This window comes from Lycorma delicatula, chromosome 3 (assembly GCF_047948215.1).
Source record: "Lycorma delicatula isolate Av1 chromosome 3, ASM4794821v1, whole genome shotgun sequence".
In the NCBI taxonomy this organism is placed as follows: Eukaryota; Metazoa; Arthropoda; class Insecta; order Hemiptera; family Fulgoridae; genus Lycorma; species Lycorma delicatula.
Window position 1 is genome coordinate 135,465,207 of NC_134457.1, and position 144,179 is coordinate 135,609,385.

A 144,179-nucleotide genomic window follows, 5' to 3' on the forward strand; every position below is an offset into this window, starting at 1 on the left:
CTATACCTCAATTAAAATTTAGTTAAACAATGATATTTTTACCATTATAATAACGTAAATAAAAATGTTGCACTACTTTAGGCGGTCAGTGTTGATGAAATTGTGAAAATGTAATATAGATTTCATTCGTAGTAATATTCATATATATTAAATATATAGTATATTACGTGAAAATGTGGTTTTATTTCCGTTTCGCTAAATATCTGTCATGAAATAAAACTAAAGATTCAGTTCAGTGAATGAATCCTCGTCTATAAAACTGTTTAGTCATGTTTTATATATTAATATATAATTTAACTCAGAAACTGATTTTATATTAATGAAAAAAAAACTAATACTGTTTTTATAATCCCACTATTTACATATTAACAATAATAGTTGTTATAATGTTTTTGAAATAACAATTAATAACAAAAACAAGACACGATATATTTACTTTAAAAATAATGAATTGGAATGATTAAACAAATTAAAATATTGTAATTAACAATAATAAATCAGTGACTAAGGATTAACTTCACATTGCATTAGACACCATGTCCATTAAAGAAAAAATACTCTTTAGCAATTCTGTGTGAGAAGACCGAGTTTTCGTTTCTGATGCCCTCACTATTTCACAGTAAGAAACGCACTGACTTTCAGAGTGCAGCACGCAACATGCGTTTGATTAACTCACTCCACCACTATGACTAACTGCATAAGCGCGTATGAAAAATTCAATAATACTGTCAACATAACCTCAATTTGAGGTTATGTTGTCTGTTGTCAACCTGAGATTGAGCGTAACTGAAGAACAATTCAACCAATTTTCATCAAATCTTTACATATAATAATGGATTTTCAGATCCACTACTAGAGTATATCTGAATCTCAATGAATTTGATATAGTAATTTTGGAAATATCCTAGCTACAATATTTCATCATTAAATTGAGCTTAACTCAAGAACGACCCAACCAATCTTCATCAAATTTTCACATGCAAACTTTAGATAACCTCTTCGGCATATCTAAATTTCAGTGAAATTTATCGACAGTCTTCAAGATTTTTGAGCCAAAATATTACACGTATGCCTATATATATATATATTTCCTCATATATATATATATATATATATATATATATATATATATATATATGAGGAAATTACATTTTAAGGGAATGGTATTTTCGTACTTCTCATACATTAAAACGTACAGAAAATTCAATTTCCCCCAAAATCCCATCGTGTGACCAAAAGTAACAAAGTACTTTTCTTAGAAAAGTCGGTAAAAAATTTGAAATATTATTAAATCCAAAGTTTAATTTATATCAAGTATGAAATAATAAAAATAATTGTAATCATAAGCTATAGTGTTATAACTTTATAGTTAATTTGTTATGAGTACTTATCAATGCTTTTATATTGATAAATAAATTAAAAATGTAGCTTTATAACACGGACTAATACCCTACTCGTTTTTTGTTCAAACGCTGTTGCACTTCACACTAATTTTTACCAGGAATATCAACAATAAATTTTTTTTTTATTAAAAAATATTATAAATTTTGTTAAAAAACATAGAAAAAGCTATAATGGAAATTGAATTTAAAACTAGTTTGTACTGGATCATCATTTTACTAAACATTTATTTAATCCTTATTATTTTTAAAAAAGATTATGTAATAAAAACAAAGTGAGTTTTAAATAGAAAAAAAATCATTATCTCGTTATTAGTCATCACGTTTTTACTATATTTATACTTATCATTCATTGTCAGTATGATAGTCTATAAAATGAATTCAAATTTCTTTCGTTCATAAATTATCTCACTACTTCGTTTACATAGGATGTATTTATAAAACAAATTTTAAATCAGTTAAAATTAAAACACATACTAAAAAAAAAAAAAAAAGAATTTGTCACCTAGTGATCGAAATTGGACACTTCTGGGTACAGGTTTTGAATTTGCATTTAATTTTCAAATGAGCGCATTCAAAACGTGTTAGGTGTGCGGGTGACAAACATTGTTCTTAAATATAGGACAATTATTAATACAGGATAATTAAAGATCGTGCGAGTGAAAATTTTGTATATAATATTTGTGTATAATATTATCTTCTTTTTCAATTCAAAAAAAAAAATTATTTAAACACTAGCAAACCCGGCAACGCTTCGCTATTTGCTAGATTTGATTATATAAATATATATATATATATATATATATATATAATTTATTCATTCATTTGAGCAGATGATTCTCCTTTTGTAAATATATCTGTGGCCCGTTTTTCACTTTTCATTTAATCTACATATATATGGATTAAATGAAGACAATTGAAAGTTTTATAAAACATTAACAAAATGAACATTACGGAACTTCACAAAATTTACCCTTTCCCTTTTTCCTTTTTCCCATTTTTCTTTTCCCATTTGATTTTACCATATTATCTTTTCCTCGTTTTCGCCTTTACATCCCCCCTTTTCCCTTTCCTTCCGCCGTTCTCTTCTCCTTATTTCCTTTTCCTCTTTCAGCCTTTCCCTCTTATTTTTTCTTCTTTCCTCTTTCCGTTTAATTTTTCCGTTTTTTTCTTTTCCACGTTTTCGTCTGTTTTCTTTTTTCCATTTTCCTCTACTTCCTTTTACTTTCTTCTCTTTTACCTTTTTCGATTTTTTCCTTTTCCCATTTTTCTCTCTTCCGGTTTTCCCCTCTCTCCCTTTTTTCCCGCGTGTTAATCGGCCCAGTAGTATTTTAGTCTATGGCGAACACACATATCAGAAACAGTGAAAGGAATCGTAAAATATTTAGTACAACGTGTGTGTCTTTTACGTCCAATAGATAGCGCTGTTTCTCAACAAAAAAAATCATGTTTTTACCTGTCACAGGTGTGAAATCTTAGGTATATAAATAGTATTTGTATAAAAACACGCGCGTATTCAAATGAAACATTGTGTCAAAATTTCACCGATGAAAAACTTGAAGAACTTTCGGAGATTTAACGTTTTGAAAAATGAACATTTACATTTATATATATATAAATAATATATATATTATAATAATATATAAATACAAACATACACATATTTATATAGCATATGACAAACCCGCCCACTCCTTTTTGGACAGTCGTGTCATAATCGGAAGAAAAGACAAAATTCGTTTATTATGGTTAAGTATTTGTAATCAATTTTTGAGTCTAATGAAGCAAAATTAAATTTGCGTTGCCCGTTAAACATTGTGGTAATTCTGTGCTCGGTAATTCTACATATTGAGAAAAAATAAGGTTCCTACAGTAGGTTTCATTCTGATATGAAATACTCCTTTTTTCTGCAGAAATAAAGTTTATATATGATGAATAAAAGACTTTAGGAATTACAGAAATTACCAGTAGGTTATAAAGATTAAACAAAAAATAAGCTAAGCGTAGCAATAGCTTTCAAACGTAGTTTGAGTAATACATTTCAACAACCTGCACTTCAAAACATACGAACTTAATGTGTTGACAAAGTTCACCTTTACTATAGTATTTTTTCAACATATAAATATTAGCAGGTTCCAGTATTCCTGAATATTTTATCCCAATAGGATAATATAATTTACCAAATTTTAATACAAAATGATAATCAAAAGAATAAATCAGATATTAATATAGATTATTATAATTTTTGTATTATTCGTGGTTGTGGCTATAAATCTCAAAAAACGTTACTGTATTTTTTCTTTTTGTAAGTACATCGCTTTTTTAAAAACGCCTCTTATCATCATGCACAGTGAATTTCAGAATTGTTATATTTTATATATAATATAAAATACACAGAAATGATTAATATGAAAACGGTAGGAATGGTTTTATTAGGAAAATTTTATAAACGGTTTGGAAGCGAAATTGATATTATTAAAATAATAATGATGATAATATTATAAGTATCCTTCATTTTTCAGTATTTTACAAATAAATATTAAAAATAAATTCAATTCGTCAAATTCTTCCAGTTTTAAATAAAAGATAAATAGAATTTTAAAAGTTTAAAATGAAAAAATTAAAAAACAGTAATTATAAAAGACAAATGATATAATGGTCATAACGAACGGTACATTATTAATTCGTCGAACGAGTTTAATAGCCAGTGTAATAAATAATAACTAACTTCTAATATGATTATAATACATAGAAGCATAAAAATTAAACAGGTTAATTAGTAAATGATATTTTACAAAGCGTGTAAATTGTATGGAGTTTTATTTTGTAGAGTTTCTTAACATAAAACTGAAGATTGTGAATTATTCATCCACCGAGTTTAACCGTCCGCGAAACATTAAATTATTACACTTTGTTGAAAGGCAACGTTTACTTAAGTAGCAGTGGGGGATTTCATTTTTTCCTTTTTTGAAAGTGAACTAAACTGAATAAAATGAAATAATAAGAACAAGAAGAATATAGTGTAGTACATTGTTTCATTTTATACACTGAAGAGTGTTCTCCAGTTTTATTTTCAGCTGTCAAAATCTATAATTCTTTTTATAGTATTATCTATTTTATTTTACAATAAAGACTTTGATAATCTAAATTTTGTAATTTATATACTGTTATTAAATAGTATTAACCAGTTTTTGTTAAAATAGTTAGCTATTTTAAAACTACGTTGGAAAATTAGTTGTCCTTTTTTTATATCAAAATTGGCGTTCTGTTTAAATCTTATGCATACAATATTATACAGTTATACAGCGTTAACTGTAATATATACATATGTTACAGTCTTACACACACACACATATATATATATATATACAAGACTAGCATTGTAGACTATATCAACAATTTTCAAACTCTTGTCATTTAAACTGATTGACTGCAACATTAAGATTAACCAAGAAATATTATCAGACAGATAAATTTACTTACTCATAAACGACAAGTTGTGTATTTCTACATCTGAATTTTACCAGTAAAAAAAAAGAAGATAATATGCAATGCTGTTTCTCAACAGTATCACTTGTCAAAGTTTAGAAAAGCTTAGTTGACGCGCAAGCTCCAGACACGCCAGTTAAGAACTACTCTGTGTCAATATATTTACGATTTCTAAACTTTTAGTGGAAAAAGAACTAGTAATCAACTCCCGTTGATTCTCTCCACGGAAGAATGAAGAGTTTCACTCTTTTTTTTTTTTTTGAAAACTAGGACGATGTATTCTTGAGAAAGATATGTAAATTTAGGAATAATTCGTTTCTCGTAATATCCATCAGGTACGTAAGTAGGTCGTCTGTGATCGATGTGATTGTGAAAAGTAGGAGACAATAAATTTTGCTAGTATATAAATAGTAAAAAAATTATTAGTTAATAGCAAAATTAAATTGAAAAGTATTTTTATTGATTCATGAACGGTAACGAAATTTTCTTTTTGTTATTAAAATCATAAACTTGAGAATGACTTACCAGATATCGGGAAACAATTTTCTTTACTGTTATTCAATGTAAAAAACTGATATAAAAATTTATTTATTAACACAAAAGTTAGTAATTTTTGTTATTAAAAAAATCTTTTTATAGTAATGATACCACTGTTAATATGTAACTGGGTGAATATCGGTTATAAAAGTTACAGAAAACACATAATAATTGTTCGAATTTAAAATATTAAATGACTATTAGATCTTCGCTTTTGATAAAAAATCTCTTTTAAGACAACGAAATAATGTTTAGTTAAGTATATTTGAGCATTTTGATAGGGAATTTGTTATATCAGTAAATTTACAGGAAGAAATTTTACTGCGACGTTATTAATCAACTAGAAATAGATATATAAAATTTTACTACGTAATGGATAGATCTTACTACGTAGACAGATTGGCAAACACAGCAACCCAGGATTATATTAATTAAACTGTACTGACGTTATTAGATATTAGATCAGATTGCCTGGATGACTATTTACTCCCAAGTAAAAGGACAAATACTAACTACCATACAACAGAATTGAATTTTGCAACTTACCGGATAAACAGAGCGGACTTACAAAGATATTAATCATAGCATCAAAAATTTGCGTAGAATAAAAAAATTTACAATATAATATTTTCGAACGATACTAAGCTTGCAAATGTTATACGTTTTAATTATATTATTTGATTTTATTTTTAAATTAAAGTCCTAATTAAACGTGTTTCCGAACATTTTCAATTCGAAACTGCCGGTAAATTTACTGAAAAAAGAGTTACGTATTTAGCTCGGAATATATCTTCCGGAAGTAATTTTTTCCCATAATCAAACATTAGTCAATAATATTTTTTTTTTAATATTTTAAAAATTTTATTATTATTCTTCGTGTAAATTTACGAATAATTGTAATTATAACTGAAGACGTGTTTAGGCTAGTTTGCTAAAATATTATAGCAAAGTTTAAAAAAAAAAAGCTCCTCAATTATAAATTACGGAATCCAAGGTTTACTATTTAATTCTGTTGAAGCAAATAAGTAAAATTCAAGTATTAAATGTTCAGAGGTAATTATTAATTCAAAGAATAAAAAAATACTATATCAGATTCTTTCCCAGATGAAATATAATCAAGAGTTTTCCGAGTTCTTCTCCACTAAGACGGGAGTTTCCCAAGGCTCAGTTTTGAGACCTGTTGTATACTGTAACCTCACTACAGACCTTCCGGTTGAAAATGGATTCACTGTTGCTTCTTTTGCCGATTACACGGCTACTCTGACTGATGTTGACAGTCAAACTGTAGCCTCAACTAATCTACAATCTAAATTCAATCTAATCAGCAGATTGCGGTGTTAATCTAGGAAAAGTCGAGACATGTGACATTTGCGATAAGGAAAGAAAACTGCCCACGTGTCATCTTCATGGCATTTAAATCCCAGATACTGAAAGTGTAAGATACTTTACCTGGATCGTCGTAAGGTCTTTACCTGGATCGTCGTTGAACGTGGAAAGTTCATGTGAGGGTTAAAAGAAAGTAACTTAACAAGAAGTTCAAGATAAAGTACTGATTGCTGGGCAGGAGGTCTGAATTATCTTTGTTTAATAAGCTACGTTTTTATTCAGCAATTTTGAAACCAATATGAAAAGATGACGTCCAACTATGGCGCAGCAAGCAAGGCAAATGTTATAATCATACAACAGTTTCAGAACAAACTAGCGAGATGTATAGCTAAGGAACCTCGGTTTGATATGATCAGTGAAATCCAGGAATATTTGATTCTACGGTAAGTCAGGGAAGAAATCCAACGTTCCAGTATGAAATATGAATTTCGGCTAAACGACCACGTTAACCTCCTAGGCCGTAAACCTCCTAGACAACGGTGAGGATGTTAGAAAACTTAAGCGGCTCCACGTTCTGGACCTTATTAACTGTGTAATGCAATTACACCCGGTGAATGCTGTGTGCTAATCAATCTTTCATTCTCCTCCTATCTGTTTCCGATTTCAATTTAATTTTTGGTTTTTTCTCTTTCGGTTTATTTTTACTTTTCTAAGTGTTTCATCCATCTAATATTTTTATGATTCTTGTTTTTAATTTAGTCATCTACAGTGCTACTGATAGCACGGTGATAAAATGTATCTTCTGAGGAATTTCAATGGAGATATAATTTATTAAAGGTTCCTACAAAAATAGAACCAATCGTAAATAAAAACTAAGAACTTTAAAATGAAAAATATTTAAAAAAATAAATAAACAGTGGTTAGCTAATAAAATAGCTTTTGATAAAATGGAAAATATAAAATTTTATTACGTTTACTTATAAGTTTTTTCTGGCAATAATTATAAATATAACGATAATCTTATAATATTTATACTAAATCTTACTGCTTTAATTAATTAACTTCATTTTATCTCAGCTCATGTTTTAATTCATTTATGTGAATTATGTGAACTATTTTTATCACTTCCTGTTATTATATTACATGAATATTTATCATTTCATGTTATAATCTATTTAATTAATTTCATGTAACTATTTTTATCATATTTAAATAAATACTGTGATTGTTACTTAATCGTTTTAAATAATGATATTTAATTAACAGCAAATAATTTATTTAATTTTAAAGTACTTCTTTCATATTATGAAACTAATGAAAATAATGTGGTGTTGAAATAGAAAAAATTTAAAAAAATAAATTCATACATATTATCCATAAAATTACTTAAATGTCTGCTTTCTGCAAAATATTTTTTATTATTTTTTGATGGAAATACAAATTACATGATTATACAAAGATATATCATGAAAACACTTAAAAGAAAACAATAGATTTTAAATTATGTTCAATAAATATTTTTATACTAACCGTAACACCAATAATAAAATATATAACAAAAAGGAAGGAGATAGAAAATATAATTTAAATACACGTTTTCCATGCCATTAAAAGTGTATGGTTGTGTATCCCATCTTATAATTATATTGTTTCTTTTATACGTTAAACGTTTTGTATATTTAGAAGTTTTAATTTATTTACGTCTTGAAACAGAATTAATTGGTTTAATCGCATTTTTTGCTGCAGGCTATTTTAAATTTTAATCGGCTTTATAAGATTAAAAGAAACAATATGGTAACAATAACAATACGGTGCACTCTATGTCTTACCTTTTTCTTCGTTTTTGTGTATTCTCTTCTATTCTGTTTTCTCTTTCATCGGATTATTTAGTCGGACTTCTTTTATCAACAGTATTTCTTTTTATTTTTTATTTTATTATAATCTTCTTAAATATAGAACGTCATTATTTTTGTTACACTCACAACCAACCCACTTATACACTCACACATACACAAACAAACTCAGTTATTTTTGTGTTTTAAAATATTATCCTTTAAAAAACCAAGATTAAAAGAAGGATATGGAAAAAATTACGAGGCATAGCAAGAAATAAAACGTATAAGTATCGAATTACTTCAAATTTAGTTTGGTTAACTAACTTTACAGTGAATACCGTTGTACAAAATATATAGTTACATTGGTTTTTAACAGTAAATTCTGTTTTTCTATTCGATAGAACTTTTACTGTTTTATCTGGTTATTTTTACTCTCTGTAGCTTTTATTTTTTTGTGACACAATTCCAATAGTTCCCAAATTTTTAACTTTTTTTTAAATTTTTAATCTGTTTAACATAAAATTTGTATTAAGCTTATAAATAAAAAGGGTTTCTTGAAAGTTTTTTTTTTTTTGTTTTCAGTCATTTGACTGGTTTGATGCAGCGCTCCAAGATTCCCTATCTAGTGCTAGTCGTTTCATTTCAGTATACCCTCTACATCCTACATCCCTACCAATTTGTTTTACATATTCCAAACGTGGCCTGCCTACAAAATTTTTTCCTTCTACCTGTCCTTCCAATATTAAAGCGACTACTCCAGGATGCCTTAGTATGTGGCCTATAAGTCTGTCTCTTCTTTTAACTATATTTTTCCAAATGCTTCTTTCTTCATCTATTTGCCGCAATACCTCTTCATTTGTCACTTTATGCACCCATCTGATTTTTAACATTATATAGCACCACATTTCAAAAGCTTCTAATCTTTTCTTCCCAGATACTCCGATTGTCCAAGTTTCACTTCCATATAAAGCGAACTCCAAACATATACTTTCAAAAATCTTTTCCTGACATTTAAATTAATTTTTGATGTAAACAAATTATATTTCTTTCAGAATGCTCGTTTCGCTTGTGCTATTCGGCATTTTATATCGCTCCTGCTTCGTCCATCTTTAGTAATTCTACTTCCCAAATAACAAAATTCTTCTACCTCCATAATCTTTTCTCCTCCTATTTTCACATTCGGTGGTCCATCTTTGTTATTTCTACTACATTTCATTACTTTTGATATGTGATATTTTAAAGTATACTCTTGAAAGTATAAACTCTATTTTATATTAAAAACTTTTAAAATGAAAATATCACAGTAAAAACTCTAAAACCACAGTAGCTTATTTTTTTAATACTCTTATTTATAGTCGCCTCAACAGTTATAGCATTAGCGACTTAAATGTAACTGCATGATTGTAAATAATAAACAAGAAACACCAAAAAAAAAAAGAAAAAATAACACAAACTAAGAAAAAACCGCTAAATTACGTTCCTCATCTCACTATCAGGGAGAAACCGCTACAGTCTTTTTATACATTCCTCCTGGTTTAGTAAAGACTTCACATCTGAACCCAGGTCTAATTTTGTCGAATAGTTCCGAAGATTGGCAATCTACGAGCAAGTGGTGTACGGACCATTTTACATTGCACGCCTCACAGTTCTGGTAAGGAGACCTAAATAGATGGGGATGAATTGTCCAATTTTCAGCCTAGTTAGGATGACTTGGTCTCTTCTGTTGCTCGGGAGAAAAACTTTCTCGTACACGTTCTTTCGGATGCTGTGTAAGGCCGTGGGAGAACTTAGCAGCTAGGACTTATTCCACTGAGAATGCAGTTTAACTTGGACTATTTTCTTGAAGTCGCTCTTACATGTTAATTCTACTGAGAGGCCATTTATTGACTCTCTCTTGGCAGCCTCATCAGTCCGTTCATTCCCGAGGATATAGTAATGGCCAGGGATCCATACCAATACCGCACTCTTATTTATTCTTGAGAGGATATCATAAATTATTTGGACGATGGATTCAGATCGTCTGCAGCTCAAGCTCTCAAATACACTCATAGAATCGGTAATTTCCAGGAAGTTGTCGCACTACGGGTCTCGATAACTCTCAAGGCGGAGTAAATTGCGTAGGACTCGCAAAAAAACGCAGAGGAATAGACACTAAGCTTATATATTATCTCGGAGTCCACACTAACGTGATATCGCTTTGATTACTAATAGTTAATCGACACAATTACGGTAATAAAACTACTGCTATGGAAACGTCTTCTCACGATTATATCTTTTCTACTTGTAACTTTCAACCATTTTCAACATTTTCATGCATTTATTGATTTATAAAAAAATATAAAAATGTTTCCCTGATTATTATGCAAGTTTCTTCTTTCTATATAAAGAACGTAAAGATTACTCACAATAAATTTCAAAATTATATTATTTAGCCCATGAAATTTCCGACACTTTTACAATACTTTTGTCCCAAATTTTTTTATAATGAATATTTAATTTTAAATAATATAACTGAACATATAAATGATCAAAATTATTACCTATTAGGATAATAGCTTTAATAATTAAACATTTATTTTATTAAATATTTTACCTGAATTATTTATAAGAAAAAAATTAATAATTGTAGAGAACTTATATAAATGGTAATCTTTGATAACGATTACGGAGTATCATTATACTAATTTTTTAATCACATAAAATCAATATAATGAATTTTTTTTTAAATTAACGTATTTTTCGATTTTTACTTAAAAGAACAAAATTTTTAATTTAAGAAAGACGACATTGTTTTGAACTTAAATTTGGATGAACTGAAGACCAGGAAAAGTTAAAAAATTATTATCTATCACAATTATTATATTTAAACAATTAGTTAAAAGTATTGACATTTTAGCATTATATGTTGTGTTATAATTATTGATATTAGATATTCAAAGAAAGTTACAGGATGAGTTTATAATAAAATTGTGATAATGACGACAAGAAATTTAGTGTAAGCATTACATTATATTAAATAAGGCATGAAGCAAACGAAGTGAAATCATTAAAACGAATAACTATAAAGATGTTAAAAATTACGTAGACATTATTAGTATAAGAATCATACTTTTTTATCATAGAATTTTTTTTAATTTTTCTATTCATGCTAATCTGAAAAAAAGATATACTTGAAAAACTTCCTTTCTGCATGGAAAAGAATGCGTAGAAAAGTTAAATGCATATTTAACTGAAATAATGTGTAAGTTAATTAAACGGAAGAGGTTGTCAGAAAACCTTCAACAAATACATTTAAAAAATTTTAAATGATCATTTTAATCATTAACTTTACATAATTTATTTTTATCTTGTCATATGATTAAAATTATCTTGCCAGAAAGACGTAAACTAGCTTAAACAGGGTATGAGGAAGCTTTTGTTCCCTGGTAAAAGCAATATATTCCTTATATGAGGGATTTACACCTCTATAAACTGTATATACACCACCTACACCTTACTTTGCTTAAGTCGATCGTTAAACAGTTAACCACAAATATTGGGCAAGAGCTCTGTCTGCTACCGAGAGGGGTTGACATATGCTATTTGTCAGGAAACAGATTGTTTATTTATACTCAAATACGTATCTGAATTTCCTGTCGTGATCACTGCAGTTTGATCCAATTTTCCATTCCTGTTCATCATTCACTAATCGTTAATTATCCATACCTAATTCATCTTCTACAGGGAAATTATCACATTTTATTTTAACTAATTCATCATAAATTTCCCTTTTATCAGACCATTAAATTGTCAATATTTTTTTCTGCTCTTTTAAGAGCTGGTCATCCTATTGTTCTCTGTTCTACCGTTATAAAACCATATGCTCCAAAAAACATAACTTAAATTTTTTTTCCTTCAGTTTCTGTACCATTGCCTTATCATTTATTATTTTAAAATTGAATTTTTCTTAAGAAAAAATTATCGCAATAAAATATTACAAAAACAATATTTTGGTAATTCATTCACTTAAAAGTTTTATGTAACAGCTTGTATTATTCTACTTACCATTTATTTATTAATCTGACTGTTAGATTACACAGTAATTAATATTTGGATAAACGAATTAGTTTTATTTCAGAGTAGTTTTATTAACGTTTTTTGAATCGTTAATATTTCAATGTAATAAAATTAATACTTACGATGTGCTAAATTGTGGCTATAATTAATACTTTAATTAGGTAAAATAAATATTATCAATTATATAATTTTTTATTTTATTTACAGCGTGATAGTTCACTCTTTTAAATAAGAAAAGGGAATTTTGTGATAATTTATAGGCTATAATTTTTAATACAACTGAACGTCTTCATTTTACTAAATATTTATTTTTAAGTAAAGGATTCCTCTTACAGGTTGGGGGCTTTAAATGAATTTCGTCGGTGAATTTAATTAAATTCTTTATTCTCTCTAGCTTTATAAGAGACCTTCTACACACATCGACGGAATAAAAAGCGGTCTTTATCATGTCAAAAATATCTGCATACGAGTACATTCATTTACATCACATTTCCTTTGTATCCATCTGCATTTTTGGGATCGCATTCCACAAAATTTCACCTTTCCTATCCACCTCGCAAAAAACTCTTTCCTTTATAGATCAGCTCAAAAATTGAAATTATAAAGAATTCTTCATAATTGAAGAATAATATACAAAAACATTTTTTTTATAACAGAATTATAGATACTTTACATATTTTTTAATATTTCATAGATACATAATATTTACAGTATTATAAGTAGATATGTAATAAACCCATCCGTAAATTCTGTAATAATAATAATAATAATAATAATAATAATAATAATAATAATAATAATAATAATAATAATAATAAAAAGAAACAGGTCGAGGTAAGAGAATAGCTATATATCGCAGGGTGTATTGAAGAGCTTTGAAATTTTTGCTTAATTAATCGATTAAAAATCCCAAGAAATACAACTGTTTTACTTGTGTTTTATTTATCTCTGTATAATCAGAGAACAACATAATTTATACATGTATAATCTCTGTATAAAAATAATTTATTATGTTTACATTTTGGTTGGATTCAAAAAAGATTCATTTGGTTAATCAGATTAACATCTCAGTTCCTGTGGTTTTTTTTTAAATTACAGAAACACAAAGATTAATTTTGGAATATAAGTTTGAATAACGTTCTGAAAAGTAATTATTATTTAATTAAATAATTACGGTTAAAAGTTTTTTAACCATAGCATAGTCAGCTGTGCTAGGAATTATGAGAATAGGTTTTGAGAACCAATAACAAAATGTGACATTATTGTTATCCAATGAAGATGGAATGGATGCTGTTTAGGTTTTTTAATTTAATTTATTGAAAATATAATAAATTACATCATAATTCCTTTATATTGCTTTTACTTCTAATTTGTTTGAATCTAAAAAAAAAAAAAAAAACAGTTAGGAATCGATAAAATTCCGGGAAACTGCCTAACAGATTTAATTTAGCCACATTAAAATTATCGTCGAAACTATTTTTTAATTTTTTTTTTTTTAATTAAGTAAAAATGTGTCAAAGAATTATTTAAAGAAACTCTAATGAATGGATTTTTTTTTCTTAGATCTAACGAATGCTAATCTATTAATGATTTGTGTATATTATTAAAGACTTTGCCATAACAAATCTTAGAATAACTTTCGTCATTAGGCTTACCAGTTTACCAATTTGTTACACCAAGAATTCAATCTTAGCTACTAGGTTGTCAATTTTATCTTTACCACCAGAATAACCAAAGTTTTTGTTGTCTGAAACCGCGACAAAATATCGGGGAAGATCAGAAGAACGACCTTTTGAGTCCTCTTGCGTCCTCTGATTAAAAGAAGGAAAGTTACTTTTACTGTTGTCAAACGGTCCTGCTTCCGATCTTGTAGGAGTATTTTTCCTCACATAAGTGATTTTTTGCCTCTTCTTCCTTTCCCAAGATCTCCTTGTACACCTACATCCCTTATAATTTGCTGGATAATCCGAATTGCAGAGCGCACATATTGTTGGAGTAGTGCTATCCTTCTTAGCACAATCGGCGGTTCTATGACCACCGGCGCACTTTACGCATCTGTATGAAATTGTTCTCAATATGCCCATATTGCTGACATATACGCATTGAGCTATCTCAGGAGATCTTCGTGGTGTTTCGAATCGAACACTACAGTTCAAAGTATATTTTAATTCGAAGATCTCTCTGTTGTTACCCTGTGGTTCAAGGCTGACAAAAATGGTTGGCAGTGATTCTTTCGTCACTTGATTCTGGCGTTACAAATACTCCGGATCCTGTGTTCATGGCTCTCAATGACGTCCCTTACAACATCTATTGTGATTGAATAATGTAGGTGTTAGAATATCACTCGGAACGCCCGTTCATCCTTTCTCGTGAAGATTTGCCGTATTAGGCGTTGTTCTCGGATCAAGTCAATAATTTTCTTATAGACATTTACATCTTCTAAAATTATCCGAAGCTGTTTACTGGTTATTTTCCACACATGTAGTCAGATTTTTCTACAAACGTCCCAGATAAATCATGAAATTTTAATACGCCTTCATTGCAAGGTGCTTAAATTGATTGTATAGAAGAAATTTATTCATAGTTTGGAACATAAAATTTTGATTTGCATAAAATTGGGAAGGAATTCACCTGCGAGTCCGTGATATCCTCCCTACTTCTTCAATGACATCACTGATGATATTGTCTTCAATATTGTCTCTTATAAGCTTGCGCCGCGAAGATTTTCTAGGATCCCTGTTGGAACCTATCAAAAGTCCTTTTTTTCTGTTTGTCTGAACAGTCGTACTAGAATTTATTAACATGTTGTTTTTACTTAAATCAGCTGACAGTTGATCCATAACAGTCCCTAACAAGAGCAGGTTAACCTAAGGAGGTTAACCTAGTCGGTCTCCGTAGCGCGAGTGGTAGCTTCTCTGCCTTTTATCCAGAGGTCCCGGGTTCGAATCCCGGTCGGGCATGGCATTTTAACACACGCTACAAATCATTCATCTCATCCTCTGAAGAAGTACCTAACGGTGGACCCGGAAGTTAAACAAAAAAAGAAGGAAGTTAACATAAGGCTAGGTTAACTAGCTTTTTAAGAATGGTTTTTGTATTATTTAAAAATAGTCTAACGACAAAATAAAACAAAATAAGGTAATATAAAAAAATATTATTATATATTACCTTCTGGTTTCCTAATTAAGAAAAATTAATCACTACAACATATAATTCAATAAAATAATATAAATTATGATAACAAAAATAACAACCGAATTCAAATATTATCAGTTGAACAAGAAACTAAAAAAAAGTACTTAGATATTCCCTTCCACAAACAAAATTTTACGGGAGGGATAAACTTGTTTAATGTCCTTATGACGGAATAATTTCGCAAGAACTTTATCAACTAGTAAAACATGTTTAAGACTGTTATATATTTATCCCTTATAGTAGTTATTCAAGAACGTATTTCTTTAATATTATTGATGAGTAATTAATTTAATTCCTATTTATACGAGACATTTTTGTTTAAACTTATAGTTTCTAATAAACTGAAATAGCAATCTTTTTTCAAGCACCCTTAGTCTACCACCAATTTCTCAACTTTTTTACATTTAAACGAGTTAAACAATTGTAGTTTCAATATTTCTCTTAATTTGTGCTACGTATCCTAAAATTTCTATTTTTGTTTTTAAAAATCAATTTATGAATTCTCTCTCTTGTGACGAATTAAGTTTTATCTATACTATTTTAAGGAATGCTTTTCCAATTTAAAACGAAAACAGTTTTTTCTATTTTTTTTTACTTTTGTAATATTATCATTTTTTAGTAATCACTTTATAGCGTTTTGTAAGTATTGTTTATTTCTTAATATATATTAATATTTCTTCGTTTCATTTTTTATTTAATTTTTTCTTCGTTCTTTACCATTTTATAATACCTTTAGTAGCTTTTGAGCATAGTTTAACAATTGGAATGAGGAGGTACAGCAGGCACCTTTAGAATTTGGATTAAACATTTTGATAAAAGGTTTTTGAGCATTTATTATCGTAATTTTTTTTCAATTGTCACATTATCTAATGGATATTGGATGAGCATTGATCTTATATTTTTCCTTTTTGTAAATATTTTTGAACTCTTCATCTAATCTTTTGCAAACATCCTGTAGCAATGCTGATTAAATACCGATTTGAAAAAAAAAAAAGATAAAATAAATATTTATATCTGAATCCGAAAAATATTTTGCCGTTTCAATTTTAACCAGAAAAATTTATAACGTGTTGCTTGTTTGTATTTAATTATTTGGGCAGTAATTCTTCTTATACTTCCTTTTATATGACTACTAATATACTGAATTGGATTGTAAAAGATGTATGTATTTATTTATTTAAATTAAACCCTATTAATTTACAAAACGACTTTAATTTAATTAATATTTCCTAAAACTTAACTATTTATTTAAAATATGATGAAACTTTTGAAAAAAGTAAAAATACAGAATAGAAAACTAAATTATATTACATCTAAAGAATACAAATGTTTATTTCTTTCACCTTCAACTTTTACCTTCTATGCTTCGTTCCAGAACAAATGATTATTATTCATTCTATCGTTTTACGGTGCTCTTAATTACAAAGATTCGTATTACCTCGCTATTAAATCCCTATCATTAACATTTATGACTGTATAATCAGGAAACTAGTTTATTCAGCTACCTAATTAAATTGAAGTCACAGAATTAACTTGCCGCCTTACCTTTTGTTAATATCAGAAATTTTTAACTGTAGTCATATTTCACTAGGTAATATTCTTTATCTCGACGATAGATTTTTTTATAGGAGCCTTAATCAATATAATTTGCCTTAAAGTACTATTTAATAAAAAATATCTTTTTCATTTTTAGTAAAACTTTTTTTTACAAAATATTTCTTTAATTTCTAACTTTGTAGTTGTTATTTTTATTGAGGTAGATACAAGCAAATAAATGTTTAAGTTAAATATTTTTCAAATTTATAACGGGACTTATAGACTTTACAATAAACATCGATTGTTTCTTAGTAATTGAAAGAATTGCCTGCTTATCTTGAAAGATGATCATGTTTCCAGGTAAAGGTTAAGAAAATAACTCTCAAGTAGACCTGTTTTTTTAGTGTGTAGTTGTGGTAGAAAAAATTCCCTCAGTTTAACATTTATCTGACCGTAATGCAAGGGAAACAATAAATTTTAGGCTTTTTAGCTTACGGAAACCATAAAGCTTTTATACGAATCTAAGTAAACTGTTATTTTTGTTAAGTTGATGATTTTAATAAAAATCAATCGTATCATATAAAAACTGTTAAGAAAAAAAGCGTATTTTTTTCTTTAAAAGGCGTTCAAAAATTTTTTTCTTATTATTATTGTGATATTTAGTTGTTACAGTTGTGTTATATGATAGTTGCTTTTATACGGAAGTGAATACTGGACAGTAGATACGGTGTACTTTGGTGGTTGGAGTTCAATTAACCACACGTCTCAGTAACTTAGGAATGATCGGCCTATATCTGTACAGGACTACACCTCATTTACATGTCATATATATCATCCTCATCTCAATGGGTCATGGGGAGTTTCTTACTGTTCACTCGTTGAACAGATTGCAACGTACACAATAGGAAAAAAACATTTTTAACTGTTGTTTTTGTTGTATGATGTTTAAAACAGTTTAAACCTCTATTTAGTGGTTGTGTTTAATTTTTATTTCATTTTGTTCTACCTTGTGTATACAAGTATGCATATACTTGTGTGTGCGCGCGCGCGTGTGTGTGCAATTTTATATATTCGACTACAAATATGTTAACACACGCTCTTTAATTTCACTTTATTTTGATTCATCAGCTAGACCTGATTAATTTTAAAGTAAATAATAATAGTTTCAATACCGTAAATAAATTTTAGATTATGTCAACGTTATTGTGTCAATAAATACTAAATCGACTTTCCTAACTGAAGTGGCTGTGGTTTTAATGACAGAAGAATTTTCTCTTATCATATTGCTCTATTGAAAATTGATGGAGTAAATAAATGTTTACGAGCGAAAAGCTAACGTAATAAAGAAAAGTAATGAGAAAGAAATATGAGAAAATTGCGAAGTAGTTACGGTTTCTGTATAGAAAACGTCTATACTTTATGTTACTGAGCTTGCCTGATATTGGAAATGAAATCTATAATTTCATGTGTAAATGTGAGTTGTGTTTTAAACGTCACTTTTCAGTTCATTTGACAGAAAAGTACCGTGAAGTTATCAAAGAGAAATATTGATATTAAACATCTGTTTAACTTCATACACTTACTATCGCAAATGTACCGATCGTTTTGAAAAATTACATTTCGTTATTATATTAAACCTTACTACAAAATGAACCGAAGAGTTTTTCATATTACTTTTTATCATATATCTATTGATTTACAGTAATCGTAAACATAATTACTATAGAGCATGAGTGTTAATCGTTATTGATTTTTATTAATTTTGCTTTTATAAATAGTTAGAAATAATGTGTACTCTAACAGAACTTTTCTAAATCTATTTTTACTTTTACACTTATGGTTTTACTTAATATTATTGTAGTAGAACCTACTTATGAATTTTTCTCATTTAAACAACGGTTTAATATATTGTTTTACACCAATTAGAATGCAATAGTTGTATCTCTACGACAGGTACGCCATTGTTCTGAATATTTTACATTAAATATTTCTCAAATAGTTCTCTTGTTCAATTGAATGTAATTAGGTGATAATAATTTATAACTATTATTGTTATTTTGATTTTCACTGAGGTAATTATTGTGATCTTTATGAATCTGTTATGCAACAGAATCTCTTAATGTTGACAGACTTTTCTTCTGATGTAGCGATTTCTCTTTGTGGTGAATTTATTTATCCTAAACTGACTTTCAAGCATATGGAAAACCATATTCCTCATAAAATGTCGATGCTTAAGAGGTTTTCTGCACGTTTCTCATAAGACTGACGCGATGTTTAAAATTAAAAAAAACATGGGCATAAAAAGTATAAATACCTTTTACGTGATATTCCGTGACATACATTTTCAAAGTTTCGAAAACAAACCAAAATTAAAATGGAGGTAAAATTTCTAGAGCTTAAGCTTTTGAGGCTGATCTCAAATGTAGACCGCAAAACTTACTTTAATAATTAAAGTACTTTTTTAACTGTGATGTGAGACCATTTATAAAAGACAATAGGATAATTACTGATGCAGAGGAGCTAAGCGAGGAATTTGCATAATATTTTCATCCTATACCTTACTATATTTTAATCCTGCATATAATGTTGTCTGAAATGTTGATTACAATACAGATACTATTGATTTGCCATTTGTTTCGAAAGAGGAGGTTTCAAGCGTCACCAAGTCTCGTAGACGTGCGTCTTAGACATAGACAAACTTCTGTCAGCAGGTGTTGATCGTATTCCGCCGTTCATAATCAAAGACCTGTGATTGTATTGCTCCAGTATTGCAACAGCTGTTTAAGTTTAATGAATGGATTTTTTTCCAGTTATTGGAAAGAGGGCTGGTTTCCCCTATTCCAAAAAAGTGAGATCCTTTTTTAATTTCAAACTATAGGCCTGTATAATTGTTGAATGTAAATTATTGATTAATAATGGGTAAACTTTTCTTCTCTGAATAACCTTTTCATAGAATTATTCACCAATATCTATATTCTGCTCTATCTCACCTTACTTTATCAGTATGATTTTGCGCCTACAAGGTCTTCTCTAACTCTTCTTAATGAAATGTTATCAATTATGGACACTGAGGTGGAACATAGAAAACAGGTTGTTTTTGTATATTTCAACTTTCAAAAGGTCCTTTAATAAAGTACCTTATAATTTACTTTTGCAAAAAACTTGTTTTTGTTATCAAAGGTACTATGTTAAGCGGTCTAAAGTACTACCTTCCTCAGCGACTATTTATAATAAAAGTCAATGGGTAGAATATTTTTAAAATGTATACTGCTCTATCTGGTGTTCTTCAGAATAATGATAAGGATTTTTTGCTTTTCATTCTTTACATAAATGACATCGCTACCTTTATTTCTTCTACGATCCTTTTATTTGCGGATAATATCAAAATTTATGCGAAGGTGAATTGTAAAGACGATCACTTGATTTTGCAAATTGATATTATCAGAATACAGTACAATAGTAGTGTATTGTTATTATTAGAATGTTCTTTTATCTTGGAAAAACTGTTGTCGTTGCATAATCTAGAAACACATTAAAAGGTAAATATTTTTAAGAAGTTGCAAAAACGAAGAGAAGAAGCAGTTATGGACTTGGGTATTTTGTTTGATTACATGTTGCTGTTTAATGAACACGTTTCTCGAACTCCATCCAAACAAGGAGAAACCTTGGACTGATTTTGTGAATGTGTAGGGTGTTTCAGTAAGTTCAATCGACTCTTCATCTGTGTAATATAATGGATTTTCCAATGCTTTAATATTGCGCCCCAGTATGAAATTAAAATAAACTATACTACTAATTTATTTGAAGTTGTTTAGACGTCTTTTACTTCCTTGTACGAAGGAAAGGAAGTATTGTGATCACGAAAAATTTCGGTTTTCAGATTTCAATGGAAATATCCATTTTGACAATCGCTGAATCCATTTTAAGTAGTTTCGGTGTGACATCTGTACGTACATATGTATGTACGAATGTATCTCGCATAACTCAAAGACGATTAGTCTAGCATGTAAAAATTTTGGATTTAGAACTGCTGTAACATCTAGTTGTGCACCTCTCCCTTTTATATCAATCGACTGAGCCAAAAGTGTCCAAAATAGGCCAAAATCCCTCAAAAAATTGGATTTTGGACTTTTTCTTAACTGCAGTAAAAATCCCTCATTGAGAGCTTTTCAAAGAAATTTATCACAAGTAGTACTTATTTTCATTAGTTCCAAGGTTATAGGCAAACAGAATTTTAATTAATGAAATATTTAAGTGTTACAAGGGAAAAGGCACATCGGTTCGAATCAGACCTCATTTCACTTTTTTTAACTTTTTCTTTTTTTAATTTAAATATATTGATTTAATAATTTATTAACCCGTGATTTAAAAAAAAATACAATAAATAATAACTCAATAATAATAATAATAAAATATTTGACGAAAAATCAGAAGTTATCAGTGAAATAAAATATATGTACTTTTAATAATGTGTGTATGTAATTTAATATTATTTAATGTTATTTAATAATAATTGAAAATTATAGTTTACAATCGTATTATTTTTGGATTTTCTGGTTTAATTTCTATTTAATTTTTATTTAATTATTCTGAAATTACTGTTAAATTTTATGTACATTAAAATTAATTGTAGAGTGACCAAAAATAGACCCTCACAAGAGCATATACACTGAGGCATACGTGCTCGATTTTTATTAAATCGCCAAAAATTCTTATCCTTTAGTTAATTACTTCTCTGATATTGTCGGACAATATTCTCCCTAAGTCGAAATTGATCATCATTTCGTTAATTTTTTTTAATGCCAATCATTTAATTGCTCTTTGGTTTGGTATAATTCTTCTGATCTTAATTTGAGTACACATTCTCTATTTTTCAAATTTTCTCTTTCTTTATATTCATCATCCTTTGTTAAACTTTTTATTATTTCCTTGGTCCTAACGTTTCTTCCTCTACCATCTTCTCTTAATTTTTTTATTCTTTCTTTGGTTTCAACAAATTCTTCCCCTTCATATTCATCTTCTTATCATTTTTTTGAGATATATTATATATGAAGAATATATATATATACATATATATATATATATGATATATATCTTCATCTATTATATTTCTCTTTCCTGTATGATTGTTCTCTTTCCCTTTTCATTTTTGATTATTCACCAAATAATCCAATAATAAAAACTAAATATTTTACACCGTAAGATCAAAATTAATATTTGTAACTAGTATACAGGAGTTCACTAAACGGAATAGTTTAATTATTATAACTTTTATTTATACAACACACCAGAGATATAAAACTTTTTTTAATCAGTAACTCACGAAGATACGAAAATACTGATCTAATACGAGTAATAAAGGGACTTTCATGTAAGATTGTTGAATTAATAATTGTATTAATATTTGATGTTAATAAAAATTAATATTTCACCAACTGTGTAACTGTCCACTTTATTAATAAAGTATTAGATGATCGTATCTCACTTTCAAATGAAATACATTTAAATGCAGTGCAGCAAAAACGTCTATATGTAATTTAAAAGGCGTACAAGGGATTCATGTGGATGTGGGATTCCACATCAGATTTTTTCATATTTGACTAGTAGAGATTTTGATAAAGCGTTTTCTGATTACAAAGCTCGGTGCATTTTCTGCGATCGAGTTCCCTGAGCGATCGGCGGTTGTGTCATTGTTTATCTTTGTTACTAAGGTACTCAATGATGTCTTAGTGATATAACTAATACTTCAAGTACATTATGTTATGCAAACAAAGAATAATCTTTTTCTTTGGATACCGCAGCCAGCTTCATTGATTTCTTTGTCAAGGTGCGTGGTGGAAATTAATGTTTATCTTCCAGATTCCATAGTGTTGTGGTTGATATTTCATTAACAAGTAAAGACATCTGACTAAAATAGTAGCTCGAAAAATAATTATTTGTAATTAGTTTAGCTTTTTTTAGTAATTTGACCAATCTCTTACCTCCGAGCTGTTATTCATTATTATTAAAATACAGGGATATTATTTTTTATATTGCATGGATTATTGAACACTTTTCTACGTATTATAATCATATTTAAATTATTATCTTTGTGCAACATGTTGCACTTTATTCCTGTCTAGGTACATCCCATAAAATTGGTTTACCTAGGTTTATTAACTAATAAACCAGGTTAAAATTATTATTATTATTATTATTATTATATTTTGTTTTATTTCCCAATATTGCTGAACTAATCTCTCAGAAAGGTAAAATATATTTTGATACGATTTTAAAATGTTTATTGGTTATAAATAATGTTTTCATGCGTTTTAATTATGTTTGTCAATTTTTCAATGAGGAAATTGGAAAGCTGCTGTAAATATAATTTTTTTTTCATTAATGTAAAACGTTTTTTATCACTGGCATCCATTTTGTAAACATTAAGTTGAAGGTTAAGAGACAGATTATTAGCATCTCTTCCTTTCATTAGGAAAGTTCAAGATTAGATTACCTGAAAGGCCTGGCATTTTTCACGCAGTAAGAGTATATTATTGGGAATTGTTCATACTCGCGGGAGGAAATTAATTGTTGGGCTTTTTTACCTTAACCATTAGTTAAAAAAAAATGTATTCATTAAATTCGATTAGCAAAACATTGTAAGGCAAGATATACGTGCCTGTATTCATACCCACAAGCCCTTCAGAATAAGTGTGTGTGTTATAGGATAATATACCATTTTTTAAATGTGAGCACCCTACTGATTTATAAAACAAGTTAGTTTTATTATTTGAAGGTTAAAAGACCTTATAGTTACAAAAAATAAATTAAAATTAGCATAAAAACATGTTAGAATAAATATACCGATGTCCGTGGCGAATTGTAACGTCTCCGCCTTTCATCCGAGGATCTCAGGTTCTAGTCCCAGTCTGGCATGAATTTTTCATAGTTGTAAAATACCATTTCCAAATTCCACGTACTAACTTCATACCTACTATGGAGAATTGATTCATAAAAAAAAATTTAGAATACTAGGTAGATTGTAAATAAAACTGGTTTAAATTCATAATTAAGTAAACTGGAAAATATATAAAAAGTTAATGGAAAATATATATATAGGTTGTTCTGTTTTATAATTAATTACATCTTCTGAAAGGGAAAATAAGTTATTTCAATATCTATATTAAGATTTTAAAATGATTTTTTATGTATTTCAACAAAAGCCGCAGAGTAGAAAAAACGTTCTCGAAAAAAATTTGTCGATCATTGAATATTAATTGGATATTAAAGTAACAAAAAAATAATAGTAATTCAGAAAAAAAGTTTATTTTAGTGAAAAGGTTACCCGTCTAAAAACTTTTAAATATTTTATTGTAGCTTGTAAGTAGTAATTACAAAAATTATTTATATTTCCTTAATTTATCATTTTTGTAATTTTAGAAACGTTTTTAAGCTAAATTTTGTTTTAGTTTTGTGTACACGTATAATTTTTACTTTACAATCTTTATCTTCAATTTGTGAGACAGAAATATAAACATTATAACACGGTATATGACGTAATGTAAATATGAATTTATTTATTCATGATATTTGTAAACACCATTTATCTTTTAGCTCTCCTGTTAAGGACTATTTCTTAGTAACAGTGTCCGTTAACTCGTCTATCGTTTTTGCCGAATCCTTAAGTTTACTCACTGTACACGTACTCTTTTACTCGATTTTTTTTTTTAGCAGCAACATTATATTTTCTCCCCAGCTATTTTTTTGAGACGTGCAATCTTTAAATATCAGTTATCATGAATACATATATTTTCTCTTTTTTTGAATAAATTTGGTAATGAAAATTGTTTTGGAATTAAGATTAAATATGTTACATCTTTAATATTATGTTGTAATTAAAGATCATCTTAAACGAAACTAAACATCTAAAACTTAAATTTATTCAACTGAAATATATTTTAGTGCGTTGTAATTTCGTTGCATTTTCAATTTTACTTTAAAAAAAGCATATTTTTTTTGTCGTGTTTAAATTTATTATTATAAAAAAGTATTTGGTTTGTAATAACTGACATAATAAAATGTAAAGAAATACCTCCGCTCTTTTAACAATTCAGTCTTCTTTTTGAATAGATATTAACTCGAAGAAATAGTGAGAAAATGCATTTCATTTTGTACGGTGAAGGCTTAATGTTTAATTTTTAAAAAATGGTTTCCATGATTTTCACCACTTACGGTTTTTTCATTAAATTTTTTTTCTGGTATCTTCTATCGCTTTTTATAAATACCTTCTATTTATCTGTAATTCACTAAAAATTATTTAAGTTAATAAATTCTCAAGAGCAGAAAATAGAATATCGGAAAAATTTAAAATTGAAATTTGAATTAGGGAGATATTTTTCACAATTGCAAAAACTCAAATCCAATTTTGTTCTTAAATTGTTACTATATCGTCTATTTACTGGAAAAGGACATATTGGAAAATTTATTTTTAACATCTTAATTAAAAGTTTCGTTTCAATAATTTTTTTATATTAATAAAAAGAAAAATTTAATATTGCACTACATAGCATTCGAAAGAATGTGCTCGAGAAACCTCTTTTCCCAAACAACAGAAGAGACCAAGTCATCTTAATTCGGCTAAGCAGTGGACACACCAGGCTTACCCACGCTCATCTATTTGGCTCTCCTCAGCAGATTTGTAAGGCGTGCAAGGTCAAATGGTCCGTGCACCACCTGCTCTTTAATTGCCCAATCTTTGAAACCATCCGACCATCCTTAGATCTGGGTTCAGATATGAAATCTCTACTAAACCGGAAAGAAGGTATAAAAAGTCTGTTGAGGTTCCTCTCCTACAGTGGAATGAAGAATGCACAATTTAGTGGTTTTTGTCTGATTTATGTAATTTAGTTTGTGTTTCTGTTTCTTGCCTTTTTTGTTTATTCTTTATTGTTCCTGTCTCTTTACTGTTTATTTTTGTTATTTACGATCATGTAGTCTTATTTCAGTCGCTAATGACTGTAATTCTTGATGCGACTGTATATAAGAGCATTAAAAACAAAATTTTTTTTAATTTTTTACAACAAAAGTATAATTATTAAAATTACCAATTCATATAGATAACATGCTCAGTGATTTCTTTGCTTCTACCATACAGTAGAGATTACTTTTTTAATAAATTAATTTACTGAGTTAGTGAGTTTCAAATAATAGAACTGAGATATAAGTAATTCGTATCGTGTTTTAAAACCACAAGTAAAGTTAATGGAAATAAACTTTATTGTTCGTTTGAAGAATAGTTGATATTTATCAATCGAGTGGAAGAAATTTCCAACAAAGGGAAGATAAGTAAAATATTAATTAAATTATAAATTCTGTAATCAGATTTATTACTTGAATTTAATCCTCAATTTACTTACAAATGTAACCTATTCAAACAAGATCTTTAAACTTTTCAGGATTATACGATGAAATTGGTAAATCGATAAATATAAACAACCATTCATTTGTACAGTTATTGGTTTCTTTAAACTTGTAAAGAAGAATCTGAAAATGTACATTAAAAAAATACTTTAACATGTTATTAAATTTAATTAAATGAATACATTATCGTTTAGTAAAACATCCAATTTAACTTTAAACTGATTTATTTCTATTTACAGATGAACTTTAACTTTATAAGTAATTTATGGGAATATTTTTTTTTGGCCGTATAATAAATTATTCAATAGAAGAACTGTGTAAATAAAGTATATTTATTTTTATTTAACTGTTGATCAAATATTGGAATAAAACAGGTATAAAATTAGAGTACGATAGTAAACTTAAACTTCTGTATTTTAAATGAAATTTACTGTTAGTTGACTGACGGATTAGCTATTGAAATCAAGCAAATTGTATAATAGTGCCGTTAGTTATGAACAAACTTTATTGAGTGGTGCAAATTAAAAATACAAGCAACCATCAAAACTATTTATTTAAGTCTATAATTTAAAATATATGTCATCGTCGTAGAGACTTAACTTATTGACTTATAGAATTGAATGATAAATTATCTAAATAAAACTATAATTATAAAGGTTTCACAGTAAAACAACATATCTATAACTTTATTAATTTATAAATATGTAAATTATAAACGTTATAATACAATATTCTGTTTAATTTTTATATTAAAACATTTCGGACACTCTACTTTGTTAAAAGATCGTTTTTTTCTTAAAAATTAGAGTGGTTATTCATTCTTCTAAGAAAAGTATGAATTATTAGGTAAAACATAAAATACTTATTTTTATAATTTATTTTAAGAAAATATTTGATAAAAGGTTTTTGTAACAATATAACACACAGAAAAATTATAATCTATTCTTACTTAAAAATATTTAGATTAATAAGTTGTTATTGGTTTAAAAATTACATTACAAAATGTTGATCCAGTGATCAATAATATAATGAGATCTTTAAAACTAAAAATCTTAGAAGCCAGATTTGTTAAACTCTTGTCAGTTAAGTTTAAAATATTGTGTAAATTTAGTATGTATATTGTATTAATTTAGCCTTGTTAATTGTTTGTCACATAGTCCACAAGAATAAGCGCTAAATAATATAGGTGGTTACTAAGCCGTTTTTCGTAATTTTTTGGTAATTGCTTTAATTTATTGTTTTACGTACAAAGCCGACATCGTTACAAATAAATTAATTTTTATTGAATTATGTTATTCTTGGAGTTGTCCTTAGATATTCGTTTGGGAACTTTTTACAATTTCAGTATCAGAGTAATTCGATGTACTCAAAAGTTGAATTTCACAGTTCTATTCAGATTTCAAAATTGACTTATATTCAGCCGAGGTAGGAGACCGTTGCTCAGTCAACCATTGCATTCAATCCAGCGTGTAATCGATTTGGCTACTTTTTAGTTTTATTTGCTATTTCCATGTTACACGATAATGCAGATGATTTCTAAATGCTTGGTATTCTCTACAAAGCGAATAATCCCAACGTTATTCATCATAATTTACGAAAAGTGAATGTAACATGCAAAGATTTATCATTACCTTTATTCACAATTTCTTCAAAAACTGCCTTGTAAAGACGAAAATTGATGCTGCAAATAGTGAGAAGATATTGCTGGTTCCTCATCAAAAGCATAAAGAACCTTATCATCACCAAAAATTACCAGCTCGGAATGTTGAGTGACGTGTAACTTGTCAGTTTATCTAAATGACTTCATTCGTAAAAATATTTTAGATGTATGCCAGACTTGATCTGAAATTAAGAAATTCCTTGTAAACTCTTTTTTATGTAAATTCGGCTACAGAGGTTTTTGCGTAATTCAACTACATGTAGAACTATACGAGTGTTCTACAATTAACTGAGACATAAATTCTAGTTCATCATACAACTTTAATATTTACACTTTGTCTCTTTTAGTTAAAGAACCGTTGCAGCATTTTTTGTTAAGAAATTATACATTTAAATAAATAAATTGATTTCGTCGAAATTTAAAAAAATAATACTTCGGAGTTTAAGTTCTTTAGGACTTTTATAAATTAATGGGAATGTGAGAAAAATATTTTATTAATACATATACTTTACGTTAAAATCCAAAAAAATTTAATTGCACAACAAACGAGGAAGGAATTCATGGTTTTAGAATTGAGGTAAATTACCTTCATCTTACACACTCACAAACACACACACACACACACACACACACACACACACACACACACACACACACACACACACACTTATATATATTAAACTTTAGTAAGATTGATTTTTTTTTTGTCTTTATTTTACATCATAATACATTCTGCCAAATTTTGGTTTATTTTCTTTTTGATTCAATTCTATTTTCTCAAATTTGTATTTGCATGTATTAATTTACGCTAAACTTAAAAAAATATGTCTTTCGATCCTACATGTTTTTATACACAAGACGTTTCTCGGGAACTCATTTTTAATAGTTCAAGTCAAATATATAAAATTATACATTATTTTCTGTAATCTATATTTTATGAATTTAATTACAAAAATTTGATAAGAACTTAGAGGAAAATTTTATGCTCCCCATAATTAAAAAGCGAAGCGTATTCGGACCAAAGATTATCTAAAATATATCTTTATTTTGATCAATGTAATGCACACCTGAATTAATTCGATTATTTTATGCGAGGCTTTGTTCTTGCATCATGCATACTTAAAAATATCTTACAGTGATATAATTATAATACATATTTTTATCAGTTCCTGATTATTTTATAAAAATCAGAAATTTAATCTAAATATAAATATTAATCAAAGTATTAATAATATTAATTAATGGATACTTACACTAAAACAATTATTAATGAAATAAATCTTGGAAATGGTATTATAAATAAATATAACATTAAAATTAGTTTACTGCTTGAGTGTAGTGCTTCAATCAATTAATATTTACTAATTGTTAGCTGCTGCCCGCTTAATTAGGGCTATACCAGCAATCCTACCACTTATAACATTCTCTACAGGTATTCCTCCCACAACGGCCTATGATAATCCTTGTTTGATCTCTTGTATTGTACGCATCTTAGAATAAGTCTTAGCAAAAAATTATGTTTTTAAGTTAGAAGTACAGACTTACGATTACTCAGTCCACTACATCTCAGTAACCTTTTTACGTGGATCATAAAACGTCAGGAATACAATTTAAGATTAATCATTAAGAGAGTAACTCGAGAACGACTCGACTAACCTTTATAAAATTTTCACGTATACAACTACAGATATCTGTATACAACTACAGATACACTACTTACAGCATACCTAAATTTTCAATGAAATTGATCAACTAGTTGTGAAATTTTCGAGTGACAGAATTATACCATAGGCCTATAAATATATATATATAATGTATATATATGAAGAAACCACAATTTAAGTGAATAATATTTTCGTACTCCATGCAGTTATAACATAAAGAAAATCAATTTTCATCGTCCCAATCCCACCATGTGACCGAAAGTAACTTTTCTTCGAAAAGTTGGTAAAAGTTATTATAGAAAAAGCCGACATAAAATATTTGGTTTTCTGATTCCATATCGATATACTTAAATCGTTGATAACCTTTCTGCCAAATCGAAGCATTGTTTACAGTAAACCAGTAATCTCTCTGATCCGATGCTTCACCGAAACATTGCTAGTTGTATTATCTACAAAATTTCACTACTAACATCACGCGGATTGTTTTATCAATTATAAAATTCGTCTTTAATTTTTTAAGTTTTTAGTAAAGACCAATTAATTAATCATATCTTCGTAGTATGTTTATTCTTAAATTATTAGGTATAAACATTATTTCATGAAAATTAATACTCTTGTAAAACTATATTTAATTAATTTATCAGAATATTTTAGTCATTACAATTAAATTTATAAGAAAATAAAAATGTATGGGTCTTTTGTTTCGTATTTTTAATTGTTTGTTTAATTGCTTCCTTATTATTAGTCAATAAATTATTCAATTAAATCGTTATTTGATTGTATAATTATCATGACTACTCTGAGTATTTTACTTATTCATATTTTATTTGTAAGTTTGAAATGTATTCAGTTCTTTAAGTAGATGCTGCCGTAAAGTTACTGTAATAGTAGTAGAAGTAGTATATTTTCTGGATATTATTTTTTTAAGCAGCTTTCCGAATCTAACTCCACCAGAAAACCCCTTTAAAATAGCTTTATAAAAAGCTACTTCAAAATTATTCTTTTACTGTATATCATAAATAAGAAATAGCGTAATTTAACCTTAATTTGTTTCACAACAATATTCTTCAAAAAATCTTTTGTTATTATTATTATTATCATTTAACCAATTGCTTTTAAGGAAAAAACCAACCAACACACTACACAAAATAATTAGGGAATATTTTATAGGCCTGTATCCTGAATAAATTTGAGTAATTTCTGCAAAATATCGGGTAAAATTAATTATCTGAAAGGCAGATCCACCGAGTTCAGTGTCGAAATGATGTCTGCCCATTCATCGAGAGTTCCAGAGATTGAATCCCGGTCAGGCATGTTATTTTTCATGTGCTACAAGTTTCCATTTTCAACGCAAAAGCATCTTTTTAAGCTTTTGTTGTGAATTAATTCATCAGCAAAAAATACTAACATCAGATCATTTTTTTTTTTTTTTCAGTCATTTGACTGATTTGATGCAGCTCTCCAAGATTCCCTATCTAGTGCTAGCCGTTTCATTTCTGTATACCCTCTACATCCTACATCCCTAACAATTTGTTTTACATATTCCAAACGTGGCCTGCCTACACAATTTTTTCCTTCTACCTGTCCTTCCAATATTAAAGCGACTATTCCAGGATGTTTTGTATGTGGCCTTTAAGTCTGTCTCTTCTTTTAACTATATTTTTCCAAATGCTTCTTTCTTCATCTATTTGTCGCAATACCTCTTCATTTGTCACTTTATCCACCCATCTGATTTTTAACATTCTCCTATAGGACCACATTTCAAAAGCTTCTAATCTTTTCTTCTCAGATACTCCGATCGTCCAAGTTTCACTTCCATATAAAGCGACACTCCAAACATATACTTTCAAAAATCTTTTCCTGACATTTAATTGTTCTGTATTCTCCACATTTATCTGCCCCTGCTTTCTTTGGTACCACGATTATAACACTTTTTTTGAAGTCTGACGGAAATTCCCCTTTTTTATAAATATTACACACCAGTTTGTATAATCTATCAATCGCTTCCTCATCTGCACTGCGCAGTAATTCTACAGGTATTCCGTCTATTCCAGGAGCCTTTCTGCCATTTAAATCTTTTAATGCTCTCTCAGATCATTAAGATCTCTCTTTTCTTTTCGAGTTAATTATTTTCTAATTATGTATTACCTTAAATTATAACATACTTTTTTTTAATTAGGGAGCTGGATTTAATATAGACTGCGTGAATTGACATAGTACTGCATTTTTTACAGACATTTTTAAAAAAAATACGACATTAATTTCGATCGCATAGTGGGAGTGGAAATTGAAAGTATATTTTGAGGTATGAGGAGTACGAAAATACCATTCACTTAAATTAGGGTTTTCTTTTACACACGCGCGCACACACACACACACACACACATATATATATATGTATGTACACACATACATACAGAGTGTTTTATTTTAATCGCCCCCAGGTGATTTTCTCGTACAATACGCACAATACAAAAAGTACTTTTGTTTAGGTAAACAAAAGTTACTGAAATTGGAGGGGGACACCTTATGGTAACCTTGGATTTGACATTGCCGTTACTTCAAGGTTAACACGATCTTTTTTCAAATGGAATGACCTATTCCACTTATACGGTTAACCATTAAAGATAATGTTATATGATGAAGTCATTTTATGACCTTTCCCATAGGTTACGAGATAAATGGCCTAAAATATAAAATATTCCAGGAATATTGTATAACCTTCAAAAATTTGTAAAACTTGTAACTGTCCCTATAAGAAAATCACCCCTATAACACTATCTCTGATGGTTAGCTATATGACGAAAAAAAACGGTTAAGGTCATGTTTGTGACAACGTAGTCCAATGTTAAAATTCCTGCTCTTCATTGGAGGGGTCAAAAATAGGTCATTCCATTTGAAAAAAATCGTGTTAATCTTGAAATAACAGTCAAGGTCAAATACATGGTCAATGAGTTGCAGAAATTTAGCCCGGTAGATTCTAGGATGTGTCCTCAGTGTGGAAAATTTGATGACACGTACCATGCTCGAAGTACGAGTTAATGCGCACGGAGACCATCTGTCGGCTTGAGCTTATCAGGTCGGCGTCGGATCCCAGTGTAAATAGGAGGAGCCAGGCCAATTGAGCAATAGTGAAGAGTTTTATAGTGTACTTAGCAAAGGAAAGGATTGCTGAGGTGATCTAGAACTCTGCTTGGATTTTTCTTGTATTCTGTTTTTGTTGATATTTTGCTTTATTAATTATGTTTTTGCTATTGTTATTATCCACTGTTTTGTTTCAATGTTACTGTGTTTTATTGCTCCGTTTATGTTTTATTTTTATGTTTCGTGTTTTGTGTTGAACTCACTTTTACCTTCTACGGGAAAGTAGTTCAGTTCCTTTGTTTAGTTAGGTCCTTTCAGCCTTACTTAAGACTCGGTAAGATGTGTTTTGTTTTGAGTTCATTAAATAGTAGTACACCGACTGGAATGTCACTCGTGGCATTCACATCGGTGGCATCCTGGCCGAGGCGGACTGAAATATGTCAAAAGCCGAGGTTTCGAAGATGTCCTCGGGTAAAACCCACAAGGACTAGGAACAGATGGGGTGGCGGAGGGTGTCTTCCCCTACGGGAGTCAGGATATTCCCATTCAATCTTAGTAACGCTTTTGTATTGTGCGTAGTTTACAAGAAAATTGAAAGTTGACTTTCTTTTCTATTTTTTAGCAATATTAAACCAGATTAAAATATTAAATTAACGAAAATTCGGTCTTCCTTCTCAGAACTGCGCAAGATTTTTTTTTTAATTAAATTTAAAACTTTTCGCCTTGAACACCTTAAAATATTGCCAAGAGAATGATTTTTTATTGCAAAATTATTGTTACAAAATATTTCTTATTTAATACCATTAATTTTTTTAACTATTTTGAAAAATCCGAACAATAAAGTTTTATATCGCTATCAATTTTAAATGGTTTTTTATTAGAAAAATGTGAAAATTTAATTAAATATTAAACTAATTTCTAGAAACGAAGTTTTGTAGCCACCGCAGCAAAAAGTGACAGTAAGATTACGTATTATATATCATTGTCAGTTGCTGAAGCATTTTCTGTAAATGAAGTAATAATTTAACGCAGAACCTTCCATTTCATGTGTTGTTGTTTATATTGTGCTGTTATTGCTTACTCCATTTCGAGCCAGCTTATGGTAGTTCAGTAGTAAACTTTATGGTATCAGTTTTGAAAACCGAGAAACTAAAATGTTTTTAATAATGGTGGCAATTGAGAAATTTTTTTAGTATTAATATTATTTTATTTAAAATAATATATTATAATTTTAAAATATGAAAATTTCAGAAGAAACTTTTTATTCATTTACACGTATCATTTAATTATATTAATAATGCACTGCGATATAAAGTTCAAAAATTTAATCTGAAGTAAAGTAAATATTTTCAATTTAACTTATCGTTAATTGTTTCCTAAAAACTCTTTTTATGGTTATTTATAATTGGTTACCATTCTTTTCTACCATTTGTTATTATTATCTTTTTAACTATAGTTTGGCCGTTAATTTCCTCTTGTCTCTGACCACCCAATCGTGAAGTAGTGATATTAATTCATATTGGAAAAATAAAAAATTCAAACACAATCATAAAATCCAGAATAGCAAGTAATAATAGACTATTAAACTGAATTTGAAGCATTAAAAAATGACGATAATATACTACTAATGGGTAATGAAGTTACTCACAAACTGTGTTGTCAAAAGGGATCACGTTATGTGTATTATAAGTTAACAGCCAATACTCTTATCTTCTCTACAAACCAGTATAGTTTATTTCAGCTTTTCACTTTAGTTACGTTATCGTTGTGCGATATGTTGAACCGATACTTATCAGTAGTTTGTATTTAAATTAACAACCAGAGTTCTCGTACATTCGTCATGTAACAAAATTTACAACTTTTACGGAATTTATGAAGTGATATTTCATATGTATTCAATAGATGTATGGTTTTATTTTAATTGCTGCATTTGTGAGTGCAACGTTTTCAAAGCATATTTAAAGCGTACCTATTTAATTATTTGATTTTGATTTCATGTTTCATTGATTAAGTAGCTTTTATAATGGTATCCGTTTAAAAAAAAAAAAAGAAAAAACGTAACAGATCTGTTATAAATGCGTTTAGTCTAAATGTTTAAAAATGCAGAGAACTAATAACCGTTAATATAATGAAAAATCTTGCTAAATGATGGGCATATCTATCAGATAGCTTTTCAACTTGATCAAAAAAGAAAATGAAATTTAAAACAAAAAAAACAGAAAAGTCATAATTTTTTAATCTCTCAGATTCTACTGAAACCACCATTAGAACCAAAAAAGTATATAAAAACGTTTCTTTCAGAATATAATTCCTAAAATAAGTAAAGTTTTTAAAAACAAAACACAAAAAATAATAGATTTATGTCAAACGTCCTTGTTTTGCTTTTTAAAATTATATTTAACATTTAAGTATTAAGAGAGAATCTTTAATATTATTTATATCAAGATATAAGGCGAAATTCAATAAAATTTATATGACGTAAAGCGGAATCGATGATGAGGAAGGGACTATTTTTCTTGATAGGAATTGCATAGTAGTACTAATAATAAAATTGTTTTTATTGCACGTATATATACAATAGGAAATAAACGTATTTATTAAAAAATACACTGCAGACATGTAAGTGGCCATTTGACCATCTAAAGGTTTTTGTATAAGATAATGATCCTTACATATTAGCCCGTCGAATTTTTGGGTTATTGTTAATACCAGCCGATATAAACATTATATTATCATTTTTATAACCATTAATATTTATTTATTTTGCAAATATAATTTAACCAAATTTAAACTACGCTCGCTTACTTTGACTAATTAACACAGTTATGTTTTGAGTGCTTAAATAATAAATTCAGTAATTATTTCAATTATTTATTATTTAAATAATCAAAACATTAGTGTTAATTAGTCACGGTTAGCGAGCCAAGCGAGCGTAGGTTAAGTTTGATTAATTATAATTATGAATAGTAATGCTTATATTTTTAATATGTAAAATATGTTAATGATCATTATAGTTATTGTCGACGGGCTAATACGTAAGTACCGATAATTTGTATATATTTAAGCAAATATAAAATTAAATAGAGAATATTTTATATTCTCTATTTACTTTTATATATATTTTTTTTATATTAAGTTTTTTTTCGGGGCTTTTCCTTATTTCAATCATTAAATTCTTACACAAGTCTTTTTCTAAATAGCCATCAGTTGTTGCTATCTAGATAACACTTCACATCACACTTCATGTCCGACTACATAACGTTTTTTTTTTTATTAATTTTTCCCGAAATTCAAATAAAATTGAGCGCTTAAGAGCACTGTTTTCTTTCTCCAAATTGCATATCTAACTTATTTTTTCAGATCTGAAATAGTTCTTACTTAAATAGAGTAACTCTGATCTTATTTTCCCATGTCATGGTTGCTTCTTAAAAATCTCTGTTTGCCTTCTGCTCATTTAAAAAATATTACTAAATTCCTCATTTAAAGTTTTTTTTTTATGTTGTTGCATAGATTATGTGCTATACAAAAGTTTTCATTGAATAATAACTCCTTTTATAATTTATACACATAATTTATATTGATTTATATTATACACACATAATTATATTACATAATTATTTTTACATATAATTTATATGAAACAATGATGTATTTCTTATTTAATTAATATAGGCGTAATTTTAGTTGAAAACAAAATTTTGTGCGTAAAAACAAAAAGGTCGTCTCCAGAAGAAGAATGTATATTTCAGCAGTCTGAAAATCTTCTTCAGAAAAATAAAATAACTTCAATACCATAATATAATTTACAGCTTCAAACTTGTGAATTATAAAATAAAGTTGATATTGATACTGCAATGAAAATATAAGCTTGACCGGATAGTGTAAATAATAGTTCGATGTAATTCCAGCAAAACAAACAGTAAATTTTGCTGAAACCGCAGTAAGTTTAGAGAAAGATGCTTTTCTCGGAAGAAGTTTACTTTGCTATATAAAGAAAAGGCAAAAAAATGACATTTCGCATGTAGATAATAAGCATGGTTCCAAGAAGAAAATGGTCTTCTGTTTTCACTTTAAAATTAATCAACTAACACCAGAAAGACAGAATGACGTTACTTTAAAAAGATGTAATTGATTAGATTTCTATCCCATTACATGAAACATATTTTAGTATATCGGTACTATTGGACATCTAATCTTAATTGAAAAAATGGGAGTCCAAATAAACATAAATTGCTAGAAAATTGTTTCAATGAAATAACGTAGAAAAATTAGTGATTAAAACAGTAACCTCAATTTGCAGAAAAAGTTACTAGATTATGAATCAGACATTTTGTAATTAGAGTAACATAAATGTTGTACATATTGTAAAAAATAACGGAAGATTTGATCTGTATATTAAAAAGTATAACGTAAGAAATCATTGTAAACAAAATATGCTATCCAGTCTACTTGATGAAGTTTACATTTCTGCCTTTCATCTGAGGTTCTGTATTCGAACCCCGTCTAGGCATGTAATTTTTTCTTTCCTGACATCATAACTCTAGAGCTATGATGCGAGAATGAAATTGTAGTAATCAGTCCAAAATGGGGTATGGGGTTTTCTTTTTTCGACAATTCAAGACGCAAGGATCCCAAAAAACAAAAAAAAAGTGGCATAATGTTCATACGTACGTACATATGTACTTGTGTACGTATGAATATTTACATATTTTGTATATATTCCAGAGAATGGGTAGATAGATTATTTAGAGTCAATTTTTTCAAAGTTTTGCTAACATAATTCTAATTTATATTAAGCTATATAATAACATACATGCGTATCTTACCATTTAAAAAAATAATTTGTCTCCAAATTTTCCCCTTCTACAAAAATCGATAAATCCAACTTTTTATTTATTACATATTTTTTAAACGAATTCTTTTATTGCTTCCTAAGCATAGTATTAATGCAAGCGGTTCCAAAAAAATTACTATAGGGCAATATTAGGGGTGCGGTAGAAGGTAGATTCAAGAAAACGGAATCGTAAAACACCCAATGAAATTAGATGCCAAAACAAACGGAATCAGCATATCGTCTCACCCATAAATTCATAACCAAAAAATCATCTCTATACATGCAAAATTACAATATTACAACACAGTCATTAAACCGGACAATCTCTTTCGATCAGAAAGACTTATTTTCAATAGAAAAGCGGGAATAAAAAACACTGAGAAAGAGAAACGCAAAATAGTGAGAAAGATTCTAGGACCAAAACGTAATGGTGATACAGACTCAGAAGCAATCACGAAATCAAATAGTGTATAAATATCCACAGCGGCATTAGAAAACGCCGATTAAGATTTTATTTACGCATCAAAAATATGATCCCGACAATCACGAAAAAAAAAGGATTCTGTGACAGAAGTAAAGCAAATACAGACACGAAAAAATGGATTAGTGAAATTAAAAATGACTTAAAGCTGGCAGGAATAACTCAAGTAGGCATTCAAAACAGAATAACTTTTGTACACAAAAGTTTTGAAATAGCAAGTTGACCAAGAAGATACACCAAAGAAAAAGTCCAGATCAACCTTATTCAAAGAGAAAAAAAAGGCTCACAAATAAAAGAAATATGGTCGCAAAAGAAGGCAACGAAACGCCTCTTAGTGCTTTGAGTAGTCCTAAATGAGTTTATTCGTAACCAAAAAAAAAATTATGAAACCAATTAATAGTAGCTTTGTTGAAGATTTAAAAAAATTCAATAATAATACATTCTTTAAATATGGAAGAAATATCTTTAAATTAAAAAAAAAATAACCAAAAAATGTTAGAATGTAAAAGGATATATTTGAATTTTGCAGTAACGTGCTTTAAAAAGAGTAAGTGAATTTATAGAATTTTTTTTCTGTTTGAAATATGTTTGTTGATAAACCTCATATTATGCTTCGTCCTCGACAACTAAGTACAATAGAAACAATTTTTTCTTTTAGTCTGACCTCAGGTCTACCCATCAGTAGGTAAACTTTAAATATAAATAGTATAAAATAAATATCTGTGTATTTTTATATATGAAATGGTCAGTTATGATTGACATGCTCTTTATATTTGTATTTTGTTGTCATAACTTTCTAATAAGTATTATTAATGTACCTAAATCATTTTATTTTCAGTTTGTTTAGTTTAGTTTTCAGGCTAAAATATTTATATGCTATTTGAAAATATTTACCAGTTAAGAGAACTTATCCGTTAATGAAATTTAATTAAAATACTTTTTAATCTAATAACGTTTTTGTTTAATTTAATTAAAATTGTAATGGTGAAGTATTGACACGTTTCAGTATTATTCTTCAATTTCTAATAGATCTGTTAATATTACTATTATTTAGCTTCTTATTCGAAAAATAAAACAGAATAAGAAGCTAATTTATTTATTTATATTTTATTTATAAGATTTTATTTAACTTGCTTTAGTTATAATCAAATCTTGCAACTGCTACATCTTTTGATCTATCGTATGAAATTCAATGAAATTTGCTACAAGTATGTATCTTCGATGACAATACAGCACTATGGTGTCGAAATTTGATATAAACCACCCCCACGCAACCACGCGCTACCCCTACGCTAATTCATGCATTTAGTTGAAAATTTTCATTTTTCATGAACTATCGTATGAAAATGATTGAAATTTGGTGCACATATGTAACTTCGATGTGTAAAAATAAATATTTTTACTTTTTAGTCTTGATAAACAAACAAACTTGAACAAACAATAATATTCAGATATAAATATTATTAAGAATATTTTTTTTTGGATTACTTTTTTTGGATTTAGTTCATTAAAACTAAAAATTAAAAAATACAAAAAAAATTACAAAAATATATTTGATTACATATAAAACATTATTTTTAAAAAAGCTTTTATTTAAATAATATTAATATTAACATTAATAAAAAAAGGAAACAAACTAGAAAAACCCTCTAAAAAGTAAAAAATAACAATTATATCAAATTGAGAATTTTAAACAAAAAAATATAATATATTAACAAATATAAAAATGCACTGAAAATAAAAAATAAATTATAATTGTTGTAAAAATAAATGTTGTGTTGTAAATAAATTATAGAAACTGCGCCATGCTTTTATTTAACTATATCTTTTCATTACATTTAATTTTAAAATTTAATAATTATTACACTATTTATTTTTTATTTATTGGTTATTTATTAGATATTTATATAATTTATTTTTTCTTTTCAGTCCATTTTTATATTTGTTAATATATTATATTTTTGTGTTTAAAAATCTCAATTTGATTTAAATCTTATTTTTTAGTTTTTAGAGGGTTTTTCTAATTTTTTTCCTTTTTTTATTAATGTTAATATTAATATTAGTTAAATAAAAGCTTTTTTAAAAATAATTTTTTATATGTAATCAAATATATTTTTGTTATTTTTTTGTATTATTTTTTTATTTTATTTATTTATATGTTTTTTATATGCTTACTTATTTACTGAGGTTTGCGCTTTGTGTAGTACCACGTTTATTTCCTCACCAAAAGTTTTACACAAGATTGTCTATATTACAGAAAAATAAATATTCCTAACAATTTTTCTTTCTCTTCTTTTGAAGTTTTTATTTTATATATGTAATAGATTCAATTTTAATGGAAAAATAAAAACATCATCAGTTTATCTCTACGCAGAAAAAACGTTTATTCTAAGAAATAACACATGAATAAATATTTCTCTTGTAACAAACGTTATTTCTTCACAAAAACTGTACGATACCACAGGTACACATATCGTTAAAAAAAAATTTATTGTGGAAGGTCATTAAATTATCGGTAATAAATGTTCAGTTAATCCTTCTTTAAAAATAATTTTACCACTGGTGAAGTATGTACTGTGAAGTACCTGTTTATATGTATATTAACTACCATTTTAATCAGTATTTGTGCAGAATTTTGAATTATAAAATTTATTTCCAACAAGTCATATCGTTGGTGAGGGACTTTGAATTTTTTTTTTGTTGGCGTTTATTAGGCCTCAAAATTTCATACTTCTCATCTCTATTGTTCTGTTTCTTTTTCTTTATAATCTAATAAAAAGATTTTTATTTTCATTATGTGTTCACAAGAAAGTTAAAAGTAAAATTTTAAGTTAGTTTTTGCTATTTAAAAACGAAATTATCCGTTGTAATAAGAATAGTAATAATGATAATGAATAAGTTTAAGTTCAAAGTTTGCTTATTGATGTATGTGTTTTGCCTCAATAGGATTAGTTTCATTTAAACTCGGAATAAAAATAAAAGTTAAAAAGTTTTAAAAATTTTTTAATGGGCTCTGATCCATTTCGGCATGAGGAACTACAGTTAAAAATAACATATACAAAAATATTATAATTATACTTCACCCTTTTTTAATTTCAAATTATAACCAGTGTGTGTATATAGTTCATTCAGAAACAAATAAAACAACGAGTAAGTATTTAATTAAAAATATTTTTATACCATCAGAAAAAAGAATGCTAGTTAAAAACTTCTGAATATCTGAGCTTCACTAAATGCTGTAATAACCTGAAACTGAAAATACATTTTTTTTTAAATACAGTGTAATAAGTTTATTTTAAAATACAGTGTTATACGCTTCTCGTTTCATTATTAACAAAGTATTGTAGGATAAAAAAAAAAAATTATTAAAAAGTCATATTTTATACACACAGACAAACATATTTACGTATATATACAAATAAAAAGAAAATTATATTTAAATCTCGGGGAATAATAATAAAAAGAATAAGAGCAGAATATGAAAACTTATAATAAACATTTTTAAATTTAGACCGCTGAAAATTAATCCTAGATTTGAATTTACAGACACATTTATACAAGTAAACATTGAAATAAGTAATCGGGAAGAAAAATTAAACGTATACACAGACTACATGGTATAGATTTTCTAAATGGTAGGCGATATCTAAGTAGCTATAAATCTGTGTATATATCGGTATTATGAAACTGTAAATAACGAAACCATATTTATATTTTAAATTTATTAAACAAATAACATTATTTTTATTTTCCGGAAATTTACAGAAACTTTGTGGAATTTGTAATGTAAATAAAAGTAAGTTTATTTTATTAGCTGTTAGGAGCATTTCTGTTATCATATTTCCATTTGCCGTTGTATCATATTTATTATTTTGGGTGGTATAACTACTTTAGGTAAAACATGTTCAAAACTTTTATCGCAGTATCTTAAGAAAGATATCTAAAGAAGTAATATTAATGATAATAAAAAAATTAATCAATATAATGAAAACTTATCTAAAATTCGAATAAATATTGTATCCAGAAAGTAAATTCGGTTTCTAAATAATTCAGTATTTCAATCGCGATTCTACCGAGTGTGTTGAGTTGCCTGACATGTTACAAAGAGATGGAGATTGATGCCATTATTTTTCAGTTATCTACTTTTTACGGTTCTTAGTGTGTATTTATAATGCTTAAGAAAATCGAGATACCTTCCGCGAATGAAACTCAATCTGCAATTTGTTTCTTAAATGCAAAAAACATTAAACCAGTTGAAATTCACCTTCAGATTTGCGATGCCTATGGAGAAAATGTAATTAGTAATTCAATCGTATAGAGTTGAGTGCGATTGTTTTATGAAGGATATGATAACTTGCACGATTATGAACGACCATGTTTGACTACCAAAAATTTGGTGCGTGTATTTCATAATATAATTAATTAGAACAGACAATTCATCTCTTTCCGTACATTTTCCACAAATTTCACATTCGCTTCGAAGAAATTGTTTCTGAGAAATGAATTATCAGAATTGTGTGCAAGCATGATTGCTATGTTTCTTAACAAATCATAAAATGAAACGGTTGAGCCACGCGGTAGAAATTTTGACTCGGTAGATAGAACTTGCCAACTTCTTGAGCCATATAGTCACTGAGGACAAGACATAGGTATCGCTCATAACGTCTAAAACAAACGTCAATATATGGAATGGTGACACACTTCATTTCTCTGTCACCTGTTTCTGTGTCTTAAATTCTTCCTTTTTTTTTTATCCCATCCCCCTACGTCCGGACCCGCTGCAGAAGCACATTCGGTCCTAGGGGTGCCATTGCCTCTAACCTTCCAGGCGACCATACCGAAGCCGTCTATGCCGTCCCCGGCACGGGGTATCAGCCGGTCAGCCGGGACTAGGTCCTCTCAATTGCCTGCCTCAAATCAGGGGTCCTCCAAGGAGGTCCCCTAACCGGGTCTCGGTCTTAATTTGCCTGCCTCAAATCAGAGGAAACCCACAGGGGACCTCCGATCGGGACTCGGTCTTTATACTTCCCTTCCTACTCACCCCAGGAGTCCCCGCTCACTCATCGGTGGTGCGACACCTCAGCATCGCACTCCTCATAAACGGGGCTATCCAGCCACACCCTACACTACCCCACTATGTACCATCCTCTTCCTCTTCAACTTCCTCCATCGCCTTCCTTTTCAAAATGTTGCGCACCATCTTACCAATTAGGTTAAAGTTTCTTTCACATTATCTGGTGTTATGGTACCAACAATAGCCAACACTTCCCTCCTAGCCTCCTCACATCTAAAACAGTTAAACACCGTGTGTTCAACCGTATCGTATTGCCCACAATACCTACACTCTGGCGACCCTCTTCCTATCACAGAGTAACTTAATAAAACAGCCATGCCCAGTCAAGAATTGTGTCAATTCATAGTTGACTTCAGTATGTTTCCTGACCAGCCATGGCTTAATCTGCGGCATTAACCTCCTCGTCCAGTTACCCACCTGACTCCTTGACCCCCTCTGCTGCCACTTATCCAACATTTCCCCCTTCGCCTGACTCTTCGGTTGCCCTTCTGCTCTTTCCACCATTTCGTCCGCTACAAGATCCCACGGCGGCACCCCTGCTATCACTAACGCCGCCTCGGTCGATACTGTACGGTACGCCCTAACTGTCCCAATAGCCAAGGGCCTCTGAAGGCTTAACAATTGGTTCCGGGGCTTCTTCTTCTTCAATGCCGGAACCGCATACATGACGACGGACCGAGCCACCGATGCCAGTAGCCTCCTTTTCGCAAAAACTCGGTCCGCCAATCCTGCTTATTAGACTGCACGCCGCAGCCATTGTTTGTTTACTTTTCTGTACAGCCTCGACCATATGAGGCTGAAAAGATCTCTTATTATCGAGCCAGGTTCCAAGGTACTTTGCTTTGGCTACCGCCACAATCTCCACATCTCCTACTACTAAAATTATTGGAGCCAACCGCCTCCTTCCTGCCATAACCACAAGTTGAGTCTTCTCTAAGGCCAAATGATGTACCATCCGCATGGATGGATTGCCCTTCCTCACCAATTCATCCTCCGTTTTAGCCGATATAACCAGAGACAAATCATCGGCAAAACCGGTCGGGTACACGCCTTTTGGATAATCCAAGCGGAGTACCCCATCATAAGCTACATTTCACAATGTTGGCCCCAAAACTGAACCCTGGGGTACTCCGGCCTGCATCTCAATCTGAATATGAGCCCCCTCGAACAGCCCACCACCACTCGTCCTCTTAAATAATCTTGAATAAGACGTTGCAAATGTGGGCTGACTCCTCTTCTCTTAAGTTCACTCAGGATCCACCCGAATAGTAGTGAGTTAAACGCATTACTTACGACCTACAATACCATCGCCGGGATGGACCTAGTCCTCCACGTCCCAGACGCACCTTCATCAACGATCTTCATCAAATTCTTCCTTGCTGGCTGATTATTGCGCAATGATGACGATGTCAACAAGTTGTTAAGCTTCAGAGATGGCATTACTTTTTGACGAAGGGATATCTTCAGGTGGCCTTCTCTGATAAGTGCCTCATCGACGGCGGGAACTATCAAGAAAATAGAGCAAGATTTGTACTTCAGATGAATATAAAAGTTTTACGTATGACTTGATTTATTTTATATTTCATCGGAAATCTGGTTATTTCTTGTACCCTATATTTACAAGTACAGTATAATTTATTTCCTTATAAAATTAGTTATTCCCCATACAAAATTAAATACTAATTGCGATAATATCTGTGCTTTACGTAGCAGTTATATGCTTCATCAATAAACCAATTAAAGGAATAATCTTGTGATGATAAATTCTCTTATTCATCTGTAATCCGTGTAATGGTGGTATATAATAGTTCTCAACCTTTGTATAGTCAAACATAAAATTAAATACCACAGAACCTGTTATAATCAATAAGCAAGTAAAATAAATGATCATCTGTATCTATTAGTCTTACAACCAAATAATTCAATTATATTTTTAATAAATTAAGACTATAAAAAATACATTCCAATAAATACAAGAAATATTATTATTCTGTCGCTGTAGCATCATTGGATAAACGAGACATCCTTAACACTGAGACTACAAAAACCACATAAAATATTGATTGTAACAGAAGCTACACAAACTTGTTGCTTCATCCAAACGACAAATTCTACCAACCCTAAAAGATGTTTTTTTTTTTTTGTAGGATCCATCAAAAAAGTAAATTTAATCTTTTAAAACAAGTTCTTCAAGTCTTGAAATATATAAAACTTTAATTATTTGTAACATAAAATCAGCTTTCAAATAGACAGACAGAAAATAAATACCATATAAAGTAATTTTTCTAATATGATATAACAACAATCAAATGCAACCTTATTAGAATACATTTCAAACAAGTCAGCGTAATTGATTAGTATTTTTTAAATGTACGTAGTATTGTATGTGTATTTTAATATAATTTATATTTTCCTGCAACATCTCAGAATAGCCATGTATCAAAATAATATAAATTTATTACATAAATTACATTTCGAGTCTAATACAAATATAGAGCATAAAAAAAGGGTTCTTTAATAAAATATTTTCAATAACTCTTTACTTTAACCTACAGTAATGACTGTAAATAAAATAACATTCTTACAATTTTTCTTTACAAGTATTCAATGATAGCACCTTTCGTCATGCGGCACACAACGATTGGATAAGTGAGTTTGTTCCTTACTTAACTAATGCATCTGGAATAATAGAAACAATAACTACTTAAATCGTGTACCTCAAATCGGGTAGATCAATGAAAATCCTTTGTAATATCTCAGAAGAGAAAATCACATGGGATCAGATCGAACGACAATAGAGATCACCTGAAACAAGCTCTGTCATCGAATTCATACCGACTGATCCAGTAGTTGGGAACAAAGTCAATTATCCAACGCCTAACTAAGTTACGTTAGTGGGAAGGCACCAAATTGTAGCAAAATAAACCTTTCTGGTCTATCTTGTGACTGCGGAAAGAACCACGTACGTAATATATCAAAATAAACAACCTCTGGTATGCTTGTTTCAGCGAATAGAACGGCCTATAAACTTGCTGTCGGATGTTGTAAAGCAAATATTTACTCGTAATTTTGCATCTAAAGAATGAGTACATGGGGATTTTCAGACCCCCCCAGATACAGTATGTGTGATAACTTTCCACTAAGATGAAATGTTGACTCATCATTAAACACAATAACATCAAGAAAGTCGCCAACTTCATACTGCAACATTTCGATTGGAAAGTTGGAATATACAACGTAGTCGAGAGGTTTCAGTCTGTAATATCTGAAAACAGTGTGGACAGATGTGCGAACGTTTCGTTAAAAAATACCTCACTCATCACCGATAATCTATTTTGCTGCTAGCCTTCCAACAGACGCTTTAGGACTGCGCAGGAAATTCTCCGACATGTTCAACAATCTCTATAGACGTACTCAGTCGTCCTGTTCTCTTTCCTTTACACAAATATCCGGTATTTCAAACTGATTATGGGACCGACGAATATTATTGTTTTCTAGAAGATCACAATTAAACTTCCTATGGAAAGCACGTTGAACTGTAATTACAGATTCAAATTTAGCAAATTGCAAAACACAGAAGGCTTTCTGTTCAGAAGTCGCCATTGTTGCTAGTGGCGCTGTCAAACGGAAAGATAGGCTTTCGATCTACGTACATGCGCGCAACTAAAATTATCAATTTCGATTTTTTAATCTAACCTTAAATTAACACTATACACCTCATCCAAGAAATATTATAGCAGATGAAAACCCAGTTAGTTTTTTCCTACACCCATATAAGATACTGTGATCTCTAATACGATAATAGTCACCATAACAAAACTGAATACAGGAAAAATAAATGTAAATCCTATTTCTGATAAAATAATGTTCTTAAACATATGAAAATATTAACGTTTAATTAACCCATACAAAAATTATGGTAATTAATACTGCAGTAAAAGAAAAAAAAAATGGTAAAAAGTTCTAAGTTTTCTCTAAATGATAGACTTTTTTTTTGTTCAAATGAATTATTAGAAAAAAGTTATTTTCGCAGCTCAATATAAGACTTTTTTCGTAATGTGTACCACAGAATTTTTATCCCTGTTATTTAATTATGTAATCATCAACAATAAAATAATATAATTTTTAAATAATTAATCATATTATTAGATTTTTCGTAAAAAAAATTTGCATCACGTGAAGTATGAAAGAGAAAACGAAGGCTTTAATGTTAGTGAAGTAAAATATTACATATGAATGCATGTGTGCACAGCCGTGATTTTGTGTGTTATAATATTAAAGTTAAATCGTTCATTTACAGTAAATGTTTAACGTTCTATTCACTTCTACATAATTGTAATGCGTGTCCAGTTCGTCAAATCAGATAAGAGAAACATTACTGGTTATAACAACTACAATTTATATTACCTACGTATATTATGATAATATCATAATATACCTAAAATAGGAAAACAAATTTATAAATTATTGATTAGTTTCAGACTGCCAAGATACTTATCCGTTTATAACAATAATATTATTATTAATAATTAACTTAATTGAAATCTAATTCAAATATTTACCAAAGTAATACAGGAAAATAATTTAATTTCAACCGCATGAACACTTATTGTTAAGGTATAGAGGCTAGTGAAACATTTCATAATTGTGTAATTTTGCATATAAGAAATTTAAAAATATTTTTTCGATTTTATTCTGACATGAAAGAAACGTAATTCCACGATTGATGTTTACTTCTTTGAATCAACTAAATGAGTGTCTCAGAATGAAATATGTATTTATTGATCAATTTTTTTTATTTTATTGAATTGTGTTGTTTGAGTTAAAGTAAATACTACTTATTTTTATTTAAATTACAATAATTCAGTAAATTTAGAAAATTTAAGTGTGTTTGTGGTCTTTGGGAATCATTTTTTTAATTCTGAATACAAGCCAAATGAGTGCTTAAAAATTGCTCCTAGTTATGATTAAAAAACAGATGATAAAAAAAAGTGAAATCAAATTGGGCATCCGCCAACCACTGCAATACCTTTTTATAGTATCATGAGCACTGATGAGAATACCACAACCATTTATTATTTTATCAGATGATTCCAAATACATAGAACTCTTTAAACGATATTTACAGAAGTTCCGTGATCGGTTATAAAGGGAAAAATTTCGTTTCATGTACACATTAGTAAGAAAGAAAATCTTTTCATAAAATAAATTCTATATAATTGTATTATAGTCCATTCTTATATAACTATATATATATATATATATTTGTTTTTTATCGTATATTCATTATATTTTTATCTATTACTTCACTTTACTGCACAGATTTGTGAACTACTAAAATGTTATTTTGTTAAATGTGTTTTGTTATTTTGTATTTTGTAAATTGAGCATGACATGTTCTTCCATGAATTATTTTTTTCTGCATTGATTTTAAACTTAAAAAACTTTAAAATTTCTAATAATGATTTTACAAGTAATTTATAAGTTTAAAGCTTTTATTCTCTATCAAGTTATCTTAATCGTAATACAAAGGTCAATTATTATACGAGTTTTACATCATAGTTATTAAACGGTGCTTAAATTTGTAAATCATGTTATACTGTCAATTTATAAACTATTAACCTCCTAATGAATTAAAATCCCCGTCCTAATGAGTTCATGAGTAACTTATACAGTAAAAAAACCTTTATATTGTCACCGCATCATGGTATACGGTTACAAAAATGATGTGGGGAAAAATTTCCTAGTCGTTTCAATGTCATTGCAAAATATTTTCTAACTAATCACGGGTTTTTATTTTATTTTACGGCCACTACTGTGGATCTGATTTTGGTTACTCTTCTGTGATTCTTAATAATGTAAATACACTTTAGTTAAATAAACAGATACCAATTTTATTTTTTCAATATTTTTAGCCTCCTAATTTGCAGCTGAGACATTTTCCAAGTATGTTGATTTCTAGTGTTCTTACGAATTATAATTTTATTGTCACTAAAATGGTATATTTTTTACAGTTATAAATACTAATAGTAATAATTTATCGATCAATAATACTGTGTTATGACATATTTCTGTCATAGAATTTTTTTTTTAAGTCCGCTTGTAAGTTTAAATTCCAAAGACGTTGGATAGCCAAAGTTCTCCGCATAATTTCATACGATAGATGATATAAAGCGTTTAATTTTGGATATTTTGTGTATTATGATAGAAAACATAGTGTTTCGCTAAAGACCAAATATTTTCAATTGGATTCAGTTCAGGAAAAATCTGTAAATTAGATTTTGTAACAGAATAACTTCATCTATTTTATTTTTCCCTGTTTTTCATTATGTTTTATTATACCATATAGTTTCGATCTCAGTATTAATGTAGTAGTTGATCATGTCTATTTTGCTAACAAGTACTGAATTTCCTCTTTCATTTAATTAGAATAACAGGTAGAGTATCAAGGGAATTATGGTATAGCGTTGTCACGCATAACTGTAGAATTAGGTTATTATAAAAAAAAAGTCGAGCAATCAATAATAAAGGAAAAAAAAAATGTTTACTAAAAAATAAATTTACAGAAAATATTACATATTTATGATAATATATAAAATAACTACACTAACCACTCATTAAATAAAAACATTATAAAACTAGTAATACAACTGTGAGTTAAGGAGTGTGTTCATAGCGATGGATTACGTTCAGCTGCAGAGAATGACAGACATTGGGCGTAACGCGTAACACAGTACATAAAGAGTTGGAATTTGGAATAGAGTGTTTAGCTACAATTTGTGAATAACTTATCGCCCGCCCGGCGTGATTGGTGACATCAGTTGGACGAGCGTAGTCCATCGTCTTTCGAGGGAAAAAGTGATTGTTTTGCGTGTATTGTCATGAATTACAACATGAATACTTCGCTTCATTGGTGTTTGCTGGTTTATAACGAATAACTTATTGGGTTGGAAGTTGGCCATCTTATCTCGAGAGATATATCACATTTTAATTTCAACAGCAGGTTTAAACAAATCTGATTAGAAATGAGATTAGAGAAATAGTGAATAAAACCATTTAAAATAACAACATAACCCGTTTTGTCTTCTAATTTATTTTACTCGTTCAACAATAAAACAGTACATAAATTTTTCTTCTTAAATAAGATCAATGTTCACAATAAATGATACAGTATAATATATAAAACGATTGAATCTCGTTCGCTTCAAATGCTCTTTCCCGAAGGTTATTGGAATACACACTGCTTAATGAAACCGATAGTACGTCCAGACCATTCACTGCCCGAATTCTTTCCGCTATGGAAGATATTCTAACGTTAACGAAACACATCTTATTATTACTTACTATTTAAAATGACAATAAGTCTTTGCAAATTGCATCAGTTATTGTTTATTATTACACATAAATTCGAGATCATTTTTTTTAAAAATTATAAATGCTGTAGACAAAATGAAAAGGAGTACTACGAAAATAAAAGGAGCCAAATTCGATTCCAGAACCTTTTTATCTTTACATAAATTTTATAAATGATTAAATAAATACAGACATATAAAATAAGAAGAACAATTTTATTTTATACGTGGGTATATATATATATATATATATATATATACACACACACACACACACACACACACACACAAGATACTCTGTCGCGGCTTTGCCCGCCCTATATGGTTACTTGAGTTTACCACCGCGATCGGGAGATGTTTAGCCGGTCAAGACACGCTTCGCTCGCTCTTCCCTTCTAGTTCAGAGGATCCTACCCTCCCTGGTCACCACTATATTCATTAAACTCATGCATATGAGAATAATAAATATAAGTTAAACTTAATTTATAATAAATATCATTTATTGTAATTTCAGAGCAACAGTTTGGTCAGTACAGAACCCGAAACTTGTAAAGGCAGTTGCTTTTATACGGATTTGAATACTAGATGGTGGATAACGGTTTTCTTTGAAAGTTGGGTTTCAGTTAACCACACTTCTAAAGAATAGAAGTGTGAGAAGTTAACCACACTTCTCAAGAATAGTCGATGTGAGACTGTACAAGACTACACTTCATTTACATTCATGCATATCATTCTCATTCATCTTCTGAAGTAATATCTTACGGTGGTCCCGCAGGCTTATCAGAAATAGAAAGTACCCGAAACTATGAGTGGTCTGAAGAATGCGGTTTTCAAAATAGTCGTTCTCCAGCTTAATCGTATTTATGACTAGTTACCTGAAAGAAGGACGGGTATAAATGAATTTTTCCCGATTCTTAGCGTTTCCCGGCTAACATCACTAGGAGATGAACGTACTTCGTTTCTTTTTTTTATTTTATGTATTTTAGTCAACTAAGCTTGACTGTAAGAAAATTTATATAAATGTTCTTCTTGCGGGGTAATTGCACACTAAGAAAGGATTGCTGAAATTCCGAATTTAACTGATGAAAATGGAGTAACGGTGAAATTTACTATTCTTTGAATTTTTTCGGTAACAAATGAAGATATCAACTTGATTTTTAGTACATGTAATCTTACGTGAATATCTAAAAACCAGTTTCTAAATTTCTTAAAATTCGACTTTGAAAGGGATGATGAAAGGTAAAAGAATTTGAACAATGATTAAAAATTTTCTCCAATTCCGATTATACTAAACGAAATTCAGTAATTTTGGGCTTACACATACTTTTCAGATAACCACTAGAAAACTATTTTCGTGTGTTTATGAATTTCAACTTTTTAAAAGGTTTCTTGCCTAAAAATAAAAATAAAGATTGACCGCGACGGGAATGCAAGTAAATTTATAGCGCAGGCTAAGCCAAATCAAGGATGCTAGTATTTATATAATATATAAATATAATAAAAATATTAGATTACTACTCCTTCATCTACCATTAAATGATTAAAATTGGGCCTAAGCCAGTTGTTGCTTTGATAATAGATAAACATTATCCAACGTAATTTTTTTATAAGAATGTTAAAAATTCAAATCACATGTAAATATTAATAATGGGAGATGATTCCAAGATTCTAAGGAATTTTCTGAAGCAAAGAGAATTAATTGACTGATTCTATCTGTCATAGTAATAAAATACTGTAATACTTTAACATTCACCATAACAAATTTATATTGTTTGATTTAGTGTAAGTTTTAAAACTAGCAATATGTTGGCATTTTCTTATTTCTTGGCATAAAAATTTAATTTCTCCATATGTAACGGATATATGCATTTAGCTGACCTTTTTATCGTAGAAATAATTTATAGCTTTCAAAGTTATTATTGTCCGTACGCCAATATTCGTTTTGTGTGTGTGTGTGTGTGAAAATCTTTAAGTTTACAGAAAGAAGCATATCCTAAAAAAAAAACCACAAAGAAAGAAGATGTTAACTTCAAAAAAACGTATCACATTGGTTGTAGGTTGGGTGGGTAATACGGGGTTTGGTGGAAGGCCCTCACCACCAAGATTATTTTTGTTTTTGGCTATTTATTATTTAAAAATCTGGATCATTGTAGAAACATTTTCTTATGAGAGTGAATACTTATTCCTAATTGCTATAAAAAATAAATTTTCCTAAATTATTAAAAAAAATAAAAACATTAGTTAAATAAATTATCAAAATCATTGAGAATTAATAAAATTATTAATGATGATAAAAATAATACTAATAATTGATTAATAAACATCTATAATTATAAAAAAAAACTGTTGTACTATAATTACTAATGCTGGTGTATTAGAAAGCCGGATCATTTAAAAATATAACAAATCATGCAAAAAAAAATTGTATTAGAAATACAATGCATTCATGCAATCATTTGAGTTTTGATCATATAAAAAGATTTTGTGTATAAAGTATTTACATTACGTTGGCAACATCCAGTTTCATAAAAACAACATACTTCAGATAACCGTTTGGCTATTGCATTGTAATTCTACCGTATAGTTCATATTCCAGTTGAATTCAGTTAATTTCTAATTGTATTCAATATTTAAATTCCTGAATATTTGAGTTTTCAAATATCTTCATATCATGAAAATATACTTGGACAGGCACCCGCATACATCACATATTTCCATATCAAGAAATAGCATGTTTAGGAAAGTAGATACAGGCTATATTTTGGTTTCATTAATTTACTATAAATACATGTGACATGTGACGAACGTTAGCACAATTTCTAAAGTCATATTCATCTAGTGGAATAGTAATTTGAAATTTCTAGGTAAATCTTTATGAAAAATATACTAATCACTTTCTTCAGCCAGTCTGAACAACGCAGAGTGCGGCATAGGCTGTACAATGGTTTCTCGTTGAGTTTACATTCTTGGGTATATGAATTGTTTTTATATTTTCACCTTTCTTTTTTAGTATAAAAAAATTAACTTTGAATGTAGTAGCTTCAAAATTTAAATCCAGGCCCTAAGGCTATAGACTGCCGGAACAAAAAGCTTGCTATAAATAGTGAACTGTCTTTGAAATTCATACTGTGCAGTCATAAAACTACCCCATATTCAGATTAAAAGCATGTTACCTTGGCAGTCCTTGAATTAATACAACTAAAAAAATAGCATGTACTACACCACAATATAATAATTCCGTTTATAGACAGGGCAGCAACGTTTTACTCATTACAGTTTATAAAGCTCAGTGGGTAGTTTGCTGAACCGATAGGGAGGCGCCGATTTAAATACATATACACCGCACGCACGTGAGTCTATTGTACGAGAAACTTGTCTATTTTCCTTATTAGTTGCCTTAATAATATTTATATTTACGTATATTAACTTTATACCTCAATTTTTTTTTTAAATGTTACATTTACTTTCATTTTACTACTCTTAGAGTTTTTAATATCTTAATTTCTTTGTTTTAACATAAGAAAAATATAGGAAGGAAGGAGGAGGTGTTATTTTAATTTAGCTCCTATATACCATCCATATCATCTGTGTCGTATTTCATCATCCATATTTTCTGTGTTTCACTAGCTGTAACCCACATTACCGCTACTTATCTACTTTTAATAAAGTTATGTTATATCTTTAATGTGCAATCGTAGTATACCATCTAATATTTAACCAAAAGTTCAAAAAAATGTTCTCAACCTTTTCTTTTATTTTATTTTACAAACATAATACATTTTATTCTACAGTCCAAATGTTTATTTTCGCCCAAATCAACTGAATTGGGTTGAATTAAAAAAAATTACGTTACAATTGTACTACTTTTTGACCGTAATTTTTAAATATTTTATCAAAATGTAATAGTCTTCATAACGCATCTTATTTAATAAAATTAATTCATACAGTTCAATATTTAAATACCTGTTAATCACGGAATATTTCTAATTTGTGGTCATTATAACAGTTCTATTTTTCTGTAATTTAAATTTAATATTTGTGTAATTTGTTTTGATAGCAAGAATTATTGGTATCGAAAACTGAACGAGGTGGAAGGTTTGGTTTTAACTTCGTTTCCAGCCATTTTTTATAGTTTTCAGTATTAGTCTGCTTCCGAAGTCTTCCTCAATTAAAAATATCAAAAGTGCATCCAGAATTTACTCCGTATTATTAACGCCGTGTTCCAATGTCAGTTTGTATCATTTTTGTGCTGTTATTTGTCATTAATAGAGTTTTGATTCTCACTTGTAAAACGATGTATTTTTAAAAAGTATAAACTTTTACGTGTGTTGAGTGAATATATAACTTGTCTGCAGAAATGATTGTTCTTCCTTGCGGTGTATAAATTTTAATTTGTTTTATATATTTTATTTTTATATTATATTTAGTTTGAAAAATATAGTGATTTTGTCAAAACTATTTTGGATTTAATTGTTCTGTATTTATAAATCACTCATAAGGTTGATAATGTCGATAATATTTTACGGGATGTATGAAAATTGTGTACAATATTTTTTTAAATAAATCTTTGAAAGTTAGGTTCATTCTTTCTCGATATTTTTCTGGGGTAATATTTCATTTTAATCCAATTTGTTTGATTCTATTATAATCGTACCAACCGTATCAACAGACGTATCGCGGTCAGCTATGTGAGCTTAAATTTTTTATCGTAATACTTATTGATTTTCTTTAATTATTTTTTAGTAAACATTCATTATTATACTTTACTTTTTGTACCATTCCTAATCAACGGTTAGATAATGGCTGAACCATTGTAAAAATAAACCTGAATCAAAGGGCACAATAAAAACTGTTGTATTATAATATCTTTTTATAAAACGTCGAAGCAAAGATTACTAAATTAACAAACAACAAACCTTCAAGTTTCTATACCTAAGACGTCTTGTCTTGTGCACTATCCCTCTACTAAACTATTAAAAGTTCCAACACTACCTTAGACGTCCTAGATAGGACTACTGCGTATCTATCGGTTTACGCTTTCTAAACTTTGACGCGTAAATATTATTATTACTGTCTGTTGTTCCTTCGGTGCTTTGTATGGCTTACAGCCCCAAGAAACGTTGTATGAAATGATGTAACTCATTACTACTCAAGTGTAAATGTAATACAGTATAAGAAGTAATATGTTATATATATATATATATATATATACAAACTTGTAAATTAAATTCACTACATTTCACTTAGAATTCTCTAAGCTTCCTCAGGTGAAAATATCTGAGTATCAAGCTATTTGTGTGTTTGAATGAGTATTGTCATCTGAGGAAGCATAAAGAATGCTATGTGAAACGTAGTGAATTTAATTTATAAATTTGTATAGTTGATTGCATAACCCAAGAGATTAATAAAAATAGTATTTTTAAATAAAATATGTTATTGTATTTAATTCTATCCAATCAAGAGGAAAATAAAATAAAATTACACTTACGTTAATAGTTATATATATATATAAATTCAATAGATAAATAAAATATTTATTTATTTATTGCGTTATAATTACACTGTAACACAAATTATATTGATTAAAAAACTTGATACGGTTTTATGCTTTAAAAATCATATTTTATTGTGTACTTATAATTCTGTAAAAATGTTTTAACATAAGAAAACTTGGCTTATAAATTATCCGTGGGTTGTTAGTTCAGTAACAATAAAAGTCTGATATGGACACTACATGACTTCCTTGTACGCCTATTAAATAAATTACATATATACATTTTTTTTTTAATGAAAACTACATAAATTTTATTTAATTAATACCTTCTGAAATTTTTTCATGTATTTTTATTATTATTGAATTATTATTTATCGTAAAAAATTGTTTACAGCCGGAGGTTAATAAATCAATATCTTTAAATTAAAAAAAGGAAATGAAGTCTGATTCGAACCGATGTGCCTTAACCTTCTAAGATCCAAATATTTCATTAATTAAAATTTCTTTTGGCTATAACTCTGAAACCAATGAAAATAAGTACCATTTATGACATATCGTTGAAAATAAATAACATATCAATAAGAGCTTATTACTGTAGTTTAGAAAAGTCCAAATAACATATCAATAAGAGCTTATTACTGTAGTTTAGAAAAGTCCAAAATCCAATTTTTTGGGGGGATTTTGGACTTTTTTTGGACACTTTTAGATCAGTCGGTTACAATCAAAAAGGGAGGTGCACATATAGATGTTACGACAGTCCTAAATCCATAATTTCAACATACTACGGCTAATCTTTTTTGAGTTATGCGAGATACATATGAAAGTACAGACGTCACACGCCAAAACTAGTCAAAATGGATCCATGTATGGTCAAAACGAATATTTCCATTGAAATCTGAAAAACTGAAATTTTTCGCGATCACATAATTCCTTTTCTTCGTACAAGGATGTAAAAAAAAAAGAGAAGGTTTAGTTATTCTTTTGGGAGCATGTTACTATTAGCGTAGGTTTTATCTAATATTACTAGTAACAACTTTCTAAATAATTTGTTACCATAAAACATATGTTAAACTCAAGCTTAAATTACAGGCTGGTCGTTACATACTATTACTTTTGCTGCCAGTAAAACAACTATAATATAATAAATACAGTGTTTGAATGCATAATAGTAAATAATCTATAAAGATTAACCATACAGATACAGCACAACCAGGCCTATGAAAATAAAAACGAGTAACAAAAGTTACGTGTGTTGTTCTGCCACTCTTCAAAACAAGCATGTACTCTAGAATATTTGTTTCATTTTTACCAGCTTTTTTTTCTTTAACGAAACATAATATTTATTGAAATTATATTTTTCAGAAACACTAAACAATTATTACATAATTTACTACTTCAGAGATGTTTTAATTAATAATTAATAAATAAAGAAATCAGTTGTTAGGAAAATTCTATTTCAGTATAGCTGGTAACAGGAAATATCTGTAGAAACATCTAATTACAGGAAAAAAATTAATTAGTATTCCTTCTGTCGATTGAAAAAAATCCTGACCTCACTTTTAGATTAAGTAGATGTGAATTAATATTTTTAAATTGAATTTTAATTTGCTGTATATCTTCATTTCTTCGAAGTACGAATTATTTTCTAGTAATGTAGTTAAATTAATGAAGCAGTTTATTGTTCTGGTATGATACTGATGAAAATCGTTAGTAGAAAGACTACGTGTTCAGGTTTGATTTCAGCTGAGTCACGTATATATTTCTCTTTTCATTTAATTTTATCTGTTTCAATAAAGTTTTCAAAATGATATATAAAACGAAGTTTTATTTTTATTAATTTACTGATATTAATGAAATTTATTTCAATATTCTTTTATTTTAACGGAGTTTCTGATTTCTAATTTGATGGTTTTTTTTTTATTTATAGTATAAAAAGATAGACGACTGAAGCAATTTCACGTTTTAGAAAAATCATATCTTTTTGTTTTATATTCATCCTCAGAAAAGTTCAGCTGGATGATTATGGGTAAGATCTCAGTGATTGTACGGTCATCGCCAGACATTTCGCTATATTTGTTGAATATATATAGAATATTTGTAGAATCCAAAGTAATCTAAGTCTGAAAAAAAAACTAAAATCCACCGTACTATTACCAACATTAAGATCAGTATATCGATATATTTATTAATAAAATAAAATAGAAGCGAACACATAATATATACTTCCATAAATAATATATATATTATTCGTCAATATTTAAAATCATCTGATGTGTAGCGTAAGACTGGAGAGCTTCTCTCTTCTTTTCCTGTTTAGCCTCCGGGAATTACCGTTCAGCTATTACTTAAGAGGATGAATGAGGATGATATGTATGAGTGTAAATAAAGTGTAGTCTTGTACAGTCTCAGTTCGACCATTCCTGAGATGTGTGGTTAATTGAAATCCAACCACCAAAGAACACCGGTATCCACGATATAGTATTCAAATCCTTATAAAAGTACCTGCCTTTACTAGAACTTGAACGTTGGAACTCTCGACTTCCAAATCAGCTGATTTGGGAAGACAAGACTGGATAGCTGGACGATGACTGATTTGCCGCTATTTATGACATCCTATGGCGGTACACTATCCCCTCCACTCTATTATTAGAATGCTAACATTATTTCAGACTCCACCAACTAGAACTACTGCGCATCTACGTATTTTCACTGGTAAATGGGACGCCCTAACTGAATAGGAAGTTTCGAAATACGTTGTTAAATTTACTGTAGTACATCCCTGATATAATTTGTGACATGTAATTTGACTAATCACATGATTGGTTAAAATGGTTTAATATATTGAATTGAAACTAATCTTTTTACGGTAAGTTTACGTGATACTATTTTCCTCACATTTGTTTATTTACAATCGGTTCTGATTAAGGAACTACAAGTAAATCATATTATAAAAAGCACATGATGAGGGGGTTTCCAATGAACTCCGTCAATTAAACGCACATATACATAAAGTATATATATACATGAAGTTAATATATATATATATAGACACACTTCGCACTGAATAACACCACATAGACACAAGAGTACATTCATAAAGTTCTAATGAAAAAATAACAAAATTTATATTACTAAAAAAAAAATTAACTCAAGTTCATAGAGATAGTTGAAAAGAAGATAGACACTTCAAGGCAGATAAAGATGCACATCCCATATCTGATGTCAGGTCTGTTTTATAGATGCTTAAGGCGTAGATCACAATTCCCAAAATCAGGTTAAAAATACCAGACGACCCAGGTAATCCAAAGCCCACTTTAGGTTTTATATTAACATTCCTGCCTGTCTTATACAACAAGGCCCCATACTATCTCCGCAAGTACAATCCCAATCGGCTCGTATTAATCGCTCATATTTCTATGTTCCATGTTATAGAACCGTATAACCACCTGTGTTACCATAATCTGTAGTCAGTTTTTGTACACTGGTAAGCAGTTGAATCTCATGCACCCAAATTCAATTCCCTGTACGTGGCAGAGCTCCAGATCTATTCGATATAATAACTTGATACGGTATATATATATATCTTATAATTTAAACTCAGCAACTTAAAATCAATGATTTCAAAAAAAGAAAGCAGTAAACCGGCATAAGGTAGAACATTGGTCTTTTCATTTAGTAATGCGCAGTCAGTAATACGCAAGAAATTCGACAATTTTGCCCCACTCATTGCAAAATATGTAATATTTTTCATTGTTCTCGACTAAGAACGTCAGTTTTGGATCAACAATTTCCCCTTATTACGGATCATTTTCAAGAAATAATTATTACGTTGGATATTAAAAAAAAAACTGGTATATTCGTTTGGATGAGCAAAATAAGAAAATAAGAATAGTAATTTTAAGAAGTTGTTACTTAAATCAAATTACATTTTCATGTTGAAAATAATCCAGCTTCAGAGCGGGAAGTGCAACGCTAGCAAAATAATGATCATCCAGATCATAATATTACGATCATAACATAATATTGTAATATTATAATATTATTATATTGGTTTATTCATAATATTGTGCGTAATAACACTATTGTGCATGCATAATATTGGAAAAAAATTGCTATGGCTTACTTATTACAGTCCTTTTCCTTCTCCATTAGTTAATGATTATTTTTAGTTTCTGAACACATTTCCTTAAGTAGCATATTAAATCAAATATATCAATACTTTCAGATTTAAAAATAGCTACTGGGAACTTTTTTTGTCATCTTTTGTTTCTCCGCCCCCCAGAGCCGGACTCGCAACTAAGTATAAACATAGCTCCGGTGGGTGCCCTCGCCTCAAATTACCTCGGAATGACCCAAGGCCCCGCCCAGGTAGCCGAAACTCGGTCTTTTTGCTTGCCATGCCTAAAGTGAAAAGTTCCCAAAAGGGAACTACCCACCGGCACTACGGTCTTATTTTCTCCCCTCAATGGCATGTCAAGCCCGCACCCGATCATCGTATGTGAAAGACCGAAGCCCACCACCCCTCCCAAGTGAGGCTGTCCCTCAGATGCCATGATGGCGTTCCTATGAAAACACAATTCCAGATGCAGATAAAGCCGTCTTATATCCCCGACCTCCGAGCGCATGTCCATGTTACTTGCAGGACGAACATCTATGTTCCTGCTTGCAACCCTTACGTAAATAACTTTACCGCTCGTAAAACAGTGGCCACTCTTATCTACTCTGGAACAAAACTTGGCGCTGTGGCCTGAATTCCAGCATCTGAAGCAAACTTCATCGAAGACACACAGCATCATTCGACAGGACACCCACCCAATGCGGACGCACCCATCAGATAATAGTTTGTCCACTGGATGGGCGACACTGCCAACATGACCATGTGTGTGGAGCCATCTGTGTGTAAGCCGGCCGCATTGATAAGACGTCAGTAGTGACCGACTCACCTATTGTTTTGCAAAGCTCTCGAATAAACTTGTCCTATACATGAGGGTATCCACGTCCTGGTAAAGGACGTAGACCCTCCTACCACCTCTACCAGCTAGGGTAGTGGTAGCACCCTCCACCGTTTCAGCGATTTCCTTGCTTAGTTGATCGGCCGCACCACTATCCACTAGAACCTTGAGACGAAGATCTTCCCTTGGCCCTGCCGGACGGACAGAACCCCTAGGGAACTTTGAATAGAGTATTTATTATGCAGTTGATAAAGACCCTTTTAATTTTTTTTGCGCACTTAACAGGAATAACTTCATGTCAGATCAAAAAGGATTCAAAAAAGGATACTTTACTTTGATTTGAATCCACCCGCGAATAATTTGTTTATTCTTATTATACTTACTAAACGGCAAATTCTTACTAAACTTCAAAGTCATCGGCTGAGATATATTGGGCCAAATATAAATTACGTACTATTCGAATGACATTTTCTTTTTTCTCGCTTTATTTTAGCTTCTTATAATGATAATTGATTTTACTTTCATTTTTTTCAATTCTTATAATAATGTTTTGTTCATATATGTTAACAAAGCTTTCTTTTTTATAAGACTAAATATTTTTTATTTTATTAATTTTACGAAGAATAAGTAGAATATTTTTTATTCAGTTTATCTTTAGATTGATTTCCAGTAATAGTCTAAAACGTTTTTTATCTATTTTCTCATTCCTTTGATAAAACCCTATTATTGGCACATACCTTGAGTCTGTTGCTGAAATAATATGTGAGGAACCTTAAGGAATACATTTCAGTGGCAATCTAAACCTGCATTAAATTATTATTTTTGTCATAATATATTTTTTTTACATGATTTTTATTGTACACTATGTATATTTTTATGTATATTTTTATTGTACACTATGAGTATAGTGTACAATTAAAATTATACACTATATAAAATAAAATAAAAATTAAATATATTTCATCGAAGATTTATCTGTACTCATTTTCCCCTTGTTCATCTTTTCATTTTCCTTCCCTTCTATTCTAATCCTCGCTCAGCTCTTACTCATTAAATCTCTAGAGATTTTTAAGTTTTAGAAGTGGTGGAGGGTAGCAGCAGTGGTTTGCGCCTCCACTCAGTCGATCTGCTGCTGTTGCTTTCTGACAATCAATCTTATTACCCCTTCCATAATATGCTCCCCCTAATACCCTTCATATTTACTGAAACTCTTTATCATGCCGTTTTGATGATATCCAGGCAATGTTAATTTTAAAACCTTATTACAGATATCTGTGTTATGAAGTTGAATATTCTGTTAACAAGAAAAATGAGTTTTAATTTGTAAAAGTCACATATATTTGTGCTGAAACCGCAACCTAATTTTAAAATTAATTTAAAATTTCCATTTAAAACCGGTGCGGTTTTAAAAGTGAATCAAAATCTACTTAGAACCGTCTGATCTCTTATGTATACGAATCAAAGGACATGTATTAATTCAATATTACGATATCAAGCCACGTACGACTTAAATTTCCCTCCGTGTTCTACTAAATCTGCTATTCAGTATTTACGTGTGCAAAAACAGACAGGATTATTTTCTCTCTTTTTATTAAGCCTTTTAGTTTTATGTTAAAAAATATAAAACCTAAACTAAAATGGTTGTTGCAACTTTGTTTTTACTCTACTTAGCATTCATAAACATGAAGTTTGTTGTAATTTGTATAAAAATCAAAATTAAATTAAAAAAAAATGGAATATTAGACAATTTATTAATTTTATGTACTCTTCAATATTTTTACTTCCTTGTACGAAGTATTGTGATCTCAAAAAATTTCGGTTTTCAGATTTCAACGGCAATATCCATTTTAACCACCCCTGAATTAATTTTGACTAGTTTCGGCTTGACGTCGTAAATACGTATGTATCTCTCATAACTCAAAAATAATTAGCCTTAGGATGTTGAAATTTTAGATTTAGGGCTGCTGTAACATCTAGTTATGCACCTTCCCTTTTTATTGCAATCAACTGGGCAGAAAGTGTTCAAAAAAGCCCAGTATCCTCAAAAAATTTTATTTTGGACTTTTTCTTAACTGCAGCAATAAGTCCTCATTGAGAGCTCTTCATTGAAATAAGTAGTACTTATTTTCATTGGTTGCAGAGTTATAGCCAAATAGAATTTTAATTAATGAAATATTTGGATCTTACAAGGGAATATTTGGATCATAAGGTACACCGATTCGAATCAGACTTCATCTCCTTTTTTTATCTTTCTTTTTCATTTAAATATATTAATTTATAATTACACTGGTCAACATGATCTTTTACTCACGAGTACCAATAGATGTTCTTATTGTAGTTTTTTTATCCTGTTTCCAAGTATGTATTTGGAATTTCTCCATCACCCACAGTTTTTTTTGTTATTTTAATTTTTTTAAATATTTTTAAACGTTTTTTCCTCCATTTGTTCATTGACAAGTAAAATCTCCTAGAGCATTGTAAATATGATGGAACCTAATAAGCTAACTCAAAGGGTAGCGTTGCTACTGCTTTGCAGGTTCATGTATAAACAGCAGCAGGTTCAAGAGTAAACTGTTGCGTTGTTGTATGGACATGTATAAACGTGATCTAGCGTTGCACACATTGATCAGAACGATGCCAGTTGTGAGATAGTAGTGAACCAGTAACCAGTAAACACGTCACTGTGAGTGTTTTGTGTGTCTGAAATATTGTGTATACATATTTACAACTTTATTTCTTTTAATTAGTCCTTAGTTACAAAATGCCTAAAGTTTGTTTAAATCATCCTAACAATTTTTGTTATGTATGCGGTGGTGACGCTTCAGTCCCACAGACGAAACCTTACTCCATTAGTAAAGAAATGTTATGAACTTTATTTCTGGTGTAAATTCGGAGACCAAACAAGGACCTGTGCCCTACATATCTGTCGTTTATCGTGTTCTAGGCTTCTCACAGCATGGAAAAATTGCACACGCCATTTGCCACCCCTATGATTTGAGGGAACCCAATGATCACTCTTTAGACTGTTATTTCTGCTTAACAAACATTAAAGGGATTACGTCAAAATCAAAACATTCACTGGTGTACCCTAACTTGCAATCTGCAATGAGATTAGTTGCATACTGCGAAGAATTGTCCATACCAAAGCCTAAAGAACATGTGACATTAGATGAAGAGAGCTCAGAGTCTGATGGAAGTAAGGAAGAAAAAGAAAAAAATTATGGTAATATATATTTTGAACGAAGCAGTTTATCTGACCTTCATTTACCGACTCAAAAAAAAACTTAACGATATCAAAAGAGTTCTCCAAAAAACAGTCTGAAATCCTTGCTTTCCGGCTAAAAATATGGAATCTTCTTTAAATGAATACAAAGATATGAAGTTATCGTAATCGTCATTCTGAATTTAAAGACTAATTTTCAGAAGAAATTTGCTCAACGAGAGAAATGTAGCAGAAAATCGTCATTTCTGACTTTCTAGGGAAGTCAAACGTTTGAATATTGTGTAGTTAAGAACGTAAAAAATATTTAAAATATTTGAAATTATAAATGCCTGTCTTTCGGAAATCTTGCGTGATAGGAAAAAACCGATTTTTTTTTTTTTTGTCTTCAGTCATTTGACTGGTTTGATGCAGCTCTCCAAGATTCCCTATCTAGTGCTAGTCGTTTCATTTCAGTATACCCTCTACATCCTACATCCCCAACAATTTGTTTTACATACTCCAAACGTGGCCTGCCTACACAATTTTTCCCTTCTACCTGTCCTTCCAATATTAAAGCAACTATTCCAGGATGCCTTAGTATGTGGCCTATAAGTCTGTCTCTTCTTTTAACTATATTTTTCCAAATGCTTCTTTCTTCATCTATTTGCCGCAATACCTCTTCATTTGTCACTTTATCCACCCATCTGATTTTTAACATTCTCCTATAGCACCACATTTCAAAAGCTTCTAATCTTTTCTTCTCAGATACTCCGAATGTCCAAGTTTCACTTCCATATAAAGCGACACTCCAAACATACACATTCAAAAATCTTTTCCTGACATTTAAATTAATTTTTGAAAAAACCGATAACATATTTGAATTCAGAAGAAAAAATACCATCAGGATCACTTTTTTTTTCTGAGACAAAAAAAATATCGTATTTTTCCCCCAGTTTTATAGCTGTAACCAACAATAACAATTAAAAAAAAGTAAATATGAAAACATATCAGAAGTTATTAATGAAATAAAATTTTATGTACTTTTCACTTTAAAAAAATGTGTACGTATATGTAATTTAATAGGCGTACAAGGAAGTCATTTGGTTTCCACATAAGATTTTTTTTTTATTTGTGATGTATTTAAGTTGGAATTTTCAAAAATTAATTGAAAATACAGAGTAATTTTTATAACATATTGCAAAGTACAAGCTTGGATGTGAACACGATGGTTTCCCTTCTGTTTGAATAAACTATATAAGTTATGTGATTAATTTTTTATCTAGTCAAGTGGAAGAATATTTAATTAAATAGTTGACACTATTATGTCGGATTAGGACGTCGTTAGTAAGTTAAAGTATGTGTGCTACTAATTTAAAAACCTTTACAATATTATTATGTTTATAGTGTTACATATTAAGTAATTTTAAAACTCTTGATTTAAAAAAAATCAGTGAATATTATTTTAGTTATTATAGATAAAGAACCTTTAAACACATCTATGAAAAAGAAAATTTTTACTTAAATAACATGGTAATCAGTAGTTTATTTTTTTTTTTTAATTCATTCAAAAAATTAAATTTTCAACATTCGTAAAATTAAGTATACATTTCTGAATACTTATCAGAAAAGATACTTCCTGCTTATTTCAAACAGTTAAAATAATTATATGAAATATTTAACTAAACTTAAAAAAAATAAATTAATTAAATTTTAAGATAAAAACCAATAAATTGTTAGTACAATTTATTGGTTTTTTATGCAACTATTTCATTTAATAGGTACTTGAAAAATGTTAAGTTATAACATTCCAGAAATAACAATAATTTTAAAATCCGTTTTTGTTTTCTAAATTCATTTTTATTATCTCTATTTAAACATCATAACAGAATTTAATTTTAGAAAATATCTATTTTTTTTGTTCTATTCCAGTTACGTAAACTTATTTTACAAAAATCTAGAATTCCTATCTAAGAAAATACAAACCCAGAACGTAGGAATCTAATTTAATCGTAAGTTATTTGGCATGAGAGAAATATATTTCACATTTTTATAAAATTATTGAAAATATACTTATGGAGGAGATAGATATACGCGTTGCAGTTCTAAAACAAAGAATAATTTTTTAGTAGCTTGTTATAATCCTATTAAAGAAGAGGTTTTTTTCTTCTCTCCCGGGCCAGATCCTGCAGTTAAGTATTACAGAGCCCAGGAAGGAGTCCTTTACTCTAACGGGCCTCCAGGTCTCGGCCCGCCGGTCGGACCTCAATTTGCGCCCGCCTCAAACCTCCAGAGAAGGACCCACCAGGCCCGACTTCCCTGGGTCCCCACTCCGAGAGCCGGAACTCGATTTTAATCCCCGCTGGGACTCGGTTTTTTCGCTCGGGGGTACGAGAGTCCCCGTGCCTCATCGTTACCGCCCACTCGTGAAAGCACGTGTTAATGGCAGCTCCGCAGAGGGCTGTCTCTCATTCCCGAGCCCCACGATCCTTTTCCTGAAGAACCCTCACCACAAACCCTGCGATGATGTCAAAGATCTTGGGGCTCCGCAACAATATAGAAGAGGTTATTGAGCTTTACCCACTACAGTATTCTTATTGTACAGGAGAAAGAATCCTGGAGTTGGTATTTAAGTTTCCCCATCTGATCACATTAAGGGTGCACATTTTTAAGTTCCGGTACCTTCAGCATGGATCTATAGAGAAAATGGAATAAAAAATAACTTATTAACAAAGTAAAGAATGATTTACCGACATAAAGACATGAAAAACAAGCTCTTCCAGAATATAGATTTAAGATCCTTTTCAAAGCAGCGACTGGATTATCTCACTCAAAAACATCATCTTCTTGAGTCGGGCATTTTTCTCACAGTGGACGTAGTAAATTATACAAGCAAGATTAGAATACAATAAGGCTTCCTAAGTGAATAAATTTCATGGAATTCATGAAGTCCATTTCATGGTCTATGGATTCATGAAATTTATGAGATTAAACTTTCCAGCAAATTGAAGAAGGGAGTAAACGATGAACAGAAAAATTATAGAATATCTGAGATTGTTGGTTCAAATATTAAAGTATTAATATGAAGATAAAAAGGAATTTTTATGATAAAAAGGAATTAAACAGTAAAAATTGTTTAGGAAGACGAATTTTAAAGATGTCAGGAATGTCTGAAATATGTTGTGGTTAAAAGATTACTTTTTCATGAAAAGCACAGAAAAATGCATCAAACTGAATTATTGTTTTCTTGAAATAATATTATAACAACAAAATTATGTAACGAATCAAAATACCTGTATAAATATATATATTTATATTTATATAGGTATATAAATAAATATTACGCATACATATACATATTACTTATGTTCAACATCACATTAAAAGTCATTTTTTCATGTACATGTCAATGTGGAAAGGATCAACAACTGAATATGCAATGAACTTATCGTACTTATATTAATGATACTATGAAGATCAGACAGATTACAAAGCCTACATAACTTTTGTAATCACATGTTTTGAAGTACAATTTAATACGTTTGTAATTCAATATTGTATGGAATATCGTTTAGTAGTTAATCTAGTTTGATGCTGGTGTATAATTTAACAGAGTGCTTTAAAATCACTCCGACTAGATATTGTTTGGAATATTAAATACAGTACTATATAGAAAAATTGCATGAAAAATATTACAGCTCTGCGATTTTAAATTAAATCCCCCCTTTTTTTCACTCACCATTCATTTTTTTATTTATATGAATAAATATATATTTTGTTTTTTTTATTTTCCATTAGTTTATTAATCCTTTATTTTGTAACTGATTATCAAATTATATAATTAACTAATTACTTTTCCCTAAAATTTAATTGGAAAATAGAACCACCTGCATCCTAAACTTTTCTTCTTATTAATACGATTCTTAAATGTCTACATCCATGAATGAATTAATAATAATAATAAAAATTATATTAATTTAAATATATCCTGAATTCAAATTTCTGTAGTTCTGTACAAATCAAATATCTGATTGTATGTCTGCACCCTTACTTAATAATTTTTAGGCTATGTATTTGAAATTCTCTGTCAGATATTTAAAAATATTATTTACATACACACAGCAGATGATTTTGGATGAATACTCTTAAACTTTTCTCTGATTAAAATAGTTAAAAAAGTTTATATGAACAAGGAAAAGCTTTGTTTTCGAGTTATGACCTACCATACATTTTTTTTTTTTACTTCAATGATAAAACAGTGTGATAGGAATTACAGTGAACACAGTATAAAAAGCTAAATTTATTATGATTTTAAATGTAATTTATATTTTTAATTCAATTCTTTGTTCCTAAAAAATTATATTAATAATTCTCTTCTGTAAATATAAAATTTATATTTTATAAAATTAAATGGGTAAAGATATCTTTTTATTCTTTGTTATAATTATATTTTTTTAATTATAAAATGGAACGAATTATTTAAAAGCTTGTTAATTATATGTGGTTTAGATTTACCTTATAGTAATTATGAATTATAGCCTGTAGCGTTGTAATTCAGTATAATAAAATATTTTTATAATCACCTTATTTTAATTATGTTGAATAACAATATAATTATGATAATTTTATTGAAATTAGTTTATTATGTCTTTGTAATTCACGTTGATATTAAAAATAATAATAAATAATCTTAATGAAAGCACAAGCATAAATTATAATAAATAACTATATTAAATATATAAATTCTAATTTTTTAATTCACCTTATAGTCCTTAATTCTATTATCGTTCATCTTTTCTATATATTTAAAATATTAATTTATAAAGTAGTGTAGTGAAATATAAGGAAAGTGGTTTTATAAAATTTGTACTTGAATAAAATAAGATGGCTCACTTTTTAAAAAAAAAATATAAAAAATTTCTTCAAATTTGAAAAAAAAACTGTTTAAATATTTTTATATTTTCTTTATGAAATTTGACTATTGTTAGTTGTAATTTGCACAAATTTTTATTAAAAATGTAAATTATTTACGCTTTCCTTTGAAGTTGTGTGAATTGCTACTTCTTAATTTTATCGTTTTTTTATATATTTTATGTGGTTAGTTTGTTTCGTTTTAGTTTTCATTTTTATTACCGGCCTCCATGGTGCGAGTGGTAGCGTCACGGCCTTTCATCCGGATGTCCCGGGTTCAACTACCGGTCAGGCATGTCATATTTCACACGCTATACATTTGTCATTCATCTCATTCTCTGAAACAAATACATAACGGTGTCCCGGAGGTTAAAAAAAAAGGTTTTCAGTTGTTTTTCATATTACTAGAAGATGTACAATTTAAACGATTTTCCCTCAATTTATATTTTGTTAATTTAATTTTTTGTAGCCTATTTATTTTGCGTACTAATCACTGAATTCTTATTCATAATGATTTTTTAACAATCGAAATGGGCATATAATTGTTTATAAATGAATCTTTTACATTTTAAGGTTTTTGAAAACACTGCAAGTTCCATTTTGTCATTCATGAACCAACACGCCTGATAATTAGAAACAACACACGATATGAGTTTTGTCATTATCATGACAAAATGTGTGTAATGTATTGTAAAAATAAATTATTTACATATTTATATATGATAATTGTAACGCACGTAGTTGATATATTATTTAAATGTAGATAAATATCTGATAATTCATATTTTGTTATTTAGGCTAATATAAATTTCTATGTTAAAACTGTGCGAAAGTGCACTTCAGCTAATTTCCCTAATCTTGTTTTCGAATTTAGCTACGGAATTTTTTAGAAGTGAGATTTATAGACAGTAGTTCATTATTTGTAGCAAATCATATATGTCTAATTATTTGCAGGATTTTCTTATATATTTTATTAGAGGAAGGATATATCAAAATATCTTATATAAAACCGAGTAAAGAAAACATTTTATATAAAATATAGATTGAGAATAAAATCACCACATTATTTCATTTATTTGCTTACATAATATGTGGTTGTGTGTCCAATAAATACAAGCTGTTGTTGTTCAAAGACGTAACAGTGGTGAACAAATTTAGTATTCACAGTAATCCAATCTGATGGGTAGGGAATCACAACACAATATCCCAAATAACAATAAAAGCTTATTACAAAAAGAAACAACCTTGATCCAAGAATGCTTTTTATTGGCTTATAAAATGTAACTGCAGAAATTGTAGGTTTTTTTGTAGTTTACTGATCTAGTTTTTCCATTTGACGTTACAGTAATTGAATTATATTATTAAATATTCCCGTTACATTATATTTTCCTGTGTAAAAAACGTAGCAGTTATGTCTGACATCTATAAATGTAATAAATAACACTTTCATATTACGAGAATTTAAATATTTTGTTTCCGAGTTAAATTTATAGTTATGGATGGCAAAAACTTTATGAAAGAGTATGCATAGAAATTCAGTAAACCAAAAGAATTTTATTTTGTAACCAGTTTATTTATAATTTTTTTTGTAGCACGATTAATGAATTAAGGAGTAATAATTATTGCAAATCATTTCATCCTCTACGATTAATGAACGTTTTCTTACTTAAAATAAAAATTAAAGCAAGGATTTAAGACAGTCTTGTATCTTCGTATTAAAATGATTCTACTTATTGAACACAATTTTAGATTTGATGGTATAAGTATTTTAGAATCATAGTTGAAAAATCCAAAAACCAACCTTTAAATCAAGGATTTAAAGGTGTGGATTAAAAGTTATATGTATGAATTTAAATCAGGGATTCAAAGGTATGGTGAAACAGTGAATAATCGTTATAGGAGTGGAACGCAAGAATGTCGGGGAAAATTTTATTCCCTGTCCATTGCAGACCCTGGATATCAATCCCTTGCTGCTGGGTCTCTCTATTTATCTGGCGGGTATTTAATTTTTAGTGGCGTTATATATTTACTTTTAGTTTAAGATGGACAGAATTTGGGATTGCGCTTCTATCTTTTATAGATAGTGTTTATAACGTATTTTACTTCGGTTGTTCTTGGGACATTATCAAGATGTAATATGTTTATGTTTATAAACATATTAGATGTACTACATATTACATGTAATATGTACATGTTTATGTGTTAGATTATATAGATTTTTTATTAGATATTTTATATTATTATATTATATATATTTTATTTTATTTATATTTTAGATTATATAGAAAAGTAGGTCTTTTGACGCTAGTGCCGGTCTAGCAGGAATGCTCCTACTGGGGCTCTAGTTCTGTGGAGACTCCCTTCGCAAAGGGAGTCGCATATGTTACTTGTAGGCCGTTTCGTAACTAGTAATTCTAAAGTTAGGGAAGGGTAGGGAATCTAGGTTGTGATGATCTTCTATTGCTACTCTTCATATTCTTCTTCGAGCAGTCTGGCCTGGGATAAATTCGCTGTCGTGAGAGCCTTCTTGCTTTTTCCAACCGTTATCAAAGTAACAGTTTTCATCTGAAGATATCTGGTTTTGAACCATACGTGTCTTGACCACTTTTTATATGCTAAAAACCATAACATATCCCCAGTTATAACTACAAACTTATTTACTGAGAATTTTTCACTATTAAAATAAAAATTCATCTCATTTGTTGCGATTGTTATTAAAAAAACTATTGATGATATATTTTCCATTAGAACACTTGTATTAGAATACATGATATATTTTTAGTGTCGGCTCATTCAAATTTCCTTTTAACAGCAGTGTGAATGAAAAGCATATTTTTAATAATTATTTTTTATTACAATTAACTTATTTGACTGCAAATTATGGAACGATGCAGAAGCTGTAGCGATGAACCTTATTGGTTTATAGATTCTCTATGATAGAATAACGATGACAGTACAGGTTTTTCATATAATCAAAATTTGAAAAGAGGAAATTTTTTTTCTACAGGAGACTACTTCACGCCTTTTATTTGACTTTTATAAATTACTTATAAAAGTTTTGTTTATTAAGAATTTTCAGAACTGAAATTTTTTAACACATAATTGTCATCAACGAAGAAATTAGGAAAATAAACAATTAATTTTTAAAAAATTTTGTTTAATTAATTATTAAATTTTAATTCCATTTAACTACTTATTAAAGTAATTTTAGTTATGTTGTAATTAATTACTTAATATAGTTAATTAATAGTATTTCTGTCGTCGGAAAACAAGCCTCTGGAGTTTTGCATTTTTTAGGATTAACGCCAATATAAATAAAAAAACATGATTAAAAATTTCTCTTTGTACACACTCACATTTTGACCTTTACTTGACTTTATATGTCAAAAGCGATTTTATTCGAATCATTCAATTTGATATAGAAACTTGGATATTTAGGAGATTTATTCTTTTTTTTAACCGATGATGGCTGGGGAGGTATTAACAGAGACTGTACTTAATGATGGTTTGACATCATTAATATTTACTCGTTTTTTCCTAGCTTTAAAATATAAAATAAGGTTAGTACTATTAAAAATTTATCGCGTAGTATAGCGTGAAAATAAATATTAAAATTTTAACTACGAAAATATGTCTTAACACTGGTACAATAGAGCCGAAAATCAATACTGGCAATTAAATCAAAATTAACATTGTATTAAGGCTCTATATTTTAAAAATCTCATTGTTGTAAAAGAACTTTGGACCACTACTTTTAAACTAATTGATTAACCAGCAAAAAAATTAGAGCCCGGTTAAGCGGATAAGTCTGCCTGCAGCAGACTCTCGCTTGAAAATATTAAAATGTTATATAAAATACTATGCGCCATAAATGAACGACAATCGTATTTAAACAGAAATGAACATAAATAGAATACTATTTACTAAATATTGTATCCATATGTTCGATATTCAACATTCAGTCCAAAATAAAATAAATAAACGTTGCAGTTGAAAGACTGAAAATGATATGTAATTGATACGAATAATGTTTAAACAGTTGTTGGTTTCATATTTGATGAATTTAATACGTCAATAGTTCATATTGCTACGAGTAATACTACATTGTTGCATTACTTTATTAAAATATTTTAAATTAAATAGGAATATGTATCTAAAATAGAAATGGAAATATGTTGAGACAGACGATGAAAACAAAAAAAATGTTAAATAAAATATTGAAATAAAAATAAAAACCAAGAGATCAAGAATTTTTTATGAAAAATAAAATAAATAAATGAACTTTACTGACAAATTCAGACAATAACGGAGGCAATTTTACAATTTTTGAAATAGTATGGATTAGTCATCAGACTGGTTATGAATATTCATAAAATTATTTTATTATAAAAATTTACAAATGATAAAAAGTTTATAAAAAAAAAAAAACATTTCTTTAAAACCATCTTTTGATGTAAAAATATTTTATCGTATTTTTAAAATATATTCTATCTGTAATACATTTAATTATTATTATTATTATTATTATTTATTTTTTATTTTTTTGTAAGAACTCAGAAATAAGTTGTTAATTGTTTTTGTTAAAAAAACATAACTTTTAAATATATTTTCAGTATATTTATGTTCCGTCATATTATAAAAAGCAGGTATTACATACATGTAAGCAGCTAAATTTATGACAATGATTAATTGTTATTGTACAACGTATGTTTCTCTTTGTTAAGTAAAAGCTTTATAAACGTTCTTAAGCTTTGTCCACATTATACAATAAGAGCATATTTGATAAATATATGTTGTAAAACTTATTTTCAAAAGTAATTTTAACGCTTTTTTTAAGGCTAAAAATTTTGTCAACTTTTTGTTACATCTTTTTCTATCTGCAATCATTTGTATAACTTTATGATTTTCATTAAATTTACGCTTATTTTGATCAATAATGCGTCAAATATACAGGACGAGACTTAGTAAGAATTTCTCCGACGAAAATCCCGATTTCAACCATCAAGAAAATAGCCATTGGATATTTTCGTTTTTCGAATTGTGCTGCTTCTCTGTTCCTTATCGGAATTCCTTTCTTCAACCCGGTTTAGGACTGAAGAAAAATATTCCACATTTTTGTTGACTTCTCGGTTTACCTCTATCTCATACCTTATACATTACAACAATTTGGTTTTTTGTTTATATTTTTGAAATACACTTGTTTGGATCCTGTAGAATTACAAAAAATGCTGTTTTCTCTGAATTGTTCGATAAGACGCAGAGTTTATCCTTTGATTCACTCCAAGGGAAAATATTTACAAAATAAAGAAATACACAAAAAATAATTAAGCCATTAATAGTAAAACTAAACTAATAATAAACAAGTAAATAATAGTTATTACAGGTAAATAAGAATTGCAGTATGGGTGGCGCGAGAACTGAACTACCGAAATAATTTTAATCGATATGAACTGATTTGGGACACGATATGTAACCACGTTTCAAAATGTATCTTCACCGAAATCCTTTGAATAACCTGAAGTTTGTGAAACACTGCAATTTTGTTGTTCAACATGTTTTACAACATTTTACTTACCGTTTCTCAAAGTTTTGATTCTTGTTGTAAAACTTTTTTCTTTTATACTACGGAGACGGCTCTAGGTATATGTAACTTAGATTTGAATAATTCTGTAGAGAATATTTTTAAGTATAATTTTCAACTTTTTCCTGAGTCAAAGATATATTATTATATCATAATAAATTTAAATTACCGTAATAAATATAACTTTTTTATTTACTCTGATGCTTATTATAATCTGCATTTGGAAATAAAATATTTCTACCTAATTAAATTTGAACGTAAATTAATTGCCTATCGTTATAATACAAAAGAAATGTTATGAAATTTACAATACTAGTTCTGGAACTAATTTCCTGGATAAATAACACTTTAAAACATTTAATAATATTTATATAAATAAAATTAATAAATAAAAATAAAACTTTGGTCCCTGAATTATATTACAAATATTTTAACGATAAAAAGAAGCTAGAATCACTTAAGTTCAAATTTATAAATTATTTTTTTTAGAATAAAGTAATTACTCAATTTCATCTCACTTCGCAACATTAATATTTGTTTCAAAATATTCTTTATAGTATTATTTTATTAATTTTTATTTCATTTGGTATAATTATTTAATTGAATATTAATTATACCATAATGTTTCTTAAGTTTTATTATTTTTAAAGAAGAATTCCTGTAACGTGCATTCGCTTTGAAAAAATGCAGATGTAAATGAAATAAGCAACGAAATCTACGGAATGTCGTTTTACATATAAATTAAATTTTTTGCCGTTCGGACAACTTCATTACATTAAGCGCAGTATTTTTCCTTGTAATTTCTAATATATGTAAAAATGTAGTCTACTAAACTATTTCTCACAAGAGGAACCATCATCACTTTACGTTAAATTTGTTTTAATGTTTTTTTATTGTTACTGGTAATTAATTTTTTATTACTACGTAATTTTAAATAATCCTAGCTGTAATAAAATATTACAGCTAGGATTTTTATTTTTATTAGGATTTAATATTTTTATTTTTACTATACATTTTTTATAATTAATTTATTAAAAGAAAGTAGTAATACTAATTACATCATGAAACTATCTTTATATCTTATTTCTGTTAAAAAACCTTCGAGAAATAATTATCCTTACTTTGAGAACTATAATAAACGTTGCAAACAAAAACTTTATTATTACTTTCTAAACTTGTCATCTCGCTTAACTTAAAATATTATAGAGCGTGCTATTTTTACCGATTAGTTAGAATTTAATTATTCTTTTTTTATGATAAGGTCTTCAAAAACTGAAGAACATTTTATACTAATTCTTAACCTTATACGAGTTTACAGCGGTTTGAAATGCTCAAAGAAGATATAAAAATGTTGTTTTTTACTGCCCTAATAATTAATTTCTTCTGATTGCTTCATTTAATTTGGGCACTTTTTAACCAACGCTTTTCCGAATAACGCTCCATTTTTAAGTATCTTAGTTACATGATGTAGTCTGTTTTAATAAGCTGAAGAAAATCCTTCAAATTGACTAACCATAGTTGTTAACAGGAAATTGTATTTGAAATTATATAATTCTATTAAAGTAACCCCTTCATTAATTTCAATTGGGATAGGATAATAACAGTTATCGAATTGTAACGAATTTGTAATAAATACTAACATACCTTCTGTTACGAAAAACAGTTTTATGTCTGTTATACAACATTTAACAGTATTTTATTAAGAAATATCTTATCTGCAATGCAAAAGTCATTTTTTATTTACATGCTTTTCGTTATTTATTTTAAAATTGTATTATATACTAATAAAAAAGTTTTTAATCACAGAACATCATTATTTTCATTTTTAACTTAGAAAAAAATGTTCAAATTGTAATATACATAAAAACTAATAACAAAAAAGTACTAAAACGGCTATCTTTAATCGCTTTTTTTATCATTACAGTAATTGTACGGCTTAAGTAATACTTATCGGGAATAACATAACTTTGAAAAATTTATTAAAGGTTAAAAACCGACCTTCAACACTGAGGTTTGTTATCAAACCCATGTATTTATGAATAAAGGCCAGTGAAAATTTGATATATACATAATTTATAACCGTTTAATTTTCAGATTACAAGTCACGCAAGAAATGTTAGAAAAACATATCATTTGGTGATTATTTTTTTAAAATCTACCTCCTATATTAGTTATTATAACCATGTTTTATGAAAGGAATTGGTATCATAAAGTCATTATTAGTTAAATTTCAAGTATTTTTCCCTTAAATTAATCCTCGATTAATTAAACTCAGATACTCTGCTAAAATTATCAATAAATTAAAATGCAGTTTCTGCTTATTTATTAACTTTTTTTACTTTACCAGGAGTCATAGAATATTTTATACTACAACATAAGAAAATAAAAGTAATCGTTTAAAGAATCACCTTTCCACTTTTTGTGGGTTTTTGGTCATAAAATATCAAGCAAGATATGCCCAAAAAGAGCTGCCAAACTTTGTTCTTTACACGCATGTGTGTTTGTATGAATTTGCCCGCGCATGTGTGAATTTCTATTTGGCTATTTGACTCGGGATTGGTTGGACAAAAAAATTTTCCAATTTGGCATGGTACTTCAATGTACGTGGCATTAAATTTATTAAAGTTTGGAATCGAGGTATCAAATGGATGGGAAAATGGGAGGGGTTAGTGGTTTCATTAACTTTACCACGATTAGGGCTGGTCTTAATTAAAATTTTATTCTTACGATAATTTATAACTTTTAAACATATAAAGATTTTATCTTAAAAAATTTTCCCAAAACTACTAAAATAAATTTAATTAAAATATAATCTCGTTTTACTATTATTAAATTTTAATGTTTCGGTTTGAAGAGAGTGAATAGAATTGGTGCCAGTATATAACCAATACATTTTACTTTTTTCCTAGTTATTCAAAAGTTCTAATAATCACGCTTATAACTTTGGAATAATCATTGTTACCAACTTTCTTAAATATAATAAAATTAAAAATGTAAAGTTTACTATCATAGTAATCATACTAATTTTATTAAGTTTAGTATAATATCCCCGATATTTATTCTAGAATACAAATTGTAATGATTGCCGATTAGTTTTACTAAATTATAAAAGAGATGGTTACCCTTATAAAACATTATAACACCTAACACCAAATATTCTTTTAAAGCGTTATTATTAAAAATAAGATTCTTCCCTGTTTTCTATTATCATATCTTGTAGGTCTGATTGAGAATAAATTAGATAAGATATAAAATCAATAAAAAATATACCACAATCATAACCTTTGAACTGTTGTTTGTTTTATTCTTTTTATATTGAATTTGAAAAAGAAGTGACATTACCATATAACCGTATGCTCTATCTATGTTTGTGTAACGAGATTTTATTCAGCCTATAAATCGCAAAACCAATTAATTATTTAAAATCTGTTTTGGTGGATTTTTTTTACTGTTAAAAGAATTCAACTGTATTTCAGAAAATCAATTCTAATCTAATTTAACTTATAATGGAAGGTCTCAAAACTTTAAAATTGACTTTTTTTTTGGATGTAATTAAAATACAATTATATACGTTCAATAGCGGTTAGATGACCTGTGGAGGATTTGAAGGCAAATTCAACAAAACGTAATTGTTTTACGGGTCTCTAGATAGCAAGTAATCTAAAAAAAGAGTTTTTAAATTGTGTTTGTATTAGCCTTTGCTTATGTTTAAACTTTATGTAAACAATTTTTTTATTTTTTTTTTATATTAATTTTTACAAAGCGTGATAAAATTATACCAAAATTTTGTTTTTTATCGCAGGCACATGCCAAACAGAACATAGATATCATTTGACGTATGTATGATTAGTAACTAAGGATTTATAAAAATCAAATTTTTGTACAAAAAGATTATGGAATTGAAATTAAAAAATTTTTATGGTAAAATAAAAACCATTTGCCATACAAATCATATAGCACAACTGCCATTAATTATCTAAACAAGTTTAATTTTTTTTTTTTTATTTAATACTAAACCTACTAAGGGTAGACTAATTCAGAGTACGCTATTTACAGTATTTCAGATTTTAGTTATTTATATATTTTGAATTTCGATCAACGCCATATTTAATTTTTTTTTATCATAAATAAGTAAATATAGATGATCTGCCAAATAAATTTGTTGGTAGAAATAAAAAAAATAAATTAATTTAATAATTTTGAAACGCTTTGAAAATTTTGTAGCCGTTGTATAAAGTCAATTAATGACAGTTAAGTAAATTCTTTGATCAAGTCTAGAACATGAAAAAAAAACACAAAAAAGTAGTTTTATCTGAGAATCATGTACAAGATATGAATGCATGTATGATTCTTTAAGATATTTCAATGGAAACCTCTCTTTGCGTGTCATTTATTTTTTGTTACATTTTTTTATGGTTGTGATTAACTGGAAATGATTGTAAATAAAATAACTTTACTGACAAAATAAATGTAATTGCTTTGATTTCCCATCCTCAGAACAAAATATGAAACAATATTATTATTTAAAATATTAGTAAATTTACGAAAAACTCATGATATCTTGTGTGCAAAAGTAAACAAAACTTACTAAAAATATAAAATATTTTAAATTATTTTTTATACAGTTAAACAGAGAGAGGGAGTGAGTGGGCTAGATATTTAATCCTTACAATTAAAAATTCTAAGATTAGTAGTTAATATTACCCTTTTAACTGAAACTAAAACTTTGAGCAAATATTAATAATTTATTAAGTCCTACAAAACTAATTCAATAGTGTTTACGTATGACCCAAATGAAATATGATAAATATAATGATGAAATTACGAATGAAGTCATATGGTAAGAGAACATAAAGGATAAGTTAGAGAATTCTGTTATTTTGACCATGTAATTACGAAGAATGAGGTAAAAATTTGCCTTCAAGATGGTTCTAAGTTTGTTAAATATACTGGATGGCGGAAACGTCTCTACTCATTGAAATTAACATTATTTACATGATTAACAGGGTGAATAAATTTCTCTGTTAATTAACATATCGCTTTTAGGCGTAGTGGAACCATAAAGCAAACGGTTTTGTGTAGTCCAGTCTGATTATTTCTTCAAAAGTAATAATGAATTTGTTTCTATAAGTTGTTCTGTTGAATGTAATTTTATAATGTATATTTCGTATTTCACAACACAAAGAAAAGGATTCGTAGACATGTAGAGTGATCTTGGTAGCACTTCTACAGTTGTTCATAATTCAATTATTTTGAATCTAAAACTTCATTAATGTAGTTATACAGTTCTATAGCGTAATGTGATGAAACGTCATCATGTTACAACTTTTAAAGATTTTCTAATAATTTGTAGCCGTGGAACAAGGTTCCACATACTTGTCTAATCTCATTTTGCCTTTAAAACATCGATTTTCCCAGCAATTCTTTAACGGTATTTTTTTTTAAATTGTGAATCATGTCGGTTTAATTGCATTTCACTGACAAAAATTGTTGTTTGTTTGGATAACAGTAAGTATAATTGTGCCTCTTTACCTGGTAAAATTATATTTATTAAATTTTGCATAAACGTCATAAAAATCCATGTCTTTGGGGCGTAAATTCAATCTTCAATAGCAGGATTTGTGATATCCTACTATTCATTTTAACAACACCTAGTGTTATTTCCATAACAGCAAAAGAAATAACTGCTTTTGAACTGTAATGAACTGTTTTAGTTTGAGTTAAAGTAACGAGTACGAAGAGGTAAAAAAAATATATAAAGGTAGAGAATACTCGCTTTTAAAATGTGGCGTTTACAAAATATTGATATTAGGTGGGTTGATAAATCTTCAAATAAATTATTTTAAGTAGAAACAGAAAAAATAAAATGTTTATTAGCAAAAAAACTTTAAGAAAGTTTATACATTAAGTCACCAATATTGATTAATTTTCATAATACTGCCTTTTGTAGAGAAAGTAAAGCTTTCTAAATGATGAAACAATTGAGTACGTAATACAAAATAGAGATTTATGATGCTGAAGTGTATTGATGTTAATAAAATTAATTCATTGTCTGTTTTAACACAGTAATATAAAATTAACTGTATAAACTAATCAATAAAATTTTTTTTTAACTTTAGCTTCATTTAATATTATTTAGAACGATATAGATACATCCAAAAAATTAGTGAATATATTGTAATTAGCATATATAGTGTATTTAAATTCAAATAAGATTTTAAATATAACTATTTTGTTGATTTTTATTAAATACAATACACTTAATGCCCTAAAAGAAAAAAAAGGAATTTTTTATCAGACACTTTTTAAGGGTGTAAAGGAACAATGAAGTTTCCCATCCCTAATCTATACATTTCTCCCTCATCGAGAAGGATGTCATACATAATAAAAATGTGACAAGATAAGTGAAAGCAGGTACTTAAGTAGGAGAAAAATCAATAAAATAAGACAGTTGACGTATGTATACATTTTTAATTTATTGTTTTCAAGGTCAATTATTCAATGTTGTGGTAAATAATGTACATCTTTAATCGAAATTAATATCTAATTTATTTAAAAAGTATCTCAAAAATATTTATTAATTTAAAAGTGCAATAGTACATTATTTAATTATAGTATCAACCCCGATATATTTTAACAATATGACCTTTTATTTAGGAAGAACTATCGGAAACATGACTTAAAACCATAGGCACTTCAGTGATTGTAACATATTTTGCACCCGCTAAACAACTAGTCTTGAATCCATTACACAGACCAACAATGTAATTCACACCAAAATAACTAAGACTTTGATCCGGTCAACTATTCTCATCATTGAGCGAGCAGGTTCAAATCTATATCCTTATAACCAAAAAAGACTAGTAGGCTGTTAAGGATGAGAAAAAGTGGTAAATGAGATAGAAAAGGACGATCTCTACTCAGGAAGACAAAAACCCATCCTTTGCTAATTTAGAGATATATCTTTATCTTATGAGGGATATGAGTGAACATCGACCATTAAGCTAACTATTTAGCCACGGTTAATCTTTAGATATGAAGACACTAATATACAAGTAAGAATTTATTGATTCTACGCACATCCTCAGTGTGAACTGAAGGAAATGTGATCGCTAATCATAAAACTCATAACGGGGAAAATAAAAAAAATAGCGGATGATGAGGAAAAATGATCTATCCACGGAGAAATCTCAAAACGAAACTAAAAACCCCATCCAGAGTGTAACGGCAAATTATTTTCCAGGCAACGGATGCCTTTCTCACTCATAAATCATTTGAAAGGGTATGGACTTTTTACCCAGGACGTCGTAATCCACAAATCTATATTAACCATTTTAAATAAATATTACAAAAAATGTTTTTCTTCGAAACGAATTAGATCATATGACAAAGGCTAAATATTTTCATTTTTCACTAAACCTATTTATACAGTTTGTGTAGGTAAGAAAAGTGATTTCATATGGATTTTTCTTATATTTCTCTCAAATTAATTGTAGCTTTGTTTTTCTTTCTTTTAAAAGGGTTGAAACCTTTTAATTTAATTACCCTTTATTCTTGTTGATTACCTTACTGATATCAAAACCTTCATCCGTAAATCTGAGGGCAAATCCGTTGACTGTGGCTAAACTACCATTTATTGAGGATAAGAATTAATAAATTTTTTATTGATCTTTTAGTATTAAGGTAATGCTTATAAAAAGACGTTAAAAAGTGTGTATCTTTTTACCATTTGTAGTTACGTATAATGTTGTGTTAATATGTAGGTTACGTATATAAGTGGCATATAAAAATTGTATAACAATTTCTTGTAAAACGTAGGATCTGCGAATGTTAGTTATACTGAGTTGTCTTTTTTTGTATCGGTTGACTGGAAAACGTTAAACATTTTCTTTTCTTTTACTGTAAAACATCATGAAAATAAAATAAATTAAAACAAACAAATTATTTGTTTTCTTAAATTCATCATTTCTATTTATTTACCCAATGTGTATAAATATTTTTGTACTATTTTCTAAATTAATGGATTATGAACCGAAGTTTTTGCAGATAACTAAAATTTCAATCTGCAGAATTTATTCAATGTTTAATCGCAGGTTATTTAAAAAAATAATAGCAATGCTTGTATAAGCCTTGTTTTATTTAGTGTGAAAAATAAAACCTGCTTGCAAAACAAAGAAGATTGTGTTTATTTTAAATTACTTGGAAAATTAAATGAAAATTAATTTAACATTCTACTTTCAAAATTTCTGTGTATCATAAAAATAAATTGGAAATTGTAAAGCTATCATGTCAGTAAAATTTTTTAAGATGCCTGATTTATAAAAAATAATGGATTTGGATTTTATATAAATTTAAGTGGCAGTTTGTAAAAATAAAGCAAAATAATGTTACCAGTTGTCTTTATAGTCGTATTTATGTTAAAGTAGGCATTCAAGATTGATTTTATTTTTCGTAAATGAATTAGTAACATGATATTTCCATACAGGATGTGTTTTCTGTACACCCAGTACGGAAAAAAACTGGGCGTACTAGACATGACTTACGTATATATATTTTTTGAATTAGCGGTTCGATCTTTTAGTAATGCTTTTAATTCTAAATCTACTATTGTGAAATATTTTAGTTTCAGATAATATAACTGCGTATAAATAGAGTTAGAGATTAAAAGACTACGATTTAAATATGTGTAGATCAATCAGGTAGATTGTTATGATATCAAGAAATCTCCAGCTTTTTATAAACATCACCTTTTTCGAATCGGGTCCCCGTAGGCAGCTACATCCGTTGTTCGGCTTTATTTTTTGTTTATTTCATTTGTAAATCACAGTTTATTATGTGTTTTTCATTACTCTATAGTAACTATAACTCATAAACTATAGAAGGACGAACGGGACCGGCCTCGGCCGAACTTTTAACAATCAATCTTCCGTATGACATATCTCGTTTCTAACCACCTACATCACTCATACGAACGAGAGGAAAAGTATAATTCGACGAAATAATTTTACTTAATATAAATAGAGATACATGTCTGTGATTTAATTAAAATATCATAATGAAGACTTCTGGAATATAACAAGAATCATTCAATCAATCAATAACTGCTGCGTTTAGGTCTAGTATTTTCAAGACATCAATCATATATAAAGCATCAAATCAATCAAAATTGTCTGGTTCGTGAGATGTAATAATGATTTTGTCAGAGACAAATAAAAATAGCATTTACATTTTTTTAATAATCTTATTAAATTTATTTTTACGTTGAATTGTGTAGCAAGATGTTTTGTTTAATATAATGAAGTTTAAATGTATATCAGTTAATCTTATGTATCAGTTAATGATCTTACGTATTGGATAGTATTATCATTAAACAACTTCTTCTCTGACCTTAATTTATTTTAGAGCTATATGTAAAGATATGAACAAAATAGAGGTAACACAATTATTACATTTTCTTTAAAATATTATTATTAATTAACGAAATAAAGCAGCCTTATGTATATAAATTATTTTTATTCAAAAATTTCCTCCTATTATAGTTCAAAATTCGGTAGTTTTGAGTTTTCTGTAAGGAGTCGCAACTTTACAAAATTACTGCCTAAATGTAAAAACTATTATAATAAACTCTGTTTTTACAATTACACAGACATAGTGTTAATCTAAATTCAAAATTAACGTAATTTTTAAATCAATGGCAAAAAAAAAAAAAATATATATATATATATATATATATTTATATGTATATGTGTACATACACATATACATACTGTACTATATACATATATAGTACAGTACGTATAAAAAAACATTACGTATATCATAGTAAAACTTTCTTACCAAATTTTACTATCTAACTAAGCACCTACACTTTCTGATTAATGTTAAATGTATTTAAACATAATTTCTTTAAAAAAAATTTGGAGATAATATCAAATTTTGCATGAATTAAAAAGTAAAAGGCATAAACTACAAATTTTCACACAAAAAGAAATAATAATAATGACTAAACTAATATACTTATTATATATTCATTAAACTTGAAGTGAAAGAAAAGAAAAACGAGTAGCAAAGTGGACAGAACAAAAGAAACAGGAACACAGTCAAAAAACGAAGTGATTTTGGGAAGATAAAAAGAAGGAGGAAAGAAGTTATGCTTAATCATGAAACATTCAAGTTCTAACACTGCCCTTAAAGAATAAAAATTAATAACAGCAACAACAATAATAATAATACCGTATATATATATATATAATAAGATTATCAGGGTTCCGCAGTTATAGCCAAATAAAATTTTAATTAATGAAATATTAGGATCTTCAAGGCATGTTCGTATGTATCTCGCATACTCAAAAACGATTAGGCGTAGGAAGTTGAAATTTTGGATTTAGGTCTGTTGTAACATCTAGTACTGCACCTTCCCTTTTGATTGCAGTCGACTGGACCAAAAGTGCTCAAAAAAGCCAGAAATTCAAGCCAAAATACTAAAGATAGATTTAAGACATACTGTGTATTATTTCGTTATAAAAATTCATTATTAACCGAAGATGAAAACATTCAAAAAATATATGTTGAAACGGTTTATATAGCGGTAAACGTGCGGTTTACGCAATTTTTCGTGTAAGACTTTTTTTACTTAAGTTTCCTGGAAAAAACTTATACAATTAAACAACGAAATAAACTCATTTACAATACCATTAAGGAACATCAAAATCGGTCTATTTGTTGAAGAATGAGGCTTGATCACACTTATAAAACAGCTGCCCGCTCGTACACATACATCACATACAGGTCGAATTGAGAATCTAATTAAAATTTGCATTAGTTTATTTTTTTTGAACATTAAAGTACTAGATGCACCATATATTAAAAAAAAAAAAAAAAATGTTGTATACATTACGTAAACGAAGATTTATGTTCTATAACAATGCAATGAAAAGTATAATCCATAAATTAGAAAACTATAAGCTATGATCCAGAAATTTATTAATTTTCATGTGTAATTTATATTCACTGACATTAAAATTGACGATATAGATGCTAATGCCATCAAAATAAGAGTACTTGTATGTTTTACCATCGTTACTAATGATTTGTATCTAATAGATACCGAGCGATAATTTATTCGAAATTTCTCTTTATGACTACAGTAAATATAAATGTCTAATACAGATGATTATGATAGTATACTGAATGTATTATATTATAAAATTGACATCTGCGATCTAATTATCAAAGTTCACAATCTAGTGACTATTTATATAGAATTTTAAAATGGAAATTTAGTAATTAACATAATTCATATATATATATGAATTATACTATACTATATTTATGTAGTATATGCCTACTCTAGTAAATCCTCCCCTACTAAAGGACATTTGTATGTGGATCTCTCACTCTCTCTCTCTCACTCTCTCTCTCTCACTCTCTCCCTCACTCTCTCTCACTCTCTCTCGCTCAATCACTCTCTCTCTCTCTCTCTCTCTCTCTCTCTCTGTGTGTGTGTGTGTGTGTCTTAGCTTAGCACATAAAACACCAGTAGTCCGAGTGATGTCATTCCGTTCAACAATAAGTAATAGTGTGTTCAGATAACAGGCACCGGAATGTACCTATCAGTACCGGAAAATCCCGATTGGTTAGTACGTCTCGTGTGTTCAGGTGTATACTCGTTATATTATTATGTATTTATTACTTGTATTTGTTGTTATTATGTATACTTGTAAAATATATTTATTTCTTTAATCGATATATATGCGAAATATATATTAATAATAATATATTTTTTGATTTATGTGATGGTTTTTCTTCATAAAATAATGAACTGTAACCAAAAAGTAATTACTCAAATTAATCATGATGGAAAATTGTTTTTCTGACCATTCTTCATCATCCTTTTGTGATTTAATTTAATTTTCATATTCATTATTCATCGAATATTCATTTTAATTTAAAGAAATCTGATCTGTACACAACATGACTTCCTTGTATTAAATTACATATACACATTTTTAACAGTACATAAAGTTCTATTTCACCAATAACTTCTGTTTTTATAGTAATTTTTTTTACAAGAGGTTAATAATTATAAATAAATCAATATATTTAAATTTAAAAAAAAGTTAAAAAAAGGAAATGAATTCAGATTTAAACCTATGGGGCATTTTTTTTTTTTTGGATTTTGGGCTTTTTGTACACTTTTGGTTCAGTCTATTGCAATTAAAAGTGCAGGTGAACAATTAGATGTTACAACAGTTATAAATCCAAAATTTCAACATCCTAATCGTTTTTTAGTTATGCGAGATACATACGTACGTACATACATGCGTACAGGCGTCACGCCGAAACTAATCAAAATGGACTCAAGGATGGTCAAAATAGATATTTCCGTTGAAATCTGAAAACCGTAATTTTTTGCGATCACAATACTTCCAGAACTTCGAACAAGGAAGTAAAAATCAAGTGCATGCACTACATAACTACATGAAAGTACGCTTTTCACTAGTTTGATATGATCAGAGTTATGTAACTTTATCGATAATCAGTCTGGAGTCCCACAAGGTTCAGTTTTGAGTCCAATTTTATATCTAATCTATACTACAGACCTTCTCAATCCGAGCTATATTACAATCGCATCGTTTGCGGATGACATGGCTATCTTGGTGGTTGACAAGGACGAAACTTTGCCCTCTGGTAAAATAATCTACATTAGATCATATCACCCTACGGCCATGTAGATGGAAGATAAAGGTAGAACCAGCTGCCACATAATGTAACGTTTACAATGAAGAGAGGTGACTGTCCACATGTCCACCATGATTATGTTTATATCCTACATACGAAGAAGGTACGGAATCTGAGATTGCATCTAGATTGTCGTTTAACTTGGAGAGATCACATAAAAGAAAAGAGAAAAAATTAAACACTAAATTTAAGCAAGTGTACTGGTTACTGGGCAGAAAATTTCCTTTATCACTATCAAACAAGTCACATCTAGTAACATATTACTAGATATTAATGAAACAAATATAGGTTATGGCACATAGTTATAGGGAAGAACGTTGAGATCATTCAGAGGTTCCAAACCAAAGTACTCAGGATTTTAATGGCACTGTGATTATTAAGATACAATGAAATTCACAACTACCTCAGAATCAAGTGCATTCGAGAGGAAACCCAACTTGCGAAATACATATATTACGTGAACCATCTAACGGTGAATCTCTTGAACAGTGGGGATATTAGTCGTCATAAAAGGCGACAGTTGTTGAACCTAGATTATGCTTCGAGACGATGATTTTTCCTTCCAAGAGTGGGACGATAAAATTCTGCTTAAATGGCAACTAAAATAATAATTATTGCTGATAACCTAATTTATGTCAAATTTACATTCTTATGATTTTATATTGCTTTTGCATTTAATACAAGTAAAACTATAGCCAGCAATTGGAATTATTCGACCACTGTTGATTTACTGAGTAATATTGATTGTGGTATGGTCAGTCGTACTCCCATCAGAAATCATTAAAATATAAATAATTCTACTGCCTGTTGTTCGGGTTAAGTTTAATTCTTTACCTGAGTTGTTTGTTGAACTCCATTAATAATTTACTCCTATTTCCTGTTGAAATCTGTTATAAAAATAATCCCTTTTGTTCTTTATTTTATGATTATTTCTTTATTTTGACATTATATTTTTTTTATTATGGTTGTGTTGGTAGTTACTTATTCATCAATCCATTTAATTGTGATTTAAATAAATACAGGAAACGATTGTAAATAAAGTTCAATATCAACAAAAAAAACACTTTTTTTAATTTTATGTCCTTTATTTTATTTACTTGAAATTTCTGTAAAATGAATTTTTATGTGATTATATTATTTCAGAAAAGATTGTTCTAAATTTTTAGAAAATATTAAGGTGAGCGGGTGAATGCATTTCCATAAATGTTTTATCTAGAATGGAAAAAAATTATATTAAGATATATAAAAAGTTATGTCTTGAATAAAAAAGTTATTATTATTAGTGTATCTTTCCATCCAAGTGTTATTAAAATCATTACTGCTGTGTAACATGATGAGCGGAAAGGAAAAATGAATAGAAATGGTGTGGAGTTGGCTAACACAATTTAGTTTTTATTTTAATCAATTTATAATTTTGTTTTATTTTTAACAAAAATAAGCATCTTTTTTCTCATAATAAAATCAGTACAATAAAAAATTTTACGCTAATTGTAAAATTTGATATTAGAAGGGCAAAAGGAGGGCCTATTTTAATTCCTCTGCAGCCTACGATTCCCGGAAAAATAAGTTTTTAAAGAAGTGAAATATTTTTTTAAATCTATATATATATATATGTGTGTGTGTGTGAATATATTAGGTGCTATAACCGTAATGGTTCCAGTGACACATGACGAAATCACCAAAAATAATTCCATATCATTTCCCAAGAATAATAAAGATCTCCAGTCTTACTAAGGTGAATGAGTATGAAGTAGTTTCCCCTTGCCTTCTTTACCGATCCAAATGTACTGTTGAATATCATCATGTTCATTAAAATGAATATGTATATTATTCAGCTTCACAAATGAAACCTTTACGCTCTTTAAGAAGGCTGTGTAATGAACATCATTACTCTTATAGGAAGGAATCCTGATTAGTACAACTTGTAACTAATATGTTTTATACACGTCAAATCATAAAAAAGAATGCGACAGATAGCGTAAAACAACAAATTATTACACCTCTTTCTTTGGGAATCAATGCAATGTACTCACTCATTGACTTCGTTCAGTAAAGTTTTATATAATAGTGTAGAATAATTTTTTAATTAATCCAATATCATGGTCTTACATCATTATTCTACACATTGCCAGAAGTTTTTAAGAGTTTTTAAACAAAGATTATATTTTTATTCATCAAATAATAATTTTTTTTTTAATTAATTTATTTTTTAAAAATTACTGCTTTCATTTTAGTATGTAATTAATTCTACTTTTACAACTTGTTAAAGGGCAAGATTTAAAACAATTAATAGTTATTATTCTACGTTTCATATATTAAGTAATGTTAAATCTACAGAAAACCTCGCACGATATCTTAACTATAGAATACCATAACATAAAAATAATCTAAGATGTTGTTAGATGCCAGTACGTAGCTGCTTTATAAAAAGCACGAAAGTGTAATTCAAATCTTTATTTTACTGTCCGGTATTAATCAAATGAATTCTGGATTGTTTATTATACATTTTGACATTTCCTAATTGATGGTTGCATTAAAATTTATAATAACTGAAATAAATTTTTACGGATTAGTAGTTGGTCTACATTTACAAAAGTGGTGTTAAGACCGCTTAACTATTTTTAAATAGCTTTATATCTTTTCATTAATATTTTATACTAGTACCTTAGTTTGAAAAAGATTACAATTATCATTTTTCTATGAAGAAAAATTCTTTAAATTCAATTTTTTTTTCTTTTCTTCGGTGAATGGGTTTGATAACAGCCTTCAACTTCATTCTACTTCAGTTTAATGACTGGTTTTATGCCTTTTCTTATGGTGATTAAGTTTTTTTATTTTATGAGTAACCCGTTTGATTATAACGTACATAATCATAATTTGTATTTTTATTAATCAATTTTTTTAAGAGTAAAACGGTTTCTTAAAAGTATTGCTTGCTTATTGTAAGGAAACATATTCTTAATCTTTTACACGTTCTTAAAAAAATAATTTTCTCTAAAACGTTTTTCTTCACTGTTTTTACCAACATGAAGGAATATTTGACTAATTTCATACATAAAGTCAAATTCTTTTATTGTCAAATATTCAATCCAATATTTTATTAAACAACCGATCTTTGTTAATGGTAGCTGTATATATTTTCTATTGTGTAGTTCGTTTTATCAGGTGATCTCCAAAAGTACTGAATCATAATGGAAATTTCTTTTATTATTTTAAGGCCTATTTCGTTCAAACGTCATTGTAATCATTGTAACTCACTTCAAACTTCCTCTTTCTTCTATTTTGTACTAATATAATCTACAGTACTAGTGAAGGTTTATAGATTATGCATGTATTTGGTATAATCTCAAAAATATCTAAACCGATCTGAAATGTCCCTCATTGAATAAACGCCTACGTCTTTTCAGATATAACAGATTATAGAAATTACATCACCCCCCACCTACACCCCTCTTTTAAGATATAACAGATATAGAAATTACGTCACCCCCCACCTACACACCCCTAATTACATTTCCTTTGATACTCATTCATGAAAAAAAAATCCACAAATTAGGAACCTATTATTTGCACATCTAGGAAACATTGATAACAAATTTTATGGTCCTTTCCAGAAAGCCACCAGACTAAATGATGAAAGTCCCAAAGCCTCTGAAATCTCAATACGTAGTTAAGAAGGAGGAAATTGATGATATATTGTAATATTTAAAGTTTATTTTTCAAAACGAGTTACTGTAGGAGAAAAAAGAATTTAATGATATTCAATAGGTTCAGGTTTTTCCAGTTTAATAGTTTCGCTATTTAACCTCCTTCCAATAAAAAAATAATATTTTCAAAATATTCCATTATTTTCAAACAAAGTTGTTCAAGCCAAGAGGCTAAAAAATCCTGAAGGTAGTAATATAATTTGTACATTCCTTTAAATCATGATGTTCTCAATGCATTGATTCCCCTTTAAATTAACAAAATTAAAATACATAGTACTAGATGAACTGTTTTTCTCAAAACTGACTACTTACAACGACTAACAACAAATTTATCAATGATACAAATGTTTGCTAACACTTCAGCATTCCCGAAATAATAAAAAATTCACTGTCTCTAGGAGTTCCGAGCTCCTTGTAATATTAGAATGTTAATCCTCATGGCCTGTTTCGAATTTCAGAAACTTAAATATTGCAATATTCCAACGTTCTTTCTCCAAATGAAAATTTATTTTCAGGGATAAAAGTGAAACTTAACAAGATAGGGACCCTTACAAACCAGCCTGTACAAATCTCGATGCTCGCAGACCCCCATAACCCCTCTAGGCTTCCATAATATGTAAATATTAAATGTAGCAATATTCAAACAGTTTCTTTTAAAAATAAATAATATCTTCAGGAACAAAAAAAAAAAAATGATATCGAAGAGATTCAAGCTCCGTTATTCTTTCTTTGATAAATTTCCCTAATGTACAAAAATTACGTGTTGTGAAATTTAAACTTTTTTTTAAATTAAATTTACTTATAGTTTAAAGAAAATTAAAAAAAAATATTATAATGTTTTGAGATCTCTTGACATTCAATCATCAAGCCTTCTAGTATCTTCGTTTAACGAAATTATAATGCTTATTCGAACTATTCGTCTAGGGTGTCTCCATTCAGAGAAAGTTAAAACCTTAATGGCATCCAGTGTTCAGGCCCCTATCTCTTTTCATCCTTAGCCCCTCCTTGTACTCCGTGAATATGAAAAATTGAAATATTTTCAAATTCAAATTTTGATTTTACAAAGGTTTTGTTCTTTTACTTTTCTGTCTAGCGCTATAGCTGTAAAATGGAGAATATTGTAATCGCTCCAATTTGGGCATATGCAGTTTTTATCGGATCTTGCGGTTTGTCACCTAAGGAACCCAAAAAAACCAGATAGAACTTTTCCGGATGTTCGTATGTACACGTGTGTGTCCGATGATGCCCTGTTAAAACACTATATTTCCAGAACTAGTGGACAAATTTTGACCAAACTTGCTGAGATTACTTCTACAAAATGGGCATTGATACCATTAAATTTTCAACTTAAAAGTCAAGGGGGATGAGGTTATAGAGCAGTAACCCTCAATATCTCGAGATTTCGCATAATTAAGGTCTCATTTTTCTTAGGCCTATGTTTTGACTATTAAAAAATAATAATAATATTTGAACAAATAAATTTTGCAAAATCGAACCTCCATCCAAAAAATGCTCTAAAGTAGTGGCTAAGTGGGTATACTGCGTCAGTAGTACCCCCTGTCATCACTAGAAGCACTAGTGAAGCACTGAGTAGAGTTAAATAAAATGGTAAATATTTCAAATTAAGTTGTGTGCGTATGAGTGTATAAGCCGTGCATCAGAAACAACCCACAGTAATAGGCTTTCACATGATGGGAAATTCCTACAACTGTGTTGTTAGCTTTTTTTTTTTTTTAATAATTATCCTTGACTTATTATAATAGTTTACACTGCAAAAATAGCAGATAAATGGTAAACTGTTAATAGAAAAATAACTAAATTTCCTAAAGATTGGATAAAAAACATTGGATTAAAATTCAAGTAAGATTTAAATGTTTTCAAATGTTGTTAAAATGTTTTAAGATTAAAAAAGAGACAATTTCTTTAAATTTTCATGCTTTTGAAGTAATATTTCGGTAATGAAATGAAATTATAAAGTAAACAAAAAAGTTATTGGAAAATAAAATCACCAATTTCGACTTTTAAAAATTAACTGCTTAGGATTTTTCTTTCTTTTATAGAATTTATTCGAATATATTAGTGCACCTAGGTTAAAACATTGAAGATATTTATTTAAGCAATAAAACTTAAACCTACATATATATACAATTTGATATTAATGTTTTCATTAAAAATTAATATCGGTTGATTTAACGCCCAGAACATATAGTTTTCTAAAACCTAGTTTAGGATACCTAAATGCTGGTAGACCTCAACATACTTCATTCTTCATCAATCATGTCTTAGTAGTTATGTATACTTTTTTTAATTTTTTCGTACATTTATAGATGTATTAAAATTAAAATTATGCTAACGTTTCGACGCTGACTAATTGTATGACTGCTTTGCGTATGAAATCCAATACCATTCAATAAATATAACGGTTAACATTAACTGTAGTAACGCTCGGTGTTGCTAGAATCATATTGCGTTTCCAGAATGTAAATGGGACGTGTCACCTTAAAGTTAATTCCAAAAGAAGCAGGCTAAGTATTGAAAGACATTCCCAGCTATTAATAAGAAAAATAAATGAGTTAGTGCCAAAAAATTAAAACACAATATATATTTTTTAGAGGTGAGGAGTAAAATTTAAAAAGGTTTTTTAAAAGTATTTATATATAGGTTAAGCTTAACACATTTGCTTAAGTAAAGTTTTCTCTAATGAACATCTTATCTCTATCTAACACTAAAGGCTAAAATAAGAAGAAAAAATTTTAAGTCCGAGTCTAAAATTAAAAAAACATTTCTTGATAGCTCTATACATGAACGTTTATGTTCAAAAAATATTTTAACCGAAAGGAGATAGAGTAAAAGAACAGAAACATTTATTTCAGTTCTAAAAGGTGGGGTTTGATTTTTTAAATATATTTTTGAATCATTTATATATGCATTCACAGGAAACAAATCTGTTTTAATGAAGTTTCCCTAAAATGCCTCTGAAGAAGTTTTTTTTTTGTGGTAAGTAAACCCCTATCCCCTTAACGAATTTAAAAAAAAAAATATTATCAATGCCCCGTACATAAAAATGTTTGAGTCAAATTTGAAGAAAATCTGTTCAATATTGAGATATAAGGCCAAAAGCAGTGCGACACATGTGTACGCATATACATTTTTTATTTTTGGTGTAAATGAACTAGTTGAATCCTAAATCGTAAAGCTTTGCAAGAAAAAAATCCGATAGCTTATTTTAACAAGATCACCATACTTTCCCCTTTAAAAAGTAAAAGATGCAAAAAGAGTGGAAAGCAAAAGAAGTCACGTAATTTCTTAGATATATTTTTGTTGACTTAGAAACATTTTATCCGGTTTTACAATTAAACCGACACATTTAAAAAACATCTAAGTTCTATAGTTAATGGTTTGTGATAGGTCTACACATATTTCATCACAACTGTCAGTACTATTCTAAATTTAATAATACTGCATATGCAATGAAGTATGCAACAGTGATTTAAAATTATTGTTTTTCCTCACTGTTTTATATTCGTTTAAAAAAAATGAGTGATACTGACTGATAATTAAGATGGTACTAGATACCTGAAAAAAATGCCAGATTCTAGATAGACTACTAATATTCTCGGTATAACACATCGCATGAATTAATACATGATTCAAAACCCATCGGGTTGGTCTAGTGGAACTCATCATCGAAAATCAGCTGATTTCGAAGTTGCGAGTTCTAAGGTTGAAATCTTATTAAAGGCAGTGAATTTTATTAGGATTTGAATACTAGATCGTGGATACCGGTTGTTCTTTAGTGCTTGAGTTTTGAATTAACCACACATTTCAGGAACGGTCGACCTGAGACTGTACAAGAAAACACTTCATTTACATTCATACACATCATCCTCATTCATCCTCTGAAGTAATATCTTACGGTGGTTCCGGAGGCTAAACAGAAAAAGAAAAAAGAGAATATATTATTCTTGGATCCATAAGTAAAATCAACTTTAACTCTATACCCAACATCAAATAGTGTAAACTAAGTACAGCATACATATGTAACACACATTGTTAGTAATATTACGAACGTGTTATTGTTATTATTTTGCTCCATTTTCATTCTACGTATAAACTTATTTTCTTCTTGTTTTATTCCAGAAGTTCTTATTCGTAATTTTTGCATCAGGTTAAATATATGTTAAAACTTTCCTGTTATTGTACGATATGATAATGATCTCGACATATTTTTATTATATTTCCATTATAATGTTAAAAAGATAGTTCTAAAAACTAACTTTTAAAAATGAATGTTGCATTAGTAATAATTATTTTATATTCTGACTTTTAATAAAACGTTTTTCTATAATTCATATTTTTAAATGTATCGTAAAATATATTCTATAAAGGGTTTTTATATGGTCATTTTTATATAAAAAATATACAGATTTTATTATTTTTTACTTATTTATATATTCTCTATATTAAAATTTAAATTGGTAATACAATGTTACGAATACTTGTAATCATTTATTAAGTTTTCTACATATGAAAAATAAAATTAAATAATAAATTCAGTTTTCATAATACAATAAAATTTCAGAAATTTCAGAAAACCAAACGATTTGGTTTTTATTTCATTAATTTAAGATAATGCGTATTTTATACAGTACTGTGTGGTTTGAAAAATATAGCTTATATCGTATCCGAAAATATAAATCATACACATGAGCGTATACGGATTAATCTATTGATTATGGTAATACAACCACAAATAAAACACCCTTTATATCCTATTTGATTAATATATGGGTCTTTTCAACAAAAATGTACAATAACTCAATGATTTTGAACGTAATATAAATTTCTTTTCTAACCCTTCACAATTGCCTATCCATTTTTTACGAGTACCTAATACGAGGGAATTTCATTACTTGACCAGATGTAGTAAGGTTTTTTATTTATTGAAAATCAGTATCTACCACTATACTGAAGGCTCTGCAAATAGAAATATTGTTAAAAAAATATATTATGATGAATAATATAAGTTGATCTCGTTTTATAATATGATAAAATAACTAAAACTAAATTAAATCCTCAAAAAATAAAATTATTTTCTGTACGTTATTATATGGGTTAACAATTTTATTTCGTTTATTTTTTAATAAATATTTCAGCAAACTGCATCCTTGTAGCACAATATAATTTTTCAACTACAGCTTTTCCTTTTTAATTATCTTCATTAAATATTTTCATTGAGATCTAGGTTTTTTTAGATCGGATGTTTTGTAAATTAAAAACAACGGTTGTTTTATAGTTATCGGTTGTTTTGTTTTTAATTATTTTATCGGTTATTTTTAAGTTATTAATTAAAATCTTAGTCATTACAATAAAATGTCTGTTCTACTGTTATTACAATCTGCTAGTAGATAATAAAACTGTTAATTTGTTTAATTTAAACTATCTTAAAGTTATAACCTATATTTTTTAAATATATTACCGATGTTAATTATACCCATTAATTAAGACAGTTATATGTACGAGTTAAAAAGTTTTATGTTTTTAATTATTTCTTTTTAAAAAGGAAGGCTATGAAGAAGCAGAGATATCTGCAAAACTATTCAATAGAAATAACGAAAAGGAACAGCATTAAGCAAGAAAGTTAATTTTAACAATATCCATATCATAATTAAATATCTACAAAAGACGAAACCTTCTATTTAATAAAAGAATAAAATGTTTTTATACCAATCTTATATCTCAACGACTTAGTTAAAAGAACTCTGATTCCAAAGTCATGACAGTGAATAATATAAGGAAATTAGTTTCTTTGGAGTTTTTTTGTTTTAAAATGAGCTAAAATTTATAGTCATTATTATTATTCTCATTTCATTGGTACTTTCATTAATAATAAAAATACTTATATAGCAGTAATATATTATTATTACCGAAATTTATTTATCATAAATAATATTTTATAATTAATAATTATTTATAATGGAGCAGAGTAGTATTCTGCATTAGATTTTCTTTGTTTTCAGCTGCAAATAATAAATAATACACTTAATTTATATATTTATTTAAGCTGTTTTAAATTTAATTCTTATTTATCACTTAAAATAAAATATAAATTTTCAAGAATCATGCAAAATATTGATTTTTAAATAGTATTTTAATGATTTTTGTAAATTTAGCTGACTGGATATGTGGATAACTTGAGTACATAAAGGTGTCCAGGTGGTGTTAGCCAAATTAATTATTCAGGATTTATTCGGAACATCGAAATAATAAAAAAAGTTTATATTATGTCAATAAATGAAAATTTTACTTTGAAAATTCCAAAAACACGGGTATTTCAATTATTTAATCATTATTTGTCTTAAATATTAGTTTTATTCAATTATATTTTTATGAAATAAATTTTGTCTTTTATTGTGAAATAATAGCAATAATAAAAAAATAATAAACAGCCTATACGTCTGAAATTGTAAAAAAAAGAATTGAAATTGAGATTAATTTTGCAGTTTGATAATTTTGTGACCGTTCAATTTTTTTTATTTTTATTTTTTTTGAGGTTTTAGGGACGTCGTCTACTTTGGTCATTAGCCCCTTTCCACTTCAAAAAAACGAAAAAATATGACTTATTTCACGCTTCCAACGGGACAGACTGTTAATTCATTCTGCTTACAAAGCATTACAAATTCAGAAACACAATCACTAGGTCTTGATTCTTGAGCATACCCCATTTATTTACCGCCAAAGCTTTCCTTTGGGCCATCCTTTCTTAAGTCTTTTTTCCATCCTCCTAACGTCTTCTACGCTTGATAACAATGTGTCTGAAGCCTCGGAGAGATACCAATGATGCTCTGAACGCTGGTTGAATTTTGCGGGTTTTGCTGCTTTTTTTTGTTTAGAAGATTCGATCCTAGTGTAAATGATGACCATCTGTGGATGAGTCTTCGTGTGTTTAATTGGTTTCTTTCGCTAACTAGATTCAATCTTAATGTTGAGTTTCTCTATCATAGTAGACAGACTTGGTGCAAGAACAGAAAGAAATTATTCAACGTTAAGTTGGATGATGAAGAGAACAGTTGCTTCTGCGTAAGTTCTATTACTAACAATATTCCTCACTTTAGGGCAGCTTATTTTTTGCAGCGTTTTAACTTCCTGAACTGTCGTTTCCAATTTGTTCACGTGGAAGTCTCTTGAACGGTAGATGTGGTGTTCTTTGCAGTTAATCGAAATGGAAAATCTATTGAATACAAAATGACAAAGAAGTAAAGAGCCTTTGTGATTTAAAAAAACACAGAACACCTATAATAAAACAACGGCCGAACAAAGAGAGTATAAAAAGGCGCTTAACTCCCGGAATCTTGTAAAAACAGAACTCTTAAAAAACATTTGCTGCTGCTAGATGAGGGCAAGCCCCTGCAAATGCGGGTAATCAACAGTGTGAATCCTGCAGTGAATTAAAATAGATTCTTCAGATGTTACGTTATTAGGACTTCTCCCTCACAACCGTTATTTTAGAGCTAATAAGAATTCAATCAAGAAGAAGGGATTGGTGGAAAGACTGACAGTGGATTATTGAAAACCACTTTAGTTGGTACACCACCATATAAAACTCCCGCTGCACCAGCAACGCAGCAAACTTCCAAGATCCCAGTGAAGGAATCTATTAAAAAATCGTCGCCTGGTATCACCGGCCTACCAGGCTTTCAAATCCCCACCACCAACTTGACGTCTCTTCCAGGATATGTAGCGGATTAAGTGCCCGAAGAAGCAAAGCACGTCCTAAAAGTTATAATCACAAATAAGAGTAACCGGAGAATATTTGACAAATAAACTGCCATTCTCAATTTCTTTCTGTTTGCTGCTACACTTCTCTACATACTTCATCTTCTGCTACCTATTTCACGTATTCTAGTTTTGTTTTATTCTAGTGTTTTTATCCTCTACATCTTCTACAATCAAATCCATTTAACACAGATTTTTAATTGCCTAGCCCACTGCGTTTTTCTTTCTTTGAGAATCTATTACAAATTCCATCTTCTTAAGTCAGTCTTAAATTTATTTGCTTTGTGCTCTTTTCACCTCATCTTTTCTCAACCCTAATCTTTTCATGTAACATAACATTTTAAAAACCACATAACTTTTTTTTTCTGGTTTCCCTTTTGCTCGCTTTTCATTATTTTAAAGCTTTACTCGTAATTCAATTTACATAAAGATATTCTTTCTAATTTCCAAATCTATATTTGATTTCAATAGATTCCTTTCCTACGTAAAAGCTTTCCTTACTTTTACCAATTTGCTTTTGATATCTTTTTTATTTCTTCCATTTTTACTATATAGATAGAAAAGTCTGTTAACTTATACTAAAAGTTTCTTTCTTCTACATTACTAATTAATTTCTCATTGTCCTTCTTTCTTTTACTACCTTTGTTTTCTTCTATGATTTATTTTCAAGCTGAATTTCTCCAACCGCAAAATAATTACTTTTAGACAAAATATTAATACTATTCCCGAGACCTAGACGTTTCTTTTCATGTTCTTTTAATTTGCCATTAAGTTTTTCTTTTAACTACTTCTTTAATACACAAAATAAAAATCATTGGAAATAATTTTTACCTATAATTGTGCTTTGTCTCCTTGCTGTAGATATACCCTTGCCTCTCTCTTCTCTGTACCGTAACTTGGCTTTTCTAATTTTTTTACTCTTATTATTGTTACCTAATTCTTATAAAAATTATAAATAAATTTTTATAATAATTTTATCTCCCTTTTTTGATAATCATTAAACTTTGATAATCTTTCACTTAATGAAGTGGAATTTTTGTACTTTTTTCAAAATATATTGAGTTGGCATTTGACTTTTATGTAACTTTTTTGTTTCAGTCTAAGAGCCACCATCACAATTTTTCAGAAAATGCTGGTTGTCAAACTTAATCATCGTATTTTGAACTTAACTGTATAAATGTAAGGGTTACCTTCTTCTGACAATTTTAACATTGTAAGTGAAATTTTTAGCAGAAGCAAGATTGATTTTTTTCTTTAAAATAATATCATTACGGGTTTATAAAATATTTTTAACTCTAAATTATTGTTTAATTAAAAATTAAACCATTATTTTGTGTCAGATTTTTACTTTACTATTAAATGTCTGAAGTAATGTAGGTTAATAAGCGTGAAAATTCATTAAAATTTAAAGTAAATGATTTTTATTTAACACATGACGGCGCCTATCACAATCTGCTACTTCTCAAATGAATGCACAATATATCTGATAATGCTTCGGGGAAAAATCAGTTTCATATTTTTATTATTTGATTTATTTTAAAAGAACTGTTATCAGAACATTCACTGAACAATTTTATGCTTCATATCAACACAAAGTTTCACATAATACGTTGAGTTAAAATAAGCCTGTCTGTTAATAATGAACAAATTGATGCAAAGTAAGTGATTTTATTAATTTAATAGCTAATTTTAAATAATAATAATGAATAGTGTGAAGACATGAAAATATGTGGAAAACACATGTAATGGAAATATTGAATGAAGTAAAATAACTGGTTGAATTTTCAAAAAAAAAGTGGTATGATAAAGGGCATTCTCTGGCTACCTGCTCTTTAATTTTATTTCACTACTAAGCGATCAGGGTTCGCTCAGTTCGCCCTTCCCGTCTAGCCAGTGGACTACACTCCTTGTATCCCACTGTGTTCACTATCCTTATTCTTGTTGCTGATAAATAGCAATTAAAACCTATTCAATTTATAAAAACCTACCTGTGAATTGTAATTTCTTTAAAGCATCAGTTTGGTAAGCACAAGACTCTAAACTTTCTGAATTAATTCGGGTTTCAGAATGGTCAGCACCTTTCTTAAAACAGTAGCTAAAACTAATTACCCTACGAAGGACGGAAAAACGTATTTTGTACGGTTCACAGCGTTACTCCACAAACACCACGAAGAGGTAACAGTACTTTGTATTTAATTCTTTTTATTTTTTTATTTTTTAAATTATTTGTATTTTTTTGGGAACAGTTTGTGAACAACATAACTTTTTTTTTTTACTTGCCCCCCCCCCCCGGAACCAGACCCCAATTAAGCATGAACACGGTTCCGGGAGTTGCCTTTGCCTCTAGCCGCCAGATGAGGGAAACGCTAAGCCCGGCTGTGCTGTTCCCGGCCCCCACCACCCAGTAACCGGGACTTGGTCCTTTGTGCTTTGCCTCTAACGGCAACATCGCGAAGGGACGACCACTCCGGGCCGGACTCAGTCTTTTAACGCAGGGGTTCGAGACTCCCCGCACTTCGTCACCAACGCCCACCCATGCAAGCACGGGCGAACGGCAGCACCGTACGGAGCTGTCCCTCACCCCCATTTCATTCGCAGTATTCCTGACATAAAATCCGTCACAGTGTCAAAGACCACCGAAATGCGTTACATTGTTCCAACGATGGTTCCCACCTCGAGATGCTCACTTAAGGCAGTACAGTTGCGACGTTCCACCGCGTCCCACCGCGGGAACTGAAATATCACGTGTTCCGGCCTGTCTAACAGTAAGGACAGAAGGGGTCTTCAGCACTTCTTCATCCACAGGGGTATGAACGAAAGACCCCCACGGCCGGTTAGGAATTGTGTCAACCAGAATCCCAGTTCGCCAAACTTCCTCCCGGCCCACAGCTCAATGTGCCTGATCAAAAGATGCGTCCACCTCTCTTTTGTGGATGCATCCCGTCTGGCTTGCCAATCCCTGTAGACAATTGCGTTGGCACCCTGATAAACCTCCGCTCGAGCCGTTTCCAGCTGCTGAAGTCGCGGCCAGTCACCACCAGCATCGCCTCAGTCAAGACCGAGGAGTATGCCGACTCCACCTTAAGAGCCACACGGCGCTGTACTCCCTCCAAAAGTCTTCTGTTACGCTCTACCGTAATGTCTGTCTTCCACACTTGGGCGTCATAAAGGAGAATCGAGGTCGCCACATGCGCGTACAGCCTCGTCCACATGACGTACGGGGCCCTCCAACGTTCGATAGTAACTAAACCATGTTCTTGGCAGTCTGTCCGGCTTTCTCATTCACCGCATGGACGTGACGAGTGAATGACCACCTATGGTCCAACCACACTCCAAGATACTTGGTGGCCTCTCGTGATTGGACCATCGCTCTCTCCATTGAAATCGGGAAGAGCACCAGTCACCGCCTTCCCGCCACTGGGACAAACAGAGACTTATCGCAGGACAGATGGAGGTCCCACCCTGGCCATCTACTCACCGAACATCGCGAAACCGACATTCGCGGCACATGTCACCTCCTTTTTGATCTTTGCCACCACCACCACCAGCGCCAAATCATCAGCGTAGGTAATAAGGGTAACACCCTGCAAGTATCTCAACCGGAGGACTCCACCGTACACGATATTCCATAGGTGACGTTCAAAATGGAGCCCTGGGGCACTCCACACGTGGACCGAAACCAGAGATCACCAAGCTTGTAAACCAGCTTCCTATCATTCAGATTGTCCTCCAACTTCCTCCTAAGATAACTTGGAGCAAGCCACGTACAATTACCCATGTGACAAGGACTGATTCTCCAAGTGGAGACCAGCCACTTGAGGCGTCTGTTTTTTTGTCGAAAATTCAACTGTAAGTGGAAACTGGTGGACCTTGAAGGTGAAGGGCAAGTTTAAAGGAATGTAGCTGCACACTATCGCAGATCTAAAGTTCTTTTCTCGAAAACCGAAAGAGATATCGAAAAGGAGAATGGTTTTTTTTAAATTTAATTTCAAATACTACAAGTTGTTTCTTGAATTCGATTTGACCAACGATTTGTCAGTGAAGTTGAATAACAACAGGGAAGATAATCAGGCTGTTACAGCCACCATCTTCAAACGGTGAAACATTTTTTAATGGCAATAGTCCTATGTACTTTTCCAGTATAAAATATATGTTAATGCAAAATTTCAGCTCAATCGGTTGAATAGGTTTGTGTGAAAGAGTAACAGAATCACAGAAACGACCAGAGTTTTGTATGTATAATTAGATAACAGATGGAAAGATTTTCATGACCAATAAAACTGATTATCTGATAAGTTATGGCTTTTCCTTTAAGAATATTTGTAAATAAATTGCGCTGCTCTCATACGTATTGTAACCTAAAGACACTCCGCATTGTATCAGAATGCTTAAAGACATTTTGATTATTTTTAACGTTATATTCAGCAGTAGACATTTTGATAATATACATTTATTTGTTCATAATCTATGTTTGTTAATAGAAAAGGTTAACAATCCATTTACAAATAAATAAAAATCTTTAAAATTAAATATAGATTTTGATTGTTCCGTCACATCATACGTAACCAATAAAACAGAAAAATTTGTAAAGGTAAATACTAAAAAAAAATAATAATAAACTTAGTAAACTGATCGCCATGAAAAAAAAAAAGCAAAAACGTAAAATAAAACTCATAAATAATAATAATAGTCTTTGTTTTACTTAAAAGGTTTTCAGGATTTTATATTTTTTTAATTTACTGGAAATTTCTATACTTATCAACGTACTGTAATTTTTCTTTAAAAAATTGATTACAGTCGCTTTTGTAGGTTAACTGGCAGACCAAACAACCATAATTTAAAATAGTCACACATTTTTTAAACAGCATGTACTTATTTGATATCAGTTATTAATATTAGCATTAGTTATAGTTATTTTAGTGAAAATTCTTAATAAACTTATAACAAGATTTGTGACTGTAATTATTCTCCAAAATCGATTTAGTTTCTAACGAGAGTCAGTTCCTCCTAACTAGTTATCAACAATATTATGTTTCATAAAACTTGTTTTCCATTAACAATGTAATCTATTTGCATCCTGCAAAACTTTCATGAAGACATGAATACATGCATAGTCATTCTCTTAGCATAGTTATTCTGCATAGTCGTTCTCTTCATGAAGCAATATGTTAATGTTTTTTCCTTTTTTTTTTAGATAATATAATTTACGGTATTTTTTCTAAAGTATCATAAAAAAATTTGTTAGCAATAATAAACAGGACAACCGGTTTATCAGCCGGTTAAATTTATGTTTTGTTTCGAAAAGTATTGTATTTTTTACAGGAAGTGTATATTATTACCTAATACTGAGAATTGAATTCAGCATAAAGTCACCACTTGGCTACTTTGTTTTTGTAGAACAATAAATTGGTGGAAAATGCGTTTGTTTCCGACATTTGTCAGCTAATGGAAAGAAAATGTATATTAAGCGAAAAGTCGCCGTGATTTATTGTTACTATGTGCGACAGTAGTACGGTAACTAATGCTGTCCTATTCTTATCCCCGTTCCATCAGTCTTGTTTTACTTTCTTTTCAATTTTAAAGTCTCACAAACGTTCATGTACTGTAAAATAGTCGGTTAACAAAGCTCTAGATTTTTTCAACTCTGATATAAATTGCTAAATTTTTAAGGGAAACATATATACTTCTTTTTTTATACATATGTAGTTAGTACATTTTACTTTCTTCTTACCATGATTGTGAAAACCGTAATTTAGTTTTTCAGTTATATTAATTAAACCTAAAATTGAATAATTTTACTGTATTTTTTGTGCTAACCAAATTAAATATTGCTCGGTATTTATCTTTGTAATAAAAAAATAAAAATGTTTATAGTAGAATGAATAAAAGATTTTTGAATGTACGTATACACACATTTAAAAATTAAAAGGCCTAATCAGCATCTTATTATTCAGTTAATTACTGTATTTAGTAATCTAAGACGGAATTAGAATTTGTTGCTTTTCATTGGTTAAAGCTTTCAAAGAATGTGATTGTATGACAGTATAAGAGAAATCCATTAAATTTTATTTTACTTTTAACGTTTAAAATATTAATTCTTTTTGCATTAAGAAGCCTTATAACAGATTTCAAACGCATATTTTTTGTCTCTGCTTTAAAACAAGATTTTATACTTATATCTCTTGACCGGAATTTTACACTTAAGGACATTTATTTTACATTCCAATTTTCATGAAATATTTTCTGATATCAACTTCTTTTCTGAAGTCAACTTTAATAAAGACAAGGTAAAAACAAGATATAAATACGTACTTATTCTGGCACATTTTTCTACCTTTATACATTACTTTGAAGGTTAAAAGATATATCTATTTATACCATAATAAAAATATCTTGAACTGTAAGTTTTCAATAACGGTTTTTTGTGTGCTATTTATTTTCTTTTTTTATGATAATATATATGTTAATCTTTCTAGAGGTTTTTTCTATTGTTTTCCGTTTCTTATACGGGTAAACATAAAATAATTAATTGGTTGGTATGAAAAACTATACGTATTAATTAAAATAATGCAAATATACATTGGGTAGATATGAAAATTATTTCTCAAATTTCATGAGCAGAAACAGAAAAAAGGATAATAATTTTAAAGAAGAAATAAAAACTGAGTTATTTACTTATAAAATATTCAATTTGCATTAATTATTGAAGTAATACTACAACATTTTTAATTAATTGATTCATATGTAAGGTAGATGGACCCACAGACTGATCGCGGACTTTCAGAGATGGCTGGACGGCAAGCACGGGTAACTTTGGTACGAGTTGAACCGGTTCCTGACCATTCTTGGTTGGTTTAAAACACACCTGTGAGCGCAGACATTCACACCCTCCACTAAGTGTGATTTTTGTGGAAGGGAAGAAATCGAACACATATTTTTTCGAGTATGAATCCTGTAACATCATAGGGACTATGCAGCAGACCAAACGGGTGTGCCACGCGGTGTCAAAAATGTTGTTCACAATTATCCACAAAAATATAGCAAAAAAAGTAAAGGAGTGAATTACTCTTGGGATTGTGTTAATATTTAAAGCAGTCGGCTTCAACCAGAAGTAATCGACAAAAAAAAAACTGATCCATTTGACTTCTGATATAACGTATTATTAAAGAAAAGGTAAATATTCTGGTTTCATTTTTTATGTAAGAAATGTATTTGGACCAATTCAACCTGTTTTTAATACAATTCCCAGGCAATTCGTTCGATAATGTCGCTGCGTGGCTGTTTTTTTATTTTTTTATTTTTTAGATACTGATAGAACGATCTTGATTTACTATCTCTAAATTATATTCATGACCCTGGTAATATCGTTGTTCACGGAATTCAATTCCAATGCGATTCCTTAAAAATTAGTTGTACAATGTACAATCTGCAAATAAGAATAATTATCATTTTGTATTTAATCTATTAAGATTGTTTATATAAATTAAAAATAACACTATGTTAGATGCGCAGCCTTAAAGCATATTTTACTTCACCGCTTCCATGCTACTATTTACACGTCACAAAGAGATAAACTGCTTATTTCCATGGAATAAGATTTAAGCCACAAGAAGGCCTTGTCTTGTACGCGAAATATCTTCATCTTGTAGAACAGTTTGAATCTGTCAATGCTGTCAAAATTTTTAACTATGACCAGAAATACAAGTAAACGACGTCTATGCAGCATATTATGTTTGTTAGATTAATAACCCATCTGGAACTGTTCTGTCACATTTGAGTTCACACTGACATTAAGGCAGAAAAGCATGTTCATTTAAATAAGTAATCAATCTACCCTTTACAATCCTTTCTAATAACTTTGCAAAAAATACTTGTTAATGATAAAAGAACGGTAATAAACACGTCCGACTTGTAATTTTCCTTACGTAACGATAATACTTTTGTCGTCAAAGATATTAATTTTTTTTTCAATAGACCAACAAAAGCAGCACGTAATTCTGCATACTTATCTGCGATTCATTGATTACAATTATTTCGAAAAAGCGCTTTACTAAATTAAGTCTCAACTGACAAAACAAAATTATTAGATTTATTTGAAACATAATTTTTGTTTAGGTCCTACTATTACCATAAGAAAAATCATTCTAAAGGAAATTCTTCCTCCGTTTTCATACCAATTTGTTTAACGTTTTCCAAAATATTTTTATCAGATATTATCTATTATTCTTGTTATATTTTTTGACTGTACTTGTAATAAAAATAATTAATTCATTTAATTGCTGAATATTTTGGTAATCATTGTAATGCTTAGATAACTGCACTGAATGGATGCCCCTTAAATAATTTGTTAAGTTTATTTCTCTTCCTAATGGATCAGAACTTTGTTATCCGTGGTTTAAGTTTTTTTTTTTAATAATTCTAGGTTTTAATTAAAACTTGTTTCAAATTCGATAACGACTTACCGTAATTTATTATTTTAAAAACTTGGTCCAGACATGCATTCATTATTTAATAACAGTCTTCAAAGTTTGTTCTGTTATTTTTAATCCGTACTTTCTATAAAAATTATTCATTGTTTAAGAATTCTTGGCATCTTGACGGAATAATGTCGTTATGTACTGCTGTGCAGTAGCAACTGAGTACTTGAGTTTTGACTGCTGCCGCGGTGAGAAATTCCAAATTAAAGTATTTGAGAAAAATATGGTCAAGTACAACCTGTTGTTATTAATGATTCTAAAATAGTCCTGTCTTATAAATCGCAAGGCTCGCGTCGCATAACAAGTAAAGACAACCGTCGGTATATCTAAATTTATATCGCCTATTGTGATATATGTATCACTTTTTTTTTGATTATCGTAATAAATTACAAGCGTGGTAAAAAAAAATATTTAAATTGCTATCGAGCATACGACGGACAAAAACTGTGTGATAAATTTTTTTTACCTAAAAATGCCAAAAAGAATATAAGAAAAACCATTCTCCGACTGGATCTCCTGTGAGACTACGTATTTACGTAAATTAGATTACCATCATTTGTGTTAGTAAGTTTTTTTGGTTTAAAAATATGATAACCGTGTAATAGTAATACAAATTCATTATCCTAATCCACTTCTCAGTGAGGATTATTAAACTTCTGTTTTTTTTTACAAAACGATCATGAAGAAATTTATTATGATATCTAATATTTATATGAAATGTTTTTCCATTATTATATTAATTATCTAATATATATTTTATGGCAAACATCTAAAACAAACATTAGTACTTTATGTGAACACACTCGCACGTGCGCATACACACACACACACACACACACACACACACTTATATGTGTCGCCCAATGATTACTAAAACGTTTAATCACTATAACTTACGTAACGATTAAAACAAAACAAACAATAATTATTATAGGTTTTTTTCTGGAACAAAATATATGTCCATGATAGAGTGGCAGCGTCTTCGTCTTTCCTCTGGAATCACAGTCAGGCTTGATATTTATCAATGTTTAAGATATTTTATATCGCATCACCTCATTATATTCAACTCTCTAGCTTATTTGGGGAATTAATCAAGTAAATAAAAAAAAACTATATTGCATAAACATGTAGTGGAGACCGGGATAGGTTAATACGGGATAAATTGTACATTGTAGTTATTTAATTTTCCAATTAGAACAAAAGAGCTCAAGTTGTCGTTTATTATACTTCACTGTACCGCCCATTAACACAGCCAGTATCGTAGAGGTAAAGATTAGGCAACGGATGTTAATAGAGGTTTTGTGTCCAACGTAGGAAAAAGTAAATTTTCATTTCATTGTTTGTGTCTTCATTTCATCAAGACAACTCAAGTACGTTGATGCCAGTTTATTGTGTAAGTCTAACATTACATTTTAAATAGTACATTTTATTTGTTTTCATGAAGCAAACGTTTTTGTGAAATAAGCATCTAACTGAAATGGCGACGTCCGGGGTAGGTTGTTACACTGCATTTGCGATAAGTTGATAGAGTAACAACTTACTCGTACACCATGTATATGAAATTTTTAACATTTTGCGCTTTTTTTTGATAGAATGCCCAGGACGTAAAAAAAGAAAACAGGTTGAGACTTAGTAAGTGCAGGTACGTACGAAAAGACAGAAAAAGATGTTGAAAAACGGGTTATCATTAAGAATAATTACTGTCATTTACAATATGAATTGTACAAATCTTCGGCGTTATATGAAGAGAAAAGAAGAAATACAACCCTCTTCTCAACTAACAGGTTATGCAAAGCCAAAATCTGTTTTCTCAAATGTCAAAGAAAAGAGGTTAGAAGAGTGTATTGTAAAGAGTTGTCAAATTTATTTTGGTCTTTCTATTAAAGAACTTAAACTGCTCTCATATGAGTATGACGCAACTGTGAAAAGTAAATTTCTTGATCGGTGGAACGAATTGAAAATTGCATCGGAAGACTGCTGCGGGATTCATGAAAAGACATCATAATTGGTCGCTATGAAAATCAGAAGCGAGCAAGTTTTAACGCTCACAATGTTGGTCAATTTTTGAAAATTTAGAAACAGTCTTCAAAAGATATGCTTTTGAAAGTCGTACAGTATGAAATGTAGAAGAAACTGAACTAGTTCATTAACCAGATAAAATAAAATCTGAAAAAGGGAAAAATAAATAGGTAAAGCCGCTTCAGAAGAAAGAGGTCAGACTGTAACCATAGAGCTTATTGTGTTTCTCCAAGTTAACTTTCATTCTCATTTCATGGTTAAATCGGAGCCGCCCATGCAATAGGCTGGATGACGTCATCCACAGCTCCAGTTCTTTTAATTCTCGACATTTATATTTAGCATATGTCAAATCCATTTGTAGACTTCTTGTAAGGAAAATGGGATTGTTTTACTTTTCTTCCACCGCACATGTTCCACCGACTGCAGCTACTTGATCTAACAAAACCCGATATTATGAGGAATGTTCCAATTGGCTAAACTCTCACCCAGGCTCAACGATAACCATTCGTTATATTTCGAGAATAGCTAAAGAAGCGTTCATCGCATCAGTAACTACAAAAAATAAAATAAGTAGGTTTAGTAAAGCAGGAGTCTGACCTTTCATTCGCCACATTCACGGAAATGAAGTTTTTCTTTCAGCAAATATCTCAAATAGACCACTAAACATCAAAAATCTGAAATCGTCTACGATCTGAGTCAACTATCTACTAATGGAGATAGGAGTCTCTAGCAGCAGTCTGTACTCCGAAAAAAGCAGTTGATATTAGTAACGATGTAGTGACTCACGACGAAATTAAATCGATCTTAAGGCCGGTTTGAGAAAAAGAACACAAAAGGGAAGAGAAAAAGGGTATCAAGCAACCTTATCGGACTTCTCCACAATATCGGTACTCATCCAAATCATAATGATTCGAATCCTAATCATCGTGATCGGTACCCATCCGATCCTATGGCTGATTTGAAGAAAAGAACACAAAAAGGAAGAAAAAAAGAGTATCAAGCATCTTTATCGGTATTGATGGAACAATTAATGAAAAAAGCAATGGAAAGATTTAAAACCAAAAACATGCTGAAGTATGAACAAAAAAATTTCTGCTGGAAGCGGTGTAAAAAGAGAAAAATCAATCTAAAAATAAAATCAATTCAAAATACATTAAAAGAAAGAAAATGTTAAAAGAAAGCACTAAAGAAGAAACACATGAAGTGTGCTTGTTCATTGTGTTTTTCAGCGTATTCAGAGAGTCTACTGGGCGAAAAATAGACCCAGTGCACGGAATGCAAAATATGGGTTCATGGAAAATATGCGGGAAATTACCCATATTTATATGCTTGCATTATAAATCCGATAGTTTCGATTGTTATAATTTTTAACAACTTAATATAGTTTATATCAACATTTCCTTTTATCATTAAGCTAGGTCTAATATTTATGTAAGGTTAAACTTTGGACCAAGTTCTACATATTTTCTAGAATGGATGTAAATTCTAATCTTGTTAATCAAATGTTCATCTATTGTCCAAGTTTAGTAAATAATATGATTTTTTTATGAGTATACAATGTAATTTTGTAGTTTATATTTTCCTTTACATTCCTTATAATAAGGTCTATATTAAATAACAATTTATCCCGCATCAGGGTAGGTTCTTACCAAATTCCCTTATCAAAAAAAATAAAAAATATTTTTCAATGGGAATTTAACAGTATTTTTGAATGGGAAAAATATGACATGTTTGCAAAACTCAAAGCTTTCAAAAGCTATATTTATCAAATGAATTCCAGCTTCTTTAAAAAATTATCAAATAAAATTTTAACAACTTAACCCAGTCTCCCCCTGTAACATGTACAATACGTCATTATACATACATTACATTATTATGCACTGTAAATTATAGTGCTACTTTATAACGTATAAAACTTTCGTCTCTTACACTAGCTGCTTTATCAATTAAAAACGTAAGGCATATTATGCTCACAAGCTCCCGCGCATGCGAACGTGTGCACACTACGTAAGAGCTCGTACAAAGATATTTATTTCTTTTTATATGGCTGCTTTATAACAATTCCCAAAAATCACACCATTTCAGAAATATCTTTAGATGTACTAGAGCCTTAGAATCACAAATCTGCAAAACAAACCGTACTACAGCATCTTATTTTCTAAGTAAATATTTCTCATGTATTTACATTTTATATAAAAAATCAATTCGACGAATTTACACGAAATACAATATAAAGAAAAGGTTGTTGCTTCAGTTAATATTATCCTTCAACTCTTAATTAAATTTTTCTCCCGATAATATATGTATTTACCGTTCGTAAATTTTTAATCTAAATCGTATTTTTAAAGCTTGTTTTCAAGAGCAAGAAATCTAGTTATATCAATGAGATGAAAACAGGAAATCAAAAAAGAAGAATAAGATAAAGTATCTAGAAATATTATTTTTTAATACAGTTCAGAGTTTTTGGAACCTTTTTTTCATTCTTCTATAAATCTTTCATAAAGTTTTACCATAATTTTTATGAGTAACACAAATTTGAAAGAATATCTATTAAAGCAATTATTTTTTTTGAAATAAAGCATAAATTTATTTTTTAATGCGTTTATTTACCGTAATCCTATGAGTCCCATTCCAAACAATTTGTTAGAACTGTATGAAGACATATCTTTTGGCTTCATATAGTCAACCGCAGTTTATTATATTCTAAAAGTGTTAACCAAAAGGATGTATGGTCGGCACTGAATACTTTTCGTATGAATGCTTTTATGACTATATTTTTAAAATCTTTTAATTTGCTAAAATTGGATTTAGTTGCTAAATAACTTATTAAAACTAAAAATAGCTCATATTACATCTGTTGTACATCTAGGAATTTTTCTTTTAGGGGATATCTGTAAATAATATAATCTTCAACTACACCTTTAGTTACTTTTAAATTCTGGATTAAAAAGAATTCAGTTTATCCCTTTACATATATATATTTATGTATAAAGTTTGAGTAACCTTTATTATTATGTAGCATGTGCGTTCATTAATGTTGTCATTACGTAACGACTTGCATGTTTGTTTCTGACTTATAGAAATGACAGAACAAGTGAATGAATTGATAAGGTGTTGAGTAGTATCTGAACTTGAGTAAAATATATTTTAGGTTCATATCGAAATGATTTTCCCGATGTCAGTAACTTATGTTTGAATACACGTGAATATTCGTGTGTGTGTGTGTGTGTGTGTGTGTGTGTGTGTGTGTGTGTATGTGTGTAAGTGTTTATATCCATCCATTACTTTAATTGCTATGGGAAATTTATAACGATTGCCGCAGGCAGCTATGAGTAGAACGTGAGTACACAACAGTTAAACGTACTCACGTTTGTATAATACTCTATATACTATACTTACTACCCGCGCGCATGCACACAAACACATACCTATACACAAAATTACTACACAAAAGATAACATCACATCAAGCACTTATTATTCATTGTCAATGATGATTTCTATCAGCAAAATAATAAATCGTTATATTAATAAAATGTTATATTGTCTAACAAAACGCTGGAAAACGGATTTCTCTGACATAGTGAATTCTCATTAAATATTTTATAATGGCTATTCAAATAACGATTATTAGACAAGTGACAATTATCTGTGATAAAGTATACATAATAATATTGAAGTTAAAGTTATTTCATTAAAAAAAATTTTAATAAATTAAAATAAATATTCAACATACATGACAATACAACGTTTAGAGATTTATTGAATAATTATACTCCTACCTATCTTGTGGATTATTCATAAAACTAACGTGAATTTTAATGACTGTATTGCATGGTAATCATCTGTTACATTAAATAATGTATGCTGTATGTATGCATTTTCTTACGTTACTTATTTTTGCTGACATTAACTGTTTATAAAACATATTGTGTTAATAAGCTTTATACGTCCCTTTTTTCTGTTTAGCCTTCGGAACCACCACTGTAAGGTATCACTTCAGAGGATGAATGAGAATGATTTGTATCAATGTAAACGAAATGTTTTCTTGTACAGTCTCAGGTCGACCATTCCTTAAGTGTGCGATTAATTGAAACTTAACCACCAAAGAACACCGGTATCCACGATCTAGAATTCAAATCCGTATGAAAGTAACTAACTGCCTTTACTAGGATTTTAATCAGCTGATTTGCGTTGATAATAATAAGCTTTGTAGTAAAGTTATCTATAAATCATTATAATAGCTAAATAAATAAGTACATAATTTACAAAGATAACCAAAAAAAAATAGTTATAATGGTCGCTTTAGAAAAATTCCCTAAAAATCACACCATTTCAAAAATATCCGTAGATGTACTACAGCCTTGGAATCACAAATCTGCAAAACAAATAACAAATCATACTACATCACCTTATTTTCTTAGTAAATATTTCTCTTGTATTTGTATTTTATATTAAAAAGTCAATTCGACAAATTTACATGAAATAGAATCTAAGTAACAGGTTGTTGCTTCAGTTTAATATTATCCTTCAACTCTTACTTAAATTTTTCTCCCAATAATATATGTATTTATTGTTCGTCAATTTTTATTCTAAACCGTATTTCTAAGAGTTGCCTTCCAAGAACTTGATAGGCAACTTGATATAAATCAATATCCATAGGTTGAAAACAGGAAATCATAAAAAAACTATTGTGATTAATGCTGATGCGCCAATAGCAGCAAAAATAAAAATGTGAGCCACTACAACAAACAAGCTCACGCACTATCCTTCTTTATAGGAGAGAGGATTTAATTCGGTTATTTCCATGGTGGCGTGGACTATGATTTTCATCCGAACGATCCATAATTTGAATTACAATCAGGATTGGCATTTTTCACACTTTAGAAAAGTTCTTCTCTCATTAGCAACTATAACTGATTGAACAATTTCCCTATAGTTGCTTAAAGAAATAAATAAAAGTAAATAAATTAATTTTACAATTACATAATAATTATTAATTTAAAAAAAAAATTGTAGCAACTTATTAACCAAATAATATTTTATTAATCGCTTCGAAAACGTAGTTTATATAGTTTTCAGCCGTCTTGGTGACTAACTTCAATGACTGATGTCGTTCTTGTTACTTTGCTGTCAGATAATGCTGTTATTGGTGGATCTTGTTAGTAAAGGTATATAAGTATTTTCAATGGGTTCAAAAAATAAGATGGATTTAAATTACGCCTATTTAATTTGTCGTTATTGTGTGTTTATATGTTTCATAACATTTAAGGTTAAAATTATTCAAGGTTATTGTCAGTATTGGTAATAGATATAATATTTTATACAAAAAAGGTCACATTTTAATGTACTGAAAACATTATGAAATATAAACATACAAACACATACTTAAACATATACTAAATAAATAAACAAAATTTGAATCCAACACATTTTCTGAAAACAAACATTTCGTCTTAAATAAGTTTTTTTTAATCCAGCCAGCTAATTCCAGGGTGAGAACGTAGTAAAAATAATTGAAGATGGTTGTTAAGTCGACAGAAATCGTTTAGAAGTATGTGGTTAAATACATTCTATTTAAAAACGTTTTATTTGATTACAAAATTTTAATTTTTATGAAAATGATCATCGCCAACTTTTGGACAAAATATAGAAAAAAATTAATAATGTTATTCAATCAAATTTAACATTTTTTATTAATATATCTTTGTTTTTTAACAAAACATTATAAATAAATAATTCCTTAAAATTATTCAAAAAAGTAACTGTTTTATTTCTAATCATCACAGAAAATATCAATTTGTTCTAAAATTACGTAAATAATATTTTAAATCTAGTAAAAATTGAACTTTCCTCTTAGTTCTTGTATTAGTTTCTACCGTACATTTTTTAAAACTTTAAAAATATACATTAAAAAGAAAGGACAGCAACTTTTCATCTCGTTGTAATTGTTACACTCATGTTATTAGGTGTAAATAATTTTATTAATAATAGTTTTAACTTGCTGCTCCTGACTAATTATAACACTCAAATTATATGTGGTTATAAAAATATATTTTTATGATTACTGTCTTTGAACAATTATGTTGTAATGGATTAAGAGTATAAAGCACAATTCACGAAAAAAAAATACAAATTAACTTTTTTTTTCTTTTCATTATTTATTTAAACCTCTTAACACCTATAATTAATTTAAAATTCTGAGGTAACAAGATTCTTATTCATTTCTTTGAGAATATTGGCTTCATTACAAAACCTTGGTAAAGTGAAGTAATAGGGTCACTGTTAATGCTAATTTTCCGGTATGATTTGCCTTAGTTTTTGGATTTTTTTTAGCAACATTTTCGAATGACTAAAGAAGGGAACTAAATAATTTCACAATATACTATTTTTTCTCAAACGTGACTAACACTACATACGGCTTTTGTCAAGTCGTTTATAACAGTTGCCATTATAATCATATTAAACCTCCTTCAACATTAAGTTCTTAACCAACACGTCTTCTTTTAAAGGAGAGTTTTACTTCATGAAACGTTTCCTTAAATGCTTAAAATACATATTTTATTCCTTTAATCAGTCATAAAAATAAGTTATTTTTTGCTAAAATAAGTTTTTTTCACTTCTCTTTATATTTGACAGTTTATCATAAGCTATATGTTTTTTTCTATAATCTTGAATAACCTAGAATATCTTTAATATATTGCAAGAGCCTTTAATTATTCTATTGTGAATGTTTTTACCAAACACGCAGAAGAATCAGCCTTTTTAACGCATTGAACGCATTTTCTCAAACTCAATATAACATCTTTATAATTTTACTAATTTTATTTGTTTTTCTTTGAGCCTGGAAATATATTATCACTCAATAAAATTTGAAAGCAATTATAAAAGAGCAAAATTTTTTAGTACGTACCATTTTCCTTTACCTATGAAAATAATTAGAAAAATTAATATTAAATGAATATAATTTTAATGTAATGAACTGCTGATGTAACGTTTTTAACGAGACATTTGAAATACTCAACGAAATTTTAAATATTTAATACGACATTTTAAATATTCAACGATATTTAATCTTGAATATTTTGTATTAGTTTCAGCTGTACCTTATTTTACGTAATATTATTAAAAAATAATTACAATAATTAAAACATAATAAATAATTACAAAAGTTTATTAAAATAGAAATGCTTGAATGTGGAAAATTAAAAAAAAATAATTTTTCCTCATACAGATTTAATAAGATTAATTCGACATTTTAGTTTCGATAAATATATCTCAGCAGTAATTACCAACAAAACCAAAAATATTTGGTAAAGAGGGGATGATTTGCTTCGAGGTAACAGAGCAAACGTCTATTGCAACCCCGTTGGCTATATGAGCATGACAGTAAAGAGTTCATAGATGATAACCAACCAACATGGCCTAGACTCTTATAATCCCCATGTTATTGAATTTAAATAGAAACAATCTCGAGGAATGGAATACTTAATTATTCTGAAACTTTTACAGAAGGCTTTTTATTTAACTTCTTTCTTTTATGGAATATTTTGGTACAAAAATTTATATAAGTTCAAAAGAGGAAGGATTTACGTAGTGTTTTCTTTTTTGATATGTACTAATTCAACATTTTCTTTCTTAAACCTTCAAAACTTTTTAATATATTTGATAATTGAAAAAATACGTTTCTAAAATAGAATAAAACAACAAAATTTTAACTTCAAGAACTTGTACAATATATAGATCACCGCTCTGTTAAGTACTGAACAGCCTTTTGAAAAATTAGATACGTATGTAAATACATAAAATAATAATTTAGGTAGATTTCGTGATCAAAATTCCATGCATACAATATGTGCTTGAAAATTTTGGAAATAAAAACAATCACTTGAAATTTTAAATAAACTTTAATTTAATTATATTGTAAACGACAATAAGCAGTATATAATCAACATATAAATGATCTAATTACTCGTACAAGAGTATTTTAAAATAATGTACAATACAAAAACATTGAGATAATTAGACACATTACTTAATATAAATTATTAAATTCTAATCTAATTATTAGATACCGGATTATATACATTTGCATATGCATTAGCATATTCACCCATTCTCACCGGTTATTGCATATTTTTCTTAAAATCTGGTGATGTATATTTTCGCTATATTTATAATATTTTTCGGTAGGGTACCTAGTTAGTAAGTGAAATATTACGTTGTAGCCGGCGAAACCTATTAGCCGCATGGCTCTTAGAGCGCACTTAGCAGCCGTGCGTCGATTGTTTTGGTAGGATAATATTATTATGAAGCCAAGTAAAACACAGACTCACGCGAGACAAGGATAGACAACGATACCGTTCTCGTCGCGCCCGCCTACTGTAGCACTCCTCCCACTAGGCAATTATATCACGCATGTTATTGTTGACGCGCTCATCAGTTTAGTTTTTTATTTATTTCTGAAAAGTTTAATGTGTACCAGGTCCCGAAAGGAAAAGTGTCTCTTCGTGGACAGCTGACTATCCTGGAACATTTACATACGATGGAAATTTTTTATATTGTCGAGTTTGCGAGCAAATATTTCGTGCACAAAAAAAGATCAAATAGACCAGAATGTCAAGACATGTCTTCATATCACAGGATTGCAAAAGAAAGGCCCACGATAACAACTTATAACAGCAGCAAGTAGGAGTGATTCCAGTTCCAAAGATTAAAAAAAAAAACACTTTAGCATGGATTTATGTGAAGCAATGGTTACAAGTAATATTCTTCTTCACAAAGTTACAAATCCTATCTTCAAAGATTTTCTGCGAAAATATTGCTTGAATCAAATTATACCAGATCAACCAACATTGCGTAAAAATTCCATGTCAACAATTTACCTACATGTTCTGGAAGAAATACGCAATGAACTCAAGGATAGCATTAATTGGATTTCAGCTGAAAAAACAGTTGTGGACGTTACATTGCGAATTTAATTGTCGGTGCATTAAAACTAGAGCCTTCTTCTTCCTATTTGGTGGTCTGAAAAGACCTTGAAAAGACAAATCATTCTACCATCGACAGATTTGTGAATGAGAGTATTAAAAAAATATTTCCTGAATCTTCTGCATATGAATGTTTTATATTTCTCTCAGATGCTGATCCCTATATGATCACGGTAGCCAAAGCCCTCCAAGTATTTTATCCCAATTTGATTCATATGACGAGCTTTGCTCACGGAATACATCGACCCGCTGAAGAAGTAAGATCCACTTTGGGAATTTAAATAAACTCATTTCATCAACAAAGAAAGTGTTTCTTAAGGCACCTACTCGCAATAAGGCTTATAAAGAAAAACTGCCAAACGTGTCTTTACCTCCCGAACCAGTGGTGACTCGATAGGGAACGTGGATTGAAGCTGTTCTGTTTTACAGTGAACATTTCGAGGCCATCAGAGGTGTAGTAAACGACTTCGATAGTGCAGAGGCTATGGAAATTTGTCATTGCAAGGACGCATTTAACCATTATAAAAAAAAATAATTAAAAATTAAGTAATCTAAAAAAAAACATAGCTGTGATTAGCACTCATTTTTTTCACATACCTGCTAGTATTAAAAAGTTTGATACTCAAGGGTTGGCTTTGACTGAATCTAGTCAGTTAATAAATAAAATCCGCTAAATGAACTCCTCATTGCCAAACGTATTCCCGTGTAAACTTAAAGAATAATTTGAAAATATTTTGAACAATAACCCAGGCTTTGAACCTTTCTGTCAAATTGATAGTTTTATTAATTGGACGGCTGAACTTTTGCCAGAAACAGTAAGTGTTAACATAGCACCAGAACTCAAATACTGTCCAGGTACTTCAGTGGATGTGGAACGATCCTTTCCTACTTATAAAATTATTTTGAGTGATCGAAGACACAGCCTTACTACCGAACGTTTAGAACAGTACCTGATTGTTTACGTTTACAAAAGTAACAAAGCGTGAAATAATTGTAAACAATCGAATTTGTCGATATTTTATTCAACTACTTACTAATTGTATGCTGCTTTTGAAATGAAAACCTAAAAATTACTTTTTTTAAATTATTATTTAAAGTTGCATATTTTGACAGTTTTCACGAATATTTTAAGCATTTTTGATGCATATTTGTAAGAATATTTCAATCTTTTTATGTTGCATAAAATCCGGTCTCTTCTAATTATCATTTTTCTGATTAATTATAATTTTATGGAAAATTAATTGTACTTGCTCTACATTAAGTCGTACGAGAAAAGTACGTCTTGGTCTTGTATAAAGTATATTTCCATATTCAATCCTGAATATGTTGTATCTTTTCTAAAAATGTTATAATCGAGTTCAAGAACAACAACCAACGTCATAATAGGTATACTACATTATCTAGAAATAATTACTGCTAACAATTGAGTGTTAATATTCATTGTTGATAATATGATAAATATTTTAAAAATTTATTCAATGAAAAATCTATTCCAGATTATAAAATTTTGTAATTTGTAATAATAGTTACATAGGATAGCATAAAATTCTTTATAAATCTATAATATTGTATAAAGACGAAGAGGGTTTTAGTTTGTTAAGGATAAACAAAAAAAAATACTCGATCAATCGTAACCAAATTTTTACCCATGTTTCTTGGCAAAAATGAAACTGAGAAGGTTTGTAGATAGATTTCATCTCGAAAAAAGATATATATATATATATATATATATATATATATTATAGAGTAATAGTGGAGATTTACCGATTGAATCAGAAACTTTAATGAATTGAATTAATGAACAGTGAACTGTGAGTTTCTATCCCTGTGTGAGCTAGATTTGAATTGAATGATTCGAATTAATCGAATAATATAATTAAATTTGCGTTAAATAAAATCTATATCTATATTATTATATAAAGAAGAAGAGGGTTTTTCTTTGTTCGGGATAAAAAAAACTGTTTGATCAATCGCGACCAAATGTTTACCCACATTTCTTGGAATAACTGAGAAGGATTTTAGATATATTTCATCTCGAAAGTCTCAAAGAACCAACCGATGGATCACTTTAAAATTTTCAGGATTCGTTCGTATTTTACCATAGAAGGATTTAAGCCACAGACCGAGGCCCTAGCTCCTTGAATGTTAAAATACTAAAAACCAATTCATAATTTCTTCACCTCCAAGGAGTGTGAAGTTGTTAATTGAAGATATTCATTAAAGGAAAGAAGATTAATTGTTTTACTTTATTATTATATCTCTGCGACCATGGCAAAGAAATATGTTATGAATTTTTCGTCATCAAAACTGTGTGTAGTTTAGTTACCATGGCTACTATTATTCTGTCTTTTGTAATATAGTTTCTTTTTCAGGCTTCTATAAAGCCTTTAATTGTTACTTATCAGTATTATTCTCACAATCATGAAGATAAAGAACAGTGCGAGGGTACAGGGGAAAGATCCCTCTGGGTAAACGGGAATGGCAACCAAAGCGAGCTCTGCAGCCCTGGGGTAGGCCCCGTGGCCCTGAGAGACCCCGAGGAGCCCCTGAGTTGGCTCCGGGGTTCACCTGAGCCGACTTGGGCCCTGAGGGTTCATATTCTGGCTAGACGGGCCAACTAGTTAATTATAATTTCTCACAGATTTTATTTCTCAACAAATTACTCTTTTTACAAAATTATTAAAAATAACTTGAAGTTTTCTTGAAGGGAAAAGTAGTTAATTTAAAATGACAAAGCTTCTGTTTGTGAAAATAATATCGCACTTCTAGCTTTACAGATAGCATTCTTGGGTTTATTTTTCTTGGATGTGTATCACAAAAGGAACGTGTAGAGAAAAGAAACAAGACCTTACCAACCATGTTCAAGAAGGCAAGCATCGGATAAAGATATACCTGAGAAGTGAAGAATGAGAAGGCTTTCTTTTACGATTTTTGTTAAATTGAATATGTAGAGTGTAACATGATTAAACTATTTGATGACATTTTGATGAAATTTTCATATTAAGAAAAAATATAAATATCGAGTTAAATTTAAAATAAAATTTAATCCAACATTTTTTACGAAAACAAATCTCATCTTTTTACGTTTCCAAAATTTTTTAATTTTTGTTACGTCTATAACATTCGTTATTTGTCCAATCAAATTATATTATATATAATCAATTTAAAGAAATGGTTTTTTTTTTTCAATATTACGACACAAAAATCGAACAGATTTAAAAACATCGAGTAATGGAGGAATTGTGTAAGCTCCAATTGCTTCGAGTTTTACTTCAAAAAAATTCAGTTTGACTCGATTAAGAAAAAAGTTCATATAATCATAGTTTTTAAAACTCTTCGCTAACGAGTGACATCTGATGAAAAATTTCGCTTTGATTTCTGCACATTCTTAAAAGTAAACCGGACTATAATTCTTAGGACCCAAATTAAAGGAGTAAATTTAGAGGTTTGATATGAAATTTGGTCTAAAAAACTGGAAAGAAATAGGGTTCCATAACTGTATTTTTTATAGTTTAAATCTGAGGCACAAGACAAAAGATTGAGTGGAATAACACACTATTCTATGTTTTATGTAATAACTTTGTTAAGCTGGAGATAAACACATACAATTTTTTTTACAAAACTTGTAGAGTATTTGATTCTGAGTAAAATGGTAAAGGTAAAGTAAAATTAATAAACTCCAGGAAATTAAACACAAACGTAATAATTTTGAAGTTTTTAAAAAAACAAAAAACAAAATAGTGGCAGATTTTAAGAACTAAAAGCACATATCTCGACTCTCTTTAAACGTAGAAATAACAGGTTTACTACAAAAATAATATAAAAAATACAGTACAGGAAATAAATAAAAATTACTAAAAAAATATTACTGAAATAATAAATATTAAATAATAATAAAATGATTACTGTAATTAAATAATTATTATCTATTACTGTTATTTAATTATTAAGTAATAATATTAAATAATTACTGTAATAAATAAATATTTCAGTACAGGAGTCTTTAAAGTATTAATTTAGTAATAATCCTTTAAATCGTTTTGTACATATTTAAAAAAAAAAATTGTAGGTTAATTGTAGTTTATATTTTTCAGGCACCTTAACTACACATGTTTGACAGAAATAAATCTGGCGAGATATTGCAATCACTCTCTCGAAGGGCTTAACTTACATCAATTATAACAATTAATCCATAATAGGCTTACTATTGAAGTAAATATAGAAGCGGTTTTTATTGCCTTCTTCACTGAATCGAATATTCCTAATCTAAAATTCAACATCATTAATCTCAGAGAAATGAAATCTTATTGGTGAGTATTTTACACTTAAGATTACTTACATGTGCTCACTATTGAATGTCTTTATTCGTTAAGAAAAAAATTGCATTATAATTGCTAGTACTGGGTAAGAAAGTATTTTTTTATAACTTTATTAACAGATGAAGTAATAAAAGATGGTTTGATAATTATTTACTTGTATTACTTCTACTATGATAATCCAAATATATGAGTTTTATCTTAGTTGCTTGTATTTAAGGATTCTTTAACTTTTCCACAAATAATAATTTATGGAATTATACGATTTTAGTATTTAAAATGTAAAAAACCGGAAGGACAATACTGTATTATTTCAGTAAACTGGATAAAAGTTTTCCAAATATATTTTTAATAGTTTTCTACATAATAATTTATTAAATAAATAAAACTTACCTGATTATCAATAACACTAACTGAGAATTGTCCTTAAGTTTTGTGAAAATACTGATACAGTTTTACTAAGGAGCTCAACCTTTTTAAGTGATTAAGATGAATCAAACAACTATATTATTTAAGTTATATGCATTTTACTAATTGTAATAAATTATTTCTTTAGAAGTAGTTTTTATTACATATTGTTTTAGTACATGTTTTTGAATTCTACTGATCTTTATTTACATTATTGTGCTGACCTTGAATTTTACACAGTTACTCATTTTTCCAGTAATAAAAGATTTTTTTTTATTTTAACGGACTATCGACTGAAATATAAATTTTTATTGATCTAGTAAAAAGAGAAAATATCCAGATATCTCTGAGTCTTTAAAGTTTCTGTTTAAAACGACGATAGAGAGTTGACAAGTAACGTTGGGTATTGAGAGAACGAACAAACTTCTGTCAGTGAATGCTACTGTATGGGATGAAATAACACGGTTCCGGCGTTTATATGTCGTATACAATGCTCATCTCGATTACACCATACCAACTGTAAAGTTAGTAATAAGTAGATGTACAGATGCGCTGCAAGGCCAAATAAATTCTTGCCTTAAGTTACAACTTATAACTTGTTGTAGCTTACCGTTCTATAAACTAAAACAAATAAGCGTTTAAGTCATAAGCACAGTGACATGACATGAGAAACAGAATTTAATAGAAGCTCTACCATTCTGGTTTAATAGATCATTTTCTGTCCGTTGTTCTATTTCTATTTATAAACAGTACATGATGTAATTTATGACATGTACTGAATCCTACATATGTTGATTGTGTAATTGAAATAATAGGTAAAAATACTTTTTCTTGAATTCCAATTCCAATTAATCATAAAAGATATTCCAATTAATCAAATAATTCCAATTAATCATAAAAGATAAAAATTTAACCAAAATACTCTGGCTATATTAATAGTAAAATAAAATTCATTTTTAATTTCTGTTAGAGTTACAATATGTTTCTTTCATATAGATACATTTGTGTTCGAAGATTAAGTATTTCATTAGACAAAACACAAATTGCCATTATATGATTATTTCAAAATATAAAGAAATACTCATTCTTTTTTATTTTATAATGTTAAAATATTTTTAAATACAAAATTAATTAATGAAACGTCTAAAATACTTAAAATGAAAAATGTTCATTAAAAAACATATTAATCTGTTCCGATCATAAATAAACGAGGTAAAGATAAACATAGTTTGAAACCATTAAAAAAAAAAAAAAATTAACATTATGTCAGTCGTACTTCATTGAACAACACAAATCGTACTATGAACGTCGCTATCTGATCGTAGTCCATAGTCCTACATGCAGTTCTTCACGTAACTTAGCAGGCGCGGCAACCAATCTTGATGCTTGATGCCACGATAGCGACAGCCGCAATTCGAATCATTCTGCAAAAAATAGCATAAAATTCGCTTCATTATCTGAAAGCGAATACGCCTTTGTAAAATATATTGTAGCGTTATTATTGGATGGCAGAACACAATTTTTTTTTTTTTTAATTTCACTCAAATAATAATATACATAATAATATGTTTAATAATAAATTTTAATATTATTATTTTATTTTAATATTTTCACACTTTTAATTTAATTTTATATGTAATTTACGTCAAATTTAATTGCAAACAATATATTGTTTATATTGTTTATATATATTGTTTCTTGATACGATTCTAAGAAAAGTGAATCATTTCCTGAGTTATAATACTTGGAATGTTTGTTTTTATTTTTACAATAAATAAAATCACAATAGATTTGAATATTAGATCGTGGATACAGTTGTTCTTTGGTGATTGGGTTTCAATTAACCACACGTCTCAGCAATGGTCGACCTGAGACTGTACAAGACTACACTTCATTTACATTCATACATATCATCCTTATTCGTTCTTTGAAGTAATACCTTACGGTGTTTCCGAAGACTAAACAGAAAAAAAGAAGGTTTTAAACTATGTTTATATATGTCAGACAATTATAATGTTAATTAATTTTTCTTTTAGCGTTTGTCTAATGATATAATTATAATACTTGTCGATAAAAAATGGCCTTCATTTTTTATAAAATTTAAAAATATACTGTAAGGTATTTTTTATGATAATATACTTAATCATTTATAAAGTATAAAAAGCAGAATTAGAAAATATCTAAAAGTAAGTGTAATACCATCAACTAATATAAATAATAATAAGTTTTGTTTGTAAGATAGCAATTTGCTTTTGCGCGTGAAAACTAAATGAATGTTTTCAGTTTGGATAACAGGCACCATATTATCTGTCGTAGTCTTAGCTTCAAGATTCATTGCAGCAGTTATACATAACTTCTCGTTAACTAAATGTTTATATGATGTGTAAATAAAACCAATATACTTTACAGTAAAGTTATACTGTTATACAATTTTTATAGTACATTTATATTAGTTATAAGGTAAAGAGTATGGTAATGGATAATAAAGATTTTCAGTCTTTCTGATATTTTAAGCATTTAAAAAATCTTCCTTACCCTTCGCAAACGAATTCGATTCGCAGTAATTCACAACAATAAAGAAGCGTTGTTACTGCGAAAAAGTCATTGTTGCTCGGAATAAAAAATTGTTTGGTGCCACGCTCACTGTTGCCCGGAGGCGTGATCTAGCACTCTACACACTATTCTCAAAAAATATTACCCTAATTAAATTATATTTTTTTCAATTTAACTGTCATTCCTACAAAGAAGAAAAAGTTGGATTTCGCGACTTTACGATCAGTCTGTATTATATATATATATATATATATGTGATACCAAGCGTTCTAGGAAGCAGGGATAATAGATGCACAACCTGATTAAGACCTAATAGATCGCGTCCTTCCGCTGGTACTTTTAGTGATTAATTAAGTGCAGTTTTATTTAAGATTTTATACTCTTATTAATTTTCATTTGCCAATATTATGTTTCCAAAAACCGACCCCCGGATTTATATGGTTGAGAAAGGAATTGGTAGGAGAAATTTCAGGAAACCAATAATAGTTGCAATATTTATGAGGTACTAACCATACTTAATCTGTAAAAACTGCAACAATGGTTATTCAAATTTTACGTAATTAAGACGTCTATGTTTCCTAAGTGTACTAAGTAGAGGCTGGGACTCTTAAGAGTTTTTTCACGAAAAACTGATACAGTAACTTATTGACTTACGTATTGTACAATATTTTATACAGTTTTTCCTATGGCAATATGGAGGGTAAAGTACATATACTAAAAACACTACACAAAAGTTCATTTTATAAAATTCTAATGATGTTCAGTATATTCCAGATTCATTATTTACATTATGATGTCGAATTAAAAATCTGATGTGGACACCACATGACTTCCTTGTGTAAATTACATATACTCATTTTTAAAAGTACATAAAATTTTATTTCGCTAATAACTTATGATTTTCTTATGTATATTTTTTTTATTGTTATTATTGAATAATTATATATTGTAAAACTTTTTTTTACAATCACGGGTTAATAATTATTAATAAATCAATATTTTTAAATAAAAAAAAAAGTTAAAAAAAAGAAAAGGAAGTGAAGTCTGATTTAAACCGATGTGCCTTCCCTTTAAGATCCAAATACTTCAATAATTAAAATTTTAATTGGTTATAACTCTCAAACGAATACCAATTATTATTTGGTTATAACTCTATACCACTTATGATAAATCGTTGAAAATGTCTGTCAATAAGGGATTATTACTGCAGTAAAGAAAAAGTAAAAAAAAAAACCAACCCTTTTTGGATTTCGGGCTTTTTTGAACACTTTTTTCAGTCGATTACAGTCTAAAGAGGAGGTACACAACTATATGTTACAACAGTTCTAAATCCAAAATTTCAGCTTTCTACGACTAATCGTTTTTGAGTTATGCGAGATACACTCGTACATACGTACGTACAGACGTCACGCTTAAACTAGTCAAAATGGATTCAGGGATGGTCGAAATGGATATTTCCGTAGAAATCTGAAAACCGAAATTTTTTGCGATCACAATACTTCCTTTACTACGTACAAGGAAGTAAAAACCAAATCAATCCTCCATTTTGGTGGGCTTGCAAGCTAATGTTAACACAAAACTACACATTAGTGTAGAAAATTGGAGACCAACATTATTAGGTTTAACTGTCAGATATTGCAGTAAACTTCATTTACTCAAAGTGCATTGCTCATAGCCTAAAAGTTAATTTGTATTTATCATAAAATAAGATTTTTGGTAAAAAAAGTACAGACACGTGCGCGCGCGCACACACACACTTTTATATATATATATATATATATAATGATATATATTTGGGCTTGAACGTGCGCGTGCGTGCTTTAGCCTAGCATCATTATTTAATGAATAATATGAATCTATTGTAGGTTTTTATGTAAAATATTATTGTATATTAATCTGCATAAATATTTTTTTATCTTGAAGTTTTTGTTTATTTTTTTCTTAAAGTTTTTAGACAACTTTTATTGGTATCCTTTTTATACATGATTCTGCAAAAGATCTATTGCTTTGTGTACGTTATTTATTAAAAATTCAAGAAGTACAAACTTTTAAGTGGTTTTGTTTTACTAAAGCAATGAAAAAGTTATCAGATAAAATTCTATTGTTTATTTATCTTTTTTTTATTTTTTAAGTAAACGTGTATAGAAATTCGGGTTAGGAGAAAATTAATATTAAAATTAACCTCGTTTTAAGTAGTTTTTTATAACCTTATTTTGAAATTTTAACTATCTACTTTAAAAATTGGATATTTTATCTGTACAGATGAAAACTGATAGATTCTTCTTATGAACTTTGAATAAAGTATTGAATTAAAAATAAAGCAGTAATTTTGTGTTAATTAATGTTTTTGTTCTTTAAAACAAGCTTTTCTCAATGAAAGTAATCTAATTAAAAATAAAAATAAATCTGTACTCCGCCTTTAATAATCAAATAATTGCAATATCAATAACTTTATTATAAAGCGTTTTAAACTTTTCTCTTTTATTAATTTGGTGGAAATACGCATAAAACTTTAAATAACCATATTTATAAATTTGATGCATTATTGGTCTTTACTAACTGAACAATGTGAAAATTTACTGGCACAGCACGTTCACAGTCCATTGCATTCGTCATGTATGTATCAAACACGTGAATGAAAACCGCCCTCGTAATGGACATGATTCTGCTCTTATGCGGTAGTAATTATAACCGAACACTCACCTAATTATTCAGGTGTAAATAACTTATACCAGTCGATATAATACACAATCAGCAAAAAGAATTAAAATATTCATAAATGTGTAAACATTGTTTTAAAATAATAACTGTGGGCAATTTAGTTTAAATTGTCCATATATAATATTTTTAAAAATTTATGTGAAGCACATTATTCAAATTTTTATTATTTGAAGATAAAAATTAAACAATACCTATCAATTACAATATAAAAAAATTATTCAATTTTTACAAAACTAAAAAACTCGAAAATTACGAATTACACAGATCAACAATGGAAAAGTTGTTGGAGAAATAATAACTAATTCTTATAGATTTTTGTGTGCTGGTTTCAGAAAAAAATAGTCAAAAAATTTCATCACGTACCATTTTTTCACTAAATCAAATTTTTTAATATTCTCAAAATTGATAATAAATATATTTCATTTATAAACCGAGGAATAAAAATTTAGGCCTTTGTTAATTTTTTTGATACTTTACTATTAGTTTGGTTACTTGGAATGAATACAAGTAGTGTTCATAATTTTGGTTTGATGCAGTAAGATGATAACCAATAGTTGATATAATATGATTAATTAGAATGTCTTCATGACTCATTTTTGTCAAGCTATTAACTAAGTTGATGATTCACTCATTTTTACTCCCCCTTCACTTTACTGAAATAAAAATGAATCAGTTTCAATTGGACCATTGTAATGAAAGGTCTTGCCAGTGTTAAATAATTTTCTTTCATTTTTTGAAGTTATTTTATTTGTTCTGTGCTTGTATTTTTATATTTTGAATTGCCTTCAAGGGGTTGTGTTAATTCACCTGCATCTATTAAATTTGTGGTGATTTTTTGGTGAAAAAACGGCAAAGAAATATTAGAGACTTTGTTAAAAATGTGTACTACGCCTATTTTGAGGTAAAACTTAGTGACCAAGGTAAAATGTAGGCTCCTCATACAGTTTAGTTTACTTATGTGGAAGAGCTACGCAAATGAAAAAAAGGTAAGAAAAAGTCTTCTTGGTTTGGAGAACCGATGAACTGGAGAGAACCATAAAATCACAATGATGATTGCTACTTTTGTTCTTGTAATGTACAAGGGTTCAATCTAAAAAATAAGAAAGAAATTGTGTATTCAAATTGTACCTGTACCTTCTCACGGCTCTGGTCTACCTGTACCTTCAGTTCCAGAAAAAAACCAAAAGATATACTGAACAACACCGAAACAGAGTTGCAGGATGATGACGATGATAATGATGATGCTGATTTTATTTCCGGTAGTTTTGAACCACAACTTTTTTCACAGCATGAATTGAATAACTTGGTCAGATATTTAAGTCTTCCTAAAAATTCAGCAAAACTTTTAGGATCTACATTAACGAAAAAAATTTACTGGCCCCTGGCACTTCTTCCTCATGATACAGGAAAGAGACTTCTTTACTCCGTACTTTACTGAAGATGGAAGATTAATTTATTGTAACAATGTTCCTGGTGTAATGTAGCAGTTGAATATAAAGTAAGATGTAAATGAATGGAGAATGTTTGTCGACGTTCTTCATAATGGCAACGAATATAATTCAGTGCCGGTAGAACACTCCTGTATTTGAAAGAATGGTACGAGAATTTAGAAGTAGTTTTGTCTAAACGGAAATATTTCCATCATGAGTGGATAATATGTGGTGACCTAAAAGTATGCTTCTTGGGCATCCGAGAGGATATACAAAATATCCCTGCTTCTTGTGTGAATGAGCCGCGACAAGAAAGAGCATTGCACCAGAAAAGAATTGTCACGTAGGGTATTATTAGAAACTGGGAGCAAAAACGTAATACGAAAACGTTTGTTTGATCCACAGAAAGTCCTTCGACCTCCTCTTCACATCAAACTGGGATTGAGGAAAATTTGTAAAGGCTTTATCTAAAGAAGGATAGTGTTTTAAGTACATGTGCCATACGTTTTCTCAACTGTCAGAAGCCAAAGTGAAAGAAGGCGTTTTCACTGGTCCAGATATTCGTAAACTTTTTAAAGATGAAGTCTTTCAAACCGAAATGAAGTACATAAAAAAAGAAGCATAGAAATCACTTAGAGAAGTCGTAAAGAAATTTCTCGGGAACATTAAGGACCCAAATTTAAGAAGTATAATGGAAAACGTGCTAATGAAATTCCAAGACTTGAGTTGTTCTATGAGCTTGAAGGTACATTTTCTGCATTCTCATATTGATTACTTCCTCGAAAATCTTTGTGCTGTAAGGGAAGAATAGGGTTTAAGATTTCACCAAGATAATAAAGGAAATAAAACGTAGATATCAGCGAAGGTGGAATGTGAATATGATTGCAGACTACTGTTAGTGCATCCATAGAGACGATCCACAAGCCTACTATAACAGAAAATGTGGCCTGAGAAGCGTTGAAAGGAAAATAAAAAGGCATTACAAATCTTCGTATAGGTAAGAGAAAATGTGCAAAAATTCTTTCTTAGTCCTATTACTTTTTTATAAATAAACGTTTTCCACGAAGAAACATATACAATGTGCCATTTTTCCATTTTATATTTTTAGTATTGTGAAAAATTCTTAAGTGATATAAAATAATGGTGGCTATATTTGAAATCAGTGAATAAAATAACATAAAAATCAGTTATCATATTTCAAATTCATACTTTCAAATTCCTCAATTTTTGTTGACCTGTGTTATTAACAACAAAAGAAAATGTTTAAAAAATAAATCATTAGATTTACAAACTAAATTATTTTTATCATTATGCATAAAGAAAATAGTCATTTAACATTACAATAAAAAATTTCAAGATTAAATCAGGATTTAGACAAGGAGATTATCGCCACTTCTCTGTAACGGAGTTATACACAAAAGTATGAAATTTGGCAATCAAAATTGAATGAAATTAAAATAAGTTTTTAAATTGCGCTGGAAAAAATAAATTTTATATTAATTATTTGGACTTTTCTGTCGATATTGCAGTTTTTCAAACGACTATTAAGAGGCTCAAATTCAAATCAATACTTTAAGAAAAAACGCAGAGCCAAAAAGATTATAAATACTATTTCAAAAAGCAGATTTTTTCTCTAACAAAAAAAGATAAAAAAGGTAATGAAATTTGGGTGAATAAAATGGAAAATGTACACAAGCAAACAACGTATTTACAACAAAAAAAATCTTTATCAATTGACACAAAATTAAGGCCGAACAATTGAAAGATATTATAAAAAAGAAAGATAAATAATAACAAAACTTCCTGGGTCCAAAAATTAAAGATGGGATTCCACTATTAGAATCTAATAATGTACTCTAAATATAGAGTACATTATGAGAAATGGTAGAATAAGAGATCAAATCCTGTCCATAGGTATCCATAAAAAAATAAAAGTTGCACTATTACTCGTAAAAAACAAAAACACGTCAACATGTTCACATCATACGATCAGTCGTTTTATAAAATAATTTTATATTTTCATAAAGATAAACAATTCCCTCTTGTAGCATTATAACCAATCTTAAATTCACTGATTAGAACTAAAAATGTGGAACTTTTGGTTTGACATATTACAAACACATATGACATATTAAATTAGTTTGGGCTTATATTAAAAAAAGTCACTGAATAACAGTTGGTAACGTCGAAATATTAAAAAGTATGGTTTCTTGATTATAGATTTTCTTCTTTTTTTTAATCATATTTCATTTTGTTTGATATTTCATTACAGTGTTTATTCTTCATTCAGTGTTAGGTAAAAATTTAGGTAATATAATATTCATTTATATTTAAAAAAATTAACAACGTTCATTACTTACTAAATTACGAGTATAAAAGTAATTCATGATAACTGCTGAGAAAATTAATTCACAATTGATGTATAATTGTTTAAAGAATACTTCTACAGAAAGTCGTTATATTTAATTACGTATTATATTATTTTGTAAAAAGAAAATAAAACAATTTTTATTAAATTCATTTTAATTTTAAATTGCATATCAACTATTTTTAATTATAAATGTGCCTGAACTTAATTGAAGAAGAAATCATTAGCCAAAAGATGAAGAAAGATTATGTTTAAAAATTATTACACTGTATTTACTGTAACATAATCTACATTAGGTATATAAAACAAAGGAATTTAATGGTTTTTAAAGATACCAGTTTTTAAAATTTATTAATCAATATTAGAACGAAAATTTGATATTACTTATTTGTTCTCCAATTAGAGTTTGCCTACAATTACAATCATTCATTACTTATAGTGCTTTTAAGTAATTGCTATAAAAAATACTTTTTTAACAATTTTTACTTTCCCGCCAATCTCACTACTACACCAGCTATAAAGGAAAATATTATGATAAGTCAAAATTTTAGAGGTTTTTGGAAATCTCGATATTTCATGATTCTCCTGAACTGAAAAACACAAAAAACCATGGAAAACGCCGGTGAGATGTATGTATGACGTAAGCATTTACATCTTAGCGTGTATTTTAATAAATATCTCCAGACTCCCTGGACATTTTTGGCTCAAATATTTCTATATATGGACCATTGATGCCACTAAATCTTTTAATTAATTAATCGGACAAGAAATTGGGATACTTACTGCTATTTTCAAATTTCAACTTTTTGTGGCGGCATCGTTGGAACTAGAAATTCAGTTCAGTGGTAGTACTGGATGAGTTCTTTACAATATTAAAATATTAGTTAATCAGGCTTAGGATTGAGATAAAATTAGCTTCCTTTTAGAGTTTGGAGTTTTTTTTATATGTTTCCAAAACGGATTACAATAGAAACTCATAAAACTTGAAAAAAATATTCTACACAAGTTCTAACTTATGTTAAGCCTTCTCCGCGATCCAAAAATGGGTACGTTTGTATTCAAAATAGTTGTTTTTAAAATTTTTCCTAAAATTTATAAATTGGTAAATCACTAACAATTATATTAAGCCAAATGGGTGGATAAAGTGACAAATAAAGAGGTATTGCGGCAAATTGAAGAAAAAAGCATTTGGAAAAATACAATTAAAGAAGCCAGACTTATACGCCACATAGATTAGTCGCTTTGATATTGGTGGGACAGGTAAATGGAAAAATTCTGTAGGCAGGCAACATTTGGAATATTAAAAAAAATTGTTAGGGATGTAGGATGTAGGGAGTATACCGAAAGGAAACGACTGGCACTAGATACAGAATCGTATACCGAAAGGAAACGACTGGCACTAGATACAGAATCTTAGAGAGCTGCATCAAACCCAGTCAAATGACTGAAGACAAACAAAAAGCTAAAGTATTTATGAGGTGATCTCTTAATTGTGTCATGATTAAATGCCTAAGTTTTAAGCTCCTACGGACAAGTGAGTAAAAGGAAGTAATTTCACATTTTATACGATTTCTTCTAGTATAATAAAACAAATTTTATATGCCTGCGTGAAATTTAATTAAAATATTTACTTATAAGGGGATCATACAACTTCATATTAATTTTTACTAGAATAAGCATTGCTACGCTCGACGTTCTCTATCAACTAGTGAAATATCACCAGAATCAGTAGAAACAGAAATTCTGTAGAATACATCGTATCGATATTATCGGGTAGAAATAGATTTCTTAAATCGTTTAGTAAATTTGTTATCTAGAATTGATTTCCAAAATCATTTTTCATCTTATATTTATTTGATTGGATCAATTTTAATAATAATAAATTATTAATATTTAAAAACCGTACAGTTTATTTGAAATAAAAAATCTATCAAAAGAGTAGTCGGAAAATGTATATAACTCTTTGCCGGCTGAGATATTTTTGCATAATTCAAGGCTAAAATTTAAGTAATATAATTTTTAAGTTATGTGACTGATGCCTTCTAAACCCATGAAAATAGGTTAACCGTAAGGATTAAACGATCATGAATTAGAATTAGGCAAGTTATAACTTTAAAAAAGTCGCAGTTGTGTGCTTTATTAAAACTTTTCACGAAATATGGATATTTCGTAACTACTAACAATGCTAGTTTAATATTTATAATTGGATAATTAATTCGATAAGGTTTCTCAATTTAGAATTATACAATTTAATATCAATCATTAACTATTTTTTTAAATATTTATTTTAGTATTATGTACTTAAATAGCTGAACATTTCTTTTCTAAACGGAGGGAAATATTTTTTTATTTACTTATTTGCTAACGGTACTGTAAATATAATTTATTTAATAAAAGTAAGCTTGTACTTGAATTATTATGTATTTAAAATACTTTTATTCGAAACACGCATAATTTAATAGAAATAATTTTTGAACTTAAAAACATAAACTCACATACAGAAAATTTATATTTTGTTAATAAACCAATTATAATAATTTATTAATAAATTATCGAATAATAATTAATAATCGAATCTTGGTAAAAAATATTTTAGTTTATGATGTATGAATTAATAGAGTTCAATTAATAAATAATTACGGTTCAGAAAATAAGAAATATGTAAATTATTTAAGATAAATTTGAATATATAAGAATTTTTCATCTTATGAAAAGTTAATTTCAAATCTTTACATCGTTCAAGGTAATAGGGGTTGATGTTAGACCAATTAAGTATTATATTAGGTAATAAATTACACAGGAATAAACAATGACAGTGCGTTCATATTGGAACAGAAAATGAGTATGGAAATGTTTTATCGTAGATAAGATTTGGCAACATGGTTATAATTCATTTTTTATGAAATCTTTTTTTCATTTTTGGCTAATATTCCCTTTTCTAAGAATTGTATTACTAACTATGTGCCATTTTAATTAAAATGAATAAAGAGAAACATAATATGAAATATTTATCACGTAACATGACGACAATCCAGTGATTTCTGTATTCTCTGTACTTATTTACAAATGTTAATATTAGATTAGTTTCATATTAAAAAAGGAATCACATATATTTATTGTATTAAATATATAATTTTATATTAATTTACGTTACAGATTTTAATACCAACAAAATTTAAGCCGTTTAATTATACAAATGTACACACTACGTATATATCAAAATAAAATTGTTTTACTTTACTAATTTTTTAAATATTTGATATAAAAGTTTTTTTTTAATTTGCAAAAGTTTTTCTATTACTCTTCTAAATTTTAAAAATCCCTTTCGGCACGCTGGAAGGCGGAGGTAGATTTTACCAGTGCTAAGTAAGGTTTAAAAAAGATTTCCTCCTTAAAGTTAAGAAAAACTTCAAATTTACTAAATACGACAATGGTTCCATGTGAAAAAAGTTTCACATGTTTAGCATACTACAAGCCTCATCATCTTACAATTCCAGCAATATTTTGGTCATTCCTTGGTGTAAGGGCTGGTCATATCAAAAATTCTTTCAAACAAAAGTTTAAGGTAATGTTTAGAGGAACTAACGACCACTTTAGACCAATTTGATACTGTGCCCCATTTTTTCCACCCCCTGGGCCAATGGTTGGTGACATCAAAAAACTTTACTTAATAAGTTTTAGGTTCTTATCAAAAGAATAGTAGGAACTTTAAACGAATTCGATATTTTACTTAATAAGAAAGTTATAGCGATATTTTTTTTGGAAAAAGACCCTTTCCAACCCCCATGGTCCGATTTTGGTCGTTAACGAACACGATCGAGATTTTGGGTCGTTATATTTTATGTATATTAAAAGATTGGCGCAAAATTACGGCAGTTATCGTGTCCATAGGAAAGTGAAAAATATATATAAATGTATATATAAACTTTTGAACTGACGGTGATTTTGAGGTCTGGGGGATGTGAAACGCGAAGACATGTAGACATTTTCCGGAAGTCGAATCATGATACCCATTAAAATAGGTAGCGTTCTTATGAGATCTACCTAATTGAGTTGCAGTTTTTATGAAATATAATTAAAAATCATTTTATTTATAATTTATTTTAATAGAAAATGTAAATTTTTTAATAAAAAAGAAAACAAAAATAAATAAAAAATAATATCATCTAAAGTAATAATAATAATTATTCTTTTGCTGACAATCTTAGGATTGGTTTTCAATTGATCTCCAGTCTTACCGATTTTCATCATGTCTCTTTAACTCCTTATAGGTACCACACATTCCATGTCTTTTATAATTTGGTCGTTCTATTTGACCCACGATCTTCCTCTAGCATTCTTTCTTTCCACTACACCTTCTAATATCGTTTTAGTCAACTTGTCAAATATTAACAAATGGCCAACCCAGTTCGCACTTCTCTGTTTTATCTTGAATAAAATACAAGGCCTATCAGTGTCAAGCAATAATAATAATTAAAATAAATAAAATACTACAGTTGATGATGATAAAGCTAATATTACTGCGCTACGATGAATAAGATTGATATACATATAGTAATACTTTCATTCCGTTGAAAATTACCCATTCATGGAAAATCCATGAATGGAATCCATGAGGAATCTTTGTTTTGGTATAAAACTGTAATATGGATCTAGTAGATTAAAAATTTACATCAAATAATCAGAATTCTACTTTACACCTCATGAATTTTGTATGAACAGAAGCATTATTATTAGGAAACAAAAATGTTTCCAAATTTTTTTTACTTCTTATCTACAAAGAAGAAAATGTTATAAGATAATTTTTTATCACGATGTTTAATTTAGACATAAAATATTATATAGCACCAATTAAAAAATCAAAGGGTGTATTTATTTTTCGTAGGCTACAGAGAAACTGAATAATTTTGATTTTAATTAAAACAAATTAAAAACAAGATTATTAAATTTAAACTTACATTTAACGTTTTACTTAAAATCAAATTATTTTTAACAGTGCTTTTTTGTAATTAATTTGGTTAAACAATATTTTGGTTAATTGGTTGGTGAATAATCTGGTTAGAAAATTGTACGATATAAGTGAACCCATTTAAAAGACAAAATGACATACAGATATGAATGCTTGAAAATTTATATTTATATTAGATTTAATTCCAAGATATTTTTAAGAAGTTAAGGTGTTATAGAAAAGCTTTCATTAAAATAAGTTTTCTAAAGCAAGTGTCTAAAGCACCATCCAATCATTGCTAAGAATGAGAAGTAAAAACTGTTTAAAAGGGAAAATTTCAAAGGATGAAAATTGTTCCGTTGATGCTTTGTATAGATTAACGTAAATGGCAAGTCAGTAGATTACAAATAGAAAGGAATTATATGTAGTAAAGGAAAAAGAGATAAGAAAATTGAATAAAAAGATAAAAAGTATGTATGTCGGAAAATAAAACGAAGGAGAAGCGAAATAATAGTCTTCAGTTCAAAGAAAAACAGTAAAGAAAGATTAAATTTCCGCAAGAAAGAAAAACCTTAGGTGAGAAAAAAGTTAAAAAATGTAGAAAATTTAGAAAGGGAAAAATTATTTGAGAAAATATGAAATAAGATTCATTCAAGATATAAAACATTTTAAATATATATATACCACTAAATTTAAAATAAAAAAGTAAACAGTGAATAATCGATACTGGAAACAAAAAACTAGGTTCATCAAATGTAATAAGAATATACATATATATTATTTATATATAGATAGGTAAATAGATATCGTTTAGCGCAACCGTTCATATAATAAAACCTGTTACAGAGCATTCTGCCTTTAAAGGTGACATTTTATATACCTGTTGCTCTGTCAGCAAAACACAGCAATTTTTCATATCAGTTCTCTTCAAATGATAAACTTGATAAAATCACCTTTAAATAACAGTTTTTGGCTTATTTTAGCCTGAATACAGATTGAAATAAATATATTTAATGATAAACTGCCCTTGGTTATTTTTTTTCAGTTGCAATGTTCCCTAGTTACAGAGATTATTAATGTGTTAAATTAATATCTAAATTAAATTGTAACAGTAGCGTTCAAGTCTTTACTTTTTAATATTTTATGCTAAGAAAGACCTTAACTTATTTAAATAAATTAGTAAATTAAAAGGACTCAAGAAACTTTAAAAAAATCCCTAAAACTAGATGCCTATTTCGATTACTAAACGATCGTCTTAAGTAGGTACAGAGGAAATTTAAGTACAGTAAAGGTGAATATAAAATATAAACGCAAAAAATAAAATAAAGAATAAATGATGATAAGAATATAAAAATTAAGAAATAAATAATTAGGAAATTAAAACAAGAAGGTTTTGTAAATTAAAAATTCCAACAACTGTAAATAAATTTAAAAAAAAACGAATTAGACAATCCAAAATAAATAAGGGAAGTAGTTTAAAACCAATCTAAACTCTCCACCTAAACTTTCCACAATGCTCTTTGTTCAAGGTTAGTAAAAATAAAAATGTCTCCAGAAAGGTATAAATAGCATGAACCTCGACCGACGTAGAATATCTCCTAATAAAAGAATCTAACAATAAACTTTTAAGACTTTCCAGGCATTGGGTATTTATTCTTATACACTGGAAAAATAATTATACTTATTATAATTATAAAAATTAAATTAAAATTTATCTTTTGGGCTGCGAGTAATTTATGATAAAAGTTTAAATAAACCGAAAAGTTAAAAAAAATTTAAAAATCGATATTTTTTTATTTATTTCTGCTCCCCCACTCCAAATTCACCTTACGAGGAATTTTAGGTAGATTTCATAAGATTGCTACCTATTGTAATGGGTACCATGCTTTGACTTCCGGAAAATTTCGACATATCTTCTTTCACATCACTAGATCCCAAACCCGCCATCAGCTCAAAAGTATATTTATATATCACTTTCTTGTGGACACGATAATTGCCGTCATTTTGCACCAATTGTTACTTAAATATAGCTCGTCTCAAAATCTCGGCCGAGTTTGTTAATGCCCAAATCGGACCATGGGAGTAGAAATAGGGGAGCCTTTTTCGAAAAAAAATTTGCCGTAACGTTCTTATTAATTAAAATATCGAATTCTTTAAAGTTCCTACTGTTCTTTGGATAAGAACCTAATATCCCAGTAAAACATTTTGATATCACCAACTATTGGCCCAGGAAGTGGAAATATGGGGTTTTGAAAACAAAAAAGACTCATACTTTCCTTAATAGGCACCGCATCGAATCAGTTTAAAGTGATCGTTAGTCCTCAAAACATTATCTAAAACGTTTGTTTGATACAATTTTACGTTTTGTTTGATATGACCAACTCTTACGGCAAGGGATGACCAAAATATTGCTGGAATTGTAAGGAGATGGACTTGTACTATGCTAAACAAGTGAAACTTTTTTCACATGCAACCATTGTCGTATTGAGTAAATTTGAAGTTTCTCTTAACTTTAAGGTGGAAATCTTTTTTGTCACCTATTTAGCACCGGTGAAATCTACCTTCGCCTCCGGCGTACCGAGAGGGATTTTTTTTATTGCTATAAATTTACTACGTTAAATGTAATTTTACTAAAACAAATTCCACTAAATATGTACAACCAAGAAAAAATTATCTAAGATTTCTTTTTTCAGGTTGGGGTAAATAAATTATGATGGAATTTTATTGTAATATTACTACTAAAAGTTTATTATTAAAAATTTTAATATTATTAAAAGTTGAAACTATTTAAACTTTTAATACTAAAAGTCTTGAATGATTTTAAAAAATCTACATTTTTAAACTTTGATCGGTTTCCCACCCCTCAATAGTGCTTCCAAGGTATGCGTTTTGGACTTTTACACTACAACTTTGCTTAGGAAGTCATTAAAAACAAATTCCGTTAAAACATATGCAATAAATAAAAATTCGTTAATTTTTACGAATTTTGTGAAAGCGGGAATTTTGGAACAATTTTTTTTTTAATTTTAAGATAAATTATAGATTTTAAGTACTGAGCTTAATATAAAGTTGAGTTACGTTTGCAAAATGTTGGCCCTCAAACCCCCTCCTCAATCACTATCGGTATTGACCCCAAAATTCTACCAACAAATTGCCCCGTAAACCAGTTTCTTCATAAAATTTCATCAAAACGGTTTGATAAGTCAAAATTCCTAAGCTTCAAACACACCAATGCAAGTATATACGTACGAATGAACAATATTACTCTTTTTTTTCTCTTTTTAGAGTCCCTAGTTATGAAACGTTGAGAAATAAAAAAAAAAACCATACCTCATTTTCAGACTGATTACCTTCTTGCAGATACCAGGAAAGTAAAAACAACGGATAAATTTTTAACGTTCTTATGCTAGACAACTTTTTTTATCGATTTTGAATTTCAGTAGCCGTTATTGTTAAGTATAGATATTTTACCAATTATGTTTTTATCGGAAATGTTATAAACTTTGAAGACCAAAAATCATTTCAGAAATAGAAAATTACTAAATTAATTTAACAATGTTTATCTAAAGAACAACAGTTTATGATAATTAAATTTTTTTGTGAATTTATGTTTGATACTTGTGGTAAAATATTTACATTGCTTTTTGATTATTATGGAGATGAATGTGGCAACTAAAATAGCTGAATAATTCCGCATACGTTCCTACGTTACTATGTTCCAGTGAGGCTTGTATCATATCAGAGAGAAGCAGAACTAAATTGCAAGCTCAGGAAACAAGATATCTCCGCAGAGAGTGGGATGATACTACACGAGATCGCATTACAAACAGTAACATTAGAACAACCCTGAATACAAAGCCCGTTATCCGCAAGGAAGAAGAAGGTCAATAAAATAACTGAAAAATATCTTGAGAATGAGAAAAAATAGGCTGCTCAAAAGGTGTAGAAATTCAAGACGACAGAAGAAGTCGGGATAGGCCCAGGAAACGTTGGAGGATGAGATTAACCGGTTTTATGAGATGGGGTGAAGACTTGACTCGAGTGAAGATGTCTGGAGACCGGAAAGCATGGAGATTTGATGTAACCCCAATAACCTCGATACCTAGCGGTAGAAGAGGACATAAATAATAAAGAAGAGAAAGTTCAATCCTAATTGCCAATTGAGGTGGGGCTTAATTTGAGCTTCTTATAAAAGTTTAACCCGCAACAGCGATGATGGCGGCGTCAGTACTACTTGACGTTGTTAAACAGCGCGCACACTGTATTGGTCCATGATAAACGCCTTCATGCTTGACTTTTATTGTAGATTTATTATATGTAGTTTTACATAAATGTGTTACGTCTATTTTCAAATTATTATTTATATATGATAAAACAAATTTAAAAGGAAAATAATAATGCTTGGTGCTAATTATTTTTTAGTTAATTATACTGTGCATTAATATTTTAAAATGAATTGCCTAGAAAGAGTTTTACGAATGTTTTAGTATAAGTCGGAAAATAAGGTATTTAATTAAACTACCCGTTTAGGGAGATTATAAACCTAATCTTACTATGAGTAGCTTGATGCTTCGTTTAACGACTTTTAATTATCAGACGATCATTAAAAACAATAACTTCTCTTCTTTCATTTGCAGGACCATTTTCCCTTTTGCTGATTTTTATATCGTTCATAGTTCAGAGTATATGTATTTCTACAGTAATATCTTCTTAAATCAAACATTAAATACCAGTAATAAGTAGCCTATTAAAATAATAATTATCATTTTTAATTCGTAAAAAAAGCACTTGTAGAAAGAAAGTTTTTTGTTGTGTGTTTTAATCATTATATTGTGATATTTTTTCATATATTATAAGTCTCTTATTTTGTAACAAATCCCTGTTCTCCTCATAAAAAAATAAAATATTGAACCTTTGATATTTAAAAAGCCAAAGAATTTTTTATTAACTTATGATTTTTATTTAAATTGTGAATCCTGAAAACATTCCAAATAATTGCTGAAATGAATTTAAAAATGTTTACATTATTATCTTTTACTATGTGTATAAAAGTTAGCCGATTAAAAAATTTTATCATTACAAATTACGCCAACAAAAAATCATTTAAACCACTTAAACCCTGATCATTTTTTAACTCAGATCATTTTTTTGTCGAATTTGCTACTAGGACTTCCACGGGCATCTTTGGAGATTCCACAGGCTGTATCCGGTTTGGAGAAATGATCCAGGCCCAGTTGACTGGTGGATTGTCACCAGTGGAATTGGTGGCTGTGATTCAAGATGTCTGTGCCGCAGCAGGTGTTTTGATTTCTTGTAACCCTTCCTGCCATACTTACTGGTGGACGGACGACATTGCTCGCCTCAGAGTAGCTGCATGGGCAGCCAGAAAATCTCTCCAACCAGCCATGAAACGAGGTACTCCGAATGACCAACTGAGGGCTCGTCGTCTTTTTGCGGTGGCCAGGGGAGAGTAAAAGGCGGCGATTAAAAAAGCCAAAAAGGACTGGCGGCAACTTTGTGCTGCCATTGACAAGCACTCATGGGGGAATGGCATTAGACTGGTTAGCGGCAAGTTTGGTTAGAACTAGTTGCAACGATAGGTCGTTTCTAGGGCAACGAGGGGATGAGGGACAGCTTCCTGCTGAGCTGCTATTCGTTTGTGCATGCACAGATGGGTAGCAGTGTTGAGGCACGGGGACTCTCTCGTCCTCTTATAGAAAAGACCGTAGTCCCGGCGAGAATGCTCCTTTGAGTGTTCTCGTTTGAGGAAAAAAGCATAAAGACCTAGTCCCGGCTCCTAGGGTGGAGGAACCGGAACGACGTAGTCGGGCCTGGTAACCGTACTCTGTAAGTTAGAGGCAGGCATTAGTAGATAAGATCCAGCCGGCTTATAAAAGGACACTCCCCCGGATTGTGTTATACAGTGTACTTCACTGTGGAATTCGATTCAGTGACGAGGGCAGGGGAAAAAACACTTAAACCTGGATAGCAACAACATTGAAATAACCTTTCTTACCTGATTATGAGTTGGAAAAAAATGACGATGAAGCTCTTCTTTTGAAAGATTAAGATTATTTGGTAAGTCTTCGGTAATGTATCTGATATACATTTTTTGTACCATAATTTATGATTTGTAGGCAACACGAGTCGAGCCCGAAATTGCTCCTTAAAATGGCATAACGTTTTGCAATAATAAAGATTATTGCATGTCGTTTTTATTTTCTAAACTGAAAAACAGTAGAAATCTTTAATTATTTTTTCTAATTTAAAAAAAACATTGAAAAAAAATTATTTTTCTGTTCTCGTATGTTTTTGAACTACCTATATTTCTTCAACAACTAAAGTGACTGCGGTTTCATTCTATTGCCTTGTGAAGAATCTGGTTTTTTAACGTTACAATCTACGATATTGAAAAAGTTATGCAATAATGATATTATTGGAGTACAGTACTAAGGAAAAATTACGAATAAATTATGGGATATGAATGACAATTTGGAAGATTATTTAGGTTTTTAGTGAATGAAATATTGTATGAGATTTCTGCTGAAATTTTTTATAGTAGGTGTTTATAAGATCAGATTTTTTGTGGATTACATCTTTGTCAAAAAAAAAAAATTATTTCCTTGTACGAAGTAAAGGAAGTATTGTGACCACGAAAAATTTTGGT